At 38.2% G+C, this 135,804-nt stretch overlaps 1 protein-coding gene across 1 annotated transcript; it reads right to left on the minus strand.

Annotated features, from left to right (window-relative positions):
- Positions 1-7,181: 7,181 nt before the first annotated feature.
- Positions 7,182-120,137, minus strand: LOC149078485 (rho-related GTP-binding protein RhoE-like). Its single transcript, XM_089240599.1, has 6 exons — positions 119,706-120,137; positions 35,408-35,616; positions 19,579-19,666; positions 12,135-12,244; positions 11,377-11,511; positions 7,182-8,921 (listed from the first exon to the last, which is right to left on the minus strand). The coding sequence occupies exons 2-6, from the start codon at positions 35,501-35,503 to the stop codon at positions 8,676-8,678; spliced, it is 675 nt and encodes a 224-aa protein (XP_089096725.1). The 5' UTR covers positions 35,504-35,616; positions 119,706-120,137; the 3' UTR covers positions 7,182-8,675.
- Between the last annotated feature and the right edge of the window lie 15,667 nt (positions 120,138-135,804).

The raw sequence follows: 135,804 nt of genomic DNA on the forward strand, positions 1-135,804 counted from the left end.
AATCACAGATAAAAGGCGATAAATTTCAAGTATTTATAAAATTTTTACGACACTTGGGTATTATGCATAATCGCTGGTAAAAAGGTTTACAGTATATCAGGGAAACCACCTTCGGTAGACCCGAAATAATAAGAAAAACTACAGTTAGACGCGTTCTGAAACTGTATGAAGTTCCTTCTTCAGTAGCAGAGAATGTAGCATTCCAATGTTTTCAGTATTTATCAAATTTACCACCAACGCTTGGGTATTATGCATATTCGTCGGTAAAAGTGGTAAATTTATCAAAATTTATCGTCATTTGCTAAGACGATTGGTAAGTATGCATAATAACCGGTCATTATGTATAATGTGTGTGTATGATCTATTTATAACATTTACCGTAACATATACGTACTTTTATTTCATAGCGAAAATTATGTGCATTACATGCTCATCTAGTCTAGGCGGAATTACTTGCAGTGAAATCAAAGTTAAGTAGATTATCTACTGATTTAATTACTGTGAATCTTTTATGAAGGGGGAGCCACTCTTCGTTTCTGGGAAAGCAGGCTTAACAGAGGAATGGCCTCTTAATGGAAATGAATGTAGGGGAAATTTTGAAACAGGAAAAAAGAAGTCACAGTGTAGAATGATAGCGCTTCATACAGAGGTTTCATTACAGTATTCAGTCTACCACATTGAATATTGTGGAACCGTCAAACATGGCTTCCCACATGCTGTAGTAGGGTCCTAGATTCTGTGGTTCCCAACTTAAGAGATGTGAATGCGAGCCGATAAAATATCTCGCCACAGAGAGCAACAGTCCTACAACGGTACAATCAGTCAATCATCGCACTTCACTCATAGTTGGAAAAATTAATGGCAGATAACAGCACCACACATAACAAGCATCACACAGTAACAAACTTCACGTTGGGTTCATAATACGTACACGTACATGTACCAATTCGTTAGAAATTTCGCAAGGAATGTGGACGAGGTGCATGTATGGTTTAGGGGTCGTTCAAGTATTCCGTCATCATCGATGGGGAGGGTGTTTCCGATTTGATGACTTTTGATGACAATGGGGGAAGAGGGGGGGGTTTGGATAATGCTTACGTCATCAACCACCCTTTATGAAAATATGAAATATTTTTAATAACATCTTACTAGGTGCGAAAAAAACAAGAAAAACCTTTCGATAGTTTGTGGGCACTTGAAGTAACACCCCCCTTATTGATAAGTGCCCCACAGAGCCACTTTAGTGATCTCTAAATGTTTCACGGATCCAAATGATCTGGAAATGTGTCCGGGCCGCTTAAATGTTCTGGAATTGTATCACGGGACACTTAAGCGATTTGTAAATGTGGCGCTTAGTTAATTTTTACAAAATTAGGTTTGAGGAGGGCAGGCCGCATTAGATAACCACCCGGGGCCATATTTGGTCCACTGGCCAAGGGCCTTTATGCGATTTATCATTGTATGGCTTATAGGGTAGGTCGCAATGAATTTATTAAGATAAATTTTGCGTTCATAGCCTTCAAATAACATTGAAATTAACAGAAATTGATTATAGTAACATATAAAGGTATTTTCTCTTCCAAAATTTCAATGAAAAATATATTGTTTTTGCAAAAAAATAAATAAATTCTTGATCGTCGGTGGGGGCATGAGGCCCCCCCCCCCGTATAAGGTCTCTGATCCCACCAATATGCGTTAGGATTCAGATGGATAGAGCTGATGACGAAATTTTGCTGACAAGGGGGGGGGGGTCTAAAATGGCTAAAAAACAGGAAACAGGCTAAAATCACAAAAGTCAATCCGGGCTCGATGCCTGTCAGCTTCACTCTTGTGGCGGACATGTCCTCAGAAGAACCTTCAACGGAATGAGGGAAAAGAAATTAACTTTAGTATATGGGCCTATCCGAGCTTCTCTTGACCTATGCACATGAAAGTATATAATAATGGAAGAACAGGGGAGGGGGAGGGGGAGGGACAAACGACAAAAAAACTTAAACGTCTTGAAAATTGACATGAGGGCATGAAATATTTGACTGCACAGGAGCATAACGTAACGTAAAAATTGCATTTTGCAGGTTCCGATGCAGGGTTGGAACAGATTACCGTCGGATATCTCCGTGTGCTCATCTACGTACCACCGAATTTTATTATTCATCTCCATATGGGGGTTATTCCTTTGTTAATACATCTTATTTTATGTGTTTGGTGTATTTTTCCCAATTTTTTTTAATGCGATTTTGGATTTTATATTTCCGATACTTTTCATCCATCTTCCCGTGAAACACTGTTTTATTACTTTTTCTTTGAGTCCATTCAGTACCACATTGTGAAAAAATAAAATTATTACGTAAATTTTTTGGTAGGTCGTTTTAGTTGTAACCACGTCCTAGAAATATATATTTTGTAACTAGTTAGTACAAAGCGAATTAATTGTCGTGGTACTTTAAAGTAACGTCGGTATTCTACGCTTACAATGAAATTAAAATATATAAATTCGAAAATATTTTGAATAATACACATTTGCAGGAATACTATATTTATTCATTTCACCGTGACGAAACACTATCATTTAACATTTGTAAGGATCACTTTGCGGGAGTGTAGAAAACAAAAATGTAATGCAGTAAACATTTTTACAGGGCTGAAACATGTAATTGAATTTTATTAATTAATCAATTTTAATAGTAATTTTTGTTTAGTCACAAGTAAATACTAACGGTGGAACGAACAACTTGGATTTGGAAAATAAGAACAGTGTAAATCTGGTGGTGCGCTATGGTGATGATCTGCCTCCCGATACAACGATGTTTATTCTATTACAGATACTTTATTATTATTGCAAATATTACTCTATTACAGAGTTTTTAGGATTTACTTTCAGTCCCCACCACATCCTTACATCAAAAGTTCTAAAAGTAAAAACAATCGCACATTCAAATTATAACTGCATTTGAGTTCACCATTGTTTACACACAATCTACACTTCATCATTTATTGACGGTAAGTACCAGAGTAACAACTTCCCTAGCATTTGAAACATAGACATTAATGGTGAAAGGATATATGGATGTAATGAGCAGGGGGGGGGGATATTATACATTCACCTCTCCTTAGTATTACTGCTTCTGAAAAGTTGAAACGAAAACTGCTTACAATGATGTGACCGCGAAAGTGAATTTTTATTCATGTGTCTTCGTCATATTTGAAAAACAAGTTGTCCCATACTTTGCTGTGATCTGGTAATCGTGAAGTAGTTACAAAGCTTTCATACTACAACTAAATCTCACAAACAACTCTTCCACATTCCTCTGCGGATCTTCAAAGGAATTGGTGTGGTGAACCTGACGTGAAGTTTGTTTCCGTGTAATGATTATTATGTGTGGAAAAGAGAGAGAGCAGCGTGCCGCCATCTGCCGTCATTTCCTCTAACTATGAGTGAAGTGTAAGGATTGCATAATTGTATTGTTGTAGGCCTGCTGCTCTCTGTGGCGAGACTTTTTAAAGAGGAGATCGGAATGCATTTCCGCTCCTTGAAGTTGGGAACCACAGAAAACAATCTTCATTCGACCACCACTGCAGCAACGGTGGGGTTCGAACCCGGGTCTTCAAGTCTGTCGCTGACCACTCAACCATCATAGCGGCACAACTTTCTTACCTCAAAATCCCAACTCGCTACAACGTATGTAAGGGGTGTTACGGGGGTTGATATTTAGTAGTAGTACTTCAAATTACCATGAGAACTGAAGGGTTAAAATTGTGTCATATTTTCTTATACGTAAATTTTTTCCACTTTACTTGTGTTTCACGTTTGTGATACATTTTGTCGTTTTTATGGATATCTATGTATTTTTTTTTTAATTTTCCCTCTATATTTTATTGATTGTTTTTTACATTGTCTGTGCTTATTGCTACCGCAGGGAGTCCCCCATCGAGGGGTTAGCGCACCAACCTCTCGATGAGTATAAAAAATAAGCCTGCCGTTCGGAATCGGCAATAAATTGTAGGTCCCGGTCTAATTAGCCCTCGTGTGCAGAAAATGACCGTGGTGCGACAAAAATGATCAAATGATCATTGTCTGGGATTATTAGAGTAAGAGTCCATTGGCCTTTCACAGGTTTAATAATAATAAACGAACTAAATAAAAATTTTGTGTGACCCGACTGCATACACGTCGCATTAGCATGGCCGAGACAGAGGATTTCAGCCCATTATTCGGATTCTGTATTTACGAATAAATGAAGTCAAATAACATATGACCGAACAACAATACGATTTTTTATATATTTTTATTTGTACAATATACAAAATAAACCGAACAAACGTGTACACAAGTAGGTTTATGATACAAGACACGTTTCCAAATCGTTCCGTCGCGCGTAACAATCGAATAGGAACAATGTAACAAAACAATAAACATAAAAATGAACACATTATCATCTCATAACCGGTAATTGAATATCGGTCATGATATTTGAAGAACCATCGGAAAAATAATTATACATAGCTACGCTTGCGTCGACTCAACATGCGATCGACTCGACATACTCGTGTTATTTTTCACTTGCGAAATATTTAACATGGATTTTCCATAACACTTTGCGTGGAACGCATCACAAATGACCGCCGTAAATCATTTTTTTTAAACTTTGATACGAAGCAATTTTAGGACCGATCGGCCTAAATTCATTCTTTTTTTTTTCGACTTCGATCATTGCGCAAGCGCAGGTCCCTAATTTTAGATGTTCGATATCGATAAAAAAAATAATATAAATGACGATTAATTTCTTCTTATTCCAATCGATTCTGATACATCGATGTTTCACACAGAGGAACAAGAGAAAAAGAAAAGAAGATCGATATCTCGGGGAAAAAAATTGAGTCGCGGTTGGAAGAAAAACGAGGTTGAAAAATTGGGATACGAGAGAGAAAAATTGTAAAAAAGATGAAATTGATATCAGCGTAAATACCGCAGAAAAAAGAAAATGTCCCTCGATACCCATCAGTTAATCGATTTTTTTCGATGTTTTGAATTTCCATTCACATGGTGAACTTTTTCACTTGATGCGATCACCGACTGCGGTCACTCACTAATTTCGGTAGATTTCAGTCTGATATTTGCTGATCATAATCCGCTTATAGTCCTTATAGTCCTTCAAGAACAAGAATGGTCTAAATTTAAAATTTCCCATGTTTATCATCTTTAGCAGGGGCGTTCAATATCTGTCGCGGGCCAAATGCGGCCCGCCAACGAGTCCCATACGGCCCGCCGCGAAAACTGTTCCAGTAGAAAAGTATCAATGTATGCACAACGCTATAAATGTCTCGACTGACCATATTTCATTCATATAAAAAAGCCTGGGGGAGTCAGGATCCGCACGGGATATTGCCAATTATAGCAAAAAAAAGTCAAATGTGAGTAAAGTTGTCAATCACAGCCAAAAAATTGCCAAAGATAAGATTCATACGACATGTGAGTAATTATGATAAAGTCATAATTATCATAATATAATTCATAAACTCATGAAAATCTTACTCGTAATTTTTCCTATTGAAACGTCAAGCAAGTCTTGTTGAAAGCTAGGGGTGAAAACGGAACCTTTCATATAATGTACATTTATTTTATAAAAAAAAAAAGTTGGGATGGCCAAAATCACGTCATTGATCCATAAAATCATATATATATATATATAATGTAGATCACATGGTCACTACCCTATAATGGGTGTCCTGTAAGTTCTAATTTTTAATTTTATAAATTTTTCTAATCTTAAGAAAGGTTCTAGTGTTCTATAAAGCTGGCTTATTGCACCAGGATGTTTGGAATAATGAGTATTATATGGAAATAACTTGGTAGTAAGACGTAAGGTCTACTGGTAACACTAGTTGTTAAAAGCAAGATTTTCTTTATCATTTCCCTGACCAAAACGCAAAAACTTTTACTCACCTTCCCCGACCGAAAATTTCAAGAAATCTTAGCCCCCCCCCCCTCCCAAATGTTTTAGAATTTTAGTTTTTCCCCTTCACAGAATTTTTTCCTGACTTTTATAAAATACTGTATTTGCATATCTCTCTGTATATATCTCTCTCTTTGACTTTTACCACATATTTTACATTTTCGCCTGAGCATCTTGCATTTTCCTGACTTTCCAGGTCGCTGAGGACACTGTATTGACTGGTTACTACAATTGGGTTCACCTATATACCCAATACTTAACTTCAATGTTATGGACAACTAACATTTTTACTTCTTTACATGTTGTTGGTCCCTTTAAATATCCCACTCTCGGATGATACAAAATTGCACCGTACTGACGATTTAAGAACATACATGTTATAGACTGAAAATTTTCAAATTGTTATTTGTGAACACAGTACTGATTTTACACTCGTAAGGTACAAGAATGACTTACTCCTTAATTGCATCATTTAGTTGCAATATGTAGAAAAATATGTAGACCGGTCGGAGTGATTTAGACCTGCAGGTGCTCGGCATGAGCTTTACGTAGAAATTTTGATTTCAGAACATATTCTTGGGGTGCTTGGACCATCGCTACAAAATATTATGGGTGCTCAAGCACCGTCTTCGCCGACGCCACTGAGACTAATGTTACTGAAATATTTTGTATTTTTTCGCGTGTAATGTTGGAATGCCATTCATTGATCACATCGACAATAATAATAATAATAATAATTATCATTATTATTATTATTTACTGGTTTTTGTGTCTAACAAGGAAAGGGTCCTAAGGTGACATGTTCGAAAAGTTTTGAAAAAATTACCAGTGATTCTACTCATTTAAATATGCACCGAAACATGAAAAAATTCAGCATAATTATTATGGGACACAAAAAAATAAATATATTACCATATTTTGAATGTCAAATAGAGGCCAAGAATGAATTTAAAAGTCCCGTAACACACACTGGAGTGGCATCATGCAAACAACAGATGATCAGGTACAGCACAAAAAAAGAAAGAAGGGGGGGGGGAAAGAAGAAAGGGAGCTAAGTGTGTGACGAGTTAAATTTTTTTAGAGAGATATCGTCATGAAGCGCGAGAGGCGATGAGTAGCCAACTGTAATCACTTTTAATAATTTTTTGTGGCTTTAATAATTATTGCACTCCACCGCAATTTTTGTTTTTTGTGTTTCTGATGAGATTAATGTATCTAATTTTTTTTCATAATTTTTTGAGGACGACACCTTGGAGGACCCTTTCCTTGCAAGCACTGCTTAAAATAATTTATTGACCAGTCATATTATCTTTTCCCTTGGTAATTATTTGCTCAATTGTTATTCCAGATATAACCAGTATGACATTAGCCGTACGGTTGTCTAGGATGTTGCTCGACATCCGAGATGCCCAAATATTGAAAATCAGTGGCCAGAGATTGATCGAGATAACTCTATCGCGAGGAATTCGGACGTCATTCGCCAGAGATTTATGAAACTCGATTGTGAGAAACGGACGGGTAATTCACCCAAAAACTTACTCAGATATCTCAATAACGGCTAATAATCAATTTAATTAGCAGGTCACTGATCGCAGTTGATCGCATCGCAAACTAGTCCACCAATATATGAATACATTCTCAAACTCTAAGATTTCAGATGTTCCGTGACTAATTTAACTATTTAATAAAGTGAATGGAATTCATTATCATCATGCATCACAATTAGAAATTGACGGAATGTAGGGTTGTCAGTTTTTGCCGTGTAATTTGTTGTCCCCTATTTTAATTTTTAGAGGAAAGACTACGATATGTCACCCGAAACATTTTCCACCACCGTCGAAATTCACCAAATGATTCTATATATAGTCACCCTTACTGTCAGAAGCGTGGATAGAATAGTCTTTTGTGGCCTGGAAGGTGATGAAAATTCAGTTACTGCAGTGGCACCATCTATTGCAGACAGAGGAGAGCAACTTTCAATGTACGTCCGAAATGGACTCTATTAAGTATTTTGGTATAAGGACCACCGTAAATTTTTCAGCTCACAGAAAAATATGCGTCCCTTATTTTATAACTTTCTGACATCTAGAAACCATAATATCCATTCATTCCGCATATATTTGCAACATTCTAACAAATGTGAAAATAACTGTTTGCGGAGAAGAAATACACATGAGTAAAAATAGCATGAAAAGAAGAACCTATTCGGATAGAAATCTGAAAGGAAAAAAAAATTATACACCCGACAATCATATAAACCAGGGTATCTCAACCTCTTTTGGGAATCCTCGAAAATTACATGTATGTTATAGGGAACGTCATCAATTAGCATGTTCCGGAAGAGAGATCAGGATCTCTAACCTACGAGCATTGTAATTCTCCACGATACCTCGTGGAACCCCTGAAGGTTTCTCGAGGAACCCCAGTTGAGAAACACTGACATATAAACTGCCAAGAAAAACAAGAAGTAAATAAAAATTACTGATCCAGCCAGAACGATATATAACAACCAACATTACATATATCTTATCAAAAATAACATTTTTATAGTCCATAAAGTTTTTTGATTGTTTTTTTTCCAATTTTTTTCTTTAAATTTCTGAATTTTTTTTTTATCACTTTTGAAATTATTCATTTATACACACGCACACACAGGGTTCGGTCGAAAGAAAAGAACCTCGCCCTTGTGATATTAATTATAATAATAACAATAATAATATCCTAAAGTATCGTACAATGTCCAGCGCGGACCCTGATCTCTTCCTTGAGCAGGGACTTGTTCTTGTTGTGTTTGAGCTTCTTGTTCTTCTTGCTCTTGGTCAGGGTCAGTAGGTGCCTGTTCTTGTTGAGTTTGCCCATCGATGCCAGGGCGGCTACTTCGAGGGCGTCGTTGACGGATTTGGCGCACTGTTTGGAAGATGTCTCCACGTACGTCGTGGCGCCGATTTTCTTGGACGCCTTCACCGCCTGAGGTAATAGAAATTAAGAAAAGAAAAGTGAAGAATCAATTTAAATTAGGGCTGGAAATCGATTCAAATTTTTAACTGGATAATCAAAAAAATTAATTGATTACTCGAATAAAATATACTGATTTATCTTATAGAAATAGATGAATAACAAATAAAAACCACCCGCTTGAAGCTGTTTAACATCATCCCCCCTTTGCCAGAAACACGAATGTGAAAATTTCTAGAACTTGGGAAAACGACTTTTGAATGTTTACTCTGCCCATGTTACTCTATGGAAGTTTTTCCTCCTTAAATATGTTTCAATAGAGGGGATACACATTTGCGCGTTTCTGACAAAACTTAGCAAAATAAGTGATCCAATGAACTGATAAACCCACAAATGAAAATTTGCACATTCATGTCTCTAGCATAAGGAGGACGACATGCTGAACATGCTTGTCATATCCTGAATTTTCTCAACTTGGATCTCGTTTATTTTATCAGTAATTTTAGAAATAATAACTGGTTTTCGTTGAATCGACTTGCGTTTTCTAATGTCGAAAAATTTGATCAAAATAGTGATTCAATTTTTTTTAAAATACGGTCATGGTATGTATAGGAACATAATTTAAGACATTTAATCGATTAAGTCAAATAAATCAAGTAAATTATAAACTGTTGATAAAAATTTTAATCGAATTGATCGTTTCGATTAACCCGACTAAAATTTTTAACTGCGATTAACAAATGATCGATTAACCGACTCGATTAATCGGACCATCCTTAATATAAATCTAATTGTCGGGTAAACGTCAGTTGAGTAAACATTTGTCTAGGCTACGGGATCTTACCCTCATTTACCAAGACTCAAAATTAACAAAACTATTAACTTCGAGACCCATGGGTCTGTTTCGAAGCCAAAAAATTCTTATTAAATATCCCTAAGTAACAAAATGTTTGGTTTTTTTTTTTAATTTTTCACACCATTCAGTGGCGTTGGCGTGTTAATCAAGTCAAATAATCATGTTAATCAATCTCCTGCTGATCAAATCAAGCAGGAGTCCCTAATAACTGAGACTTTCACTCATTCTGAAATTATTTCCTTCAATTCTGAATTCTTCAATTAATGCTATAATTATTCCTCTGATTAATTTTCAATTATTTATTTTATTAATGCTAGAATTTTTTTTTCATTTATTAGTTCTAGAAATTTCCTCTATCAATTCTGGATTAAAGTATATCTTTCATTAGTTTCAAATTCTCACCAATTCTAAATTTTCATCAATCTTTTGGTGGGTTCATATTTTATGCACAGATAAATATTGCAGCATTACTTTGCATTCTGCAATAATTTTATGTCTGTTTGATACAGACTGCTCAAAATACATATAAAATCACGGCCCAAGAAAGCTCCAAAAATGTCTGGGTCTCGGCCCAGGCAGCTGAAATCAGTAATACAGCAAATGGACTTACAACCGGATTGTATGCAGATTTGCACGGCTCATCTCATAAGCTCCTGTGACCCTAGTTTCGGTCGCGACCCATAGTTTAAGAACCACTGGTCTCGGCCAGCGGTTCTACACCTTTTTTTTTACTCGTGGAGCCCTTTTTACTCTATAATTTCTATGGCGGAGCTCCATAGGCGTATTTTTCATCTATTTATATATTTATCAGATCTACTGATTTATTTTATTGTCCTTTAGCTGCCGTGGAGCCCCTTTGAAAAGCACACGGACCAAGGGTTGAGAACCTTTGCCCTACAGAGTTTGCAAGCATGTAAATGACGAAAACAATGTGCAAGTATGTGTATGATTAAAAGAGTAACCTAGAGAGCAAAGGACTAGTTCGGTAAGAGTCCAAGAAAGTGTGCAAGGGGAATGACCAAAATAGTAACATGTAAGCATGGGAGTGGTGAAAAGAGTGACCAAAAAAATGTGCAAGCATGAGACTGGCAAAAAAGAGTGATCTATAAAATGTGTGAGCATGGAAGTGACCAAGAAACCGTGCATGCATGTGAGTAACCAAAACAGTAGAGGTTTTCAACCTTTATTAACTCGCGCTAAGATAATTTATACGGCGGAGACCGGTAGGCTTTTTTTTTAAAATGAAATTTAGTGATTTATTTTATTTCCCTTTGGCAGCCGCGGAGCCTTTGGGAAGTACACACAGAACCCCAAGAGTTCCGCTGAGCACCGGTTGAAAACCACTGGTGGTCTAGGCCATAGATGTCCAGACTTTTCTATTCTAGACTTTCCTTTCTCACGAAAAAGATTTCTCATGCCCCGGAGCAAATACATAGAATTATACATAACTTATATTTTTATTTTTCGCATTACTTCCCAAGGGGCGATATTCACCCACTTTGGGAAACACTGGTCTAGGCTATGTCATTGCAATGCTACTTTTATACCACTTCCTCCATAATGACCACATAGAAAATGCTACGAACTATACAGCATAATTGTGATACTCACCTCCTCGGCTGTGACTGGAGATTTCTTTTGGTTAGCTAGGCTGTTGATAGTTTCACTGTCGCACCTGAGATCACTGCAGCACCCGCAAAGGATGATGGGAGTTGATGGACAGTGACGCCTTATTTCTATCTGCCACTGAAAGAATAAAAATAGAAATTATGAGCTATTATCGAATTTTTATTTTCCTCATTAATTATGAATATGCTAATGGAAATATCAAATATATGAGAAAAATGTCTGAGGTCTGGATAGAAAATGCTCAAATTTGAGGTCTAAACAGAATTGCCCGAATGTTCGAGGTCTAAACCGAATTACCCAAATGATAAAGGTCTATACAGGATTGCCCAAATGTTCGAAGTCTGGACAGAATTACCCGAATGTTGGAGGTCTGGATAGAAGTGAACAGAATTGCCCAAATGTTAGAGGTCTGGATAGAAGTGAACAAAATTGCCCAAATGATAAATTTCCATACAGGATTGCCCAAATGTTCGAAGTCTGGACAGAATTACCCAAATGTTGGAGGTCTGGATAGAAGTGAACAGAATTGCCCAAATGTTCGACGTCTGGACATAATTGGCCCAGCGTTCGAGGTCTAGACAGAATGTAAATTGTCCAGAAGCACAGCATAAAGTCCAAGAAGAGTTGGTAAATTATCAAATTCAGAACATTTCACGAGACAGACATTGGCCATTAAGTACATATTCTTCAGGGCTGATGTCATAACACAAAATTCCAATATATACTCAATCGAATGATACCTTTTTAACGGCGTTCTCCAAGGAGACAGGCATCGCGATATGGAAGCACAAGAGAAACACCTTCGCATCTTGGTATGCCAGAGGCCTCACGGTATCGTAGGCCGGGGCACCTACGAAAAATAATATATATATACATACACACATAATAAAAAATTAAAATGACATGAATTCATTAAAAAAACATCATAAGTGAATATCAAATCTTTGTTATTACACTTCCACGGAAAAAAAAAAATAAACATGGAAACATTTAGGTCTATATACTAGGTATGTTATCCAAGTAACTGCTGTTGGAAAAAACCATGGAGAAGACAGTTGAGGCAAGTAAGTAGCACTTTCAGGGAAGTTGGAATACCTTTGGAATCCGAATACCAAGTGCTTAAGGTTGCGATAACTCCAGACAGAGAACGGGGATAAACAACGAGAGATGACAAGAAGGATCGGTTCTGTCTTCAACAATCAATACCAGAGGAATGCAGTCACAGCTGCGATTTTTCACCCAAACGGACGGGAAACGGCCGAAAAAGAAAATAAAAAAACGGGACGGCGACATCGTATTTGTCGTATCTTAGGACCGGTACATTTACCAGCTGAAAAACGACGCTCTTTGACCAACCCTTTTGGTTCAAAGAAAAATAATAATAATAAAAAAAAAGTTTTTTTCTATGTGGCTATGAAAAGTTACTGTGGAAATTCCATTTCGCTTTACGCGAACGTTAGCGGTGTCCAACGGCCGTCGATTCTTTTTACTACAGCTAGGGAAGAAAGCGACCTACGCCTAGAAGGGAAGTAAAAAAAAAAAAAAAAAATGAAACAGAAACAGAGGAAAGACTTGCTGAAATTATGAGAATGGTCAAGTGACCGATTCAAGAATGGCCGCAATTTCTGAATTGAAGATTCTTTGTGGATGAATAACATTTGCATATCTCTCGGAAGTCTTTTTTTGACATACAATAAACGGGAAAACCACGAACTTGTTGAAAGTGAGTGAAGTATTTCTATTGCTCAGATGGCTGTTTTTTCACGGGGAGAATGACGCGAGTGATTGGATACTTGCGAGCACGGGGCAAGGTGTGGGGGAGCCACCACTATAAATCCCTGCTAACTTTTCCAACACAATTCTGCCTCTTTTGAGGTAAGGGAAGTAAGGTGCCTTGCATGGCGTCCGGGGTTGTGAGACTATATCTATTTCTATTGCTACAGCTATAGTCCTATTTCTATTGGCCAGCTTTTTATTCAAGGCAGGACGAGGTGTACAGGGCTGTCTTCACGAAGCCCGTACACCGGAGCTTCTTTTTTTGTCATGTGTTTTTTAAATCTCGAATGTGTGGTCACTGTTGGAATACCATTGGGGTATGCATTGTTGGTATGCCGTAAAAGTGTGGAGATCAGATCAGGAAATCTAAGGATTAACTAAGCTAATCGTCCATTAAAGTGCAGAAAATTTTTTCATTGCTCAAATTACCTGTGTAATCTGAACTTCACCCGCTTGACGTAATGTGCGTATCACCTAGGTAAAGCGAGGAAAACTCTACTTTTGCAGATAATACCGCCCTTTAATAGATCGGCCAGTTAATTTACTATCTACATGCTCCTCGTTGCGTACATACACATAATAATAAAAGCTGATATATATTTGGAAGAGGTGGACACTGCATAGGTCATATGTGGTAGTGATGCATGTCTCAATCATAATAGCATCGGTATGTATGTAAAATAATTGTGGAAAAATATAATGTTGTGGGAAAATATGCGTGTTTAAATATTTATATGAGCATAAAACATGTATGTGTGTATGCATATAAATGCCTTAAGTATGTTTTTCTTTAATGTAGGAATGTAAAATACGTGTTGTAAACCTTAGGGCACCAAATTGCTGCTCGCGAAATGTTTACGATGCTCCTTGGAGTAGGATGTAAATCTTTTTTTACTTTGAGAAAATAACTGCTCCCTCAGGGGAAGCCCCGTATCGGGAATAATATTCGCCGGGCCGGAGTAAGTAACTCATCTACTTACACCTCGTATATATTCCTCTGCAGAATTTCTAACGAATCAGCATATTCCCTTGGCAAATATTCGTCAAGAGAAATTGGTCCAAGTTGGGACAATGAAGTACTAGGGGCATAGACTGACTACATTGTTTACGAGTAGGTGTTTGGCCAGGCTGGACAGGAGTGTGTCGCTAGCACGATCCACACAGACGAAGTAATCAGGAAATTGATACACGTGTCATAACAATGATACTCCGTCAAACAACTGAATATTCATCTCCAAACAATCATTAAATTAATGTGTCCATAGATAATTTCCAAACGAAAAACCTTAATCCTAGAACAATTCACGGACAGCAGAGATTCGAAAAACATCCCATAAAATCTAAAAAAAAACACGATTTCACAGCCCATAAATTTACGAACACACATCGTATCAATCACTACGATATCCATTCTCAGAGATTCACAAATTGAAAGTCCCATAACAGCTGTATTTTTAACGCACAATTAAATTTACGGGTCGTCCCGTCTTCTTCTCGTTGAAGGCGCTTTCACTGAGAATAATAGAGACCGTAAAGGGCCCCATCGGACGTCGGCCGCAGTTTTGAAAAATAAATGAACTCATCCATAGAGAATAGCTTAAAAAGAGCAAAAATAATAATAAAAAAAGGGGAAGTGTAATTGCTTTTTAATCTTCTATCGCATCTCTATATATTTAAAAAGCAGAAAAAAATTGATTTTTTTCCCCATCTGAGGACCCATTATCTACGAGAGGAGAAATTGTTTCTTTGAAGTTCGAAACCGTTCTTCAATTACTTCGCGAATAAAATAAGAAAATAAAATATAAATACCGCAATAAAACGCATTAAAATGAATATATATTTATTAAATGTGTTTTCTTTTGTATCTGGTTCATGTCTGGACCTGAACTTTGATGAAGACAGAATAAAATATAGTATATTTTCGAACGAGAAACAGTTCAAAGTCAATTTGGCAAAGTGCTTTTTTTTTTTGCTTTCGTCTACAGCGAACAATAACTGAACAATAAAGCATCAATAAGTGAAATAGACTTCCGAATGGAGAAAAAAAAAAAAAATACAGGGGGCGTTAAGTCAAACATCTGGTTTTTATAAATAATTTTCAGCCTGATTTTTTTGATAAAAAATTCTTGATTTAGGAGATGCAATAATTTTTTTTTTTTTTCAAATAAAATTGTTGAAGTAATTAAAGCGAAAATCAGGCAAATGCCTGGATAAAAAGATTTAAAAATTAGTTGTTCCATAAATGGTTTTCTTAGCGACACCGACTAGATATATTTCTTTCTTAAAAGAATTTTGTTTCAGCATTAACGAGGACAGATATTTTGTACAGCTGACTTTTCAATGAAACACATTTTCCTATTTTCCTTAACTTTGCCACATGCTGAAAATGATACTTAACATCTATATTTTATTTCGTCGGGATTATCTTTTCTTAGGGGGGGCGTTTAGTGATTCTTGCCTGGTATGTCAGTAAACGGATTGAGAAGTCGGTCCGAACTAATATTTTTTAAACAGGGCGATATCTGATGTCCTTTAGGAGAGATTGCTGTAAAAAACAAGGGAGGCTGTAGAAGGCAGCACAGGTGTTCTGTCAGAGGTTTTCAACGTTTTAGTTTAAGCGGAACCCCCCCCCCCCGATGATTACGAAACTACTTTATCACACACCAACTCTGTGTGTGCATGGTCGTATCACTATATAGCAATTTACTACCGAACGAGTTGGATTGGAGATAAAGACGCCATCTACCATCAGGACCTGACGGCAACTACCAACTTTCATGACGGTAGACGAGAATCTTACCTCTGCACCACTCGTGGTTATGAGACTGTTTTACGGAACCAAACATGAATGTTTAACCAATATAACTATTTTTACAATGACACAAATGAAAAATTTTACAGCTTTTGATTACACGGAACCTCTGGAGCGCTCTCGTGGGTTCACGGAACATCAGTTGGAAATGCATCACGCATCCACTGAAGAAGCACGAGCTGGCAAGTTAAATCTTAACCCCTAGGCTATGGAAAAAGTCGGAAAAAGCTGCTCTCAAAACGTATGCGTAAAAAAATTGTATTAGTTGTCTTTTGTGAAAGATAGATGACACTCAAACTCATACGTTGCAAATACGGTGATACCTCACGAAGATAATTCGTTCCGGAACGGAATAACGTTAGTTAACCGAGGTATAACTGTGCAGTGGGAACCTATCTAAGACGGACACTGTACGAGACAGAAACCTGTCTTCAACAGAAACAAAAAATAGTCCCTTTTATTGATTAAGGTTTTTATGTGTGTATGCACCTACAATGGGAACCTGTCTAAAATAGATTATTTCAGGCTCTTGACGTTCCATTGTGTGCGTACAGGTTTCATTATATAATACAATCGAGTAATGTTGATTGGAGGTATGTATTCCTGCTAGCGTGAACAACGCCTGGTACGAAACCGTCGAATAGCATTTCGTTATGTATACAAAGATAGTGACACCATCCAACATTTTATATATCAACGCAAATATTGGGAAAGCCAGAGAAAGAAGATGAACTTCACAAGCACTAACATTCCAATTACGGCACTGATTAAAAACCAAAAAACGAGATCCCTTCTTTCTGGTATAATGGACTTGGCAGTGCAAAGATACTTAGAAACAGAATGAAATGTTCCCGAGAGAAACAAATAGACTGAAAAGTATTACAAATACAAATACAACGCCACAACAGGCAAATTGCCCAACGAGGTGGCTGACTTAAGAACATCATGGATTCCCGAGCCATTTTTGGAGGCCCTACCCACTACTGCTACACCTCGCCCCCCCCCCCCGCGGAAACCCCCAACGAAGCGGTACATGCGGGAATGTGCGTGTGCGTGTAGTGAAACCTAACGTGAAGTTTTTTTTGTTTCTCTGTAATGCTTGTTATGTGTAGTGCTGCCATCTGCCACCAGTTTTTCTAACCATGAGCGAAAGGTTATGATTGAATGATTTATCGTTGTAGGACTGTTGCTCTCTGTGGCGAGACTTTTTAACGGGGAGATCGGCTCGCATTTGCGCCTTGAAGTTGGGAACCACAGAAAACCAACCGACACACATACACAACATGTTCCTGCATGTATAAATCAATTCCTTAAAAATTCCCCAGAGGAATGTTTACGAGGTGCATGTACGATTAAGTAGTGGAAGTAGTTGAAATGTTCACAATTTTCATTATTCAAAATCCATATTACGTTGGGCTTTAGGAGCTGCATTCGGCCAACGTGCTACGGGGTAGAGTATAAATTAATTGAATGATGAAAACGCAGAGAATTTCGGTGGTTGACTGAAACCATTACATGTGTAACTTCCGGTCGGTAGATAATCTTCAAGCACTAAACGATTTGAAAGACCGAATTATGATGTTCAGATGCCAACCTGAATTTATACCTATTTAAACCGTGGCTATCACAATTGATAACTTGGTCAACAATATCATAACTTTGATCAGTCATCAATAACGAAATCCTATAATATACATGAATTCGTTCCTAACTTCAAGGAAAAAATGTGGTCATCCATATTGAATTTCTATCCAAATTTCACCTTAAAAGCTTTCGTAACGTTTAACAGAAATTCAGGAATTCAAGTGAAAAATTCGCATTGTCAAGACCATGGAATACAATCCCGGAAAAACATTTAATTATCTCATGAAAGACCGATCTTGCTGTCGGATAAAAGCAACTGACTCCAATCAGCTTGATTTTTCCTCTTAATAAACACATAGTCAGTTACCCATACGCCACATCAATCAATCATCAAAATACTATTGATTACTTCAAGACGACGAAAAAGCGGGTCGAACTAAATAAACATCATGATGTTTTGAAGAAAACAACCAAACACTTCAAAAAATATATATAAATAATCAGATAATGTGAACAATATCAAACTGATCATCAGTGATGAAAAATAACATACATACACACTCCATAATTTTCTGTTGAACTCAAATACCATGAAAATAAGAAAAAACAAAAGAGAAAACAGTTCATGGAAGACATAATCAACACTCCACGGAATGATAGAAAAAATAGCGATACATATAATTATTACTATTGGTTATAAAATCAGATTTTTGACGGATTTCTAAGGTTGGGATTACACTATAAAAGGTTGATAAAATTTCTTTTATAAAATTTAAAAAATGCAACCAATAAGCGTCTCGGTTAAATTTGAGCAAACGTAACCGAGACGCTTATTGGTTGAATTTTTCAAGTTTTATCAAAGAGCTTTTACAAAACTTTTATAGTGTAATATCGGCCTTAGATTGAATTTATTTCTTTGATAAAAGATGGGCCAAAATTAACCTAAAACTGATTTAGCCAAAACTAACTAGTCTATTTTTGGAAAAATTCATGAAAAATGAGCTTGTACAAGAATGCGGGTTGTGCAAAAATTCATGGAATGAACTCGGACTTAATTCCGCAGGAACAGCTCAAAATTTTAGGACGGAAATCCCTAGCATCTTTCAACTTGCTAAAAAAAAATACAAAAACTCCAATCACCTTTTGTCTTCTTTATAGCATTCTTTGATGCTTAAACTTATCTTTAAATGTTGGGCTTAACAAACGATTTGCCCTAAAAAATCAAACTTTTAAAGTTGGGCTTAACTTTAAATGTCGGAACGAAACAAACGATTTGCCCTAAAAACCTATGAATCATCTTCGTTAGCCGAAGTATTGGTTCGAATGAAAGAAAGGAAAAGCTGTTATTAAAAGTGATTTAATTTGTAGGCTTTTTGTTGTTAATGAGAAACGACACCTAAATTTAAATAAAAAAACCCGAAACACACCGTCTAAATTTCTTACTTTTATTCGTTAAAAACAATCTGAATTTGTGACATGGATTTTCTTGCAAACCACCCACTCGAATAACAGTTTTCCCCCATGCTTATAATTTTTAAATAGCATATTGATTTTGGAATGGCCCTGTACATATTATTTAGAGTATGGTGTACAAACTTTTCGATTTACGGGCCGTATTTGATGAAGGATAATTTTTTTTCGGCCGTATTAGAGCTGATATTTATTCAGAATCCAATAACGAAAGAAAAACACTATTTGCTTTTTGCACTATATATATCAGATCACGTGGCAGAGTTTGAGCACCGACCATTTAGAGCAGGGGTTCTCCAACTTTTTTGTTCGTGTTCCACAAATCCTTTGTGTCAATAACATGAAGTCCGTGGACTTCATCTGCCAGTAAAATGAAGGGCACGGACACCTCCACAAGATAAAATCCAGTATAAAGCAATGTAAAACTAATGAAGCTGATTGCTTCCTCGATGTGTTCATGGACTCCCTTAAATATTTCCAATGACCCCGAAGGGTCTGTGTACTCCTGGTTAAGAACCTCTGATTTAGAACTTCAAACTTACCAGATGTATCCCATATTGTGACGTGAACTTTCTGATCACCAACTTCACAGTCTGTAGAGCACATTTCGAATCCAGTCGGTATGTAAGCCTGCGGAAGAGAAGGCAAAAAAAAGCATATGAAATCAATACAACTCAATGAGCTTTATAAAACAAACGAGAGATGGCGCCACATCAGATAACGATGCTGCCATCTCTCGGGCAGGCAAGCAAGAAATCTCAGTCAATATTTATCACACCAGTTTCATCGCTATGTACCGATGAAGCACTCGAATCTTTCATCACGGAACAAATTACTCATCGTATGAGGAATTTAGTGACTCCGAAAAACGGATGAAAACACCTTGTTATGGTTCCCGGATGCTCTATTTCCGGGTAATATTTTTCTTCCTTTATCTCTTTCGAAGATTTTCCAAATAATGGTTCTGGAACAAAGAAATTGCGCTTGTTGAGGGGACTTTCGCTGATTCTGGAATTTATTTTCTTTTTCCCGGATGTTAGTAATAGGATTTCTCGCTCCATACAGAAGGTTGATTCGTTCTGGCTGTGTACGTGGTGATGGTACAGAGCCACTTCTCAAATCCACACAAAAGAAATCTCATTCCTATCCTTTAGGAGCCTCCTTTTTATCTATGACATATAAATCTCGAAAATGTCAAAGATTGAAAAATCTGATTTCCCATTTTTCTACCTCCTTTTTTTTTTTCATTATTATTATTTTCCGTAAGCGTATGCGTGAATATAAATCGGATGTTTTGTCGAGTTGTGTGTTTTCCTCATGCCGGATATGAAACGCAATGTTTCGTATCAGCATTTGTACGGAAATTCCTTTCGCGAAAACTATGTGGAAAACATATCAGGAAGGGGTATTTTTCCAATTTCAAGATCGTTGCATGTTTGCAGATAGACTCATATCCAACTGAGCATGTAATGGTTTATGATTTATCTCATGATGTTTGTCTGTTTTAGTACGATCTCATGACGATATTTTTAAAAAATCCTATAGCCTCTTCACATTTGCGCCAAAACATTTTTTTGACTGATTTGTGTTTATTGGATGTCAAAATGTCTATTAAAATAAAAATTAATTAATTAATTTGGGGCGATATATCTTTAATTGGAGCAATTACCATCTGACTTAGGTACAAATGTGTACCTTAAGTCTTAACTTGAAAAAAAGGATCATTAAAAACTTTTTAAAAATGAGATGCGTACCCCCGAGCGAAGAGGACATTAGGTGAAATCAAATGAGAGAGAAAAGGTGTCGAGGACTGCAGGAAAAGTACACGCAGTACATCCTGCAAAAGCGAAATGTAGTGTTTTGTACAGCTTAAGCTCCTTAAAATACAAGACGGACCTATCTGACATCTTGGTCCTTATGGTGATGCTGATTACTGTTACCTCGCTGCGTATATTAATTTCCAATTATACTCTCTTGTACCGTTATTAGAGGTTCTTTCTCGACTTTTTTTCTTAAAAAGGGAAAAAAGGATTCGTTTGCCGTGGCTCTACTAGACAATTTCAAGATACTAAATTAGCACTGAGAAGATATGAAATCGAAAAAAACTATGAATATATATAATTGTAGAAAAGATTTCCTGACCACTTCACCTAAACAAAAAAAGATTGAATCGCCCAACGTGACGTGACATACCATGTCCATTATGATTCTTATTATTGAGCACTGAATGACGGCGATTAGCTCGATGTCCCGCTGACTTAACGATAAAGTATGGCCAGTCGATTTCCACCACACAGAGAAACATACAAATGGGAAATCTCCAAAACAAGAATGAACGATTGTATAAAAATTCCTTTGGGTCATTATACCCAAATGAAGAATTATCCGAATAAAACAACTAATTAACGAGAACGGAATCCAAAAAAAAAAAAAGTTATTACATCGGCAACAACTTCGCTGAGGAGAGAAAGAAAATTTTTACATTCGAAACCGTAAACATATCAAGACACGTAATATTTAAATTAAACTCTCCCATAAACCCCACCCTTTTCTAGAAGCACGGGTGCCACCCACAAAAAATAATGTAATAGCCCTATTCGGTAGCACTTGAACATTTCGCACATACGAAAAGAAAGTTCGTGGAACAAAAAAGAAAAAAAAAAACTGCCCGTTTAATTACTCCCTGCCAGTAAATGACGGACTTTCAAAAAATATTAATTAACACACACGCAACAGTTTTAGCCTTTCCATTAGAACTGATAGCGAGAGACGTAATTTTAATTAAAAACAGACGCGGCACAAGCTCAATTAACGGCCTCCCTTTGCCTTTGTTCTTCTCGTACATGTTATTTCGGACAAACACTCTTTGTACTGTACCTATAAAAAAATATATATATACCCGCAATCTCTCCTAGTTTGAATTTAATTTGGAGAAAATGGCGATAAAAATGATTCGACAACGACGTCAAGGGAGTCAGAAAGGGTTGTCTCACCCGTGTATTCGTTAGCGAAAATTCTCCTGTCAGACACTGAAACAATAATGGAAAAAAATAATAATAAATAAATAAAATTGAGAGAAAAACTGAACGACGATAAACGACGACGACACAAAACTGATGTCGTTACTTCGACTTTCGCAGCTATTGATGAGTATCTCTCGGGGAGTATTACTATTACAGTCTCGCGAACACCCTCCCCCCCCCCTCTTTCTATTCACTCCTTGGAAGATAAATGTCATTACCAGAGCTTTCGAATCAATTTCCACAAGCAAATGATTATCTCAAGCGCCACCGCCGCTACCGACGGACAGAAATTTTCATAATGATGTTCGATTTCAGGGAACTTATCAGTTACTGAACAATACGTTCCACATCCAAAGGAGGGGGAATAGGGACAAAAGAAGTTTTTTTTTTTTTTTCGGAATTGGATTCCCGTCAAGAGCATTATGGTGAAAGTTTCTCTGAAATTCGTTATAGAGACGTGTTTGTTTAACGTATCTGGAGCCGGATAAGGGAGAAAATAGATCTAAAAAAACTGGATCAAAACATCCCTCACGAGCGTCTGCATCAACGAGATTTGCACTGATAATAATTTTTTTTACCTGTCTTTTGTAAGCCCACACAGAGGGAAGGGTTAGTTCTATAGGGTACCTAAAACGATTACCTATCTTAGCAATTATATCGCAAAACGATATTTCAAAATTCTGTCAGTTTCTACACCGAAAAGTATCATAGCATCAAGATTATAAGTTGCTTACCAATAATCTATCCTGCCAAGCTTAAAGGTGCGTGAGAAAGCGAGCCGATTCCCCATTCAAAATATCTCCCCACAAAGAGCAAATCAGGCCTACAACATTCGAGCATAATACGAGCAGGCAAAATAAACCACAGTGTTGTTTGCTTTCTGATTCGGAAGCTAGGTAGCAGCACTTCCTGATCACATGCCAGGTATTACTCGGTGAAAATCCTCACGTCAGGTACAAAACATAAATCCGAGATACACCGATTCGTTAGAAGTAACCATTCCTCGGAGGAATGTTTACGAGGTGCATTCGTGGTTTTATAGTAGGAATTGTCCCTATAAATTTGCTAATACTCGAAAGTGAGACAATAGAACTTAAATGGTTTAACTGGTAACGAGGGTCAACCGGTTGAGAGAACATCCGGTTGAAAGGGATTGAAATCAGCAGAAAATTAATTGCGTCCACATTACATTAAATCGGTTAGGGAAATAAATTCCCCCATAGAGAAATACTTCATCACTCGAATATTATCTAATACGGTTACGTTCGACCGTAACTAAAGATTAGGGTAATAAAAGGAAATTGAGAATTATGAGACTGTTTTTCATAGAAACTCCACGGTCGTAAAATTCGCGTCTCTCTATTATGCCGAGACAAATTATTCCCGTAGCCCATTTGGGACAAAATTCTACGAGAGAGAGAGATTGATAAACGAATTTGTTTATTCTTGCCACTTCCCACGATCATTTCAGTATAAAAATTGCTCTCCCCTCATAAAAAATACACCAAAAATCAAGAATTTCAATCCCAATATCTCGGCGAAATTCCCTCCGAATGTCACGGCACGGGATAAGTTTCTTCCGACACAATGGAGAGAGAGGCACATATTTTACTTCATCAGTAAAAAGTAATTTGTGGCCAATGGGATAATCCTGTGCACATTGTATAAGTTTTGAAACATATTATACTGTGCAGCACCAATTTGTAAGCAGGAATTCACTTTTATCTCGGATTTCATGAATTGTCAGGGACGCCAAAGAGTAATTTGTACCCCCCCCCCCCTACACACAAGGGTGGTGCTGACAAGGCTCCAGCCCTGGGGCCAGGGAGGATTCGCATCGTTTTTCGTTTTTTCATGCTAGGAATTCATCATAAAGGGGAACTGCGAAAGTCTGGTCTGGGAGGGGGGGGGGGTTCTGGCGGTCCTTGCCTTGGACGAAAATACTACAGTCGGACCCCGATATAACGAATTCCGTGACAGCGATTTTTTCAGAGGTTCTTTTACATAATATTAGAGCAGCGGTTCTCAATCTTTTTTGACTCGCGGAGCCCTTTCTGGTCTATAATTACTATGGCGGAGCCCCGTGGGCCTATTTTTTATTTATTCATCAAAGTTACTGATTTATTTCATTCAAAACACTTTTAACTATTTTTTTTTTTTTACTTTCCTCGAGCGGCCTCGCTGGTTGAGAACCGCAGAGTATTACATACATATATCTCTCTCAACCTTCATTTTAACGATTTTCTTAGATTTAACGAATAAATTGTCGGTTTAATATAATTCGTTGAATTGGGGTTAGACTTGTATTCACATACTCAATTTCGAAAAACAGTACGATATCTCATTTCAATGGAAGCCCCACATGTACCTCGAGCACTCCGGACCAAACCCGGGTACGTCCACGCGTTAACACGGCTCTGTCAATGGTCACCTAAGAGACCTGCCTTAAAAAAAAAAGAGCGGGGGACACATTCCGAGGCGATAAAATCAAAGACTTTCCGCATGGCCGATCGTTCTTTTTACATTGATGCATCATCGATTTCAGTCGATTGCGAATGAATAAAGTATCCCCTATAAAAAAAAAAGAAGGGGTGACCGTATTTCGATGTATTAGTAATCACCAATCCTTGGCCTCTCGAGACCTCAAACGATATGTTCAGGGATCCGGATCAAAAAAAGCGCACCCGATGGTTTAAAATTTCATCAAGGTCGATGGGTGATAACCGTCCGAGTGTTAAATCCACGAAGGTCGTTCGACCGTATTGATATCGATCTCTTATAGGAAAGTCCGGCAAAAAGAGAGGTTTGTTGTATTTTTTTCTCCCCAAAACATCCATCCTAAATTTTTTTCCCAAAAAAAAAAAAATCGATTTTTTTGTTTATTTATGGTTTTTTTGAGGTTTCTGGTAAATATTTACGGGCCAGTTTTTGTTGTTGTTTTTCGAGAAAATTTCAAAGTAAGGAATGAAATTCATGAAAATAATTCTTTCTCAACACTTCTTTATCGGTTTTTTTTCCGTCTCGTCTTATAAAACGATGCATCGGGAAACAAAATAAACGCTGGAATATTTTTGTTGGTTATTTTTTTGCATGCGGTAGCCCCGAGACAAGACGTTATCAATCTTATAATTCTTGACAGATGGGAAAGGTTACGGATAAAGTTGAGTGCCGATCCCTCACCAACGTCCATGCCGATGAAGATTTGCTCAAGCCGCCGATCATTTGCGTATACGGAATATAAATCTAGAAGAGAGTTTTATACCCCATCACGAATTAGTTTTCGTATATTTATGAAAATGAATCTTTTAAATTTAGATGAATCCACGAGAATCGGGGGAAGAAAAATTCAAATTTCTACGCTGCGAATGTTCCGTTTCATTCAAAAAGTTGAGAATATTAATCGGAAAAGACCATCGCCGTAGAATAGCGTTTCGCAATTTTTTTTTTGTACCGAAGGTACAAAAATCGGTAATGTGTCTGAAAAATTTCAACTGTGAGTAGCGGCACTATATGTTCCGTATTTTACGGGATATTTCTGTATTTTTGGTTTGACTGAATACTTTATACGAATGTGTGTGGGTTGCTTTTTCGCACTGTAATTTTTTTTTTCTTTTGACATCAGGGAGTTAAGCTCTGAATTAAAGGGTTGTGTAAGTTTTGATTTAGGAATATGGTGAATATGAAGTTTAGGGCTTTCATCAGACGGCAGCACTTAAAGTTGAACTTTCAGAGCGGGGAGGAAGGATTAAGACGACTTCCAGAAGAAACTGCATCCTAGAAAAAGTTATTTATTACTTGAAATTTAATAATAAAATTCAAGAAAGAATTAATTGTACGTGAAGTTGGTTATACCCTGCAGCATTATCTTGGCTGAAAAAAATTGTATTAAATGAATTATTGCTAAAAAAAAAAAAAAAAAATGTTTGCTGACATGTTTTATTGCATTTTTTGAGTATCAAAAATGCAAATATATATTTTGAAAATTCCAAAAACTGAATGCTCGGATCTTAAAGGGTTATACGTAGAGATAGGACGAATATTTGGCTGATACTATTTGGCCCTTTTTGCCGAATATTCGGTTCGGCCGAATATCTGTGTAAATCTTAGCACAACACAACCATTTTTAAAAATTATATTAATTTAAAGTTTTCGCATAAATTAACAATTTACTAATTATATTTTGTTGTGTGGGGTGCATATCTATCCCTTTCTCTGCAAGAGGTTATGTCAGGGTGAATTTAGAAGGAAGTAAAACATGAAGCTGAAAATAGAATCCTACCACAATAATGTGGAAGTGAGCATGAATTACGTAAGTTCACTAACTGAAAGATGTATCTAAACAAGAAACGTATTGAGCTACTGAAAGGGGCAAACAACATCTAAAGTGGAAAAATAAATCGTAAATTTTATGATGCATTAATACTTGAAAGTTTATAATGGTTGACATTTTCTTAATTAGATGTAAAATTGTAACAATTGTTGGGAAAAAAAAAAAAAGATTCTGTAAATAGCGATACCTCGGCTAACGAATGCTTTGACTTACGAATTTTCTGGCTAATGAAGATTTTTTCTTGGTTTTTCTGCTTCGGCTAACGAATACAGATTCAGCTAACGAACATTCTCGATGATATGTATACACGCACCAACATAAAATAGCAGCGTCGTGTGAGTTGAATTTCGCACCAATCATCATCAGAATTACTGTAGCTAGGGTCCGGTTTATTCATGCCCACTTCGTAATTTTTTTTTTCAGATGTACTTATGCCTCTCTTTCTGAAATTCTTTGAACCATTCTATATGAAATGGAAAGTTCAGCCAAAATAGAAAATGCATTGAAAGAAAAAAAAAAGGTGGCTTATGTTTTCGGAGCACGCGTTCTTTCAGTGCGAGACTCATCAAGCTAAACAGTCTGAGAGATTATCTTTTCCATCTACATATGCATCAGACTCAGAAATGAGCTGATCAAATCACGTATGGATGGGGACACTTATGAACTCGATTGGGTTGTGTCAACATGAACTTTACTAGACTAAACCTGGTGTTGGTTGTATTACATGCTGGAAAATAAAAGAGATTACCAGCATCTCTCATCTTCCTGCATATTCTGATTTATACAATTTTGAAGCTATTCGTTTAAGCCTTCAGCCAGTTTTTGTCTTTTTTATAGCATCTCTTGGTGTTTTAAAAAAACATATATCTTTGAATTTTTGGCAGAAGCTGGAACGAATCAAACGATTTTCCATAGAAACCTATGGAAAATCACGTTCGGCTAATGAAGTGATTCCGGAACACATCATCTTCGTCAGCCGTGGTCTCACTAATATTAAAATGCAATACAGTCAAATCCCGTTTTAACGAATGCCGTTGTAGCGAAAATATCGTTTTAACGAACACTTTTTCAATCCCCCAAATAAGTTGACATAGACGCAACGCTAGGTAACCTGTAATTCCTTTATAACGAAATTTTGTTTTAACGAAGTGATTCCTCCGGTGTCTTGGCGTTCGTTATAACGGGATTCGACTGAATATCATTATTAAATTTGATTGTCTGTATCATGGCAACAACTACCAGTTTTTTAATATTTATTTAAATAAAAAAATTGAAATAAATATTAAAATAAAATAAATTGAAATAATTAATTCAATATATCAATCATTTCAAATTATCAATAATTATATTTTCAATTAAAAATGGCAATTTTATTTATAATTTCGATTAATTTTAGGAAAATTGATATTCGGCCACAAATCACTATTCATCCCATCCCTCGTTATAGGAAATTGCGCGTGTTTCAAGAGGATTCGAGGATATTCCTTTTGATCGCTTTACAGTCCGGCTGAACGAGGGCTAAACTTTACTTTTAACAGAACCAAAATCAGTGCCTAATCTTCCTAATCATAGAAACAGTCCATTCCGATGTAACAAATTTTCAACTGGGCAAAAATAATTACAATCGTCTTCAGAATCCCGTTTCAACGAAAAAATTTCACCCAAGATATATAAAAACCAAAAAGAACCGTTAAAGACCTGAAAAAAAACCTTCATAATACTCATTTCGGTAAGACGGGGGAAAAAAAAGGTAACGGAACCGAAAAACGTTTCAGTTGTAACTTTTTTTCCCTTATTTTCTTTTAAAGGGGGAAAAAAAACTTTAGTAACATGTTCCAAACAGAACGAGAAAAATAAAACTTATTTTTAGTTTGAAACTTGTCTCCGCATCGATTGATTTCAAGGAGTGTATTCGTCGTCGTCGTCGTTACGGTCTCGAGACACTTTAGGGATCTTAACAGAGATCAATGAACCATGTCCCGATGCAGTTCGTTTTTTTTTTATCCTTCTATTTATTTGTATTCTTTTCCGTAAACTTTACGTTAAACACGTGAACGACACGCGAAGTTTCACAAAACTGCACGCCAACAAATTATCCCTGAACCGAATGCGATTCAAAAATATTTTTTATTATTTTTTTTTTCCTGACCTCTATGAAATTCGAAAATGTCACGAGTACTTAAATATTAGGAAGAAACGAACTATATATTCGCCCTCATAAACATATATTCCGCATTTTTTTTCTCCGAAATTCCCAAGAAATCTGTCATCGTATCCAGTTTCACGAAGGAAAAAAAATGCGATGAAATACAGTCCGATTCGGTTACCGGTTAACAAGACTCACCACAGAGAGCTACAACACTCCACTCTTAGTTCGAAAAATAATGGCAGATGACAGCACTTTCACAAGTATTACACAGAAACAAACTTCATGTTAGGTTCACAACACGGTCATACACATTCCAACATGTAACGATTCGCTAGAACGGGGATGGCCGACCTTTTTCCAAGCCGTGTCACAATCGAGATTATTTTTTATGCGCGTGACACTCGACGAATTTTAACAAGCACGCCATAACCTCCGTTTTTACGGGACACGAGCACATCATTTCTGTTGAAACAAAATATTTTTCGGCTCTAATTTTTACTTTCGCAAAAATGTTTAGTTTGTTTAGTTGAGTTCTAAATTGTTTTCACTTTTTGTAATAAGTTCGATTACCGCAATGCAGCAGCAGTAGTACGTATATCGGTAGAGTTATCGTACCTACACCGTGTTGGGTGCAGTAGACACCGGAATCTGAGAACTACGGGTGCTTGAATCCCTTCGCCCTAAGAATTCATGGATATACAATGTCATAAATCTGTATTATACAATGCATGTTCCCCATGCTGACGATCTTGAATCTCGTACACCCCCAAAGCAGAATATGCCGAAATGTGCGACGTACGTCACAGAACAACCAGTGCTGTTGCAGAAGAATCTGGAAGAATTTTAAGAAAAGTGTAGAAAAACGCTATTATATATATATGCGAATTTTTACCGCAGAATATTTCAAGTCAGCTGAGGGCTCGTTGCAGAACGTCGCAAAACATTCTGCTTTGGGGTCGTACACATGGGACGCCCAACAACTATGCCCAAAGATGAAAAACCGAACAGAAACACATTGAATAGAACGTCATCACATAATTGTTATTAAGAGTGCTTACCATACAAAATATAGGTTTAGCAACCCTACAAGACCATCGTTCATAAGAAAAGGATTGTTTAAAAGTTGAGAATTTCACAGATTTTTGAAAAATAAATAGAATTTCTCTCTTTAATTTTTGAAAAGCGTTCGCGTGCCACTCCTGATATCATGGCGTGCCGCGAATTCGCCACTCCTGCGTTAGAAATATACACAGAGAAATACGGGGGACGTGCATGTGGAGTTTAGTAAAAGTATTAAGACTCGATTATAACGACATCGAAGTTTCCACGAAATTTTGTCGTCATAGCCGAGGTGTCGCAATAATCGAGGTTGATGTTTTTCGGGGTTTTTTTCCCACCACGACAAATATAATAAGATCTAATCAAATACTGGGCAAAAGTTCTTATTTTTCATCATGATTGGGGTAACCATATTCGATCAGAATAGTAATGGATGAAAATTGCGATCATAAATACGAGACATCACCGAGTCTTGCCTAAAATGCTGTTAATAGGATGCGAAATGATCAAATATTGCTTACAAACAAACCTGGGTGAGATATGTCATTATATTTTTGTATTGATTTTATATCAAAGGCTGTTTAATTAAAGTAGTATTTTGCAGTGAGTTCAAATGTGGTTTCACTGGAGGAAATATTAACTCCCCCATACTTATATGAGATGAATATTTACAGCCATATTCATTATAGCATTATTCATATTTCGTCCCCGATTTTAGTGAAGATTAAGAATTAAAGTAAGCTTCGTTGAAAAAATTCTGAGGAAAAATACATTTTTATAAGAAAAATTGGGAAGGGTGATAACGAGATAAAACGATAATGTTCATGTACAGTCCATGTCAATGAGGAGCGAGTTGCAGCGTCAAACATGAAATAAATGTTGCTTTTTTTCAACATTAAGGCATCAATAGAGAAACAGACGAGCATTTTGCCTTAACGTGGAAATCTCTAATTCTAGGACTTTCTTGGAAAACGCTATAAACAAGGAAGCAAAAGCGAAAAAGTGTCGTTATATCCGAAGTCATCGTGATTTCACCGACGTTACACAAGCAAGGATTGTCATACGTTTTTCTCTATGGGAGTCAGCACAGACTGCCAAATATTGACTTTTGCCGAGGGGCCGTTGCAACCGAGGTCGTTATAACCGAGTTTGAATGTATTCTATCAGAGGAACCATTCGCATCAGCTTGAAAAAAAAAAGTCGCCATGAGAATTCGTTTTCTAAAGAATGGCTCCATGATATTATTTTGCCAGATACATAATTCATACGTGCGGTATTTATGAATCAAGAATAAGAGAGAAAACGGTAATCCTTATGTTGGTTGTGATCCGTATCGGATACAATCCTGTGTATTAGAGAGTTCTCAATTTTTTTTTCAGATAGTTACTTGTTACCGTTCGCGACAGAAGTTCATTTTGATGGCGGCCTTATGCAAGACCATTCCCAATTCATCGATATGTTTGATGCTAGAGGTATCGCTTCTTTAATAGATGCACTGCCTTCTCGCTCTTCTACTGGGCCTGATGGTATCCCCGGTAGCTTCTACAGGGCCTTACGAGACGAGGCATCTTATTTCCTGAGTGCAATGTTCCAGTATTTTTATGACTTTGGTATGATACCCAATTCCTGGAGGAATGCCATAGTTCGCCTTATTTTCAAAAATAAAGGCAAATGTTCTGATCCTCAAAACTATCGCCCGGTATCATTGACTGATATTTCTTCTAAAATATTCGAAAGATGTCTGGTCCAAAAACTTCTTACATTTGCTATCAATTCAGGGTTTATACCATCTAATCAATTTGGTTTTGTTCCTGGTCGATCACTATTAATCCAACAACTAATTTGCTACGACTATTGGACAAATGCCGTTGAAGAAAAAAACGAAATTGATATATTGTTTATTGATTTTCACAAAGCATTCGATAAAATAGACCGCTCTCTTCTAATCACAAAGCTATTGAACTTGGGTGTGCCAGAAAAGATGTGCCGAATACTGCAGTCATATCTGGGCTCTAGAACTTTTCAGGTTCGTGTTGAAGATTGCCTCTCTGGGAAAAAATGCGTATCTAGCGGTGTAGTTCAGGGCTCTGTGTTGGGTCCACTGTTGTTTGTACTATTCACGTATGACATTGCTTTTTACACTCATCCAATTCCACTAGTACAATTTGCTGATGATGTTAAACTGTTTTTTCCCACGTCTGAACACACAGAGCTTAATTCTGCCTGCCAACGTCTCCACAACTGGACTGTGGTCAATCGTCTTCCAATTTCCGTTAACAAAAGTGGTGTCATGCACATAGGGGGATACAGAATGAGTCCAAGCTACTCGATGGGTGGCGAAGAGCTCCAGAGGTTCACTTCCTACACTGACTTGGGGATCACCATTTGCAATACCAGAAATTTCGACTTACATTATTCGAATATAGTGTGTAAAGCGAGACGCGCTTCTTATGTCCTACGGAAAGCGTATGGAAAATGTGATACCGCTACACTCATGCACGCATTTACCATTTTTATACGCCCAATCCTGGAGTATTGTTCGCAAATATGGTCTCCGTACAAAGTGAAAGATATAAAATTCATCGAAAAGGTCCAGAAGTCATTTACCAAACAGTTTTGCAGTCTGCGTCATCACCCATACGAGGAAAGGCTGAGATGTCTCGGCGTCCACTCTTTAGAATGGCGTCGCCTTGAAGCCGACTTAAAGCTGTGCTTCAAACTTGTACACAACTTAGTATATACGGGTCAGTCAACTCCATTTTTTGAAATCAATCCCAGACCATCACTGAGAAGACATTCATTACAAATAAAAATTCCAACTGCCAGGAACAATGCTAAATTTTATAACTTCCGATGCCGAGTTGGAAGAGTATGGAACAAATTACCACCAGATCTCGTGTGTTCATCTACATATCACAGATTCTGTCACTCTCTCAACGCTTCTGATCTTTCAACATTTTTAATGTGCTATGCATTTTAGTTCATGTCGGGTTTTATTGGTGCATATATGCTTGTTTTATTTATATAACTTTTTTTTTCCATCAGTTCTATCGATTATTTCAATTTGGAATTACATGTGATGATTTTGTATTTGTTTATTTATTTATTTTTTTGTGTTTTTTAAATTTATATATATATATACATGTATTTTATTCTGATTTATATATTGAATTTTATTGTGTAAACATGTTTATTTTATTGTTGTTTTGTGTTCGGGGATTTTTTTTTTTTTTTTTTTTTATTGGCGTCATCTTTTATGCATTTTTCTCTTTGTATATATTCGTGTGTATGAATGTGTACTGATGTTCCCTGCCGTATCTTTCCAATTTTATTGATTGTTTGAATAGTGCACCTGTGGAGTTAGAGCCTACTGGCCTTGCACAGGTTTGTATATAATAAATAAATAAATAAATAAATAAAATAAAATAAATAGTAAAAACAACAGTCTATGCTCATCTTTAGAAAAAAAGCAATCACGTGGTTGTTCTGGCATACGCCCAAACTCAAATCCCCTGTGCACTAGCAACACCAGCTATAGCAGAAGGCATCCGCGAGAAGCTCGTTACGTTACTGAAGGTCATCTCAATTATAGCCATTGGATATAGCAGGCCGACACATGCGCCATGTTTACCCCTTTTTGTAGTAGATCCAATGGCTGATAAAGCGACTGGACAAGGTGGCTATAAGGGCTATAGGTGAGATGACCTGCCTAACTATTTCAGTGAAGTCACGAGCTTTGCGCGGAGGCCTTCTGCAATAGATGGTGTTGGCACCAGACGATTTGGGTGCCAATCATTGATATTCTAGGTGCTTTCGCGAGTAGAGTTGAAGATACCTGCATTAAGTCATGACTGAAGTTTTATGGTTTCTTTTTAAGTTATGACCGTTGACAAGTACAGTAAAACCTATCAACTTGGACACCTCTACACACATTGGACGGTTTTGCATAAAACCAGCTACAACCCTACAACCCAAAATGCCCACAATTCTGTTCCGCTATATCTTGGACACGTCTCTAGATTGGACGGATTTTAATAAAACCGTAGATGTCCAACTGAGGCAGATTTTACTGGACTTCTTTAGACAACATTTATGCGGGGTAGGGGGGGGGGATGAGACAGATGCGCAGAATCGTGATAGCCAAGGTGGAAATGTACGGAATATCACCAATATTGCCGCCACAATAATCTCCAGTTTCCTAGAACTGCCGAAATGTGCCAACAATCATAGAGACAAGTTCAATGAAACTGTTATGGGATAAAATGCTAACCTACGTAAAAGTTGGAACCTGCGCAATTGCGAAGCGAATCCACGACGAATGAAAATATGAAAGCGTATAGCAAATAGTATAATAAAAAAATTGTACAGCAGAACCTATTTATGTTGGACACCTAAACTTCTATCAAAATCTGTCCAAGTTAGAGCGGTGTCCAAGATGTAAAGCTACAGTATTGTGGACATTCTATATTGTCGGATTTTGGCTGGTTAAATTTAAAATCATTCAATATAGGGAGGTGTCCAAGTTGACAGGATTTACTGTATATTTGCATTTAAGGTCATAAAATTATGAAAATTGTCTACATCGGGAATTTTTAATAATATGAACTACTTGTGTGAAGAATGCTTCGTCGAAAAAATAAGACACTTTTCTGAAATTAGGGCAGTCAAAACGCAAAAAGAGAAAAATATGATCATATGGTCACTAAACTAAAGCTTGAACAAGCATGAAAATTTTATAAGAGAATGAAAAAATGCTACAAAAATTAATTACTTATTTTACGAGACTTTTAAAATTGAACGAACTTAATTTATTTCCATCAAAACATTCATGTGCACTTAAAAAATCTGAGGCGACAGGCCGCCATGGCGACTAAAATAATAGAATTGGCGACTAAACTTTTTTATGTGTGATTAAATTAGACTTAGTTTCGTTTTTTTTTTCTTCTGCGACACGAAATTTTCTTAATACATTTCAGTGAGTCAACTAGCGAGAAAAAGACCACCGAAACCTTGAAAAGTGGGGTAGAAAAATTGGACCCTTTTTCCCCTTTGGAGAAAATGCTTGACTTCTAAAAGATCTGGCTACTACCTCACTAAGCAGGAACTCTGACCATATCGCAACTTACTGCTAATAATAAGTTGGGTTGGAAATGAAGGCTTCATCTACCGGTGGTCGGCTCAAGCTCATTAGTGAAATATCTTATTCATATTCCTCCCCGGGTTTGAACCTCGGACCGTAACAGCAACCTTCACGGTGGTAGACGAGCATCTTACCACCACGCCACTCGGGCAACGTTTTTGCATAGCATACAAATACAGTTGTATATATATATACAACGCTGATAGAGGGCAATGCACGACTTTTTTTATTTAATATCTTTCGTGCCTGAAATGCTCGTGAAGCTTCACAGTCGACTATACTTGGCGAGGTAAAACAACTTCAGATAGAGTGCTTTATCCACCAATGTCAAAATAACAATGCAAACCTCATGTAAGCGCCAGTGACAGGAAAATTCAGAAATGAGCTCTCAATCGTATATCCTGCATTTTATAAGACTGATTTGCATATTTTCAGTGACTTTTACGTTTTATTTTTTTCGAATTTTTCTTTTTTTTTATGCACCAAACAAAATCCCCCCCCCCTCCCTTCGTGAGAACAAACCACATTTTCACACAAATATACAAATCCTTCACTTTTTCTATGAATTTTTAAACTGTTTACAAATTCATGGGATACCTTAAATTTCCGACATTCATTTCGAATGTAATGAATATAAATTTTAGGATAGTTTTGTTTGAGTAATACTTACAGGGTTGAAATCATCTTTGATGAATCTGTCGATGAGAGCAGTTTTGCCGCATCTGCTGTCGCCCACGAGAACAATCTTGCAAGTGGTGTCTTCCATTTTTATTTGACTGAAATATCCTCGTTCTATGATTGACTAGTTATTTCTTTGTTTGCAATAAAATCAGCAGCTTATTCTGCTGTCGAGGAGCAGAATGAATATCGAGCGAGTTCCTATGAAAGAAAACAAAAAAGATCAATTTAAAATATTACAGACACACCTAGTCACGATCACTTTTACAATAATATTAACAACAGCAAATAAATTTCGCGATGCAATCATCAATCTTAATAGCTTTCAGCTCCGTATGAAGATATTTCATAATGCCATTAAGAAAAATTTAATGCTTATTGATAACCGTATGGCCCATTTCAAAATTGTGCAACCAAAGTGTATTGGAATAGATATTACCGTATGATATGAATTCCGTTGTTCAACATAATAGTCGAGCGCAATTCGAAAATTACAAACATTTCATCGTGGTTAAGTACATGCAAAATGTCGGGGAGAACAAATTCTAATAAGAGCAAATGAAAGTACATCTGTGTTTGTGTAATACCTCTCGAACAATTAGTGAAGATTGCAAACATGTTACGTAATAGAACACCACGAAACATTCTCATAAAGCAGGCGCTAAGCATAATCAACAACTTTCACATTGATGGTAATTCCGGATCAGTGAAATAATGTAGTAACTCGCATAAATTACGTGAATGTTGCAATAGCGTTTTGTGGTCAGTCTACGGATTCTGTATTTATGTATCAGATAATTTGATTTTTTTTTTTTTTTTTTGCAGTCCCTTGAATTTCGAATTAACCAAAAGAGAAATTTGATTGAATTTTAATTTTAACGAACTTGTAAAATGTTGCTTAATTTGTTGGGATTATATGCGCAATCAGTTAGATTTATATTTATGTAAGAGTGGTGGCTTTTCGAAAGGTGGGGCGATAAACAATGTAAGAATTAGAAAGCTGGAGGTTGCCAGAATCCGTTATAGCGGGGTTTGACAAATCGAAAAATTATTTAGGCATCATCATCTAAATTTCTTAGACGTCAAGCATATCTTTTTCGAGAAAAACGGTGAAAAAGGCTTTCCCTTTCGTTCCCCCCCCCCCCCCCCCCCCGCGAGACTTGGTGAACATTTCTCGTATTGGCAAATATTTCCAAAAATTTTACTGCTGGTCTCAGCATAAGCAGATGATAGGGAGGGCAAAGGGAGCGATACCTCCTCCCAAGTTCAGTAAAAAAATTGCATTATTAGTATGGGCGAAAGAGAGGAGGTAGACATTCCACTCACCCCCCCCCCCCCCCGTCCACCCGTTCGAGGAGTCCTTAACCACTAATGGGGCTTCAGACTCCAATTTCGAAATCACACACAGTTCAAGTTCTAATTTAGTAATCGCAATATTTTAGGCACCTATGCCAATTTCTTAGTCTTCATAGCGCCTTGGTGACTGGGACTCATCAAGTACAGATTTATAGGCGTTACACACAGGGCCAAAACTAGAGGGGGGGGGAGGGCAATCGCCGTAGGAAGCGATCTTGATAGGAGCCAAATCCTTGTCAAAGGACAAGAATAAAATCTACCTTCAGGCCAAGGGACATTACTTGTCACTTCCAAGTGATATAAACAATTTGTTTTCTCAAGGACTCTCATCACCATTAAGCTGACTTCATCTAGTACAAAACGTGATAAATTTCAGGCTTCACGTCCCTATGACTGGTAAAAAAATTGGTTAAACATTACATTTGGTATCACAAAAGCAAAGTCTCATGACAACACAAACATTTCGTCATTTATGTCATACTTCGGGCACAAAAAAAAATCCGAAAATGAAAAAATTTCACAAATTTTACGATAAATTTCATATTGTCCAACTTAATTGCAGAAAACATAAGCTCTTGTACACTGTAAAGTACGAATGCATACTCTTTTAACCCTCTCAGTAGCATTGACGATATATCTCGCCTTCTTAAAAGCCTCTTATTTTAGCATCGACAAACTTCGATTTCTCAATGGGAAATTTTCACTATACCTTTTAGTTTGCACCTGCTGAAAATCGAACAAAGCCTACTTCATGTAAAAAAAGGTATAGTATTTTACAACGGGTGCAGTGAATTTTACTGCTCCGAGAAAAGGGTTAAAATAAGCAGAATCTTATATATAAATGTGAAAGTATGTACGTATGTACAGGGTGATCATCGAATAAGCCCTTATTTCAAAATTAAATATCTCTACAACAAAAATCAATAGAATTATGCGGTAAACGGTACGTTTATTAGCAAAACTGTAAGAATGTTGTACAGAAATTTCGAAAATTTAGTTTTTTTTTTAATTTTTTTAAATTTAAAAAAAAAAAACTGGAGATTTTGGGGTTTCGAAAATCCTTATTTGTGTGAAGAGAAACCACTGCATTCGCCTAAAGTTACTGCATGGGCTGCGGTATGCGCCAGAGGCATTATCGGCCCCTTCTTCGTGCGAGAAACGATTACTACTGAACGTTACGTTACAATTTTGGAACAATTTGTCAGCACACATGGCGCATACCGCTGCCCATGTAGTAACTTCAGGCGAATGCAGTGGTTTCTCTTCACACAAATGAGGATTTTCGGAACCCCAAAATCTCCAGTTTTTTTGTTTTTTTTTTAATTTTAAAAATTGAAAACTCCTCAAAGTCTCCTTAAAATCTCCGCAAGCATGAAAATTAATCTCTCCATATTGTTTTTTAATATTCAACTTCATAAATTCACATAGTTTAGGTCGTTTTAAAATTAATTATGGGCCGTAAAGTATATCGAAGAAATTCCACAGCTTTAATTAAGCATTTTTGGAGGCACAAACAGGCAGATGGGTAACTTGAAGTTCAAGGGGTGGGGGGAGAAATCGAAATACTTAGCGCCCCTTAAAAAAGGAAACTATTCATTTCTAGGTTTCTTTAAATCTAGATTTGTTTCTTTCATAAGTCCCGCAGGAAGTCGCCATATTGGTTAACTTGGACACGGTTTGTATGTCCCTCAAAGAAAGAGAGAGGGAGATATCACGTGATCCAAGAAGCCTCAAGAAAACCCGGGCAGTGCCGGGTATTATAGCTAAGGCTTATATCCCGGGAGGGACAGAGCCTGGGTCGTGTCTGGTCTGTCGGGTATTATAGCTAGTATAAGCATAAAACGTAATCTTAATTCTTACAAAATTTGTTTTAAAGTATTTCATTGTTAAACGAGTACTTGCGAGGTCTTGGGAAAGTAAATTATTCACCATTTTAATATGAAGAATTATAATTATTTTTTTTAAATTAGGACGGAGAGTATGGAGGTCAGTTAGTCGGGAGCGGGATAGCCGAGAGTCTACTGCATTATTAAGAGGATCGAATTAAACTCATTTTAAAATCTTTGCTATTCCAACCAGTACTGAAAATTAATGATCATCATTCAGTAGAAGAAAATACATTCAATTGAAAATACTGTGAAAGTGAAGAAAAGGAACGACTCCTTCCTTCTTGATCAACGGCATTTTAAGTGGTTCCCTCAAGATCCGTATCAATAAAATAAAAATATACTTCGAAATCGCTGCTGTTGATTTCAACGAGGAAGGTCAGAGTTCAAGATTCTTCTTCCTTCACTATCCGGAGATAACTGACCACACAAGCATGTTGTTTACAGATAAAATAAACACCGTTGATCTTTTTGATTATCGTGGGTTCCTTTTTTTTTTTACTTTTTCTGAATTTGGCAACTCGCTAAAAATGTCCCGTTTTATCGCAACAAACAAATCGGTTTGTTGTCCCCTCTCCAGAGCTTCCTGTCCCTTATCTCCCCTTGTTAGTAAGTCAATAGACACCTTGAAGTGGTGGATACAATATTCGAATGACTAAACACTTTTCTCATATCATTAACAGCTCCGGTCCCTTGCCGGTTATTGAAAGCGACGTCACGAGTGAACCACGTTCGTTAAGGTAGAGGAATATCAATCTATCCCATAGTGATTCATTCTTCATGCAATACTGCTTGACAAGAACAGGGGAAAAAAGGAAATATATCATTAACACAATCGAAGTCTTGTTAAAAATTTATAATACAGTATATAATATATAACCTCACTGCAACGATAAATACCCCTACAACGATATTTTTCAAATGTTGTTTGGAATTGCCTATACTCAAGTGCAGTGTTCCCCAAAATTTTTTTAACCATGCTCACCAAAGAATCTCATAAAATCTTGCCTTCTCTTTAAAAGTCACGTGGAGGTTGCGGGGTTCGGGGAGTTGGATATGGGTCTCTTCTAACCCCCTCATCTCCCAACATAATCAGAAATTGACAAAAAATCCTTTTAAATGCTTTTCTAACCGATTTTTGGGAACTTAAAAGGACTTTTGAAGGTTGAATACTCAAAATTTTCTATTGAAGAATTTGTGAGATAATTTTTTCATTAAATATGAATTTTTATTAATTCTTAAATTATTTTTCTTTGAAAATGAATCTCATTAATTCTTGAAATATTTTTCCTTCTAATATCAACTTTTATTAATTCTGAAATTATTTTCCCATTCATAATGAATTTTCACTAATTCTCATATTATTTCCAACAAATGTAAATTTCCATCAGTTTCCAGAAATTATTTTTTCCCATTAAACATGAATTTTCATCAGTTCTGTGTGAAAATATTAACCTAGCACAAAATGTTTGGAATTTATAGCAGCATATCTGCCAACATGAAAGAGGATCACAATGCCCTTAAAAATTCAAAGGAAGCATCACTTTTTGGACGACGATTTCCTTCAAATAAAAAAAAAAAATTTGGCGCCTAGATTTTTCTGAAATTTGTCCTGCCCTTCATATAGCTCGAAATGGAATTGCACTTATCAAGTAGTATAACAAAAACCCTCAGAGAGCGACAATCAATAAGCAATTATTAACAGTTTTAATCTTGCAAACCTTAACTCTCAATATTTTTCGCACTTATTCCAGCATTCCCTTATTAATTAATTATTATTTTTATCCTAGATAAACACCCGGAAAATATTTTTCTTTACACCCATTTATAAAAATCACGGAAGGAATTAAAACGACTAAATCCTATTTATAACAGATCGTGTGAGTAAATGGCTGTTCACGATTAGAAAGCTGGAGAAAAAAAAAGAATATTTCCCAAGGTATTTCCACATATGTGTGATTTCTCCAACTAATCTATCACTGCCCTGGCACTACTGGAAGCAATTTCATACTTTATACACAGCGTTATTCACCGTAATGATAATAATAATAATAAAAATTCATTTTTTATGAGAGGATTTAATTTTTTCCCAGGGAAAAAATTCCGGTTCTTTTATGAAAGTAATTAAAAGGAAACAAATACCCTTTTTTCCTCTACTTATTTCGAGGAAAAGTCGAGATTCATGGAAAGGGATTACGTACATTGTAAACGCCTACGTGTTCCTTTTCCGTAAGAGAGAAACACATTCTTTTTCATCAAAGACGTTTCTTATTTTTAAAAAGCCTTTAAAAAAAAATATGAACAAAAACATTTTTTCATTTTTAAAAAAAAATGTTATAGAAAATGCGTGAAAGAAAATTATTTATTTTTTGTCGCCAGGGTTCATTAACATGAAATAACACGTGTTTTTTCCCCCCTACCTGGATGTACCAACTGATCGGCACTAAATGAACTCATGTTTAAAATGAAAAGAAGAAGAAGAAGAAGAAAAGAATGTGTGTTTAACACATCGTTCAATGTTACAAAATATTTTTGAGAAATTAAATTTAATTTTTTTCTTAATTTTTTCTTAAGGCACTGTGTCGGAATTTCACGGTTTTACTGAGTTTAAGGCTCGGGAAATTTTGATAATATATCAGATTTTCAAAATTTCTGAAAAGTTTCGACCAAATAGTTGCCATCTAAATATTGTCAACATGGAAAGAAGTGAAATCTCAAATATACTCTTCACAGATGATTCTCATATTCAAGTTATGGTCTAAAACTAAACCAGTGCTAAATAACAGAGACTTCTCGCACGGTCTGCTACACTTCTTAATGTTATAGAAAATGTGAAAGTCCCAAAATCTCACTATAAATATGTGTATCGACACAAATCAATCCATCAGTGGAACACAGAATATGTCAGTTCCAAAAATGCCAGGTCGGTAAAGAAATTCTTCCCTTCGATTCCGGCGAAAATGAAGTGTTACCATTTCTCCACAAATTTCCACCTGACCCAATTTATTACTGGGCATGGGAATTTTCAAAGTTATCTCGCGAGAATGAAAATTGTCAGTAGTTCGCTGTGTATATGTGGAACCAATGAAGAAGATCCTATGCATCTTCTTCTGTCATGCAAAAATCTAACGAAGGAGAGGGTTCATTTCAGAAAAGAACTTAAGGAACTGCCTATTTCTTGGCCGCCTGCATTGTCCGATTTGGTCAGATCAAAGGAAGTCTTGCGCATTCTAAAAATATATGTACAAAATATCTTTGCGAAAAAATAATTGGTTTCTATTTTATTTTTTGTATATACAATGTGTACTTGTGTACATTCTCATTTTCCTTGCAAGTGCTGTTTTTGATTCTTGAATAATTAATCAAACTTTTCATTCAAGTACTAATTCCTTTTTCTTTTCTTTTAATTTTATCTTTTCTCGCTATCTTTATATATATGTGTATGTATGTATATGTGTGTGTATATATATATACTTATGTGTGGTCTTATATTTTTCTATTCATGTATGTGTATTGAATTTTTTTTTTTTTTTCATTGCATTGATACCATATGGCATTCACTGGTGCAATATTGCGCTTCGAATTGCATTCGTATATTGTTATTGTACATACTGATCTGATTTTTCCTTTCTTTTGTATTACGCTGTACTGCAATTTTTGAGTTTCTTGAACAGTATATGTTTGTTGATGTTACTTACGTTTGTAAGCCTCGTGGCATACTCTGTGGAACACGGGGAGTTGTTTCTGAAGGATCCAAATAATAAAAAAAAATAACAGAGACTAATCTTTTGTGTTCCACAAACTCCTTTTGCCAATAAAATGAAGGTCACGGACCCTTTGCGTTGGGCCTTTCAAACTTTTTTACACTCCCTTCTAATTTCGAAGGAAATATTCGAAATTACGTCTTTCACCAGTTCTGGAATACATATTTTTCATTGAGATTTCTTTTCAAGTATTTATTTCTATGAATTATGTAACTACGTAAGCCTTTTCCTCGATGGGTCACTGCAAAAAGCTTCGAGAGATATATGTGAAGAGCGGGCCATGCGTTGACGGCCCTTATACGTCTTAAAGCTTCTGTACTGATACGAACTAAAAAAATATATCACTGAGGCTTTAGGGATTTTATTGAGTTAAGGCGGGGAACAGCTCAAGACCCATACTAGAGTAAACTAGAAAAAGTTTACTCTAGTATGGGTCAACATACTTCCCACTAACACTTCAACATACATATCTATAAAATAAATCAGAAAATACAAAAAGTATTCTAGTAGATAATCACTTTTTTTCTCAAACCACAAAGTTATATATTTTTTGCATAATAAATCGTAATTTCATATTAAATCCGCAATTATCCGACCAAGTTCTGCCGAAGCCATTCTAATTGGCTTAATTAAACTCGATGGAATGGAAGAACCAAACCACCTCGCCAGATCTCTCCAAGGAATTCAAGCCATCCGAACCATAATTAAAAACCGAACCACGAAATATGCAACACCGTTTTCCTTCCCTTCATCTCCATCGGGTTCAAACGATATAAACCGACATATCGATCAAGCAAATAATACCTCGAAGGTCCCATAGTAATTAATTTCTAATATTTTCTTGATCCTGTTTTCGTCGACCAGTGATTCGAAATCCCTCAACAAAAAAATGCAATGTTATTATTTTCCAAATGAATTACTATTTTTTGCAACGAAAGCACTTCCGTTCCAGACAAATTGGATCAGCAAATAAGGAACTAGAAAACTCTTATATATATATATTAGTTTATATTTAGATATAAATTAAATCCGTGGAAAATTAATTAGACTCTGGCCTCATGAGGCCGTTGTTGGCGCGTATTTGCCAGAGTAGATAGAAAGGATTGACCTTGATTTTTGGGGCCGCGCATAGCCAATAACCTCTGGAGTTATGGCCCAAGGGAAATGGATCTTTTTTTAATAACAAACAACGGACACCGTTATTCATCACCTCACGGTATGCTACCCAGAACATACACGAGAGGCCTCGATTCACTTTTTAGTGTTGACTCACCTGTTTCGTGACTTTGAGCACCTGTTTTGACTTTTACCCATCTCCCACTATCTTCCTCGTTCCGTGGAACAAACTGGTGGTCATTGGACTATTTTTTTCCCAACAGAAGCTATTAATCTTTCCACTCCATCATCATTAAATAAGTACCTGATACCAAGTGAACTTTCATGAGCAGCACCAACGATATTTTCTGGCCCATTTTCTACTTGATTATCACGAATGGAAAATTACTTCATGGCGAGAATGATTTTGTTTTTTCGGGATGTGGGTTCGAGAAATCATGGCATCTACTGGGATCTGGGGATTTTCACATCACAGTGATCAAATGAAAACACTAGAATAATTGAACAGCACAGAGTTATGAAAGATTCGCATAGCAATCTTTCTCATTATGCAATTTTGGTCTGACGACAAGTAGTCAACACGACTAATGGGAAATAAATAATGAAACAATGAATCACTCACGGCCCGGTTAGACCGACACCAGGGTCCGGCGGTTGATTAATTTTAATAACTACACAACTCCTTGCAACATGAATGACATATTTGTGAGCACTACAAGTTATTTAAATATTTTTTTCTAATTTGAAGTATACCTCTAAGATCAAAGATTCACCGGTAACGTGCCATACGCCCTGTTACCTATGCATCCTGTATATAGATATATTCGAACTATTGAGAAGCCCGCTTTCAATCAAGAAGGCCGGTTTTCTGAGCATTTCATTTCATACCGTGCACCGCCCAGGCTCTATCGTCAATTGTCTATATTAGCCATTGCCCCGGACATTTCCCCCGGCTGGGTGGCGTCGGGTAATTATAAATGTATAACATACCGGTTTTCTGAGCAGTGTAGGATAGTGTTCTTATAAGCGCTATACTTATTTATAGTGGAAAAATTCCGGACCTGAAAAATTTTTCCTTATAGGAATTTGGCAACCCAAAAATTTCTGTGTATTTTTTTTTTTAAATAACACCGATTTTTGTCCGAGGGCGCGTGACTTCGACAACGAAAACTTAATGTTAACTTCATTTAATTCCTTGAACCATCGCAAAATAACGAAAAATGATAATCACCCATTCCGAATACGTGAGATACCAAAATATTGTTTGAAAATAAAATAATGTCGTCAATACTTCTTAGGCTTTCCGCATTTTTCTTTCCACAGTAAATTCATTTAGAGCACTGAGCTCTAAAATCACTTTTCTCAAGACATAAGCCACTACTTGAAGAAATAAGAGAAAAACGAACGGCGCAAATGTATCATTTTAATAGTCATTAATTACAGCATATAAGTATTTCACCTAGAGATCAATTACGAAGCATTAATCTATTTTTTTCAACCTACATCGGATAAAGAAAATCACTTCCCTAATTATTAGAATCAACACGTGAGTTAACGACGATCCATTTTTCAGAATTAATTGGAAAACATCGAGTTATGATCGAAATTAAAGATTTTGCAATCATCAGAAAGTCAAATATGTGTGCCCCTAATAACATGGTGTAGGCGGGATCAGAGATGAAATTAACAAGCGATAAGTAAGTGCTGGAGTTCCTCAAGGGGAATAGAGGGGTGGACAAGCATATCAATATACGAATTAGGGTTGCCATACGTTCCGTATTAGATGGCGTTTTCACATATTTTCCACGAATTTCTACCGTCCCATATGTTGAGTAAAGCGTCTTGAATTAATTGTCTTTTCTGAAGTCGTTTGTGTAGCTTCCCAACAACGTGAGGGTTTCCACGATATTAAAAGCAGTGAAAATTTTCATTGGTATTGAATAAACATATCTAAATCGAGTAATATCTGCGTTGTTTGAGTTCCATGAAAATCTCCCAACCGTTCGAGGGTTCCGCGTGAACAAAAACGTTGGAGACCTCCTTGAAATAACAGGTTGAGTCATCCGCGAACTTTGATCAAAGGTATGAAGTCAGTAATATCGCTGTTAGGCAATCGCCGTTCCCTATCCCACTCTTGTTTCATCGATTAGACGTCACTTGCAGCAATAAACCAGTTTTTTGTACAAAGAATGGAGAAAGATATGTCTGCTGTCCTTTATAGGCAACCATGGGTCAGGGCTTGAAATATCCCTGGCACCTGGTCACTACGGCGACTAAACAATTAGCATGGATTGGCATTAATTTTTATGCATGAAAACCGAGACAGTTGAGTCTGAGGACGGAAAAAAATTATCCGAAATTATGTCAGCGTATCTGCTAGCATGAAAATTAGTCCCTAAATTAGGGGCTAGGACAATAACAGATAAAAGAATATTCTATTTTCAACCGATTTTGCTGGTGCTAACCAGCAAATTTCAACCAATATAATGCTTGGTGCCTAGGAAATTTCACTGGTCCCAAATTCTTTCCCGATTTATCTAGCTCTCTACTCAGGCATAGCAACTTCTGGTACTTCATACATAAAAAAAAGCATTGGAAATACTGTATATATTGCCACTCACTGCAGACTTGTCCTTTATCTCTCACCGATTGGCGATTTTTGGTACCTTTTGGCGATAATTGGTAATATATGCTGTCTTATTTTTGTAAAAATGTTTTTACCATAGCGTTGTCCAGTTTCTTTGTCAACTAAATATAGTCTACCCAATATACATCCAATGATTCAATAGTCCAATACTCGTTAATATTGAATGCAATTTCTATCAAAAAGTGATACATTTGCTTCTTTTTTTTTCATTCCTCCCATTTATCTTTCATATTAGTATTATTCTGTAGCTGGATACGAACGACTAATTTTGCTTATGGAAATTCTTGAACAATGAAGAAACCACAAGAGTAAAATTTAATTCTACATCAAGTATGGATAGGAAAAGTCTATCCTCAAGAGGCATACCCTATCTCTCCTTCTCTCTCCAAATGCTGATGAAGGATAAAGAGAGATATATAGCGGTAAAAGGGTTTTTTTCCATCTATGGGAAAAGAAATGTGTTTTGTATGCAGCTGAGGACGTCCTTTCACAATCGGGTCATGAGGTACATGAGGTCGGTTCTCCCTTTCACTATGAAGCAGTATCTTTACACTTGTTTTTGGGTTCGCCTTCAACATCATTCATGTTGGACTCTTTTTCTTTCATCTATTTCGCATGAGAGATGAAGCCTGGGGTTTTAAAAGAACGGTAAAAGAATAAAAATGTATTTCCTAGTACTACACATAGCATAAGCTTTTGAATTGAAGCTTCGATATTGTTTACTTATTCTGGGCTGGCTGCTTCTAGCTAAAAATGTATTTTATTATTTAGACAATAAATATCACTATTACATATAAATTAATGTGCCCACATCAGCAGTGCCCCCCCCCCGCCTTATTTACTTTTTAGACCGCTCATATTTTTCAATCCGAAGCTGCCTTTCTCATAGAAAATTTCAAGTTTGGACAGGTGGTGTTCCGCAAAGTTTGGTCATCAACATCAACCATGGTGCTTCGCGCATCAGCTGGAGCTCGAACCGAGCTCGGAAGACCTAGCCCCTAAAAAGGACCAGACTATGCTAATTTTTCGATGTCAATAAGTCTTTCACAATCACCTCCATTTTCAAAACGTCGTGGTAACGTAACAAAAATACTATAAATTTTATATTTAAAATTTTATATGTAAAATCGATTTCCGGATCTTTTGAGAGTCCTGTCGGACACGATCTGGTTAGCAGGGCTTCGCCCACTCCCAGGCCCCGACCGAATGCACCCTCCCCCCCTACCCCAGCGTCAAGCTAACTCTGCTTCTATATCCACTTCTGTTGTCTTTTCTGAAAGTCACTTTTTTGATCACACATTTCACTGAAAATATATATTTCCACAATTTTTTTTCATAGCTCTCGTCAGTCTTCTCCAACACCACGGTCATGACTCCACATTCGCCAAATTTTTACTTGTGTTAACCTTTGCCGCCATGATATTCGGATGTGGCGGGGGGAATGAGTGAAAATTAAGTGAACGGAAAGCCATGGCAGGTGATTATGGCAACTAGAGACCTGTGAAACTGTTGAGATGTACAGCATGTCAGTGAAATATGGTGGAATAAAAGTGTGGCTGTTTTAATAATCCAGCAAGACACGATGAACCTCTCTCCACAAGAGGAAGGCTGATGGCTCCCCAAGCCAGGGGTTTCGGAGATCATTCTATTTACCAAGTTTTCGGACACTACAAATTTAATGGAATTAAGATTCAATAAGTAGAAAGGGTCTTGCCCCTGTATGGGGAGAGGGCCCCAAGAGAAAAATACATGGTCCAAAGAAGCCATGGCGGAAAAAAGGTCGAGAAACACTGACCGAGAGCGAAGTTTTTCTAGCGGTAACAGGCCTTGACATCAATCATACCGGGCCGCTCTGAGTTGTCCGCAGTTTCCTTTTTTCCCCGTTAGTCGTGTGTGTGTGCATAATTATTTATTACTTTTCCAGTGTAAGTGCATTTCATGCCTTCTGGGGTTATTGTAAATAAATAAATAAATGACCGGGCTTTCACTTACAACAATCAATGAAACCGGCCGCGGGCATCCAACGATTGAGAATCAATGGCCTAGACTAGGGGTGCACAACCTTTTAAATCCGCGGGCGAAATATGCGTTATTTCTGCCATTCGAGGGCCAGAAACTTGAATATATATTGGGTGACCATATAACTCGTATTTTAAGGGGCATTCCCATTATTTTGGTTATCTCAACTTTTTTAAAAAAAATACCCCCCCCCCCCTTATTTTCAACAAGCTTTAGTTGAATTTTTTAAATTAAGAATTGAGATTATTTTCATGACTTATAAATTGATATTATGATAATTATGACTCTATCATTAACTATAAGCTAGAAATACGGTATATTCGTCTCGCATATTTGTCAAACATATGCTTTTTTTATTGCATTTTTACCCAACGTGATTCGCAGTTTTCTATTTTCCGTCGCTGCCGATTTTTCAGCAACTCCAGTCAACTTTGACAATTTTACATGTCAGCGACATTTTTTTTTTTTAATTTTAATTGACAACTTTTCTCGCCTTAGATGCAATACTCACTATTCATTTGACTTCGACATTTATTTTTGGCTTCAAGTGGTAATTTTACTTGCCTTTGAAAGTATTTTTTTGGCTGTAAGTAGCAACTTTACTTGCTGTCGACAATTTCTTTTTTTCGCTTTAATTGACAACTTTACTGGCCAAAAAAATTCTATCGGGCAATAGAATTTTTTTTTTCCGTGATATCAAGCAAAGCATAAATACCGATTTTCCGCTTTCATAATGAAGAAAATATGGTAAGTAAGCCTGCTTATCGTATTGTGCGTATTGATAGTTTTCTACCGGAACACCTTTCGCGGGCTGAATGGAACCCACTGGCCTGTGGCGCGCGGGCAGGAGGTTGTGCACCTCTCGCCTATAGACGATTCACGATAAAACACACCAACAGTGAACAGTCCCAGAAACAACAATACAGTCCCTATACTTTTACAACTCGACACTTTTTTTAAAGACTCGCATTAATTCCCATATTAATATAAACCCGTACAAATTATCAACTGAATCCCCAAGTCAGACATAAACACGGAGTAAATCCAAATAAAATTTTTCAAATCCAATAAAAAAAAAGACACGCACGAATAAACCAACCTCAAATAGATTTTTAAAAAAAAGGGACCTCCGAATAGTTAATGATTCAGATTCATTAAAACGGACCGAACATAAAAAAAAAGGTCCCTACATAAAAGTCAAGGGAAAAAACTTCCACGGGGGGATAAATCAGTAGGAATTAGTCTAAGGATTTTTATACGTATTTGCATCATGGGAGACAAGCGAGGAAAAAATGCATATGGATGAGGGGGGTGGGCCCAGAGAAATTCCTAGAATTAATCCGCGAGAAGAATAAGCTCCAACCCCCCCCCCCCAGCCCCCCGGCAACACACGAGGACTTATGCACAGCGCCTAGATTAAAATACTGGCTCTAATTAGACCCAAGGCATCGCTTAATTCTTACGCGCGGCAAAACTTTTCTTCGTCGTTCCGAAATAATTTATTGACCTTGCGCCGTTCGTCGCCAAGTCAAATAACGTAATACAAAACGACGAGAAAAGAGAACGAGTTTTCTCGTTAAGGGCAAATTTTCCTACAGAGACAAGGGGAAAAATAATAAATAAATACGAAAAAAAATATGTAAAATACTGATTTGGGAGAGCGTAACATTTCTCTTACGCACACACACACGAAATGGCGGCTTCTTCGAGGAAAGAAATTATAATGGAAATAACGAATATTGTAATTCCAGAACAAAAAAAAAAAACAACTATTAAATGTGCCAACATTGAATCTGTGAGAGAATTTCGCGACATATTCCCCGTGGATGTATAATGACAGCCTATTCCTTCTCGTGGAAAAATTTCACACGTTTAATGCTTTTTTCCCCCCGTCCTTGTTTTTCTGAGTTGAAAGGGATCGGCTACAAATTGCTGGGAAACTAAATTTATGGTACACATAGTACGCGATCTCAAACTGGGCTTGCACAACCCTTCAGCCCGCGGGCCTCCCACATCCTGCAGCAGGAGCCTTCAGACCGGACTTTCACGGGGGCTCCTTCAGCGTGAATTTATAACGTCAAAAAACAAGAAATGAGAATCGTCCCGGGTTTGAAGGCAGGAGCCCTGTCAGCCCCACTCTTGTAGGGGCCATGGCCAGATGTACGGTATTTATGCCGCTCTCGGGCCAGAAACATATCTGTGTAAAGTGACCATATGACTAGTATTTTATGGAATGTTTCCCGTAATTTTGGCCGTCCCAACATTTTTATTTAAAAAAAATCCCGTTTTTTTCCTTATTTTCAACGAAGTTTGTTCAAACTTCAACTAGGTTTGAAGTTTTGAAATCAAAAATTACGATTATTATAATGACTTATAAACTATATTATGATATTTATGACTCTATCATAATTATATTGGTATAAAAAATATATTCATCTTACATATTATGTCGAACATATACGTTTTCTTCGGTGAATTACATTTTACACTCACGATCATGACTTGCAATAGCCCTCTAATTCGCGCTATTAGTGACTTTTCAGCAAGTTTAGCGACACTTGGCAATTTCACTTGCCTTCGACAATTTTTTTTTTTTTGGCTATAATCGGCAACCATCTTGTATTTGACAATTTCTTTATGGCAATTTTCTATATTTTCATGAAGGAAATATCGTCGGACTAGTTATTTACCGTGTTGCCATATTGATACATTTCTACCGGAACACCTTTCGCAGGCCGGAGGTTAAGCACCAGTGGTCTAAGAGAAGATATGCTATTGGGGGAACCCGAGATGCTATTTTCTAGTGATTCCTATTAAACGCGGTGTTAGGGCTTAATCGGCCAAGGGTTACCACGAGGTATATCGTATGCAATATTATATTAAACCTAGTAATAACGATATGACTCCCAACCAGTGTGCCAAGGATATTTAAGGTATCATTGACGTGAAAAACTTTTGCTCTAACAGCGGTGCAATGGATTTTGTTTGAAGTGCCTCGGAGTGAAAAAGAAACAAAAGTTTAAAAATCCCCTGCAAACTGGTCTCTCCCAAGCGTATATTTGATTATGATAATGCGGACTTGGTTATATTCAATGGGTCATATTTCGCTTATTCTTTGGTGGGTCGTATAAGGCTTAAGGTATTATATTGAGGACCCAGTACGCATGAAAAACATTCACAAAAACAATCCGAAAGTTACTTGAACGGCGGTTATCTTCGGCATTCTTCACTATCTATCGCCTGTTGCGTTTTCATGTTACGGTCAATGTCCGAAGTCTACCTAGCCTTCAGATATTGACCGTAACATACATAAGAGGTTTCAAATAGTGTCTGCAGACCATAACCCACATCTTGGAGTCGAGCCCTCATGCTGAAATCTTTGATATCTCCCCACGAAAGAGTTTTTTTCATAAAGGTGGTGGTCGGCTGAAGTTGGTTTTCTGTGGTTCCCAACTTCAAGGCGCAAATGCGAGCCGATCTCCCCGTTAAAAAGTTTCGCCACAGAGAGCAACAGTCCTACAACGATAAATCATTCAATCATAACACTTCACTCATAGTTAGAAAAACTGGTGGTAGATGGCAGCACTACACATAACAAGCATTACAGAGAAACAAAAAACTTCACGTCAGGTTTCACTACACGTACACGCACATTCCCACATGTACCGATTCGTTGGGAGTTCCGCGGGGGGGGGGGGTGTATGTGTGGTGTAGCAGTAGTAGGTAGAGCCTCCAAAAAATGGCTCGGGGACCCATGATGTTCTTATATCAGCCACCTCGTTGGGCAATTTGCCTGTTGTGGCGTTGTATTTGTATTTGTATAATTATGGTATGAAAAAATAATAAGATTTGTCCCGGGCCCCCGGGCTGGAGCCCTTTAGGGGACCACCATGCTGCGGACCCCGGAGGTCTGTAAACAAGTTTATAAGGGGTTCGCGACATATATTACCGTCCCTCTGCTCTATCCAGGATCAGTACAGAACGGGGGGGGGGGGGGGATGTTCAGATATTGATTTCAAAAATGAAAAAGAATAACCAGTGGGTTTTTCCACACAAAACAATTTTAGAGTATAATGCATGGGTCGACTGACCAAAAAAAAAATTGGCTATCGTTCCAGCCATCGCCAATTAACACATATAGTCTAATACAGAATGCAAAGTTGTACCTGAACTCAAACCAAAATCACCATCAACGCTAAAAGCATGACAGACTCCTTTAAAACGGGATGCATGGTTATCTCGCAGATGCGACTGTCAAGAAGCCAAACTGTATGACACTGGCTTTTTCTTGATGTGAATTCAATTTTCTTTCCGTCGTAATTTGGTAGGGCAACGATCGACAACGCGAATTCCTGCTAGGCCAAAGAAGCCGCATGGAAATGAATGATCGCTATCAAAGACAAGCACGGGTGTCGAGAGTTTGGAAACCACTGCTCTTACACGTCGAAGAACAAAAGCAGGACAGATAAGGTCACAGTTGTGACGTCATTTTGGAGGAAAACCAGGGCCCTTTTTTTACAATTACGAGACATGTGGAGACGAAGAATTTTTAGTCCAGGAGTTAGAATTTCCTAAACCCCCCCCCCCCACGAAAAAATCAAAGTTACTCGACAGCTATGGGTGCTCAAGAAGAATGCGGGTCACTTCATTGATTTGAAAATGAGTCGCTGGTCACTTAATTAAGTGATCTGCAAATACGCCGCGGGTTACTGAAATGGTCTGTAAATGCGCCGCAGGGTTACTGAAATGGTCTGTGAATGCACCACGGATCGTTTAAATGCTCTGGAACCTGCGCCGTGGTGATCTGTAAATATACTGCGGAGTCAATAATTTATCTGGAAATTTGCCGCAAGCCTTTTAATTGAGTGATTTGGAACAGAGCCACAAGTTACTTAAGTGACCCCTAAATATGTCGAGTGTCACTTACGTGTTCTTTAAATGTGCATTGGCCCACTCGAGTGATCTGGAACGGTACCGCAGGTCACTCAAGTAATCTGTTTATATGCCGTGGGTCGATTAAGTGCTCCGAAACTGTACCGTGGTGATCTGCTAATATGCCTCGAGTCAATTAAGTTATCCAGGAATGAGCCGAGGAACACCTAAGTCATCCGGAACAGTGCCGGAGGTTACTTAAGTGACCTGAGAAATATTCAGCCGGTCACTCAAGTTATCCGGGAATGTGCCGCGGGCCACTTAAGTGATCTAGGATTATGTCACGGTCCACTCAAGTGATATGAAACTTCACCGCGGGTCACTTGAGTGATCTGGAAATGTGTCGCTTATTTCATTCTCACAAAACCAGGTATGAGGTCACGGACCACATCAGATGACTCCGAAGCTCACACTTGACCCGCGGGCCATGGGTTGAGCATGTATGTTATAGGATGAAAAGGCAGAGCATTCACACAGATGTCACAAGTTGAGAACCACTAACGGAGACGTCACGGAGGGCCTCACACACAGATCCCATCACCAAATGATACTGGGTCAAAATAATACTCGACTGCTCGGAACGAATGAGTTTTTCCGCCCAACTCATATGTATGAAAATGAATGGTAACTCTTTATCCTTCCTTCAGGAAGAGCGATGGAAATTTTCATACGGATATCATATATCAGGAACGGATCAGGAAAACAAAAAAAAAAAAAAAGGAAATCCAAGAATCACGAGAAAGTAATACAAAACGAGACCCGCTATCGGTGAATTCACAGAACAAACACAGAATCATTTATGCATTCTGCAGACAGAGGAAAACTAAGGAACAACGTCTCCATTGAAAAACATTTCTCCCAAAAAAAAAAAAGAAACACGCACACAGGGAATGCCGAGTATATATTCCATTGCATTAGTTGATATTCCCCTTTCCCATGGGTATATACACAGTGAAATACTTCAGGTAAAATGTTTTTATTCTTAGAGAATAGACCTATATACGTATCTCCGAGCTGTACGTACAGATGGGGTGTGGCCACTAAAGGAGGGCTCTAACCAGGGCGGATATCGTTTTAAGAATTTCTATTTGGAGCAACGCTGAAAGAGAAAAGACAGAGAGAGAGAGATCCAAAAAGAAAGTAAGCTTTTGGGGGGCCTTCTTGAGGCCTCACTTTATTGTTGATGATGAAAGCCGCTGCTTCGAAACCCTCCCACACCCCCCAGCAATGAGTTATTACGAGGAAACACGATGACTCAGTAGCAAGCAGATCTCGATCAAAGTAATGACCTGTGAAACACACTTCTCCCATAATATATTGGGTATATATATTCTTTATTTTCAATCTTTTTGTTATCCAGCCCAGCGGAGATTATCTCGTTGATAATCTTATTGTTATAGATATCCTGGTTGTGAGGAGATGCGTTGCTCATCTTAAATTGAAAATCTAATGAGCGATTAGGTCAGCAACCACAGAATCGGCTACTACGCACGAATTTAGGGCATGGTTTTCCAAACGAAATTAACGCGGTTTTTCAATAACTGATATTATATAAACGTTTGTTTCGGCCGGAAAATTCGCTACTCGGTGAAACTTCACGAAACGATGAGGTTAAGAGCACGGGTTTCCAACTGGGGTTCCGTGACAGATTTTTGGGGCTCCGCATGATCAAACTCCACGGAACAATTAAAAAACCAGGATCCCGGAGAGCTTTCAAAAAAGAAAACTTTCTCGTTGCTGGTATTCGCAAAGCTGGTCTTTGTTTTGCATTTTAACGAGATAGTGTCGTGTTTAAAAAAAAATCCAGATCATTCGGATGACTAGCCTAGAGAATGTGGAAGCATATCATTGTCCAAAACAGTGCGCAACTATGTGAGTGACCAAAACAGTGCGCGAGTATGTGAGTGACCAAAAGAATGACCTGATGAGTGAGGGACGAAAACAGTGACCAAGAGGGTGTGAAAGCATGTGAAGGACCGAAAGATGGTAATAGCTAGATATATTTGCGGTATAAGGGGGGGGGGGGTTGTAAGTATGCTATAGTGCAGAGCGGCTAAGTTGGAAGAAGGGGTAGTGAAGAAACCTATAGTTCGTTTCAAGTTAACTTTGCAGTGAAAGGGAAGCTACGAGGGAACCGCATCACACGTTGCTATGACAACGAAAGCCTTTCAACCAATGTATCGATGCGCGATCATGGTAAGGTATACCTGATTCTCGCCAATCTCACTGAGAAAAATCTTTTTTTTTTACGTATAATGGTGACCTAATTTAAAATTCTTAAACGTATAAAGATCGATTCAAAACAATATTATTTCAGTATTTTTTTTTCAATCATTCAAAAAATTTAAATATTCTGCATAAATGATCATTGTAAGCCTCCGATATATGGGAACTATATTTTGCGGCGAAGCAATACACTCTCTACCTTTATCTGCACTGCAAAGTTAACCTGAAACGGACTATAGACTATATATGTAGAATGGATGAACGAATGGCGACAAAAGTTTATAGCCTACAGGCAGCCAAACGATAAATACGCATCCGTTGGGGTGTGGGGGAACCTCATCGGAGCACATAAAATTATGTGGTCCTACTTAGTAGCTCGAATTTTTGTGGGAAAAATGAGGGGCTGAAAAAAATAAGGGAAAAAAATCCTACTGAGCTGAATATATTTTTTTTCTTTTTCGGTTTCACCAAGGATCCTTCTAATTTTCCAGATAGTGGGCTCATTCTGTTTAATTTCACCTACGCAGAGATATGTTGTTTCTCAGAATTTCGATATATTTACTAAATGAAAAAAATATCATACTACCTTATAGAATATAGGGTTTTAATTTTTTTTTCTGCACAGCAGGAACTCTGTGCACACCGAAATACTCTCATTCTCAGACTCTAAATGTCTATATTTTGTGAAGTTATTACTTTTACATAAAAAAAATTGTCTTTCTTAGTTACATACCAACACATTAACATAATATAACATTTTTTATAGTCCATATCAAACGGGCAAAAAGAAAATTTTATCATCCAAAAATATGCCTTTTAGAAAATAACTATATCCATATTTTATCACTATTTGAAAGGAATTTTCGCGAAAGATTCACAAGATATAAAACTGACGATATTCGCAAAAAATTAAATATATGCACAAGATATTAGAGGTATTCTCCCGATATTGGAGATAAGAGCGATATATTGAAGGTATTCACGAGAGATATGTAAGGTATTCACGAGAGATATGTAAGGTATTCACGAGAGATATGTAAGGTATTCACGAGAGATATGTAAGGTATTCACGAGAGATATGTAAGGTATTCACGAGAGATATGTAAGGTATTCACGAGAGATATGTAAGGTATTCACGAGAGATATGTAAGGTATTCACGAGAGATATGTAAGGTATTCACGAGAGATATGTAAGGTATTCACGAGAGATATGTAAGGTATTCACGAGAGATATGTAAGGTATTCACGAGAGATATGTAAGGTATTCACGAGAGATATGTAAGGTATTCACGAGAGATATGTAAGGTATTCACGAGAGATATGTAAGGTATTCACGAGAGATATGTAAGGTATTCACGAGAGATATGTAAGGTATTCATAGCAAGATGTTCGCAAGAGATTCATAAAAAAAATTAAAGATAGTCAATGTATTCTCAAGATATTGGAGACTTTTAGCAAGATATTGAAAATTTCCGCAAGTTATTCATAACAGATTCCTAGCAGCTATAGATATTTATGAGAAATTCACATCCAAGGTGTTCGAAATTCGATAAGTGGATAAAAATTTTGAAACAAAGAAACACTACAATTAATTAACATAGAAACGCAAATACTGTACGTACTATACTCGAGAACTGTTTTGGTAAATCACTATTCACTGTCCGCTACGGCAATATATTGCGATTACCCACAAGCATACACAACCCCCAGTAAACTGCTATTCAATAAATATTCCGAAACCGGCTATGAAAAATATACCCTGCACTCGTTTTCCCCCACAGAAAATATTTTAATACAACACACGTACATAACAAATTTCGATAACAAAGATGTCGTTTGGATTGAAGCTCCCTCGTGTCAAAACAACCCTTCAAAGACGGAGGTAAACAGTCGTCAAAACGCGAATAATTTTCCTCCCGGACGAACAATTTGCCAGAATTTAATCCGCCAGGAGGAAAAATTCCGGAATTGCATTCTCGTGCAAATTATATCAGAATCCAATAAAACTCATTGCGGCGCAATTCAAACGTTGGACTCGCATTTCCCGTCCGTCCGTGGATTTTTCGCTCACTCTCGTGCCACACTATTGCACATGCACTTCGTTATCTCTTTTCCCGAAGAAATTTCTCTCGGAAATTTCCAGAACAGCCGTTGGATGATGATGATGATAATAATAACAATAATAGTAAAAAGATTCGAAAACTTTGGGGAGGAACATTCATCTAGAATGATTCATGTTGCATCTCCGTTTCGAAAAGTGCCGCAGAGCGTGAAAGTACCAACGTCATTGCCGTGTCCCAGTTATTACGGCGAGTCGCAATAATCCGGTGTGAGTGTGCGTTGCACTTATACACAGGTACGCATACACATTCATGGCACCTCTTCAATCATGATTAGGCCCAGGACGGAATTAAACGGAGGAAGAAGTAGGAGCAAAAGTGAGTCAAAACCAGGTAAGTCTTGAATTAGGACCGATGTGGAAACTTTGAGGCGCCATAATTGTCTATTTCGGCCATTTTTCATTTCAAAAAATTTTCATCGTGTAACATTTTAAAAATTTCATGAGTCATGACTCAAGCTCATTGTTCTATATACGGGGTGTTGCATAAATTCGTGAATAGTTTAAATATTCATAAAAATGGAAGGAATCGGTATATTTGAATGCGGTTTGCGAAAAAGTTATTCTCACAAAACGTGTCTTTTTTTTTTGTTGTTTTCTGGACAGATCATGTGGATCTCTTGGGAATGCGTGAGGATCACGTTATTTAAATATAATTAAAAAATAATATTAATTAAACACACATGAAAGATGGTCACTGTGCCCTCAAAAAAGTCGAAAGAAGCACAGTTTTGGGCCCTTTTCTTGTGGTAAAAAAAAATTTTGGCGCCAAGATTTATTTTGCGATTTCTCCAGCCCTGCTCTTGTGCATATAGAAACGTGTTTTTAAAATCAATCGATGGATTCTACTGAAAAAATTATTCATGGGACAAAACCAACCATACCGATGCTTTATGAAATGTGCTCTACGTTGAAACTTTATTGGAAATCCCGTGGTTTCATCTGCAAATGGTTTTCTGCCTGAACCCGACCTAATTTCGGCATGGGTAAATGAGGCATTTGCCCACACACAGGTGCCTCATAAATTTTGGGAGTGCTCGATTTTAACGGCCGACCAACCAGGCATCTTTGAATCCCGTCGTGAGGTCTCTAGTCCCTGATATGTTTCGAACCCCCACTTAAGCTTAGTCAGTTCACGTCGTCTCTGATGTTAGATTATAACCCACGTGGACGGCGATTAGGCATTGCAAAACTTTTCTCAAGACGTTGTGGAATCTGTACCAGAGCTTGAAAAATTTAATAAAAACTTTTGGGCAAACCAGTCAAATTTCTTTGGAGACAAGCTCATTTTTTTTTCGGAAGAAGTGCTTAACAATGGCTTTATTCGACTGAAACCAGTACTAATAACAGAAATTAAACTCTTTGTTTCCAAAGAGTAATGCAAGTATTTTCAAAAGCACTAGAAAAACAAGTCCCCGTAGGAATCCCTCTGTGTGGTTTATTTATATAAACAAATACCATTAAATAAATTAGTTCTCAAAAATACAAAATTTTGCAAGATCCAACAATTCGTTTTTTTTTCCATTTTTATGCATTGTTTATAGTTATTGTAAAGACATTCACAGATGTTGAGAATCTCATTGTGTGCAATGCAAGTGAAAAGATTTTTAAAATTAAAAGTCTCAATGGATTTAATTTTATCTGTTTTGAGAAGTTCCAAAATTTTGACATTATAATTGATGGTGAAGACAGATTTATACAAGGATGACGTCACTCTCCGCTACCATACGAAGGTTTTTAACAACTGGCTGTTGCGAATTGAATTGAATTTTCTCTCTTCCCAAAATATATCTTCGCAATAGCCAGTTGTTAAAAACCTTCGTATGGTAGCGGAGAGTGACGTCATCCTTGTATAAGTCGCCATCTGGTGGCAGCGTCAGCAATTGCGAGCTTGGCCTGAGTCTGGTCCGGCCGTCCATGTACGGTCCCTTTCAGTGTACACGAGCTCCAAGGGAAGATTGAGAGATTCGGTGCCTCTGTAGTCTAGTGGTCTAGGGCGTTCAACCGGAAAGTGAAAGGACGTGGGTTCGATTCCCCGCAGGGGCAGTTGCATTTTCTCTCTTCCCGAAATATATCTTCGCAACAGCCAGTTGTTAAAAAAACCTTCGTAAGACAGATTTACTGTTATCAATTTCTTTAAGAATATCACAAAGCAAATTTGAAGTATTTATAACCAATTTTGTGATTGTAGCTATTTGTGTTGCACGTAACAAATTTGAATTTAATTGGATTTTTGTGAAATACGACAGTAGCAAATAGATATGGAAATTTAAGATTATCATTTGCAATTTTCAATTTTTTTTAAATTTGCAAAGTTTCTTTTATTGATTTCTTTGATAGGTCTGTCAATTGAAGTGTAGGTATTGTTAAGGGAATACTCGTTGATAAGTTGTTCTGTATAAGGATCAGCAATAAAATAAATCCTGGTTATTTCAGGGTACTTAATCACTACATAAGCAAGCTTTGACAAATCGCAAAAACGTTTAGGTGCCAGAACAATTTTCTGGGCGCCAAACATTTTTTTCAACGAAAAACAGGCCAAAAATAGTACTTTTTCGACTTTTGCAGGACATAGTGACCGTCTCCGTTACTGATAGATACGCTGATATAAATTCCAAAAATTTTCCTCAGATTACACACAATTTAGTAACTACAGATAGAAATTTTTATGCTCCAATGCTAATTCTTTAGTCTCCATGGCGAACTGGTGAATGGGATTTATCCAGCCCTGTATATAAGCATCTATTGGTAACTATAATATTGTTCATCAACTGATATGTTTTTCTCGCATGATTCAGAATGACCAGCACCAAATACATATTTGTCTAAACCTGTGAAAAACTGTTTGAAGGAAACGTCATTCAAACACATTTTCAACATCTTTTCTAAACCCATGGACTATGGTACCTATTAGAGAGAAGCCCGAGGAATCTTCCAACTCTTTTTCGATCCATCAAACGGCAATACAAATCTATCTAAAAATAACTGTTGAAATTTTGCTGTAATACCACCAGAAATGTGTATTTAAATCGCTTCAAAAAGCGATCCAACAACGTGTTACAGTGCGACATTTTTTTTTTTTCGGCCAGGCAGTACGCGAATATTATGGGCAAAATAAAAGCTTCAGAAAATGCCCTTTTCTTAGCTTTTCAATGAACCCGTGCTTCAAAAACTTGAAAACACGTTCATATTTTGATACAGGTCAAGGACTATTACGTGTAGAGATTTCTCCGGTAAAACAAGAAAGTTGAAAAAAAAAAAAAAAGATAAGAAGCCACATCGTCACAGAAATGAATACAATTCGAGCAGTTTTCAAGTAGATTACGGCCCGTCGATTAAAATAATGGCCATCATCTTCTATAGTGGACAACTTCTCAGTCTAAATGGCGCCGTGGCACTACCTTGAGCGGCACCTGCCAGACTTAATGGCTCAGATATAAAATAAAAAACCCGTGAGTCTTTTTCTCAGAAGCATATTTATACACTTTACATGTTTCCGGAACCAGTTATTATTATCCTTTTAGAAAAAAAGCGATGCATGCTTTGACAGTTTCAACGGCAAGAGGGAAGTGGGGATGGGCGACTACTTATATTTTGTGTAATTCGCATTGTGTATGTATTCAAATACTAAACAACGAGGGAACATTTTTCACAAAAAATAAACAAATATAAAACAAAATAAATAAAATAAAATAACATAAAATAGAAATCGCACACAAAAATAAAGCAAAATTTAATAGAAGTCCTCTAGATTTCTAATTTCTATTAAATAAGGCCCATTTGACCAAATTACTGATTGGTAACTGAACCAGTTTCCGGGGGGGGGGTCGTTGTCAGTTGAAGGAAAGTTATTACGGTTACATTACATAACCGCGTGGTCATAATGACGGACTCTTACCGCGAGAACCCGGGTTCAAAACCCCACCGTCGACAAATGGAGAAATCGAATGGAAATCGGAAAAATCCTGTACCCAATTACCAATCAATTTCGTTACATCAGATCAGGAACTCCACCAAAAAAATCACTTCGAAACGGGTCACGAAATTACTAAATGATGGACACAAATGACCTGGAAGGAGTTTATTGGCAGAGATCCTGTTCTTTTGAATGTACATCATTAAAGAACGTTACGCCTAATAACAACCAGACCAAGAAGGAACCGATCCCGAATGACGTTAGCGAAAAAAAAAAAAAAAAATTGAATACTTACCGTCTATGTACATAAGTACTATATATTGTTTTATATGAAGCAAATAGATTTAGTTTCTTTTGTGTCCAAGTTATTTATTTTTGGTTCCCTGACCTCGATCTGGAAAAAAAAATGACGTCCTCAACCTCGTTATTTCGTTCGAGTGAGCACCAAACTGTGACACATTCAATCGCTCTCACGGACGGAAGTGTTTAGGAAAAACAACGTGTGCCAAAGATTTACTGACGAAAATAAATATTCAAAAATTTCTATTAAACTACATACTCCTACGCTGGAACTCGGGCCATTTATTTGCTTGAAGTAGAAGAAGAAATGTCTATGGGATTTGAATACGGAATTTCTCCGACACTTTCTTCTAGCTATAAGCCGATTATCCTTGCACGACAGTAGCGTGTGAAACACCAGGAAGAAAATTCATACGCCACTGGCTTTACATTCGTTGTATCCCTCGAGAGAGATTATTATAGAAATGAGGAGAGTGAAAAGATTTCTCTCTCGAGGGAAAAGGATCGAATCTTCGCTAAATATATGAGATATTTCTAAAGAATTTCCACATTAAATTGTATCATATCTTGTTCCCTTTATGCCAGAAACATCAATGGCCGAATTTCCACTTTTTGGACTTATTAGCTACTTCACCAAACACCCACTCTGGCCATATTACAATTTACTACCACTAATGAGTTGGGAACGAAGGTACCATCTATCGGTGGTCGCCTTAAGCTCGTGTTCTAGGAAAATATCTTATTTATATTCTTCCCTGGGTTTGAACTTGGGACCGTGACGGAAACCTACGCGGTGGCAGACGAGCACTTACCACCACGCCACCAGGACTCAGATTCATTAGCTGGTTTGATCACTTATTTTGCTAAGTTTTGCCAAAAACGCGAATGTGTTCTGCTATTGTAACACGTTACAAAACATTTTACGAAGACAGTATTCATAGAGTAACAGGCAGAGTAAACATTCAAACGTCATTTCCCAAGTTTTTTTAAATTTGCACATTCATGTCTCTGGCATAGGGGAAGATAATATATGTCAGAAAAGTTACTTACAGGCTGCGTTTAGAAGAAGGGAGCACACACTCCGACCAGCAGGAGTCACGGCACGTGAAGGGCTCAATGCGACAATACATTCAACGCGATAAATACATACGCCAACCATATACCCTTAAAATAATCGGGATCCATACGGGACATTGCCAAAAAGTAGCCGGAGGCAAGTGAAGTTATCGAAAATAAATTCAGGGCACGTAAAGGGGAAAATTGCCAATTATACAGCTGAAATTTTCTGAAAAAAATTGCTAATGGAGGGAAATAGGGAGCAATAGTAATTCACTGAAAAATGTTTTAAAAAAATGCAAAATGTAATTCGCCAAAAAGGAACGTATACATTTGGCAAATAAGTGAGATGTATACAGGGTACGTAGTTAACAGCACGAACCGCAAATTACTGGCGAACCGTTGATCCTAGAGGCATACTTCTAATTAAAAAGTATCCAAACAACGTGAAGACCTCAGAAAAGTAATTCATATTTAAAGGGGTGAGTTGTATGGTATTGGAATAAATTATTAAACTTTTTATATATATATACGAACACCCTGCCAACAAAAAAAATTCCACGTTTCTAAGTGCAACATTTCCTGAGATATTTGGATTCGGAAAGGAAAAACAGGATAAATACGGGGAAAACGCGTTTTCAAAAGAGTCATTTTCGTCATTGTAGGCGGGGAGGGGGAATTTAAAATTTCTCAAACATATTATGTGAGTAAATTATTAATCAGTAATCATATGTAAATATTATGTGCAATTTGATAAATAACTGAAAGAACAATAAAAAATTATGTGCTGATAAACGCCAGGAAAAAAAAATGTTTTCACTAGCGTCATCTGCTGTTCATTTAAAACACTAATTTGTGAATTGCATATTTCAGCAATGTTTATCTTTATTTTATTTTTTTTTGAAGAAATTCACATTATGATTTATGATTAATTAATTACTGTTTCGATGAAATTTATCTTGATTGAGCTTAGAGTGAAATTTGATACAATGAAATATCGGTTGAAACAATTTCTGTTTATTTTATTATCGTAGATCTAAATTTTTGAAATCACTGCAACGTTTCGTTTTGAGTTTCGGTTTCGATAATCATGCGCTCCAATCAAAGTTAGTTTCGGTTTCACTAGAGGCATCTATTGTCAATTATAGATATTTTTCTGATTTTTATATGTACGTGCACGATGAGTTTTCATTTTCTTCTGATAAACAATTCGGTTTGGTCACATGTGTACCGTGATTTAACATTCTAAACAATATTTACGAAATTTGAGCCCACTTACAACAAAACCAGAAATACGGAAATATCGGTTAATACGATTTTCTCTTCAAATTTTGTGCACCATGAAACGTGCTAAGATAAATTAGATGTTTTGCATCGTCATCTCTCACTTCCGATGGCAATTTCTGATTTCACACGTATGAATTCTAGTGATATATTTTTACTTTTTCCTCCGTTTATTTTATCCGAAAAATTAATTTCATCAAAATTTACAGAGTACTTGATTATTTTGATAAGTCACGCCCACTTATAAAATAATCGGATGCAGTGAAATATCGGTCATTACGATGTCTCTTCAACCTTCACGAGTCCAAACGATTAAAATAACGTTGAAAAACTTGATGCATTTCGTACTGCTTATTTATTTTTTGTACCATTTTCACACATCGGCGTGGACTTTCTATTTTTACATATCCAATTAATGAATTCGTTAATTTTGCGATATTTATAAATTTATAATTAAAATAGAGCATCAATTTTTTTTCACAATTTTTCCCTTGTTTACAAGAAACGAACACGCACATCCACCTATATACATAATCACTAATGAAAGCGATAAATTTCAAGTATTTACCAAATTTAACAACGATGCTTGGGTATTATGCATAATCTCGGTTAAAAGTGATAAATTTATCAAAACTACCAAGACGATTGGTCGTATGTATAATAACCGATTTATTACATTTATCGTAAACATATATAAGAGATCTGAGCTTGTGAGAGGGAGATGATACACGTCTTTAGGCTATGTAATTATTCTCTAAGTGTTTACTCGCTGTAATAATTCTAGGAGACATTAAGGCAACAAAATTCATTTTTATGCCAGTCAATTTTCTATCCGGAGGCCCGCGATACAGTTAAACATGTCACTCGAAAAAAGACAATTCCACAAATTTCAATTCCATGAAAATATAGATTTTTCTCTCGTGGTTTGCGTACCATTAACTTTTAAAGATTTCCAAAGGAATCACATCTCGTTCATGAAATAAACTAATGCTAATGCTTTCCAAGTCGATACGTAACTGTTGACATCTCAGAAAAAGTGGAGCCAAAAGCAATTTGGCAATTAGACACACGCACGCAGCCACTAAAATTAATGCATATTCACGACCAAGCAAAAGAATGGATTTAGAGGCCTATCGGCATGAAAAGACATGCATGTCAGGAATATTTCGAGGAGAGAATGGTGTATAATAACCGGCAGCTCCACTTTTACTAGCACGTATAATCAGTAGCAGTCGATCGTCGTCGTCATCGCCACAGTGACCTTAAATTATTTTTCTTTCATCACTAATACAGATTCCATTAGCTCTTGTGAGAACGTTCTATTTTTTCCGTTCTTTTCACACACTGACAAATAATAACAAAAAAAAAACAACATCAGCAAGCGAAGCAAGTCATCGTCGTCATCATCAGAGAATAGCGCGTCCTTCTCGCGTCCACGCCTCTCGCAATTATTTCGTGATTACTCCGAAGAAAGCGAGAGAGAGATCTTTGGCGACAACAACTCTTTTTTTTCGGAGAAGACGCCTCTGGGTGTGATTTTCATCCCAGTATAGAGAGAGAGTACTTATCTATTCAACAATAAATAATAAAATTATATGCATAAAAGAAAAAAAAAACACACGGAGACGCGTTTACTCGTCCTTTCACCAGTGAGAAAACCAGTCGCATCCAGACGCGTTGTCGGTTTGATCGGAAAAAAAAAAAATAAATAAAACTCTTATAAATCACTAATGACCATTCAATGATATTCTTAGAACTGAATAGAAATATATGGGTCGAAATTGTGCGTTTTATCAATATGAGAAGTATACGGTCGAGTTACGTTATTGTGACCACTTTTTGAATCAACTGCGTTACAGGAATGAAATAAGGCAACTGACTATAGATCTAGCTTGGCGTGATCAGGGCCGCCCTTACAGGACGCGGGGCCCGGTGAGAAAATAATGGGGGGTGGCAGAGAGTCTTAATAATTTCAGGGCCCCCTTTAAATTGATTTTACATATTCTGTGGGAAAGGGAATCGGCATAAAAATTTCATACATTATTACAAAATATACAGGAATATTAAAAAAAGTATCTATACAAAAAATATATATACAATTAGATGTAAATTAACAAGTTTAACAAATTTTGATCTGAAGAAAATTTCAAATTTGTAAAAGAAATAATTTCAAAGCCAATTAAAATTAGGAACTAATGGTTTAAACTGCCTGAGAAATAATGAAATTTCAGAATCGTTAAATCGAAAATAAGAAAAACTATTGACAGAAATACATAATTCCAGCCCCCCCCCCCACGAAAATTCAGAATAAATGCTAGCAATAATTCCAGAATTGATAAAAAAATTTGGAATTACAGAAATGGGGTGGCAGTTGTGAATTTATCAAAAAAATAATTCCAGAATTTTGGTGGAAATTCAGAATTTATGAAAGAAATAATTACAGAATTTTCTCTTTGTATATGAAAATGCTGTGAAAATTCTAAAATTATTTATTTCTAGATAAAAATGCAGATTTTCAAAATTTCTCAAAGAGATTATTGTTACCACAAGCGCAGGGCCCTCGAAAACGCGGATCACGGTGTGACCGCAGTTGTCGCACACCCATAAGGACGGCTCTGGTGGTGATTGTATGAGAAATTTTGTGTACCATATTTATGCTAGTACGCCACTTTGAATCTCGTATTTGAATGTGTATTGTTTAAAGGTCACCTAGGTATCCAAAAATAGGAGCTCCCGAAATCATTTTCGTACATGTACAGCACTTCCCTGTGGTACAAGTCTGACACCCGACGAGCCATCAAAGCAGGTCTAGGAATTGTTTTCGCCTATCTGATGTGTCCGAATGTTTCCGACTATCATATATGCATTTTTTCGATTTAACACCCGACATAACGTTCGTTTTCGACGGAACGATAGGGATCGTTATAACGAGCGTCAACTGTATGAATGCAAATCGACTAATCAAGAGCAATTAGAGATCTGTGTTGATGAGAGAGGAGACTAATTTTATGGCAAGAGAGTTATATTCACACACGAGTTCGAAGCCTCTGGCTTGCTCAATAGCAGAATTTTGCATCGTAAAATCAACATTCGTTATAACGATCCCCCATCGTTACACTTAAGACGGACGTTACATATGGAAGTCGTTATATCGGAAGTTTAAAATGTTAGCTTTTCAAGAGTATTCTATTTTTTGGATGGAATAAAAAAGGTAGGTTATTCGTTTTTTGCTAATGTAAGCACGAGCAACGAAAATGAATCAGAAAATACTAAAATTGTAATAATTAATGCCTGCACGCATTTATGGCCCGAATTCTCTGATATCAAAGTTCAGACACACACGAGGATACATTTTGGTAATTTTTTAGCAAACAAGAGGGGGGGGGGTGGAGCCCAGCTTGCATTTAATGGTCTTTGTAAGTTCGATGAAAAATACCATAAGATGAATAGTAAAATAATTTGGAGTTACCATATTGCTCGTCTTAATGAAACGATCACAATAACGCATGGTCGTTATAACTATGGTAGAACGTCGACTTTGGTAGCTTGCATTGCAGTAGCCTTTCTCGAAATATCATAAACAGGGCCACAATAAAGTGAAATTGGTCGATACAGGATACGTTCTGGGTTACGATTTGAGACTATTCACAACAATACATATACCTCGTAAACATTCCTCTCGGGAATTTGTAACTAATTGGCCCAAAACGGAACGTGTATTCTAAGTGCGTGGGCGGGGGGGGGGGGGGGGGCTATTTATGTTGTCATGTTTCCTGTTCTACTGGTGCTGTCACCTGTCTTCTGAAATTACTAGGAGCAAGAGGAGGGCGTTCAACCCTCTTAACAGCAGGATAATATGGTATAAATTGGTCTAGCCTAGAATACGGGACTATCTTAAGGATTGAACACAATTAATTCATTCGTCAGTGACACGGTCTCATACTAATGTGACTCGACTGCGTAAAAAAAAGTGATATCATACATCGTATCCCCCTTCCCCTATTTGCCGCGGGTATGCCGTAAAAATCGGAGGATACTATATTTTCGAGTGAGGGAGTCTGTTCAATATCCGGCATGCCGAGAAAAGCGAGGCTTTAAAATGACTTCGCAATACGTCCAGAGAAGACCTATATCAATCTATATTAAATACTGAATAAATGAAAATAAGAACATGCTGCAAATAAGAACAAAATAATAGTTTTCACTGTAGTAAACGTGTTTTTTCTGCAATCTGGTGACGCAAATAAAAATTGTGCAATTAGATACCGCTCTTACCAAAATTATCGCCAGCCTAATACGAGAGGAATGGAAATACTGTATTTTTCACTTTTTTTTGCATATTTAGAGATTGAAGAAATATGCTGTTGCTATTGTATTACAATGCGATGTTTCAATTCATTCATTAATTTTTTGCTCTGATTATTCAAATCTTAAACACACGACCAAAGAATACGGAAATAGTTCACTATGTACTTATCTTCCCCACTCATTTAGCTCATCTAATTCACAAGAATGAATATGCTTAGCATCCTGCATTTGCAATAAAACAAAATTTATGGCAACCAAAGTGAAAGGGAAATTCGAACTCCACTGCAGCTCGTAAAACACAAAGGATCCTAAAATTAAGAGAATAGATGAGGTCCAAATCAGCCAATTCAATCGATTCTTCAAGTCTTGGTATTTAATAATTTTCCCGGAATCTGTGACTCGAATTGCCGGGAAATACGGATATTCCCGGCACATGCCGTCTCCCTCGTTGCTTCACGGCTAATACGAGGGAAATACGGTAGTTTAATCCGATCATCACACTAACGTGCAGTCAAACCAGCAGCGGTTCTGTCCATCGAAAAACCATTATTACAGTATATCACCATTATTTCCCACTACAGGCAGCAGCTAGACGGTCCGACAAAAATTCTGAGCATGGTGTTGCTGTCGTTCTGACCATGGGTTGAGCAAACTAGACCACAGTTCAATCGACAGCCAGCTTCAACAGCGTAGACCTCCTTTAATCATATCCATACGAATAGGAAAAGCTCTATATAAAGTAAAATAGGACTGAAATTGAATAGAATTTTTTTCCCCCCCGCGGAGACGGATAGACGTATTGGAATAAATTCAATTTAGGCCATCGCCTCCATAAATAAATTTCTCCATCCACCTGCGAGACACAAAACACAGCCGCGGCCTAACATTAGAAAAAAGACAGAATACCTAAACCTACAAAAACAACAGGGACAAAAAAGAAACAGAACAATTCGATATCAATCCGAGACAAAAGACAGCTCTTATATTTCATATTTGGATTGTCCAAAAATGTAAGACCAAAAAAAAAATATTTTCACTGTATGAATGATTACTATCATCTATCCATGCGGGGGAATCGCACGTGCACGAGCTGTAAAAAAAAATAATATAGGCCTACACAACATACGCAAGAACAACAGTTCTCTCTCTCTTCAAAGGACTAAATCTGGATGGTGGAAGTGCCACGAGGAATGCAGGAGGTCCTTTCCTTTCGTTCGCCCTCACAGAGATTTACCAGAGACTCCCTATATCTCTCGTGTGGGGGGGAATGTAGAGGATGTGTATATATAAACGCGAATGATAAGAATGGAATGGAGAATCTCCTCTGCGACAAAAGCGCGAGTGATGGATTCTTAGATATACACAGTACATGCTCTCCGTGTATATGAACATTTCGAATACGAAATCGTATTCAGAATATGAGGATGAAGCATGAAAAAAGAAACGGAAGGAATAGCGAGAGAGATTTTTAGAAACCGATGCTCTTGAGGAAACAGCAATGTACCCATTATTCATCACAGTATAAGAAATACTGAATACTGTATCTACATACTACATATACGTGTCGTGGTGAACTCTTATCCCTCTCTTTTCTAGATGGTGTCTTCTTTTTGTTTTGGATAAGGATTTGGGTTCGCGATAATGGGACAAGATGATGCGTTTGAGAACAATTTCATACATAATAACAGCTTCCATTCATTAACCATCTCACCGGCTTTGACGAGATATCTCGTTTTCTTAAAAGCCTTTTACTTTGGCAATGATTAGCCAGGATATTTTGTAAAGTGGGATACCCCCCCCCTCCCCCGCGTCCTAGTTTTCACCTGCTGAAAATCGGAAGAAAACCTATGCTCCATAAAAAACACATCTTACAGGGTTTTCAGTGATTTCTGCTATGCCCGGGAAAGTGTTTGGAGGTCTCGTATATTTTAATGCCGTTGACCCCGCTTAATCGGATATCAACGATTCCAGCACATAATATCCGATTGAGCGGGGTATCCAGTTACGCGGGGAACGATTCAATTGCCATTTTACAACGTTAGTTATAGTTTTTATATTTATCTATATTTATCTAAATATATATTATTATATATATATAATTTTTATATTTATCTAAATTTATCTATATTCAAAAAACTGTTTTTTTAATCGTAATTTAGACAAATATTTTCCATTAATTCCAAATTTTCATTCAATAATGCCATTCGAAATAAATTGAGCTAAAATATGAACCGGTGTTCCGATTATATCTGAGGTACTGGGAGCCTCCACGGTAATGAGAGAGAGAGAGAAATCAGGAGATATGATTTTTCAAAGTATATAAGTCAGTAGACTATCCAGCTAGGTATAGAACGGGACCCGGAATATTACTTGGCCAGGACTGAATATAATGCTACTACAGCCCTGAAATAGATGACATTAAAAGTTTCATTTCACCTCAAAATTCTGTAAGATCCATACCATCCGAGGTAAATTCAGTCTACATTAGCTGGGATAATCGGGTTCCTATCGTAGTTCGATTCACCCAATAAGGCAACGTCGCAACAAAGCGTTATTCGTCAAGTTATTTATTCCAGCCTCATGAGTCAGTCAAGTATTAAACGGTAACGGTATATCCAACCCATAGGATCTTATGCTATACAAGTAGCTTCTACCGCCCCCTTGGAACTTTCCATCACCCCAAGGGGGAGTTAACGCCAACGTTGGGAATCACTGGTATAGAGCAAAGGTGCTCACATTTTTGGACAGTGCGAGCCACTTCATTGGTTTGAAAATATGTCGCGGGTCATTTAAGTGATCTGGCTATGAGCTGCATACCACTTAATTTGAAGTAAAAATGTGCCGCGGACCATTTAAGTGATGTGAAAATGTGCCGCGTATCTCTTAAGCGATTTCTTATTCTTAATGTGCTGTGGATCACTTAAGTGATCTGGGAATGCGCCACGAACAACTCAAGTTATATGGAACTATATTGCTGGTCAATTAAGTGATCTGGCAATATGCTGCTTAGTTCATTTTTACGATTGTAGGTTTGAGGTCGCGGGACACGTCAGATGACTTAGAGGGCCACATTTGACCAGCGGGGAATGTGTTGAGTAAATATGGTATAAAGAAGTCACCACAACGTGGATTCGTGCTTAAGAGATGCCAGCGCACGAAAATGTCTTATATTACCTTACCAGTCAGTACCATGTCGCAAAAAATTCGCCATGTCATTGCACTTTTCCCATCGTTTTCTCAGCATCAGTTCCATAGTATCCGTTTCACCAATAAGAATACGTCACATAAAATATCATAATATTTTTTTACCGAATAATTTCGGGGCCGAATCAGTGAGAAAACAATAAAATAAAAACATAACTTTATACGCCAGAGAATGCCTTAAAAGAAAGGCGTTGGTATGAAATTGGAGACGTTTCCGCTCTAATCTGAGGTTCGAACAATGGGTCGTGAATATCTCGTCGATGTCGACACGCAAATTTCGGTGGAAAACCAAAGAGAAAAAAAAGCTTCTTGAATGTCAACAGCTTCCTGTAGGTGGTGGTAAAGTGTTTTTCTTTTTCCCGTGGGAAGGGAAATATGCCGCACATTCCACTAACAAGGGGAATTCCTTGCACACATTTTGCGGCCTCCTTCAACAAGTAGTAGCGCCCCCGCAGTGTAGGTAGGGGCCGCGCTTACACCCTCGAGACAAGACAGAAAAATAAAAAACCATAAAGAAAACACCGGGGTGTCAGAGATAGGTTGGAATCTCCAAGAAGATTAGGTAGAACCAAGAGAGCTACTTTGTGTCTCCGAGCACTTTAATGTACACGGCCGAGCCAGAACGTAAGAACCATTCGTGCGATAAACAAATGCTGAAAACATGTGGAATTCTTGTTTGGACATATGTTGTGTCTCCACGTTCTCCCGCTCCGAGGGATATGATAAGGGTCGAGCGCCGGCTTGGGTTCTGGACCTGAAGCGGCATGTTACAATAGTACCTTGTGGTAGTGACGACTGATCTTTCGGACTATATCTTGAGGGAAAGGGCTCGATATTTTTTAATTAGACACCTTGAAGCGAACATGACGCACTTGCCAAGATCAGGATTCAAATAATACAGTCCAACCTCGTTAGTGCGTCACCCGGTTAACACGTCACTCCGCTTACCGGATCACTTTTTGGAAGTCCCTATTATCTTCAGGCAGGAAATGGCACAGCTATGGCTTACTCCGTTTAATGAGTCACTCCGCATAACAAGTCATATTTTTGCTCTCCCAAAAGTGACTCATTAACGAGGTTTGACTGTACTTGACTCCGTGCTCTGACGGTCAGGGGTGACTTAAGTGAGGGTGCAAGGGATACGATGCACCCGGGCGGCAACTTTAGTCAAGACCCCCAAAATTAAAAAAAAAAAAATCACACAGTAAAAATTCATACGGCATCACGCTTTTTGAGTCACACTTCGACAACGGTGATGTTGAGTAAACTTGTGAGAATAAACAGGACCTGGAACAGTAATAATACCAGAAACAAGAATGTAATCTATCAGGAGCAGCTCGAGGCAAAATCTCTGCCCCAGAGCGGAACTTATTTTTTTCGCCTCCTGCCTATGCCCTCTACATCTTGCGGTCAGGGTCCCTAGGATGGAATCTTTCGCGTTCCCCCAAGCCAGATATTTCATGTGGTGGAGGGGGGGGGGGAAGCTTCAACAGTTAATTTATAGCGTGAAAAAAAGATAAGTATAGAGACCAGGGGGGCTGGCTTCCTATCAGCCTTACCCTTGTAGGGGTCATGCCTCTCCCTCACAACTTATTCCTGAAAATTCTCAAAAAAAAAAAATTTCGCCCTTTCATCTCGGATTTGGAGCCCCTCCAGATTGGACAGAAATCATTTTCTTTGTTTTGTTTTTTTTGGCCAATGAAACTTTGTCATCCATTCACCTCAGATTTAGCACCCCTCTTGAGCGGTACCCCGTGCGGCAGCAATGGAATCACACACATCGATTGATTACCTACATAAATTGGAAATGCAAAAATTGAAAACATATGAGCCTCACGGCCCCACAGCGCTTTCTCTCAACAAGAGGAAGCCATACATAGAGAAAGTTGTGTCGTAAAAATTTTTTGCGCTGGAGAACAATCCCTAATCCCAGTGCCGCTCAACCGCGGAGGGGGGGACGATGGGGCGATCGTCCTTCCCCCCTCAAACAGTCAAATAGTATGGGAGAAATTTGTCTGTCCTGTAAAATGCGGGATAATCCAATGCACGTACACAATAATTCGCTTCTCCAACACATTCGCAATTGCTTTTGCTCCATTCACTATTGAAGATGTCTGCCTTCGCTCCATTTGAATCTGAAGACGCCTGCCTTCACTCAGGCAAGAATTCAAAGATGGGGAGGGGGACAATAGGAACGATTGCCACTCCCAAGAGCCGAATGATATGGGAAAATTTGTCTGTCCCGTTAAATACGGGACGATCCTACGAACTTACACACGATTCGCTCGTCCCGACACATCGTCCTGGATCCGACGCCCATGATTGTGAGGAATCGGAAAAAAAAATTTTTTTGCTCGAAATATATGAACACGAAAACAACTCAAAATATATCTTGACCCTTAACTCACAATTCACACAGCAACGGACCCACCATAAAAGAAGAAAGCAAGAGAACTATAGGGAAAGGGAGGAGAAAATCCTCCTATCAATGGAATGTAAAACCCACTGGCCGTGAAGAATAGCCACAAACGCGGGGAGCCAAGAATATTCACAAAATGTATATAAAAAGCAAAAAAAAAAAAAAAAAAAAATTCAGCGGCAGGCCCTCGAAAAATTCCTCGCATATTTGTGAAGAACTCGATCGTGCACTTCTCATACAAAAAAACCCGGGACCGAGGATATCACACATCAACTGCTCGACCATCACTATACGCCTATACGTTTCAAAAGAACAAGTTGAGGAATATATGAAATACGATAGCGAAGGAGGAGGAGGAGGAATCCTTCCATATCATTCGGAGCGGTCAATCATCCGGACTCGAAATTCAAAAAAAAAAAAAAAAAAAAAATTACCCAGAACCGAAAACTTCTTCCAAGACTCGAACTTATCGACGCCACGTACATGTACAGTAGTTCATTGTAGTACAAGTCTGACACACGACGAGCCATCAAAGCAGATCTATAGGAAGTGTTTTCGCCCGTCTGGAATTTCGTGTGTGGAAAAAATTCACCGACAAAATATTCACAGAAAGGAAAATTCACAGCTGGGAAAAGACATGACAAAATCCACCGGTAGGAAAATTCACCTACAAGCGATTCATCCACAATATCACGTAGTGAGTAAGTTAGAGGATGATCAAATGACCGTGTGAATGAACATCTAAGCAAATGATAGAGTGATTGAGTCACTCATACGGTCACTCACTCACTCATACGGTCACTCACTCACTCATATGGTCACTCACTTGGTCACTGGCACGCTCAATAGCTCACTCTCATTTATAAGGCCACTCAATCATTTTGTCACTCATACGATCACTCACCCGCTCACTTGGTCAAGCACTCCTTCAATCGCTCGCTCACTCATACGGTCACTGGCTTGCTCAATCGCTCACTGACTCACTTAACCATCCAATCTCATTCATACTGTCACTCACTCATTGTCACCTAACCACACACTTGGTCATTGACTAACTCAATCGCTTACTGACGTTCACTCCCTCACTCACTCATTGCCTCACTAGCTCGGTCATTCATATGGTCACTGACTCGCTCAGTCGTTTGCTCATAGGGTCAGTGGCTCCCTCATGCAGTCACTCAAACAATATTTGTAGCCAAACTGAAAAAAAAAAGAAAAAGGTTGGCCGAATTCGGATAATGTTCGGGGAAATTGTTACAGACGTTCTAGTTTCGTCATATTTGTTTGCATCTGCCGGTCACTTCGTCCACTGCAACAATTTGTCGAACCGGACAAAAATATTTGTAGCCAAAAGAAAGAAAAGTTCAGCCAAATTCGTGCACTTTTCACCAACATTGGCGAGAAAATACCTGTTACGGCAGGAGTAAAACACACATTTAGTTTTAAATTTTAACATTTGTTTATCGTTTCTTTATTCAATTGCGCGATGGTACGACACTGACTCACGTGAAACATTACACAGTCGATTGCGTACACACGCAGTTCGTCATATTGAGCAAACACATTTGGACGAATCCGGAGCCCGGTGTCGTAAAAAGTGAGCGACGTAAAAGGAAACGTGGAACAAGATTTCCGCAATCAGAGAGAGAAAAAAAAACAAAAAAAAACCTGTATATGCAAGAATTATTACATAATTTTTTTAAGACACCGAAACCAATGGTAAAAAGGAAAATAATAATAAATATTTTAATGAAAGACATTTCACTTCTGAAGCCGTGAATTTCAAAACGTGCGTCATATCCGAACACGTCACACGCGATGCATCTCTTTCTCCGACAAGTATTTTGGGGGAAGCATTAGGAAAAAATAAATAAAGCTTCCGAGAAAGACACCAATTAAACCATAGATCCATCACAACTTCGGGCTTCTTCAAGACATTTAAAACGAACTCGTGAGAACTTGAAAAAAGCGAATGACATGAAAGAGAGGGTTGAATTCGGCAAACACTGAAAACTTCTCGGAAGTCAATTAAAAATTTTCACTTCCGTATTCAACGGTTTAAATTTCCGAGACGCAATTAAGACCGACCAGAAAACCATCTCTTTGAAGTCCAACAACCTTCTCATATGCGAATTTTATGGCATGGGAAATAAAAAGTACAACATCAACTTTCACTTAACCCCAATTAAACCAGATGCTCCATTCGTAACTGTTACCCAAGTTGGATAACCATCGAGTATATACCGAAGCAAGTCAACTTCTGGTAAAGGCAAGTCTGGGTTCGAATAGCCGTTTGGAATCGTCTCAGTTCAGTCTAATTCGACCCCTTAAGCGGCATTGACGAGAGATATCTCGCCTCCTTAACCCGTTTTTGACTGACGTTTGCATTTGCGGAACACATTGTTTAAATTTTTTTTTTCAATCAAGTTTTATTCAAATTTTTGTATGAAATTAACGTTTTTTTGGAAATTAAAAGGTTCAATGAGTGTCTTAGTACTTTTTTTATAACTTTTTTACAAAGAAATTTAATTTTTTATGGCTTTTAAAAGAAAATTTGTGGAAATTTTATCCTGATTTTCGATCTGGATTTTTTATTTTTCCCTCATGACCATGAACAGAAATAAACTTTTTGAAAATAGAAAAAATATTTTTCTTACATTTTTTTGGGACACACGATACACGATGTTTCCTGATATCACATTCACTAATCATTTTAATTAAATTAACTAATTTGCATTAATTTGAAGTTCATTACTTGTAAATTTAACATTAACTCTACAAAGAAAAACATGCTAAATTGATATCCAATTTTTTGAAACTTCTGAAATATGCTATTTAAGTAGCCAGTTATAATACATAAAAAAATTGTGCAATTTGTTCATGAATTTGATTAGCGGTCAAAAATGGGTTGAAAGACCTTTATTTCGGCATTGAAAAGTCCAGATATTTCGTAAAGTTGATTTCTCAATGAAATCTTTTTTCCTATGCCCCTTACTTTGCACCTGCTGAAAATAGTAAGAAAGCTTATTTCAATGAAAAAAATACGGCGTTTTGAAGAGGGTTTAGGGATTTCTGCTGTGCCGCTTAAAGGGTTAAGGTAATCACGGTGCGTCGAAAATTATTATGCATATGATCGAAATGCTGGAAGAATTGAGCTTGTGTTTATGATTGGTCATGTTCTCATTATTCGTATTAAAGATCTTAGGTTCAAGGGGAATTCACCGATGACTATTAATTTACAGAAAATTCGACAATGACAGTTCGCTGACGCACAATTCACGGTAATTCTACGATGAAAAATTCATCGGCAGTAATTCTTCAACGAAAAATGTACCGAAAGCAGTTCTACGGTAAATTCAATTGCTAAATTTGACCGACGAGCGGTCAAGGCTGTAATTCATCGACGAAGAATTCGCCGATATTAATTCATGCACGGAAAACTCATTGACAGAAAGTTCGCTCTTGAAAAGTGTGGCAGCAATTCGTCTTCGGAAAATTGAATTACACCAGTTCACCAACGTAATTCATCGAAGAAAAGTTCACCATCTTTACGACAACAATTCTTCGTACATTCAATCACATCAATGCACCGTCGAATATTTATCACACATACTAGACTCATTTGGAATTCTTTTCGATTTATAAATTCACCAATTACACCAGGGTATTATGCATAATCACATATAAAAATTTCAGATATTTTCCAAATTTACCAACTAGGCTTGGGTATTTATGCATAATCGCCGGTGAAAATGATAAATTTATTTACTTTCCAAGATGATTGGTAATTATGCATAATATCCAATAATTATGTATAATAACCGATTTATCATATATTTACAGTAAATAAATCATTCAAAATATTTCTTAAAGAAATCCCATCACAATAAAATGGTGTTTCGTTACGGCTATTGCAAAGCTTTGGGAAAACTTTTATAATCCTTTCCGACAAACATTATTCAACATTTAAAAATAGCTGAATGCTCTAAAGATTCATCGACACACAAAAGCAGTCATTTTTCATTTCCAGAGAAACAGATTTTAACGCAAATTAAATCGGCAACACGAGTTTGAATGTAACCCCCAGAAACACACGAACGAAACGGAATCCTTTCGAATCCGATGAATCCATCCATTGGAGTAATGAAACGTGAGACCCTCCATTGAAAATAAACAAGAATCCTTATGAAAAGGGAAGATTCTAAATAATTAAAATAGCATTTTCCCCCCATCACGCGCTCGACGACGATTCTTCTTCGTTTAAAACGATTCTTCGCCGGGTTTGTCCTCAAAATTCAGCTCCGGTTCATCCATTAAAAGCAATAAATAATCATTCCATTGAAATTTCCCAGAGATTGGAGGAGGATTTCGAGGGTCGCCATCTGGTAGCCGAAAACACATAAATTACGATTTCATGAGCGGGGGGGGGGGGGAGAAGAAACACGTGCGTACCCCCCATCCATCCCAATGACAACCGACATTATAAGCCACGGTGTTTCATGTCAGAGCCTTCATGCTAATTATCTGCCCATAGAGGGGCAAAAGAAAGGAGTCCGCGTAGGCCGAGATGGATACTTTATCTTTACCGTATTCCGCAGAGGCATGACCCGCTAATTTATCAAAAGCGGGATCCCCGCCATTCATCTCTCGTATCGATTCTATTGAACATGAACGCGACAGAACGATAATGGACGCCCCATTCTCATCCTACTACCTTCTTCATTATTATTATCGTTATAAGCGTCTGTTTCTGGTAGTGATTCGAAAAGCCCGGATTTATCGCGGGTTTTTTTTTTGGGACGTATGTCCGTCCCAATGGGAGACAAGGCCTCAAATGAAGAATGGAGAAGATGATGAAGGAGCGGAAGAAAAAAAAAAAGTAAATACCATTGGACATCGTTAAGATCCTCTGGAGGTCATTTTGGACCAAAAGGAGAGGAACAATACTCTTCTCATACGAAGAAGAAGAGTCTATAGTAATTAGGCGAGAGAAGAACAACAAATGTATGCCATCTATTATTCCTTTTGTGATGAAGAAGGAACTGAATTAGGCGACGCTAAAAGACCATTTATTATTAATGGGGCCTCCTATTATGAATGAGGTTGGAGATAATGTCTACGGATGTGCGATCATTTCCTACCTCTTGGGTCAATATAATAAAAGGTGCGAAATAACACTATGGAAGGTTTTTTTTTTTCACCTCTAAGTTTCTTCAGAACATTCAGGAATCTCTGAAACATTTTCACGGGTTTTATACAAATCTCTGTCCCGGAAATTTCATTAAATGGGTCAAGAAAATAAAAGTCTAATTATAATACCTCATACATGATTTTTAATCGGCAAATTAGGCTCAACGGGCCCTCAAAAGTTTTGGATTTTGGTTCTTGAATTCGTCATTACCGCTCTATTTCGAATGGGAAGTGTATAGGGAGCCGATACGTAGAAAACATAGGGTGGTGGAGCAATAGCTAACACTAACATTGAGCATTTACCAAAGCTATTCGTGGGCGGGGGGGGGGGGCTATGTATATCAGAGCTCGGTCAAATCGAAAAATAAGTCTAGAAAATTTCCCCCAAATTTTTTAATGTTCCAAGCACATTTTTCCCGAGAAAAATGGTAGAAAATAATTTTCTTTCGTCTTTTTTTATAAGACTTTTTAACCACCCAAAGCGTCTTTTATGGAGCTCTGCATTTGGGCAAGCATGAAAATGCCACAAAAGGGGGAGGGGGAAAAGCGTATCGGCAATCTATGCTTACCTGAATGCTTGTAGAACAGTGATTCCCAACGTGGGCGTTAACGCCCCCTAACGGGACGATGGAATGTTCCAGGGGGGCGGTAAAAGCAGCGAGTATAGAGTATAACATGAGATTCTATGGGTTAGATTGTGTTGGGGGGGGGGCGATGGGAGGAAAAAACTTTCTGAAGAAGGATGCGATGGGAAAAGAAAGGTTGGGAAACTAAGTTGTAAACACGTTGCGGTGTTCAACATTTTAAAATTGAAAGTAAAAGAGGTCCACCCCCCCCCCCCCTTCAATTACAACAATGGTGGTAGACGTATTTTCAGAATTTTTTGGTTGTTTCCAGACGCTAATCAAAATTTGTCTTTGAAACGTCGATTCCAATTTTTGAGTGACAACAGGGTGACTAACATTTGTTAAGCCGTTGCGCGTTTTTGAAACCCGGGGCAAACATGATTCAGCCGCCACGGGTAAACATTTGCCCGGGCCGTCCCCACAACTTTTAAAATTTGATAATTTTATAACGTTGGTCTTTGTCCCCATCTAAAATTGCCGCCCTAAATTTTGTCAACTGAGGCAGTTGCCCCCTGCCCCCTCTAGTTACGGCCCTGGTATAACGCACTCATTACCCCAAAGGTGATTCGTAATAAATAAAAACAGTACTTGAAAAATTATCCAAAGAAAATCATTTTATGCTGTTTTAATCAGTTTTATTTGATACCTTCTAAAGGTTAGTAACATCAAAAATCTCTGAGGCAACTATTTTTTGCACCCTTCTGAACAAAAGGTAACACCCGCGTATACAGTGAAACCTCGATATAACCATACTCTGAGGACCAGGAATATTCATCGTTGTAGCGAGTTATCGTTATATATCGAGAAGTATCATTATCATCAGTCACCACCAAATTTATGTTATTGTTGGAATCTCTTCTTAATTGGCGTTGATGTTGATGGTACCACTATAAGCATTTATTCGCAACAAAAACGTTATAATTGATGAATTGATTAATAAAACTCAGTTGCTCCCAGGCCCGTCATTTAAGGGGCGGGGCGGCCCCCCCCCCCGCGGCTTTTGAAAATACACTACAAATGGTATATATTTATACACACACACAAATATACATTTATATATATGCGTACCTTTAGTACATGCTCTTTGCCCCCCCCCCCCCCAGAAAAAGTGGAAATGACGGCCCTGGTTGCTCCACATTATAAAGTGGTGCGCACAGTACTTTTGTGTTCTACACAGAAAGTAGCTTCACGGCACTTACATCATCTGCTACACTTTCGGAATAGTAGATAGTGCGAAAAACGATGTTGTTAAACACCTTCGAAAGAACAAACACTGATGAGAAATTTGAAAATATATCGAAATTAATTTTGAGTGAAATATAAAATAATAACATCGCTGTAAAACAGTTTCAAAATATCTTGAGAAAATATCGTTATAAGAAGGGGAGGGATTATCATAGTAGAGGATATTGTTGTACCGAGAGGGATTTAACATTAGACCATGTAGGCAATTCCAAACAAGATTTGAGAGAATGCCATAGTAGAGGAATATCGTTGTAGATAGGTTTCACTGTACTTCCGTCCAAGACAATCCCGACATGTCACTGACTGACTGAATGAATGCCGAGCATGGAAGACGTGGTTAAAGATGCGGCTGTTATTTCTCAGACCTATAAATTTCACAACAGCAGTAGATGATGGGAGAACTTGATTAAGTGCTCGATTCCCCTAATAAGAAATCGGAAGATGAAGGGGAAGAGATGGAATTCGAGCTTTCGTCAGAAAATCCCGGCAGGAGCCGTTTACTTTTCTCACTAAATAAACAGAACGCGCGAAAACTAAGCATATATATATATACATGTATAATAACTTGGTGGATATATATCTGGAAGAGAGGGAGAATATGTGGCTAAAAGGAGAATGTCGGAATAAATCTGGCGGAGTCAGTTTTAGTGGCTCAACGAGCAGCAGTCGCTCTCTCTCTCTCTCTCTCTGCCATATTTTACGATCTTGCAGCAACGACTTAAAGGTTTCTAGCACTTTGGGGAAGGTTTATCCCGAAATCGCGGACGAGTTGTTCACGTGTGGTAATGCGAATGATATAAAGAGGAAGGGGAGCCCTGTGCTGTAAATGCACTGTATATACACAAGTATGGAGAGAATGACAGGCCAAAAGGAGTTGGAATGACTTAAGAAAGAGAGAGAGAGAGAGATAGGATGAATGCCTTGAAATGAAAACTTCCTTCAACAACATCCACTTATAACCCCACACAGACACACACAGGAAACTCGCGAGGAAGGATGTCGATGGTATTTTTATTTTTGGACATTGAAAAAACACTAGTCACTGAAAGATATATTGCGACAGAGAAGACGATGGTAACGCGACACCAACTAATTTAAAGTGAGGACATATTCCTGTCACTTCGAAAAGTCGGACACGGGAAAAAATTTTTTCAAGCCATCAAAAAACGTTGATGTTCGGGAGGCTGTAAAAGGTCGAATGAACGTTCGCTTTGTATGTTTTTTCCTCAAGGAACTGTTTTAGGGTGACGTTTTCTTGTCCATGTGAGTTATGACCGTGAGTTATAAAAGTACACAATATACACAGGGATTGAAGAAAAGTAATTCCCCAAAGAGTTTGGCCGACTAGATTGAGAAATATATTACAGCTTAAGAGCTTTAATATAATCTATTCAGGGCTTGCAACGTGGTCACGATAACAGAGCTAGTTTAGGGCAGCATTTCTCAACCTTCCCGAAGATCGCTGAAAATTCTGACATAATTCTAGAAACTACTTATTCACACTTATGTGGGCCTGATTTCCCGTTTGAACCTATGCGAATACCATTAATAGTAGTTGCATATAATTGAATAATTTTCATTTTTAGCCAGAATTAAAAATGTTCAAGTCTGCGTGAGGACCACTTTACCCATCAGCATATTAACAAACTTTACATTCATATCAGTAAGAAGTGTTTCAGTGATTGGTCGCAATGAGTTACGAAGGTAGCAATACATCACCATTGGCAGTGTTTTCGGCGAAGTTTAACCCCTTCGCTTACAAGTTATTGGCAAGAAATTTGGATGATCTCCGTTTCATGAATCGGCGATAAATATGGTAACCTTGTCCTAACCTAACGGCATGTTGGAAAAAAAGAAGGGGGAAGAAAAAGTAAGAAAAAAAACAAATGAAAGGAAAACAGTATAATAGATACGCTTATACAAATACAACGCCACAACAGGCAAAATTGCCCAACGAGGTGGCTGACTTAAGAACATCATGGATCCCCGAGCCATTTTTTGGAGTCCCTACCTACTACTGCTACACCACACATGCATCCCCCCGCGGAACCCCCCCCCCCCAACGAATCGGTACATGCGGGAATGTGCGTGTACGTGTAGTGCAACCTGACGTAAAGTTTGTTTCGGTGTAATGCTTGTTATGTGTAGTGCTGTCATCTGCCCCCAGTTTTTCTAACTATGAGTGAAGTGTTATGGTTGAATGATTTACCGTTGTAGGTAACTATACTATACTTTCTGATCTATGCATATAAAATAACATGTCCTAACAGATTCACTGACTGACTAACTGATTAATCATCGCCGAGCCAAAACCGCTGAAGCTATAAATATGAAATTTGGTTAGTAGATTCAATTTATGATGTAAAGACTCTAAAAAGGGATTTTTCGAAAGTCGGCTCTTAAGGGGATCATAAGGGGGCCTCAAAAGCTATAATAGAGAAATCACGCGGAGTCGAAATCGTTGAAGCTACAAATATGAAATTTGGTTAGTAGTTTTATTTTATGATGTAAAGGCTCACTACACTAAGCAGCGACTTTTCAAAATTTCAACCTCTAAGGGGGTCACAAGACGGTTCACAGGTGATATGGGGCATTGATGGCACCGAGCTGGAACCGCTGAAGCTATAAATATTAAATTTGTGATCAGTATTATATTTCATGATATAAACACCCACTAAGACGAGGTTTCTGAAAATGCAACCCCCAAGGGGATCAAGATGGGTTCAAATACTACATGGACGAATCATCACCAAGTAATTTTCCGATTACCAAATACAGACGAACGAAGCAACGGGTATCAGCTACTATGTAATACTACTTACAGATAATAGAGTAGGTGCGAGATAGATTTCTCTTTTTACCCTCACCTACCTGCTACCTTTCGCTCTTACATGTATGTAGTAGAAGGATACATAACGGAGGTAAAAAGATCTACCTTTTTTCATAGGGTTGCAGCAAAGCTTTGCGATGATGAGGAGAGAGGAGATAAAACAGAGAACTTGATTGAACTTATTCCATTGGCGTTTGGACGCAATATTACGTCCTTGATCGTAAATTGGTTAAGACGAAGGTAGAATAACGATTTTTATCCCGATTTGTTCGATCGGAAGTTGGTAACAGTTGGAAGTTAATAGACTACCAGTCCGTACAGTGTCGAATGTTATTCAAACTGTTGCAAATGGCAAGATGATTCTGTAAGACTTTGGGTCACAGTTTTTTTTTTTATATAACGATGCCTCTAACTAGAAGGGTGGTGCTAACAGGCTAAAGCCCTTCGGCAGGGGACGACTCTCGTCAGTTTCGTTTTTTACACTATTATAATTTACTAAATTAACTACAAAAGGACCCGTGAAAAGTCTGGCCTGGGGGACTCGCAAAAGGTCCCAGCCTAGGGAACCCTGCTCCACATGATCTCTCTACAACGATATTTTTTTCTCGGTCCGCAGAATTTCGTTATATCGAGGTTTCACTGTAAGTAAAGTCGGAAAATTCCCGAGAAACGCAACTCGAACCAATTCCTTCAGGTCTCCGAAATAAGAAATATTTTCCTTCGCTTTCCCATCACGAAAATGGGAGTCACGTCCAGTTCAGAACGAATACAATAAAGACTAAAGGAGAAATCGGACCACATAACACAGTGTGAGAAAAAAAAAAAAAGCAAGAAGGAAAAAACCCCTTTAAGTAAGACAGACGGGACGTAAACATGGATGGAATGAGATGCAGCCTTTACGCTCATTACTCATGGAAATGGCAGCTGCATTAATTAGACTTCATCAACGAAGGCCAATGAAGAAACAAAATTCTCTTTTTTTTCTTTTCTTGTTCCTTAAGTCATTCGACGGAAGAAATTTATTCTATTTTTTTTCTTTTCTTGAAAATAAAGATTCCGTCCTTGTGAAGCGAGTGAAAAAATAAAAATGTCGTCGTTTCCGGTTGATGATGACCACCACTGACTCGTTTTCATTCGAATCCATTCGTAATTTTCCAGTTCGTCCTTTTTTCTTGAATAATTCCACCACCGCAACAACGACACTTCTTTGAAGAACGAAAGCTATTAATGGATACGCGTAACGCTCTCGTCAGTTAAGGTTTATTGCAGTCGTAATTGGAGAGAAGGCGTTCTTATACTCCTTGTTTTCGAGAAACGATATAACACTTACGACAACTCTTCAAGAGGTTGCCGTACATCCATCAAGCGGCCGATTTCACATTTCCGACGCGATTGCGATGATTACGCGTCGGTCATGTCCGGAATATTTGAAATATACGATCCGAAAAATGGAGATTCCAGATATTCTCCTAATTTTTTACTTCAGTGACGGCTGAATCCTTTTAAGCGGTTTTTAAAAATTTTTCTTATTCGAATTATAAATACTGCGTTATTTGAAATTGCGAAACCTTCTCAAATTGCCATCTATTTTCAAGAAGAATTTTTTTCTCCAATTGCGAGCTGATAACTGCACCCCCTCCTCTCCCCAACAAGAAAATTAACTCCACCCATAGATTTTATTTTCCTCACTATGATACAAAAACACCTGCCATGATGTTTGCGGTTTTCTAGGAAGAGAAATATTTTCTTTCTTGAAGAAAAACATTTTTGTATTATTTATACTCAGCGTACGTAGAAACTTTAAAAATTCTTTACCACTTATCCACAAAACTCTTCTGAAGAAGCATTTTACTTACCTCATCCCGAAATTTTGAAACTCTTTACCAACTGATATCCTTAATATTACTAATTTATTACCTTTCAAAAAAGACACAATGAAGCAATATCTTTTTTCAGTCAGTGACATCGAGAGTTTCTTTTGATTTGCTTATTCTCCTCAATCAGTTAAATTATGATTCTATTTGATCTTGCGCATTGCAACATTATATTGATTTTTGATATTTGTACTTATTTGAAAATCATGCAATGCGTATTTCATATAATTTCACTCCTCTTGCTGTTGCCAAAAATACTGCAAATTATGCGAAAGTTTTGTTTTGACATTTGATTTTTTTTTAAACTCCCCCCCCCCCCCTTTTCGTAAAACTGTGTGTGTGCGTTTTTCTAATATTTCGTTTTTCTGTTTTAGTTTGTTGATATTGTTCACTAATAAGCAATTGTGTTCCTTATTATTCATTACGAATTTGCAATGTATCATCCGGGTCTCTAGACACCATGGCTGATTTTTTTTTTTGTCTCATCTTGTATTTATGTTAACAATTAAAAAAACAATAAACAATAAGTAGCTCAAAAAAATTTTTTTTTTTTGAAATGATACAATGAATAGATTTTCTGCAACCATGTTTCGAACTCAAGTGAAGTGTCAAAAAGAACATTCTTCCTAAAACACGTTAGAAGTTTTTATTCGCTTACTTTATTATTAAAGTAGACGTAACTTCGGTTTTAAGCATCGTATAAATAAAGAACTGTTTCGGAATCACAGAAAATGGGGCTTCCATAAAAAATGAAAAAAAAAACACGATGTTATCTTCCAAAATGACGTTTTCAACGCAGTCGGACACCTTAAGAGTCCTATTTGTAGCTTGATGACTCATCTACATGGTCACGCAATGTCATCACCGGTAATTTTTGCTTCATTCGAGTAGATATGTCGGCTAACAGCTGAACATTTACTTACTTGCTAGTCAGCAAGTTCTATCCTCGTTCAATCCCCACTAGAGCGTCCATAGGTTCCGCTCCAGTTATCTTTCAACTGAGCGCGAGATGAATCACGTCATGGAATATATTCTGATTAGATAATTATGTTGAAAATAAATTGATCGATCGACTGGTATTTAAAGCGATTAGTTGGTCATGTTAGCCCTATCTGTGGATGTATCTCTCTGGATTAAATATATTCATGAGCGACATCCACATCTCAGCTGGATGATGGAAGGTAAGGCGGGGTAGTATGAACTGACATCACGAATCACCCGAAACTTTTGCAGGCATCCATGATCGCCCCATAGCCTTTCACAACACGGATACTGCGTATCTAGTGTTGTGTGTGAATTATTAGTGCAGCTATCTATGTTTCAAACTGTGAGTAAAGTGCAATGATTGAATATTCGAACCGCTGTTGGTCTGCTGCTCTCTATTGCAAGACTTCTAACGAGGAGATCAGCTCGCATTCAAGCTTCGAAGATGGGATCCGCAGAACACTAACTTCGGCCGACCAACACCGCCGCGCCTGCGGGAATTTTGAATCCAGCCTCTCGCAATGCGAGTCCATCAAAATTCCCATACGGCCGCACAGAAGCTATACACGGAGGCTAATATTTGGGTCTTACTCCTTATATCTCTCTCAATAACACCCCCTATTGTGTTGAATGGAAAAGATATCAGTTATCCTCGAGGCCCCAGCCAAGCCTCTTCATATCATCCCCCCATTTGGCCACAAGTCGGTCTCATTGGGCCAGGTGCAATGTCTTGCTACAGGTTATAGGTCACCTGTAGGCACTCCACTCTGAGATAGGCATCTTTCGATGGCGAGAAGCAATGCTTGATGCAACGAGGAATCCATGCAGGGTCCAGGTGAATTTTTTTCACATTTCGGCGTTGTGTCTATCACATCTTTTTATGGAATTCAACAAGATGTCGAATTATCAACGGATGATATCGGATAGCCAGTGTTAATATGGCTGGCAATATTTCAAGAAAACATTCAAAAAAATCGGAATAAAAACATTAAAGTTTCTTTTAACTTCTATTAAATTCAGATAGAAATCTAATGTTTCAATTTTTTTTCTTCCAAAACAAAAAACCGAAAAAGAAAAACCAGAGCAGAAGAAAAGCTTTCCATAAATTAAAAGGGGATTAGGAACCTTTTCTTCAAAAACAAAGGGAAAGTGGGGAACAACTTCAAACACTTTTCGCAACAGCAAATGTTTATTTGCCGAATGTTTTTCATATTGTTTTTTGTGTTTTTTTCCCCCTTCTCTCGAAATGTTTCGGATCCGCAATTAAAAACTGCTTTAAGAGTAAGAAAGAAAAACGATTAAACTTTGTTTGTGGGAGAGTCTTTGAAGATATCAAAAACTAGAGAAGAATAAACATTAGCCAGATTTAAAACATGGTCAACACACACACACACGCAAAAAAAAATCATTCTTTCAGGTACAAACTCGGGGGGAAAACTACATATTATGCAAATAACTTCCGTTCACTTCCATCAGGAAGCCATTAAACACACTAAAGGGCCATTGAATCAGGGACACTTACCTAATAACGAGTGGAACCAACTAAAGCATACATGCTCAATCCATAGCCGCAAGCCAAATGTGGCCCTCCGAGTCATATGATGCGGCCCGCGACCTCGAACATAATTTTGAGAAAATGAACTAAACGGCACATTTACTGATCAATCAAGTGACGAGCTGTACAGTTCCAGATCACTCAAGCGCCCCGCAGAACATTTACACATTTCTAAGTGACCGCCAGCACAATTACTAAAAATTACTTAAGTAATACACGACAAAGTTCCAGATCACTCAAGTGGCCCGCGGTACATTCACAGATCACTCAAGTGACCTGCGACACATTTACTGGTTACTTAATGACCTGCAGTACATTTTCATACCATTTAATTAAGTGACCCGCGACACGTTTTCAAAATAATGAAGTGGTTCGCACGCTCCCTAAAGGTTTTGCCATCGGCTGCCACACGATGAAGCGTGGGTTAAACAAGTGCACGGAAATGTGCCGATGACACATTTCCTGTCAAGCATCAAGCTCTATGGCTGCCTCTAATTCAAGCATTTCTCCACAATTTTCTCAACAGGCTAAATAAAATTCAAGACCGTTATTTGATCTTCGCTTGAACTGTTCTCTGAGATCACAGTGGAAGAGTGGAAACACCACCACAAAACCTTCAGAAAGGTTTTCATTCAGCTCGAACTAGGATCCGATCGAGTCTGAGCTTCTAGATTGCCAATCAATTTCAAAAAAGTTATTGGCAAAAACAAAGTAAAATAAAAAAGTAATATGAGCAAGTGAAAAAGTTACAACATTGAAATGCTCATCGAACTAGCAGTTCATATGCTGACAATTGGCGTTAATATTTACGTCTTTACGTCGTGCATACGGTGTCCCTTTGGTTTTAACCATTATTCGACTGGTTATCAATCCCAGCACATGCGCGGCCTACTACTACTTAACCGTACATATTCCTCTGCGGAATTTCTAACGAATCGGTCCATTCCGGAATGTGTGTTCTGAGTATATGTGTGGTGCTAAAGCATTTATGTTGTCAGAATTATGATTGTTTTGTTTTTTATAGTGCAGCCCTCTGACTTAGCAGCTGTGGTGAAGTTGGTTTTTGTGGTTCCCAATTTTGAGACGTGAATGCGAGAAGATCCCTCTATTGTTGAAAAGTCTCTCCACAGAGAACAACAGGCCTACAAATAGGACAAATATTCGAACATTACACTTTACTCACTTCACTTCTGAAGTATAGACATCAGCACTGAAAAATCAGACACAACACTATATACGCACTCGGAGACTTCAAGGTACACACACATTCACATTTCCAGCACAACTCATTCTGTAGTAAATTCCCTATGGTGATAGACCGGAGTTGTACTCGGTTTGAAAAAAAAAGGAAGAAGGCCCTCTGTCTCTCCCATATTTTGAAGTAAAAATGGTGAATGCCTGGATTTTCATGTTATTTAAGTACCGTGTTGAACATGTGCGTGCTCTCTGCAAAGAGACTTTTTCACATAGGAGCGGCAGCCATTTTCACCTTCAAGTTGGATTACCACAGAAAACCAACTTCAGCCGACCACCACCACTGTGCCGTCAACAGAGTTCGAATTTGGATTCGATGACAACCCAGAAAGATGTCCGTAACAACGCATAGCGGCAAGTGCATGACCTGCATTGCGACGCGCGATACGACTTAATCACTCGATGCCATAATCCAATTTGCAGTTTGCCTAATGGAGCCGATATTCTAGTATTGTGATGAGGCCTGGGTACCACTCGGCTTTTTCTCCATTTCCCACTCTTTTCGCATCTCCCACATATCCATGTGATATATTTTTCTCCCAATTAACTCAAATTAATTTCGGACATTAAATAAACTGCCCCTTAAGAACTTGTTATCTAGCCACGATAGAAAGCATCTAAATCACGAACTTCACCTACTCTGTTAGTCAAAAAAACTGATTGAAGACAACTCCGAAACTGAGTATACACAATATTTACGATAGCATCAACTCCGCATGCGCTACAAGATATCCCATCATAACCGTGCACACATATCCCTGATCCCATAGTACTTCCACCTCTAATTCATCTTAAAAAGTGTTTGGAGATGACCCCTCAAACCATGAAAATAAAAACAACTCAAACTAAAGAAATAAGAACTATCGAAGATCCAGAAAAGAAAAGAAAAAAAGGAATCTTTAAAGAAAAAATGAATAAGGGGGGAAAAAATAGCATTATCTCCATTACATTCTTCTCATAACATCAGATACACGAACCGTTTCTATTAGAGATAAAAATCTCTTGCCTTCTTATACTTATCGTAATATTTCCTCTTTATTCGGTTTTGAAAATATTTTGGTATCTGTTCAAAGTCCTGTCAGTGTAATGTGTCAGGAAAGAAAAGAAAAGCAGATTATTTCTCTCGTGGAGATTCTTGAAGTAAATGAGGCAACAAGTAAAGCATCTTGAGACGTTCTTATAATGATTCGGGCGGGAGGGGGGTGGCGCAGAACCTACAAGATGCGTAGGATCTCAGTCTCGGGGAAATCACTTCGGTCGCACTTACTTCATTACGATACGAACCATTTCGCGCGATGCTTCCGAAGATAAAGGGATTTAGATTCGATTTTTTTATACGACACTGATATAGGCGCGTGTCTATTGGTTTACGGGATGCAAAATGAAGTCTTTCTATTATATGTTACTGCCAAAGCCCGAAGTGCGGCCGACTCGCGGAGTATCCGGCCAATTCGTGAAGTTGCCGTGGATCCCTGGCCAAAGTTCGATGTGCTTATGTGAGACGGTCCGGTAGGCATCAAATGTATTTTTTTTAATCGCCAACGAGTGATACATGGATATGTAAACTTAGTTGCTGAATTAATTAGTTCTATGTGACAAGAGAGCAAAAATAGAAATTTGAGACAAAATTGTAAAACTATTAAAATATAGATCCTTCAAATTCAAATACTTTCCTTCAAATTTTGAAAGAAAAATGATTACCGCATAGTGACTGCGTGGTTTGATGGGTTGCCATAACTAACGGGGACGCAATTATTACAGAAAAATACGTCAACTTGGTGATGGCCACGAATTTTTTTTTTGATTTGGACAGGGATATCTGGCCACTACGCAAACTAGCTGGCTTCTAAACGACAGAGCATCTCGTCCTCTGAGGAACTTCTAACGAATTGGTACACGTTTGAATGTGCGTGTACGTGTAGTGAGCCTGAAGTGTTTGTTGTGAAAGTTTGTTTCTGTGTAATGATTGCTATGTGTAGTGCCGCCATCTGCTTCTCTAACTATGAGCGAAGTGTAATGATTGAATAATTGTATCGTTGCGTTGTAGGCTACTACTACTAAACCAGACATGCACCTCGTCCATATTCCTGTGTGGAACCTCTAACGAAGTGGTACATGTTGGAACGTGTGTGTATGCCTAGTGCACCTTCCGTGAAGTTTATTATTATTCTGTTTGTTTCTGTGTTATGCGTAGTTCTGCCATCAATTTTTTAAACTATGAGTTTTTCCTCAACTCACAGTGCGTGAAATGTAATGAATGAACAATTATACCGTTGTAGGCCTGTTGCTCTCTGCGGTGAGACTTTTTAACGGGGAGATCGGCTCGCATTTGCATCTCGAAGTTGGGAACCGCAGAAAACCAACTTCAGCCGATCACCATTGCGGCGACGATGGGGTTTGAACCCGGATCCTCGCGATGCGAGTCCGTCACTATGACCACTCGACCACCACAGCGACGTTGCGTTGTAGGCTGGTAGCTCTCTGTGGCGAGATTTCCAACGAGGAGATCGGCTCACAAACTGGCTGGCAGACCAAAGCTCGAAATTCAAACACTGGCTAGCCAATTAAAAACGAAACTGGCAAATTCGGGAACTACCTAATTTCAGGCTTTGGCAATAGCATGCAAGGAGATTAGGAAACAGAATTCGGCAAACTGAAAAATAAATTCAGGCATACGATAACATTCACATAGGAACATAGGTGCGCAAACACGATCCAGGGCCGCTACGGGGAGTTGTTGCGTCACACACGTTTAAAGCAATCCCGAACTCAGCAAGCATGAAGCGGCGAATTCTGACAGAATAAATATGTTGGGGGGGGGGGGGGGCACACATAACAGTCAAACCTCGTTAGTGCGACACCCGGTTAACACGTCACTCCGCTTACGGGATCACTTTTTGGAAATTCCTATTATCCTCAGGCAGGAAATGGCACAGCTATGGCTTACTCCGTTTAATGAGTCACTCCGCATATCGTCATATTTTTGCTCTCCCAAGAGTGACTCATTAACGAGGTTTGACTGTACTTAGAACACACATTATGACATGTGCCGATTCGTTAGAAATTGCGCAGAGGAATGTGTACGAGAGGTGCATGTACGTATACGTAGTAATAGCAAACATGCTGTCCATGCGAAATTTCCAATAATCCATAGATGCCGGAATGTGCGGTCTGAGTGTATGTGTGACCAATGCAAATTTTTAGATACTAGTGTGACCTAGGATTTATCAAGGTTTGGCGTATAAAAAATAAATTTTGAATTCTAATACGTAAGCAGAACTTTAAGAAATAAATAATAAATTTGGGATTCATCTGTATTTTAGACACTTTTAGTAGTAATTGGTAGCGTGTTTCTATGATGAACCGTCTTGAAGGATGACTCTCTTTGATAGTAAATCTTTTGGACGATACTCGGAATCGTATTTACAGGGGGGTTTAGCGGGCTTATAGCCCAGAGCGCAAGTTCGGAGAGGAGGTAAATTTGAGTAATGAGTGGTCAGAAAATTAGCAGAATGGGAGAAGCGCAACAAAAGTTTTATGGTCACAGGCGGTATAACCACAAATCCGCCTCTGCATAGAGAGCAAGAGACTAGGTCAGTGAGTGACCAAAAAAAAAAAACGACCACGAAAGTGTGAAAGTGACAAGAAGAGTGATCTAGAGTGTGTGTGTAAAAGCATATGGATGACCAAAACAGTGTGCCAGCATAAGAGCCACCTAAAGACTGATAGAGAAGGGGGGGGGGGGACCAGGTCGATGAATGACCGAAAGAGCTAGGGCATGTGCAACCATGTGAGCGATCAAAAAGTGTGTAAGCATGAGAGTGACCTGAAGAGTGAGGGACCAGATCAGTGTGTGATCAAAGTGTGACTTATAGAGTGTGTAAGCGTAGGGGGGACCAAGTCAATTAACAACCAAAAGAGTTACCAAGAAAGAGTGCAAGCATGTGAATCACCAACAGAATGGCTTAGAGTAATACTAAGCTCAGCGAGCGACCAAAAGAGAAAACTAGAGTGAATGTAAGCATGGGAGTGACCTAGAGAGTGAGGAACCAGTTCAGCGAACGACCAAAAGAGTGATAAAAAATTATCAAAAAAGTGTTCAGGCATGAGAGGGAGCAAAAGAGTGGCAGACACAGAACCGTATTCACAAGGGCTAGCCTTACGGCGGCAAATTTGAGGATAGAGTAGTCAAGAAAATTGAACAAGAATGGGAGAGAAACGACAAAATTTGCGTAGCCCACAGACGGCAAAACGATAAATGAGCCTCTGACGATACTAACAACTCGTAGTTTTATCCAATACTAATGATAAAAGATTCATCAACGCTACCTGAATCGGGTATCCAAGGAATCCATCTTGGAACAGATGACTCTTTTTTTCTCCCCCCCCCCCCCGTCGAATATGGAAGCCTTGACATTCTTTCGCCCGAACGATTTGGCAGCACCAGTTTGGTGGGATAGAATAAAAATCTTACGATATATTATATAGAGAGATTTTCCTTTACGTATCATGTAATGAAGAGGTCGAAGTAAGTCGATCGTGTGTGTCATCACCTCTCTCTAAGATGGTCAGCTGCTTCTGACATAAGGATCTTAAGATAGAGACAAAATCGTGTACGAGGTTGGACACAACGACGACTGAGTTTTTATCTCTTTAAATTCACGATGAAATTTATCGAAAAGGCCATCCTAAAGAATTCGAGCGGGCCCCGGGCAAAAGTGTTTCCTCTAGGGTCACTTCCAGTTTTAGAAAGAAAAAAGTGTATTTTTCAGTGTTAGAACATTCAATCGAATTATCAATAGCAAAATTTAAGGAAATATTAAAGTAAAAAAATATCAAAAAAATTAGATTGAATGAAAAAAAAAATGGACGTCCTAATTTTATCCGGCTCCTGAAACCATTTATGTCACCCGTTAAGACGTCATATATGGGCATTTATTTTTTGCGTTTAAAAAGTCTATCAGCCGTATATAATCAACAAAAGAAATTGTTTTTCTGTCAATTATTCACTTTTAAATTAATAAATTCACTTTTAAATTAATAAATTCACTTTTTTTACATGTACAAACGGGATGTACAAACTTTTTGGTTTTAAGGCCAATTTAATAATGCAAATTCATTTTTTGAGCAGTATAGAAGCCGAATTAGTACTTGGACATTAAGGGATATTTAGATAGAGCTGAATATATAGAAAAATATAGATGAATATGTAGAGATGAATATATAAGTAGAAAAACCAATGAAAGTTCAGATTCCATAAAAAATGAGGGGCCTATATGATTCCACTTGGACCCTTACCAGCGACATCGGAATCGGGGTTGCTGGGTCCGAGAACCACCCAGAATTTACTCATAAACTAATCTCTTCCATCAGCGTTTCTCAGCCTATGGTACGCGACGATGTAGTCCGTAGGCAGACATAAAAATTTATTAAAATTATTAAATTAAATTTTAAATTATATTTTATTAAAATTATCCACCCGATGGTATTGATGTTAGTAACATCCATATGGATTCAAATAATGTTATACCTCATACTGCTCACCATACATCATCAGGGAAGAATGTGCAGGAAATTGTGATCCTAAATACCGGATATCATTAACTTTTGCCAAAAAATTGTAATTTATTGCTTTAGATGCAATTTGCTAATTACTGCTAAAATTGGTGAAGGGTATGGAAGTAAAGTGCTGCAACAAATCGAACTTTACAAAAATGCACGAAGAAAATATTCAAAGTCTGATGACGCCAGAACTTTGCCACTGGACTTATCACGTTGCCGAGATCTCTTCCAGCCCAGCTTGGTGTAAAAATTCTGATGACCATATTTCATTGCGAAAAATACGGTAGACTGGGATCTTAATACGTAAAATACGAGACATAACCAATTATTATAAAAAAAATTGCCAAAAGTAATTTTAATTTATTATTAATATACACCATTAGAATCACCGATCGTGATTAAAATTACGGAAGACTTGCGGAAAAAACGTTACACTTGACAAATATGTGAGATAAATATTTTATACAATTTTTGCCATAAATTATCATATTATAATTTATATTATGAAAACACCATGTGTGTCTGTTTTACGAATTTAGTCATTTTTTTTCAAATTCAAATAAGTATCGTTGAAAAATGAGACTAAAAAAAAAGTCGGAAAAACGAAAATTACAAGTGTGTATACGGGACACAAGCGTGATCCGTCAAATGGTTTTCAGGAAGGTTACGAAACACTGTCATACATGAAACTCAAGATGATCATCCACAGGTCTGAAACACTTCAGACGTCACTTGAGTCTTTGTCCAACCTAGACGACTTGTATATAAGCCTATCAACATTCATTCATTTGGAAAGTTCATCAGCTATGATCAGCAGAAAAACAATTTTATTTCTTATACAAACGGTGTTTTTTCCCCTTCATTAGATGTAAAAAAACAGGGCTTGACAAATCTAAAGAAAATTAACCCTTTAAGAGGCAATTAGAAATCCCTTACTCCCACCTCTTAAAAATGTCATGTTTTCCAATTAAGTACGTTCTCTTCCGATTTTCAATAAGTGCAAATTAAGGGGTTTTGGAGAAAAGTTTTTCATTGCGAAATCATTTTTACAAAACATCTGGGCTCGCCAATGCTAAAATAAAAGGATTTTATGGGAACAAGATATCTCGTCATTGCCGCTTAAAGGGTTAAGGAACCAGCCAAATTTCGTAGGAGCCAAGCACGATTTTGTTCTCAATAAAAATGTTCTTGAACAATTTTTTCTCGACTTTTCCAGGACTTTATATCCTCTTTCTATGTTAGAAGACAGTTTGTTTTGAAATCATACAATTTTGAGTCATTTAGACCTATAGACTCCAATTTAGCAATCAGAGATAGAACGAAATTTTCAGGCTCAAATACCAATTTTAAAGTCACCGTGGCAACCTAGCACTTGGGATTTGTCAATCCCTGCAGTAAAATATATTTATATTGTTCGGCGGGAAGGAAAAAATTCTGGAAAGGACCACATTGGGCTCGCGAACAAAGGTTCATGCACCCATGTTTTGTAAGGACTTTCGAAACTAACATCTATTTGCTTTTATAATTAAAATAACGTGTTCAGAATGAAATATTATTATTAAAAAAAAAAGAGGATTATATATTTTTCCGGATCTAAATCTGGTGAAATCGGCTTTAATTGGAGCTTAAGAATTTAATCATAGAGTAATAATACAATGCTTTTGTTATAAGTTGACAGATTTCCTTGACCAACACCTCATCATGTTCCAGCCAACTGCGGAACTAATTCGGATTAATGGAGAGCTGACGCTCTGACCACGTGCAACGCACGTCCCTTTGCTGTCAATGACTTAATCACCCGAACGTAAGTGAGATAATAAAAGACTTATTCGCTTTTTTTGTGTGTGAAAAAGAAAAATGATAATAAGTCTCCATAGAAATCCGATTAGCTCTTCACCGAGGAAGAGGTTCCAGAAATGGGTCTCCATGGATGCGAATGAGTCTTCAATTATTCGCAAAGGAAGAGGTTTCAGACGTTTTCTTCGCATACAAAAAAAAAAAAAAAAAAAACCATGCATAAAAAGAAAGAGAGGTTAAAGATGCAAAAGAAGGAAGAGGTTGATTGAGGTTTTTTTAGGGATTTGTGTCTAACGGCAGTAATTCTACAACCTTCTTCTCGGACAGGGGCAGTTGTACCCTTATAGAGGAGGTATATAATGTATTTTCCTTTATTCCTCCAACAAAGGTTTTACTGCTGGCAAAACCAGTCAATCAAATCTATGCAGATTTGATGACTGGTCCAAATCCCAACAACATGGATTGACAAATTGGAAAAGAATCTAATCGCCAACTGAATATTTTAGAGCCCAAGTGTGCATTTTTTCTCCAGAACTGGTAATCACGCGTGGAAAATTACTGGCACCAGTACCAATGTTTTAGTCACCATGGCGACCTGAAGCTCAGAATTTGTCAAGTCCCTGTTATACAACGATATAAAACGTTTTATATACATAGAGTGTTTGCCGACTGTTCAGTTTTGGTGAATTGGGGAAGAACAGCAGAACAATTCGGAATTTAATATTTTATAGGCGTAGACCATAATCTCCCAAACTTTTTGTTCTATCGCCCCCTTCATCAGGAATTTTTTCCTCTCGTCGCCCCCCAACTCAAGTAAACCCATAGGATCCTATGTTAAATCAGTAGGTTCTATCGCCGCCTTGGACCATTCCATCGCCCACCAAGGGGCGATATTGCCCACTTTGGGAAACACTGGCTTAGACGAATTCAAAAAATACACAGAAAATTTTTTTTCATGAATTACTTGTTCGATGTTGCTGAATCAGAAAAAGAAAGCAAAATAAATAAAAAGAATGGAAAATCAAATCAAACGTTATAACGAAGATTTTTCTTGTTGGGGGTTAACGTCGAATATCGTATTTAAAATAAATGAAAATCAAATATTTTCTGTGCAAGCCAACAGAACTACAACATTTTCTTTTCAACATTAAAAATACATATCCTAAATGAGCAGTTCTCGACAATTTAACTGGACCGCACCCCAAATGAATTTTTGTTCACACCCTCTCAACCTCAGAATACAAATTGCATTCTAACAACCCTGTGTGTGCGCAACGGTAAATTCTTCATTGGATATCAATCGTGCGCGTACACACTCTTGTGTGGTTATCCTTTGAAAGTAAAACATAAATCCAGGAAAACCAAATTCTCACGAATACCACCAAGCGTGGATCTTGGTCGAGATGTTAGGAGGGGTGATTTATTGTTTAGGTTCATTGAATCGTCGCGTATTTTACGAGACGGATAAATTTGTCCCTCATTTTTGGCTCTTGGGGAGTGACGGGGGCATTGTTCGCCTCTGAATCTGCGCATGAGCCAAGGCAGACTCCTCCAGCTGCGTACAAAGCCCAGGCAGATATTTTTAGTTACGAATGGAGATTCCATCGGCGGCACATAAAGCCGAAGCAATATCTTCTGCTACGAATGAAGTGGACACAGACACCTTTAGTTTAGAATGAAGTGGAGGCAGGGATCTCTTCAGCTGTGAACGAAGCGGAGGCAAATATTTCCATCTGAGAATAGAGCGGGCATCTATAACTTCGAATGGAGCAGAGGCAGACATCTTTAGCAGTGAATGTAGCCTAGGCAGACGTCTCGAGCTGCGAATAAAGGCAAGGCAGATATGCCCATCTGGAGCGGAGGCAATCACCTCTTGCTTCGAATGGAGAGGAAGCAGATATATCTTGCTTTAAATGGAGTGACGGTACACATCTCACGGTACAGTTTCGAATAAAGCAGAGGCAGACATCTTCAGCTGCGAATGAACAGGAGGCAGAGACACACCATCAGCTTCGAATGTAGTGGAAGTACAACAGAAACGGCTACTTGCCCACAGAATAAAAGAAAACAGATTGCTATACGCACCGGGAGTCCCACACCGAGGGGTTAGCGCAGCAATCTGTTGGTGGAAATAAAACACTGCCATTCGGAATCGGCAGTCAAATGTAGGTCACGGTCTAATTAGCCCTCGTGTGCAGAAAATGATAGTGGTGCGTCGAAAAATTATCAATGAACAGACACCTTCAGCTGCGAATTAAGATTGGAATTGAGTGGAGTCATCAGCGGCGAATGAACCCGAGGCAGACACCATCAACTGTGAATGCAGTGGTAGCAGACACGATTACGTTCGTTAAATCGTCCAGTATGTTACGGGACAGATCAGAAGTAGTCTTAGTACAGAAAATTTTTTACCCTACAAAATTTTTTACTTATAGAGTTGACTCTTCAGAGAATTTTTCAACGAATGAAATTACAAAAAAAAAATAATTAAAATAATAAATGTTTGTGTGAGTTAATAAATCCAAAAAAAAAATCTAATCGGGGGGGGGGGGGGGGAAGAGCACATTAAATATCTTGGAAATAACGCTTCGATTCCAGCCTAGGGCTAAATATTCCCATGATTCGGTGCATTTTGTTAATTTCAGGATTTCCTCAAAATAAAATTAACGGTAAAATGAAAAATTATCGATTGAAATAAGGATTTCCGAGAAAAAACTCGAGAAGAAGAGTAGCCCTACAATTGGGTGTATTTCCACTGAGGCATTTGCCCTTGTTGGTAGGAGGGGGGGGGGGTCTCATACTTCCTTGAAGCAGGTCCCGTCAAGTCAAAATTGGATTCTAATGGTATACGCAAGACTTTCAAGCTTACTTGTCTTATCGTCCCTCGTTTAAGTAATTTTTTTCCCCCCATCGCTCCATTACTGAGCACACCTATAGCACAGGTTCTTAAACTTTCTCAGCTGCGACCCAAAATCAACAACAACGTGAGCTGTGGGAATGTTTGTTTTTCGAAATGAGTGAAACCAGTAACACAATAAGTACATTTATTTATTTATTTTTAATTATTTTATAATAACGTGATCATCGCGTATTCCCAACAGGCTCTATGCGGATTCAAATGACTCACCTAGTAAGCCCCCTGCGAATCAAGTTTGGGTCGTGATCCATTGCTCAAGAATACCTGGCTATAAGAGGGTTTGTACGACCCATTCTGGAATAAAATTTTTCTCGTGACCTATAGCTCAAGATTACTCGGCTGTATAAGAGGGTTTTAACGACCCATCTCGGATGCCACTGTAAATCAATTTCTGGTCGTGACCCAAGCTCAAGAATCCCCGGCTACAATACAAGAGGGTTTGCACGACCCATAGCTGAAGAATCTCTGGCTGAAAGTAAGATTCATAGGTGGATAGGTGGAGACGTGAAAGTCTTTGGGGGGGGGGGGCCACGTTGATCATAGGCGTAAGCATAATTTTCACAAGGGGGAGGGGTTTACGTTTTTTCCTGCAAAATAACACGATAATCTCGGCTTGGGGGGTTAGATCTCACAACCCTCCCATATGCGTACGCTAATGACAATGATAATTGCTGGGGGCATGATGAAGATGATGTTAATTCATATATATGCATATACATTAATTACATCAGTCGGCTTCACTTTTGACGCTGGAGGGTTATCGCCTTTGACGCCGCCCCCCCCCCCCCGTATTTCACCCACGAGTAGATTTGTGTATGTGTAAGTTGTACACGTTTCGTTTTGAAAAGACATCGCGAATAAAGTTTCCGGCGTGACTCATAACTCAAGAATACTCGGCTGTGAGTTATGAGTGGGTTTATATTATACGACCCATATCGGAAGCCCCTGCAACCAAAATTTAGGTCGTGACCCATAGGTTAAGAACATCCTGATTTATAGGATTCAATGTTTTATCTGTTGCGCTTCTACACCCCCCCCCCCCCGCGCTCTTCCGGTCAGTTTCATCCTTAAGGAACAATATCACCCACTTTGGGAAACATTGGTATAAGTCTTTACCTTCATTGGTGGGGGTTGGTATATACTTTTTCATGAAATCTACAATTAAATTTACTTTTTTTTTTGTTATACATACTTCGCAATGAAATTATACACAGCGTTAGGATATTTTTCACACATTGATGAATATTTTGAAGCAATTTTTTACTTGATTTATGTTTTATTTCGCAAATTATTTTATTTTGATTTGATTATATTAGTTAGAAATCACTGGCGATGTGCACGATTGCACCTGCCCACGAATAAAAGTTTGTATTTGCTGTCACCAATGTCCGACGATGAAATTTTAATATTCAATAAATCTCCGGAGGCAGCCCAGCTCCCATGGGACAATATGCTTAAATCACCCTGTGTGATAAAGCCTGGGTGTCTGTCGGTTCTTTCGGTTCGCGGTAAACTCTCAATTTAATTGCGTGATCTGGAACAGTGCTTCAGGTCACTTGAGTGATCTGTAAATGTGCTGCGGGCAACTTAGGTGATCTGGAAATGTGTGCCACGAACCACTCAATTGAAGAATGCGCCGCTGACCACTTGGTGATTCACACAGTTATCTGCAACTGCACCACAGGCCACTTAAGTAGTCTGTAAATGTGCTGCGGGTTATTTAAGTTATCTGGGGGATGTGCCGCGGACACCTTGAGTGATGTGGAACCTCACCGCGTGTCACTCAAGAGATATAATATTATACATTGATATTTGCCGTATGCCTGTAAAGGTGGGGACGGCCGAACTTATTCATATACATTGATATTTAAAAAAAAAAACAATTTTTTAATCACTAACACAAAGTTTTTTAACACTAACAGAATACACAACAAATATTTCATGCTAAAAGAAAGAAACATAGAGATCAATTTCACGGGTTATCAATGGAGGAGCTCTCGGAAACAGCCGGGACTTTTGAGAAGAAGAAAAAAAATCAGTTAAAAATAAATAAAAACGCATATAATGACATCTTCCGTAAATTACAGTATCGTAAAAACTCACGATGAAAAAAGAAATTAGCGGCCAGTACGTGATTCGAACCAATGGTCATCAGAGCGTTCAAAGACACGCTCTGCCGAAACGAATGCAGTTTTTTCCCCCATATTATTACAGTATTATTATTATTATCATTACGCATTTGAAGCTCGAGTTCAATATTTGGAAAGAAAGAAACAAGTGCTGGGAAAAGAATTTAAAAAAAAAACAACAATGTTTAAGTGATTCATTCTCTTCTCTGTGACCCCCATCACTACTTAAATTACTACTTGCACTATATTATCATCATACAATTTACATTTTTTCTCTTTTTATGCTTTTTCCTTAGCATCGGGTCTATCTCTATCCGTCTTTTTTATGTACATCTCTATGGAAGGTGAAGCCGACCTAAAGGATTAATTTCCAGAACTTCCGCTGTTTTTATATAGGCCGCTGTGTAGTTTACTCTAGGCCGCACAAGCCAAGCATGGCATTCTAAAAAAAATAATTTTTTTTTGTTTGAGTTGTACCTCATACCCCTTGTCTTATTTCGAAATAATATTTTTGTGAGCATTATTCATCAAAATAATGGTGCTGAACATTAATGTTTCACCAGTAACGAGAAAAAAAAAATTTGTTTTGAAGCCGAATCGATACGGCTGCAAATTTGGACATGCATACAAATGTTAGACTTCCAATTGTGAAACAGCCTATCGGAGTATTATTGCCTAAACTTATAAAAAAAAGATGGGAAAATGAATGATTCGCAATTGGATTCGTCTTCATGAAATCAATCCCAACAGTTTTCAACCAAGTACCGTGTGATCCTCTTGCTATCCTGGGATTATTTAAGGGGGCCACGGATGAAAATCAAGTGGAAGGAGAGCATTGACCGGTGGTCAAGGGGGTCCAAACACAGCTGGAAAAACCGTGAGACATTCGGACTGTGTCGCAACAAGCAACGTAAGCACTTCAGCCCTCGGGGGAACACGGGCTTCTCCGGCAAACCAGAATTCACATTAATGGTGCCAAAGATTACATAGCGAGCGTCGTTATGAAAATTATGTAAATCGAAGAATCATGAAAGAATCGAAGTGTAACGGGCACCAAAAAAAGAAATAACTGTAGGAAAGTATGTAAAATCAACTCGCGAAAAGTATCAATTAAGACTGTTTAATAATTTTCGTTACCTATGTAAGGCTCAAAGGGTGTAGTACCTTATCCCGTACACCAACTATCATCAATGCATATAAATATGGTTGAATTTGTCTAAACAAGATCTATATGTTTTGAAACATATAGATCAGTGCAATCTGTATATAACGACACTCTGGTATCAAAAAGAAGTATCGTTGTGGGGGGGGGGGGGGGGGAAGAGAGAGATTTTCGTTATATTGAGATGCAACAAGTGCCACCAAATTTATACTGCTGTTGACATCTCTTCAGAATTGGTACTCTTTTAGTACCCCGTAAAATACATATGTGCATATTTATTCGCAGCAAAAAATTCTAATTAGTTGATGAACAAAATTCAGTTATTTATTCCATCCTGTAAAGTGGTTTTCCCTCACTGCACTTTTTTTTACTACACAAAAAGTACCTTCACGGCAACTTCATTAGCACTTTCGCAGGGTAGATAATACAAAATACCGATGTCATTAAACACCTTCGTAAAAACAAAAACCGGTGAGTAATTTAAAAATATATTGAAAGTTACTTTGAGTGAAATATAAAAAATACCGAGTTGTAGCGGTTTCAAAATATTCTCAAAAAATACGTAATAAAGGGATTTATCGTAGTAAAGGATATCGTTGAGATTTAGACCTTAGACTATAAAAGTAGTTCCAAACACGATTCAAAAAACATCGCTGTAGAGGGATTCATCGTTGCAGCGAGGCTTCACTTTATAAGCGTTCAAGTTGGTTTATCCTAGATCCGTTACGCCCAATTTCTCAGAAATGCTTTCCGTTCAATCAGGCCAATTAAACGACGTCTTTATACGTGAATGGTAGAAATGATCTTGATAGGACTATGCAGCGCTCGAAATAATCTCGCGTTGAAAATGCCACTGACGAGATTTAATTAGATTTCGATTCAAGAACTTTAATTTATTCTTGGAATTTAACTAATGATTTTGTAGTACTGAACATCATCGATGAAAATTCCACTGATCCTTCAAACACTGGAATTCTAAATTAATCAATTTAAAATAAGCATCTAATTAATTAATTTCCGTACAAAAGTAAAAGGAACGAGGGAAACGAAATCTAATTCATGAAGCGACTAGAAGCAAATAAAAATGCTCAAGAAAAAATAGAAACATCGAAAATTTCCTCCACCCTTTTCAACATTTTCGACAATAAATGTACCGGAAAAAAAATTCACTTCTGTTTGCGTTTGTATTGAAATCTACGGATGAGATGACATTTTAAAAGTATCGGGAATTCTATAAAAAAAAGGAAAAAAACTTTCCCATCTCTGGTATGAATCATCATAATAATCATAATCTTTGTGGATAGATGTTTTTTTTGGTCCTGAAGACGTACCACGTGACAAGAAAGAACTCGGGCGTGACTATGAATGAGACTCAAGAAAATGATATTTTCTTTCCTCATTTCTTTTCTCTATTATCAATGGAAAGTTGGAGGGAAAAAAAATTTCGTTGGAGGACCCCCGTTATCATCGTGACAGATTGTGGAGCATTTTTATTTCTTCTTTTGGATGGGAAATCACTTCCAAAGTACCCAGTACTACTGTACGTTCAAGTGGGACAACCGCATAGCAACTGAATCGGAATTCGGTTTTGGCATTACACCTAGCTAATTGTTAGTGACATAAAGCATGGACGAGACCCGAGCCCGTGATGTATGTATTTGATTTCGATCAGTGACGTTATAACGGGCGAGTTAACATGTCCGGGCCCCAGAGAACCAATTAGAACACAAGGAAAGATCTTGTACTAAGTACTAACGTCGTTATTCCTGGATTGTTACCATTTCTCAAATTCTTTTCTCATTATTCTTGAATTTTTATCGTTTCTCAAATTCTTTTTCTCGTTATTCTTTAATTGTTATCATTTCTGAAACTTTCCCTGAATATTGTTATCATTTCTGAAACTTTTCCTGAATATTGTTATCATTTCTGAAACTTTTCCTGAATATTATTATCATTTCTGAAACTTTTCCTGAATATTGTTATCATTTCTGAAACTTTTCCTGAATATTATTATCATTTCTGAAACTTTTCCTGAATATTGTTATCATTTCTGAAACTTTTCCTGAATTTTTATCATTTTCAAAATTTTTCCCGAATTGTAATCGTTTTTGAAATTATTTCAATTATTCCACATAATATTTTTCATTATTTTCCGAATTTTTATTATTGCTGAATCCTCATCAAGATTCTGACTCTTTCTCTACTTCTAGATTTTCGTAAATTTTTGAATGAAAATCTGCCACTTTCTATTGAAATGATAGAATTCAATATATTTAATGATAGATAGAATTTGAAAATTCTATCATTAAATTTTAAAATCGTTTCTGATAAATTTTGAATTTTTACAGGCTTATTATTTTATTGGCTAATTATTTTTTTTTACTCAAATCTAAAATGACTTTTTCAATAATCCGAAATTTTCGTTCTGTTCCAACTTTTATTTCTGAATTTTTTTCATTAATTCTACGATTTTTTCATTAATATTCTACTATTCTTTTTACATTAATTGCACAATTCTTTTTACATTAATTGCACAATTCTTTTTACGTTAATTCAACTACTAATTTTTTTCAGTTATTCCATAGTAATTTCTTTCATTTATTTTTCATGAATTCTTCAATTATTTCTTTCAATAGTGTTACAATTCTTTCACAAATTTAGAACTTTAATTATTATTTTTTCTGTAATTCTGAAACAAGAAGTCCTGATTTATATAATAATGCCGAAATAATTTCCTCCTTTATATCTAAAATCGTTTCGTTCAGTTTCAAAATCATTTCATTATTCAATTCTGAAATTACATTTCATTTTTTAATCACGAAATTTATTCTTTCATTAATTCTGAATTCTTTAATTTTCGTTCAGTTCGCTCAAAAAGGCTCCAAATCACTCCTAAAACTGTAAACGTGAGCCATGTTTATTACGGCATTATTTGCATTCTTATAGGTGACAAACACGCAATCACTCCATCTGAAAATATAGTAAAATTCTGTTATAAGACAGTTCACAATCACGAGGAAAACTCGTGCTGCGTTGTAACTGACTTCTCGTTATAAGCGAATTTCCATTTCTTTTCTTTCTGTCAGATTAACATAAAATTGATTTATGATCTCACAGCAGTAAATTCTCCAAGATATTTTTGCATTGAATTTGGTGTTGTCAAAGAGACAAAAATCCAATAAAATCACCTCATAATACATGTGTACAGTGGGGAAAGCCCAAAATTAGGAAGAAGTAGAGATGTAAAATTCTCGAGAATAATCTTTAGAGAGAACAATAATCTCGAGAACAATATTTATAATTATATATATATATATAAGTAATCCCATAAATAAATAACTTATTTTTGATAAGAATAATTTAGTAAATCAGTAATCACAGTAATTTATAATGTAAGTCCTTCTAGAGAATATTCTCTCTTCCCGTCAAGAAGACGGGAAAACTACCAACATGGCTAAATCGCACAGCTTGCAAAGAAATATGAGTGATGAAAAGTGCATGTACATTGAAGAAAACGACAGTTCTGTATCTTCTTAGAATTGAAGTGATTTTTTGAATAGCTTCCTTTGTCAATCAACTTTGGTTTAAATTTCTGCTTTTTAAATTTTCTGAAAATTTACTTAATTTAAAAAAAAAAAATTTAATCTTTAAAAATTTTTCAAAATCTTAAAAACAAAAACTTTTGAAACCTCTCACTTTGACCGAAAATATCCACAGAAATTCCAAGAATAATCTCATACTAAAAGTTGTCATTATGTCAAAAATTGTTTTGTGTTAAATATTTCCGACAATGAGAACTGAGTTATATATCATATCAACAAAATTAGCAAATTTTTTTTTCAGTTATTTAAAATAAAAATGAATATTCTCGATTATTTTCCAATTTTTACATCCAGGAGAACATTCTCAGAATATTCTCGTTCTCCGGAGAATATTCTCGCGTCACATCTCTAGGAAGAAGGGATTAAAAAACAATTTGACATTTCTGTGTCCATTCTTTGTTCGAGGTGCATCAGACATTTTTACGAGGAGCATGTGCCATGATAAGAGATTCATCATGTTCAGCTCCTGAAGAGGGAGAAGGAAAAAAGCTGGCATTTTTTAAAATTCTTCTGATGTTATAGCGAATGCTCCCTAATCTTTACCTATCTATAACCGAATATTTCTTGTATATCTAACATTAAGCTGTTTGAAATTCACTCTCAAATTACTCGTTATAACGGACTTTTACTGTGTATTTCCAAGCAGTGTCTTAAAACCTCAACTTCGGTTATAACGACATAATGATTCGGTCCCTTGAGTTTCGTGATAACCTACTTTGATCTCAATAAAATTAAAGAGGAGAAGAATATCTAACACTCAAGGGTTGAAAATGAGGTAGTTTCGTCGCAATAAGGTCGATGAAAAACAAAAAACCTAATACCAGTCAGTCAAACGCTTTTCCGTAATATAACTCCGGAGATGCTCAAAAGAGATTCGATCCAAAAAAACCTGCCATCAACGAAATTCGGAGAACGTAAATCAAGCACGGTATAAAATATGACCTAATAACTGCGCGACGACCGTCATCGTCATCATCATCGTGGTCTCGACAGAGAAAGGAGTAATATATTGGCAATTTTGGAACCCGGACAAAATTGGAAATTGTAGCAACAACAACAGCAGCATTGATATTAAATGGATCTCTCTTGAGATATTAAATGGATCTCTCTTGAGATATTAAATGGATCTCTCTGCGTGCGGCATAAAAGCCCGCTCTACCCTTTCATTCAACATCGAAAAATGTTCATCCTCATTCTCATAACTAGCTTTTAATCTTCCATTACGATGTACAGGGTGTCCCATAAATTCGTAAACAGTTCGAAAATTCATAAAAATTGAAGGAATCGGTACATTTGATTACTATTTTTGCGGAAAAGTCATTATCACGAAGGGAGAATTTTTTTTGGTACAGAAAAAAATTAGTTCAAGTTCTTGTCGACAGATGGCACAAAAGCAAAAAAAATCACATAATCCCTTTCCAAAACCCTTCTTTAATCTCTTCTGTTGCCCTAAACCACTAATGCCTAACCCATAACCCGCGGGCCATGTGGGCCCCCTGGAGTCAGGTTTGAGGTCACAGGCCACGCCGGATAACTTTTTTAAAAATGAACTAAGCGGAACATTAACAGATAACTTGACTGACGGGCGTTACAGTTCCATATCACTTATATGACCTAGGACACATTTACAAATCACTGATATAACCTAAGGCACATTTACAGATCATTTTAGTCACCTCAGCCGCTATTACAGATCACTAAAGTTGACCGCAACACATTTTCACTTTAGCCAAGTGGTCCACGGCACCTTTCCAGATCACTTAAATGTCCCGCGGCACGTTTTCAAACCAATGAAGTGGCCCACATTCTAAGGAAGGATGAGCACCCTTGTCCTAAACGTTCTTAAATTCAGAAATAAGTTGTTGATCGTATACCCTGCCATGGTGTTCTTCAGTTCCACCTTAAATTGCCGCCCCCTAAATTTTTCCGCCCGTGGCAGTTGCCCCCCCTTTCCCCCCCCCTTCAGTCCTGGACCTATACCCTGCATTATAAAGACTCTGATTGGAATATTTCCAGTGATTTGCTTTCGTACGGCGCCCTTTACCGAATAAAATTTCAACTAATTTCCTTTTTTCCGTACCAGAAACAAAAATCCCCCCCCCTCCGTGAAAATGACTCTTCGCAAACCGTAATGGAAACATACGAATTCCTTCAATTTTTACGAATTTTCAAACCATGGGATACAAAATTTATGGAACACACTGTACTATAAAGTGACTGATGAAGAGCTAGGGAAGATCAATTGTTCCTGCTTTCCGATTGTCGGGTCCCATGTCAAACGAGATATGATGATATTTGGTAATAACCATTATCCTTGATGTCTACCGGCTATGGCACGGATTCAGTTGAATTGCTGCTGTTGTTCGGAATCAGCTTCGAATTGCGTAGGTACATGCCACAGTCTAATTAGTCGTCGAGTACATAAATTAAATGAATGACACGAGACATATACCACCGATATAACCTGAGGAGTTCCATGCTAATCAATCTTATAAATCAAAGGCAGTTAGATTTCCAATTGAGGGAGCGCGAGAAACAAGGTCTAATTAAATCCCCCCCGCACAGCTCGGAGCTAATTCAAATAGTATTCACTTTCACCGGAATTCCTCTGTCATAAGAAGTATCCGAGACTCGAAACTTTAATTTTCCGACACCCCCACCCCCGAGCAAGCGATATATATCGCTAATGGGGCAATTCACTGCCGATTTAGTCCAGGAGAGCTGAGTGGCAGCGGAATATTATATATATAGACTGCAAACAGAGGGATTCTTCGCATGTAAGTATAGTGACAGTGTCTCGAAGCCTGGGGGTGCTGGAGCACTCACGGTGGGTTTTTTTTTCAGCACCAGATTGAGCACCCCCACAATTCATTCAGATATCAAAACCTATGTAGAGACCAGGTCGAGAACCTACAGATCTAAAAAACTTCCTACAACTCTGGATAGTGACGTATTAATGAAAAGTAGACAGGGGCGGATTTATGGTTTTGCCGTCCCTGTGGACGTTTCAAATTTGCAGCTATGTTATAAAATACTTTGCCCGTTCTGTTATAATTTTCTTTACCACTGACTCCTCACATTTCGCACAATTGATTACAGCACGCTTAGATCCCTCACTCACATACTTTTACATATTCTGGGTCACTCTTTTCATCCTCTGCTCACCAGGTCACTCTTTCCGCAACTTCCATGCTTACACACTCTCTGGTTCACTTATTTGGCCATTCCAAAGGTCAGGGACTGACGTGACTCCTCCTCTCCAGTTCACTAATTCGGTCACTCACTGACTTGCCCAACTCGCTCTATGGTTCGCTACTTTTTTGGTCACTCACATGATTGCACACCCTCCAAGCCACTCTTGTGTTCGCTTCGAAGCCTACAAACCCTCTAAATCACTCTTTTGGTCACTGTCATGCTCACACACTTTCCAGACCACTGTTTTTATCATTCACATGATTTGTACATCACAAGACATGACTTCACAAATGTTTGTACTATATTGATATAAATTAAGAAAAATTTGTTTTACATAAATTGGGCTCAAGAACAAAAAAAATGCTTTGACTCTTGGGCTTCGGACCTCCGAACTTGCAATGACGGCCTTGGCCAGAGACACCGGTAATTTACAAAGCTACATGGCTGCAAGTCAAATCGAGACATTACAGCAGGGCTTGATAAATCCCATGTGCCATGTCACCATGTTGACGAAACAATCCATATTGATTAATTAAATTTTCTATATATGGATTGCTAAATTGGAGTCTATAGTAATCACAGACTTTTGTGATTTCAGTACAGTGCAGCTTTTAACCACTTCACTTACAAGGGTTTGGCAAGAAATGCGGATTATTTCTATTTAACGAATCGGTGATAAATATGGTAACCTTGTCCTAACCTAACGGCACGTTAGGAAATAAAAAGGTGGGGGGGGGGGAAAAGAAAAATATATAAAAAAAAAGTGTATAATAAATATATAGATAAAGTTTTTTTAGAGTCCTCTTTTCACCCAAACCCTACGTCTTTTCTTTCGCTCTTACATGTATATAGTAGAAAGATGCATTGTAAAGAAAGGAGGGAAATAAAAAGCAACTTCTCCGTAGGTAATAGGGTTGCTATAAAGCTTCGCGATGGTGAAGAGATAAAACGCAGAAAATTTGTTTGAATTTATTCCACTGGTGTTTGAACGTAATATTACGCTCGTGATCGCAAAGAGGTTAACATAGGAAGAAAGGTATCAAGTCTGGAAAATGTCGGGAAAACTTTGGTTAGCATCCGCTTTTCTTGAGTGAAATTCCTTTTTGCGACTCCAAAGAAATTCAGATGGCGCCTGAATTACAGATATATAAGCCCTGCATTACAGATCTTAAAAGCCTCACCGGTCCTGAGTAGATGCGTCAGAACTCGAGAATTTTCTGAAATACTCAATGACGTTCTTTTTTTTTTAAAGCACTGCCAAAACCCCCCCAGACTATTACTGTCCTGGACAAAAGTTTATCTAAGACCACCTTAACAGAAATAGTGCATGGGGTATAAAGCAGAGCTTGAGAAATCCAAGACGCCTGGTCGCCTAGAAAATTGGTAATGACACCTAAAATTTTCTATATGTAATTGACAGATTAGAGTCTAAAGAAGACACAAAATTTTCTGATTTTATTACAGTACATCTCCTTTGGCACAGGGAAAGGGTTATCAAGTCGCGGAAAAGTTAGAAAAAAAGAAGAATTATTTAGGACCACATTTCCTCAGCAAAAACAATGCTTGGCTCCTAAGAAACTTGGCTGGTTCAGGTCTCAGCAGAAAGTTTGAAAGCTTCCTCTATTATGGCTCCCTTATCTTTCAGCTTTGAAAGATAAGACTCTTGATCGAAGGTCAGGTATTTCGCCTCCCCCGCCCCAATCTAACAAATTTAGAAGGCTCCTATTTGATTTTCTACTACATATATGACAAAAAATTAAGATACATGATTGGCAGCCGGCTCTTAAGGCCAACGTCCTACGTTCCATCAGAAACTTGCAGCTAGATCTGGAATCGTCAACCATATCAACTTTGACAACATCACGTCAAAGAACTCCCGAACACTGGCGGCCACATGTTACAGCAACTAGTACCAACGTGGACATTGTCGGTGCAAAAAACATATGGTCTAAGGAAGGTTTCACTACATAAAGCTATTACATACATAGTTTTGCGGGGGCGAAGAACCGAGCCGAGATTATAATTAGCGCTCTGAAGACGGGAAGAGAGAAAAAAAACATGTTCCTATATAGGATTACTTAACAGGAAAAGCAGTCCAGGGCTTATTAACGAATCGGTCCAGCCTGATCTTGTGTATCAAGAGACTTGATACCAGAATCTAGTTTTTTTTTTTGTTTCTCCTTTTCTTCCGATTAGCAAACTGTGAATAATGGCGACATTATTCCAACCAGTAGCAACTGCAAGAATCCCATCATTTAGAAGAAGCTGATACGCGTGAGTCAAAAAAGTAGATGAGATTTGTTTACTTCTAATTCAAGATCAACAAGGAAGAAGAAGATCCAAAGAGAAATGAGAAAAATAGTCCAATCGGTTTGGGAAATTTCCAGTGGTAATTAGAGCAAAACATCCATTAAATAGACGAGATTCCTTCCCAAGAGAATTTTATGGTTTCGAGTTTCACTAAGCAGCATTTCGTATTTGGTTTTGCACTGTTTACCATTGAACGCTATTTCATAATTATCTGAATTAATGTCTGGAGAACTACAAAATTACTGAAAATTATGTCACGCCCTTCTCTACAATGTCTTTATGCACGTCTGACAAATGAGAATGGTTGATAGGGCTCTTACTAAAGACTTCGCGAATCCCAGGCATCAAGTCACTATGACTACCAAGTGTCAAAAAAAAATCATTTTGGACCGTTTTCTCTAAAGCAAATATGCTGGCGACAAAGACAAAAAAAAATGGCTGGCATCCAACTTTTTTTTTCGATTCGTCTAGTCCTCTCTAGCCATAGATGTCCGATGTGATCAACAAAATGTTTTCTTTTATCTATTTATGTTATTGACAATCATTGTAGGGTTCGGGTAACTTTTGTCACCCGAGGCTCCCTTGAACGATTGATGGTTCACCCGCCGCTCCCCCGGAATAGTTGGGCAGATATTTTCCCCTGTATAAAAGAACCTTTTCAAGGCATAACTAGACACACAGATCAATATATCCAGCTCACCGTGACACCCCGACGAAGGTTGGTGACGACACGACACACACTTTCAGAAACACTGCTGTAGGGACTCACTAAAAGCTCGGACTGAGGACACTGCAAAAATTCTGGCCTATAGAGTTAGAACTCGTTGTAGTAGATCGTGTTCTCATAGAGGGCGTGCTACGTCGTGTGAAAACCCGAAAGTTCGGACCTTCAAAAAGTTTAATTCACACACTTCATGGTATGCTTTTGTAGTCGGTAAAGAATCAAATCTTTCAAAAATCCTGGGCTGCAGGGACTTCCATCCAAGTCGAGTTAAAATAGATAAACTTCACTGATTTGTAGAGGCGTCAGACTCGTATTTTCTCGTATCGCATACCTATACCATTGAGCTAGGGCTTTTTTGAGCACGAGCTCAGAGTCTCCATAAAAATTATGTAATTTTTTTGTGTGCGCACATGCAAGAGAGGGCCGTCATTTCAACTTTTTCCCCTAAATGACGGACCTGATGCAAGATTTTTAGTTTATAAATATAGCTTTTTTATTCAGAGGCCCTGAAAAATTGGCAAGCAAACAAACCATGTTGCCTACTTATGCGGAAATCTGGCCTCATTTGAATGATATGACAGGGCTTGACAAATCGAAAAAGTATTTAGGTGCCAGCAAAATTCCTCAGGAATCAAGCATGGTGTTTACTTAGGAAAAACGATTTTTTTTAATTACTCTATTATTATTTTTTTTTTTTTTTTTTTTTTGAAGTTAAAAGACATACAATACTGTGACTCCAATTTGGCAACCACATTTATAAAATTTAGTCGCCAATACCAATTTTGCAGTCACCATGGCGACCTGGTGCCTGGGATTTGTCAAGTCCTGTGATAAGGAATGACTGAAGTTGAATAAATGAGCAGTTTGGTATTTTGAAGAGCAGGGACAACGGAAACTGATAAGAACAATTGTTGGGACAACTTAACAATATCATCACGTTTCTGTTAACAAAACACTTGAAATACGAAAAAGGGGGGGGGGGGGGGTGGACGATTGCATCAAACGCCCCCCCCCCCCCAGGTTGTTGAAGAGGACCTCAAATTAATTTAACTTCCTTGAATACAGACGACGTCAGCCCTTAATGAATTAATTCAGCTTCCGACATGACGCGCTCTCACCTGAAATTCCCAAAATAATGCAAAACAATGAGACAGAGGAAACAATTAATAACCACGGGAAATTCCAAAAACCCATCTTATCGTGACAATCAATTCGGTCAACCAATACCGGCGCAAAACCCGACAAGTGCGCACGGACACATTATTAAACGCGACATTTCACGAAACGCGCACAATTACTTTTGTCTTCACCGATTCGATTCCGAGAGACGCGCCTGTTGACTGAGTAGCGAGTGACTCACGGACGGCGTCCCAGCCACCACAAAGCAATCACGTGGGCCGCACCTCACACGTGACCACGTACGCGAGAATAATTATAACAATGGTTATTACGCACCCAAAACAGTTCCGAATCTCGTCTTATCGAAGGAAGAGGCTCTTTAAAACTTGCAAATCCCAAGGAAACAAAAGCGTCTACTTCCTAAATTGATAACACGAGTAGGTACGCGACAGTTGCCGTCTCACGGAACCCACGTGATTTATCGGTGAGCAAAAGCACTTGAAGGAGAAAAGATAGAAAAGAGAAGAGCCCTCTGGTTCCGTATTAATAGACTAGATTTCTTCGGGGAGAAACTGCTTCCAACTGAGAACCGTTTTGAGAGAGAAAAAATGATAATAAATAAATAAATAAAAATGAATGAGATATATAGAAGTAGTGGCTGCTGTGTGTGTTCCCTTCTCCAGCACGAGATATTGCGTCATTTTATATCCCCACCGCCATCATTCATATTCGCTCACAAAGGCGCCATTACCGTCGTCACACCTGCTGTTCGGCGATTACGCAATCGCCTCATAAATCCAACATCCGAAAACAAACAACTTGAATTATTCTGTTTGGATTCCTAGGCACGTGTTGGAGGCCTCAGGGCCGCCGGGGGGGGCTCATGGTCTCGCGGCGTGGTGACGTCTTATTTGCGGGAGGGTTGTCGTAATTATCGATGAGCTTCGTCGTGATTATTTTCCTATTTCTTGTTTCCAATGTTTTGCTTTATTACCAGCAATAGTGCGTACTGCTGAAGAGTTGCAAAGAGGCCCCAAAAAATTGAGTGTCCACATTTTGAAGCCGGGTCATTAGGCTGAAATTTTTCACGGGCCCTGCTTTAGTAAATATTGAATGCGAGAAAACAAAAAACAAAATTATTCATTCTCTCCGGACCTCTAGGTTGGAGCCCTGCCATAGTCCGTCATGTGTGAAAGGCCGCAATTGGGAGAAGGATGGTCTGGTGCCACAGGTGTTGTGGACTATGGGGGGGGGGTGCGCATCCGTCCTTCAACTGCTCCTTCTACAGTACACGGGGGTGTCAAAATGAATTCCTGCCCCGACTGACAAAGTATCTTGTTGATCTCACACTCCGGCGATAACCTTTCAGTTAGAGCAGGGGTTCTCAACCTATGAGTCGGGACCAAAACTTGTGTGATAGGGGATTCCAAGATGGGTCGTACTAACCCACTAACAGCCAAGGACTCTTGAGCCACGGGTTAGGGGCCGTTCAAGTATTACGTAAGCAAATTTTTAGCCATTTCTGACCCCCCCCCCCCTTGTCAGCAAAACGCTGACCCCTCCGCTTGTCGGCAAAATTTCGTCATCAGCTCTGCCCCTCTGAATCCTAACTCTCATTTTCATAAAGGGTGGTTGATAACGTAAGCATTTTCCAAACCCCCCCCCCCCCATCGATGATGACGTAATACTTGAACGGCCCCTTATGACCCGAAATTGATTTGCAGAGCCTTCTGAGATGGCCCCTATAAATCCATCACAGCCCAGGGATTCTCAAACTATGGGCCACAACCCAAACTTAATTCATAGGGGCTTCCCAGATGAGCCGTACGAATCAAATGCACTTATTGCGTGGCTCGTTTCACTAATTCCGAAGAACAAACAGCCCCGTGGGTCGCAAAACTGATTCAATTATTGATTTTGGGTATCAGCTGCAAAAGGTTAAGAACCCCTGAGTTAGAGATGCCTTGGAATATATACTGGGGTGTGGGGTCACCGTTCAGCTAGGATGATGCATGAAACCGCCTATATATATTCCCGCCTATGAAACAAAGCTGTGCTGGGAGAGATCACGGCAACGGGATAACTCCGGTGGCTGAGTTCTGGCGTTCTTTCATTCAGTCCGTCATGTAAAGGGCATTTCCGAAACTCCGATTGTACCGTGTTCATGTAACATGATTCCTTACAGCCAATGCTCACAAGGTCCTGCTTCAAGTGGGGGAAGTGGTTGAAAATTGAACAGACATACAATGTGCCTTAGGGGCCGTTCAAGTAATACGTCATCACCGATGGGGGGGGGGGGGGTTCCCGATAATGCTTACGTCATGAACCACCCTTTATGAAAATATGAGTAAGGATTCAGAGGGGCAGAGCTGATGAAGAAATTTTACTGACAAGGGGGGGTAAGCGTTTTATTGAACAAACAGCACAATTGACAAAACAGACAAAAAAAAAATTAAACAAACACTTTTCGACCCAAAGGGATATAAGAAACCTTCCATGGGTCGTATTGATACATTACATAAAGAATTTCTGGCAACATACATAGATATATTTTACTACAATTGCTGCATTCAAGTCACACCAACTATATTACCTTAAAAGTTAAACTATAGTCTGATATGTCGAAATACAGATATATTTTCTTACACAACAAAAATATAAACAAATTTTATTCCTTATATCATTTGCAATTGCATTAACTATCGAACGAAACGAACCGCTCCATATCTGCTATTTCCAGTATACGATCCTTTATAGTCTTTTTAAACATATAAAATGATTGCTGTTGTCTAATAATATCATCAAATTCTCTACATATTCTTGGAGCAAGAAAACATATTGATTTTTTGAAAATTGTTTTTTTAGGTAATGGTATTTGATATAAATATTGTGATCTCATTTTGCTGACTTTTGCTGACAGGGGGGGGGGGGGGGGGGTTCAAAAATGGCTAAAAAATTCGCTTACGTAATACTTGAGCGGCCCCTTATATATTTTTCATAATATTTTAATCCATACTAAAACATTCAATTTTAAGGGGCGCAGAAAATACTGTAGCTGGCTGAATTTCAGCTGAGGCAAACTAGTCAGCTTCACCCCCCCCCCCCCACCGGCCATGCCAAGGTGGGCACTGGTACGCAGGAGAGCATACGGGGCATCGTGCCCCTCATAAGATGATTAACAATATTTTTAAACATTTATAAAACAAATTAAATGACGAAAAAAAATATCCTCACTTCCTATGTATTAATCAATTTCAGTTAATTTGAAATTCTTTGTGAAGTGTGGCAGCTCAAAATTTCCGATGACGAAATTGTTTGAGGTCCCTTCAAACAAATTCTGATAAAAGTGTGTCCTTCATGAAAGGTGGAAAAGAGGGGGGGGGCACTCAGTTAACTCTCAGGGAACCTTTTCCTCCAACAATCCTGTATATGTATAGATAGAATTTCAAAATAGAGCTGCCCTAAAACCCTCAAAACTGTTTTGTGGTCCAGCGTGTACCTCCCCACTCCGGCGCTGGTCAACACCCATCTCTCCCCCCCCCCCCACAAATAAAGAAGACTGCGGTAAGCTTATCAATCGGTGATACACAAAAAATTAGTTTCAGCAGCCGCTTTGTTGGACAATGGAGTTTTTAGGGGAGCGGAAAGATGAGTCAGGTGTTTGCTCTCTCTCTTCTCATTCTATTACAAAGAACAGGCCCGTCTCAAAGAGCGCAGGGGTTCCAGGAGATCAAACATTTTTTTTAACCCCTTGGCCCCAATTTTCGGGGGAGAAAAAAGTTAGCATCCAAAAAAACATGCATAACACTTGGAATGTGTCAAAATATAGGGAAAATGCCTATGAACAAAAATATGAGCATAATTTAAAAAAAAGAAAAGAAAAACGAACGATTGATTCTACATAAGAATGAAGTTTGAGACAAAACATTTATCCAAATGCAGTCGGCAGGGCCACATCTAGAGAGGTCTGGTGCTCCGGGCGTCGGACCAGAAGGGGCGCAAACGTCGCCCTCCAACCTCTTCTTCAACATTACAAAGGATTCCAAAATGAATGCTTGCCCCGGCAGACCATGGGCGAAGATACGGGGGGCGTGGGGGGACAACCCCCCCCCCAGCGTCACAGGTGGAGTCGACTGATCTAATGTATATATGAGCTGACATCATCATCATTATCGTGCCCCCGCCGCCGCCCCCAGCAATAATGACCTTGCTCCCCCAGACTTCCAAGTCAATCAAGCATCTAGTTGCGGCCCTGGCACTCGGACTCGCTTATTATGAACACGGATATAACGAATTTTCAGACACAACAAAGTTTTTCCATGTCCCGTGAATTACGTATTGCTGATTAGCCGAATTACCGATATAACGAAGTTCATGTACAACAAATAATTTCGCTGTGTGTGTTTGCGTGTGTCTTTTTAGTCGGACTTCATTATAACCGGGTCCAATTGTCATCTAAATAATTTAAGGGACTCAGTTCGATACTGGTCATCCTTTAGCTCGCCTTAAAGACACCACTGTACATGAAAACAATTTAAAACTGTACTTCATCTCTTGGCGTGAAGTTATTTCTTACCTGCTCCGTAAATATTGGGAGGGCTTAAAAATATTGGGGGCGGATTCGAACCCAATATAGACCTACCTACTTCTATAAGTGTTATGGGGACGTGGAAAAATATTGGGGTGAGCGTATGCCCATGGACCCAATACAAATTTACGCCAATGCCGCGTGTGGTAATTTTATCCAACTGAAACTCATGTGTAACGATAGGGTCGCAACTAAATGGTTGGTCAGCCGAGGCAACCTCGTGTTTTGGCGCTCCTACACCTTGTGATGTTTAAAAAGAAATTAAAGGGTGAAATTTGCGCCCATTCTGGTCCGGCGCCCGAGGCACCAGACCCGCTTGCCCCCCCCCCCCGGTTGCGGCCCTGTCTTTGAGTTCTTATAAAAGTATAGAATTTAGTCCCTTGAAGTGATGTGCTCTACCCTAACTCAATATTTACCACGGAACATTCGCCCAGCCTCTTCATAGAGGTTTTACTGTAATTAACTAATAAGGGTAATTGGAAGGATTGGCCATTGCTCGGTGTTTCGTGCTTAGAAAAGCTCCGAAAAATGAGGGGGCCCTAGAAAAATTAGAAATTTTGGAAAAAGCCAACACGGGTATAAAAGAAGTTTAAATAAGACTTATTTTGTTAAAATTTTTGGGTCCTGCGAAAATCAAGATGGAGCAATTTCAGGCTGACACGAAATAGTGTCTCTGATTCAAATTAAAAAAAAATATTAAATGAAATTTTAGCATAGAAAAATCGTAATTTTATAATGAGACATTTTAGGGCCGTATTCACCGACATGGTTTAAACTGTAGTCACAATTTTTGGATAAGAAATCAACATAGATTGGTTAAAAACCCGAATTTAACCAATCCGTGTTGATCTCTTATCAAAAAATTGTGACTATAGTTCAAACCATGTCGGTGAATACGGCCCTTAAGATATTGGGAAACATTTAGAGATATTTATGTGATCTATAAATTATTTTTGTTCACTAAACCTGTCAAACCAACTTACATTAAAAGTGTCAAATTATGTAGCAGTTAAATTTTTACTGTCAAAACATTAATGGCCACGCATATGAAAAAAAAAGAAAAAGATCGACTTACCTCTCCGACTTGATTATAGTTCCTACTCTTCACAAATAAAATAAAAGGTATACTAAAAAGAAGTCAAACACCATTCGAGATCAAACTTCTTCAGAAAATTTGTTGTCTCATCATATCCATTCAACAAAAGCACAAAATTATCCGAAATTGCGTAATCCTTGGGCAATTATTTTCAAGGGTCCATTTCTTGTAATATGATTCCCAATTCACCAAAGAGAAGAAATGATAAATTTTCTCAAACACACACCACGAGAACCGCTTTAAATCTTGAAATGTACACAATTCTGTCAAAGCAAAGAAATGTGAAGAATCAACAAAACATTCCACACACACACACACGGGCAAGTTCCTGCACGTTTAAATTCCCACGCTCTTCAACATCAGGGAAAATCCAGCGGAGGACATGCGTCTACGACGGCGGCTTGCAAACAAGAAACAAATGACTACGTTGGCTGCCGAAACTGCGTTTAGAAAAAACAGCAGCTCTTTTTTGGCTGCAAAGCAACTCCTACAGCCGTATTTTGGCTACATGGCGACAATCGAGATCGGAACGATAATCAAGACTTTGGCGACTTTTCCTCCTGGGATTGACGATAAGTAACAAAATATGGAATTCAATGATCAGATGTCGAAAAAAACCCTCTTTTATGAGAAAAAAGTAGAATTTTGTAGAAATAAACACCGTCCTAAATCGTCACGAAAGCGTGCAAATCTGAAAAAGGATTATTTGTTTTATGATATGAAATAATTGAGATTTTTCTAATTATTTAAAATACAGATTTATTCACTTATCAAAATATAAAATTATATTTCAAATGAAAATTCCCAATTTTTTTATTACACTGAAATAAAATTAAATTGTGGGTATAAACTTGAAAAAAAATTAAAATTATTTTATAATATATTTTATTATATGCATGCATTTCATTGTATATAGACAGTTTTATATATTCTATTTTATTTTTAGTTTCAAAAAAAAAATTAATTATTAAATTTAAATAGAATTAAGAATATTTTATTATAAATTCTATAATTTTTTTAAAATTTTCGAATTTCAATATTAATTGGACGCAGTGAATCCACTCTCCATAAAGAGGTCATTGCCCAATTGGGTAAATTTTTTTCTGGTCTGCAATTTTCCCCTTACATATTGGGTCACCTCAAGGCCGTTGTGGGGGGGGGGGAATTAGGGGGTCTGCCCCCCTCCCGGTAATTTGAAAAAATAACCGAAAAAAGGGGAAAAGATGGCCAAATCTATTGTTCTATAACTTTGCCCCACCCCCCGAACGAAATTTCTGGGTACGGGCCTGGGTCTTATATATAAAGGCCACTTTTTCAAAAAAGACGGTTTCTGAAAAACTGCAATGGTGCTGCATTACACATTAATATTTTAATTAAGACAATTTTTTTCTTTATTTTTAACAAATATTTTTAGGCAATAATAATGAAATAATTAATTAATTAATTAAAAATATTGAGAAAAAATTATGTCTCAATGTCATCAGAGGCGTCGGAAGTGTTTCAAACCTGTGGTCGCATGACTTGATCTATACAGGGTGTCCTGTAAATGATAATGTGGCCTTCATCTCATCAACCGTCTGTAGTAGAGATAGAGTTTAATTTAAAAATGATCAAAACAGGCATTCAAAAATTACCCTGTACCGGTTATGAGAGTGAAAATACAGTGTGTAACAAAATAAAAATCTGAATTTTCATACAGTTCCCCGTATTCTAACTTCAAACTGTATAAAGTTATTGCCCTGTCTTTCCTGAGGCCAACAAAAAAAAGATGCAAGTCTCTAAGTGCAATATTCACTGAGATATTCGAAACCAAATTTCGGAGAAAAGTTGGGAAAGGACAGAATGAATTATGGAAAGAAGCGTTCTCTCTCTCTCTCTATGCGTTAGTTTTTGCTGTTCTTTCATAACTTTTCTCCGATTTTTGAATATCGGATATATAAGCGAATATTGCACTTAGAAAATTGGAAATGTGTGAGACAAGACAACACCTTTCTAATACAAATACAAATACAACGTCACAACAGGCAAATTGCCCAACGAGGTGGCTGACTTAAGAACATCATGGATCCCCGAGTTATTTTTTGGAGGCCCTACCTACTACTACTACACCACACATGCACAACCTATAGGGTCCTATACTAAATCCAAAACTTCTACCGCCCCCATGGACCCTTCCATCGCTCCCCGGGGTCAATATTGCCCACATTGGGAATCACTACTCTAAGCCAATGGATCAGGAAATAACCAACCATTGGACAACGATAAGAGTCGACACCCTTATACTCTTTTGGGAAAGTATGTTTTTACGTTCTCGTGCAAACAAAGAAGTCTTCTCCTTTCATGCATACCATCAGTATACACTATTTCGCTGGAAGTGAGGTTTTTCGGAACATCCCATTTTTTCAGTATAAGACGGTCCAGGACCGCATCGGGCTGCTAAATATTAGAGAATTATATCGAAGAGATATATATATACCGTGAGAATATATATCGAAATACATTAACTACACCTTTGCATCATGGCTGCCAAAGAAAGCATCTCTGTGGAATTTCACTCGTATTTAGGAGCACGTTATTAGAAACACTTGCATTATCGGCGATGAAAAATTAGAAAAGCGAAGGTGTCAAATTCTTGTTTATACACAGGGTATCTTGTAAGTGCTAATGCGGCCTTTATCTCATCAACCTTCCGTCGTAGAGGTATAGTTTCAATTTGAAAATTGCTCAAAAGGCGTTCAAAAATTACCCTGTACCAGTTTTGAGAGTGAAAATAAAGTGCGCAAAAAAATCAAAAAATCTACATGTTTATACGGTTCTCCCATCGTCTAACATCCAATTAAAAGTTGTTGCCCTGTCTCTCCTGAGGACAACAAAAAAAAAAAGAAAAAATCGTAAGTTTCTACGCGTAATATTCACTGAGATATTCGAATTCTGATATCTCAGAAAAGTTGGGGTAGAGAACAGCATAAATGAAAGAAAAAAGAAACGTTTTCCATTAGTTTTTGCTAACTTTTATCCAATTTTTGAATTCAAATATCTTAGCAAATATTGCACTTAGAAACATGGAAATTTTTCTGTTGTCATCAGGAGATACACGGAAACAACTTTCTAACTGGAAGTTCGAGAACGGGGGGAACCGTATAAAAATTTAAATTTTTTTTATTTTGAGACACACTGTATTTCTCTCTTAGAACTGATATAGGGAAATTTGTGAACACCTTTGGAGCATTTTTTAAATTGGAATCATATCACTACGACAAACGGTTGATGCGATAAAGGCCGCAACCATGGCTCCCACAAGGCAGGGGCTGTCAGGGCTCTAGCCCTGGGGCCCGGGACAATTCTCATAACTTTTTGCTTTTTCACGCTATACATGAACTACAGAAGGGCCCGTGAGAAGTCAGACCAGGGGGCTCACGAAAGATCCGAGCCTAGGGGGCCCTACTTCTGGATGTGGGGGCCATATCCGCAACACTGACACTTTACACCTTGTATATGCCTGCGTTGGGGGTCGGGCATCTGGGCAAAAAAAAAATCACATGCCGGTCGAAAATTTTACATGCCCGGCATGTTGGGCAATAGATTTGTCCAGCCCTGTAAGATCATCTCTTCCATATTTTATCGTATGCCCATGAATAACACAAACAGAAAATGAAATAAAAAATTATCTGTCAAATTTATCAGATTCCATCAGCATCAGAAAGAATGATTTTATACTGATTCTCGAAGAGAATCTATGCATATGACATTGAAATCACAGAAAATGAATAAATTCACTATGCGGAACATGAGTCGACTTCATGTAATAAAAAAAAAAACAGGTTTGTTTACCGTCATCAGCCCTGGTCGATTGACTCACGACGTGAGTATACAGTATATCGTGCATACGCAATCACATTGGTCATATCAATCTTAATGATGTTTGCTTCTAATCTGAACATCGCTCCATTTCTATAGGAATTTTCTTCAACTTTATCCTGTTTTCAAGGTGCCCTCGAAAATGAGAACGAATTTCGGATAGTGTATATATGAGTAACGCGTTTATTCAACCTGAAATGATTGAAAATTTTCTTCTTTACACGGATATTAGATAAGAAGTTAGTAATTTCTATCGTTGTTTTCAGACGTGAATAATAATAACAAAGCACACACTGTTTTCTGTGAGCTGATAAGAAGGAAGAGTAAAGAATAAGAATCAATCATAAAACACTAACCGATCACTCAAATGATTTTGTCTCGTAAAATACGGGATGTGTGACCACTGCCCCCCCCCCCCGGGTGACTGCTACAATCTACCAGTGGTTTCCAACGCAAACCTTATCACGGAACCCTTGAGTAATGTGAGGCTGTTCCGCGGAACCCTTGATCATAATGAATGAACGCTGCTGGGGTAGGCTGTGAATTTCAACCAGAAAGAGGCACCTGAACATCACACACAATTACAATATGATGTAACACGTAATCATGGCAGCAGGGGTTCCAATGCAACGATATCATTTATTATTTACGTACTCAATATGCCAGTGAAAACGTTGAAGTAGGGTAACGAGACATATATTACTGAACTTGTGCGTTAGGACCATGGGCGGAGATATAGGAGGGGGGGGGGGGAGCCCCCAACATCAAAGGTGGAGTTGACTGATCTAATGCATATATGTATAGATGAATTGACATCATCACCATCATCGTGCCTCCACCCCCCAGACTTCCAAGTCTATCTCCGCCTATGATAAGGACGCATGCGCACTTATCTTCGGCTATGTTCGTTGCACATGTTTATAACAGAAAGCGCCACTACGCCAACAAAGAACGAGAATTGCTTTCCAACCGAAACAGAACTGCTTTTAATATGTAGCCTATACATTTTTATAGCTGTGTTTTTCAATGGAAGGTATTATAATTTTTTTTTCTGTATTAAAGAAAGAAGAGATTGCCTAATTTTATAATAAATCACCCCAGGACTATTTTAACGCATGAGCCCGCCAGACACTGCCCCGGGGAGGGGGGGGGTGGCTTCTCGGGTGCATATGGGCATTCTATGATAAGGGGCCATCCAAGTATTACGTAAGCCGATTTTTAGCCATTTTTGACCTCCCCCCCCCCCCCGATGCTGACGTAATACTTGAAGACCCCTAATGGAATGAAGTGCAATGATTAATATATAGCTGGTTTATTAATTTATTAGCTGGTGCCGCTTCAGCGAATGCCTCATTTTTCTACGTAAAAATCCTAGCGTTTGACAAAAGTCACATAATTTCGGGCCTTTGCAATTAGGGCTTTGCCCGAGGCTTTTCCGGCAGGGCCGTCTTAGGAGCATCGTGGGCCCCCGGGTCACGTGATGTTTTTGAGGCCCTACCTGGAAAATTCTCGAAAATTTCAACCACTTCTCATTTTTGTGAGGACCCTCTCTTTTCGAGGCCCCGGGTAGGCCCATGCGTTAAGACGGCACTGTCCTCCGGAGGCGGATTTATAGTTTTGTGGCCGTGCACTATACACATTTTGCCACCCTTCACCCATTCTAGTCTAGTTTTCTTGACTACGCATACAGTGTATGTAACCTCCCTTAACGGACAGTTTTCTCATCCCCGGTCCCGTGGAATAGGGCTTTAATGTATTTCACTCCCCGTTAGCGGACAGTAAAATCAGGCAAACTTTGATTTGCGCATTTTTGTTCATAAATCAAGAATTTATCATATTCAACGGTGATTATTTATAATCCGTATTGGCAAATATGATAAAAGATCTGTCAATGAATTACTTGAATAGGGGCGGTTCAAGTATTGCGTATGAAAATTTTTAGCCATTTTTGACACCCCCCCCCCCGGCAAAAGTCAGCAAAACTCCAACCCCCCTTGTCAGCAAAATTTCGTCATCACTGCCCCTACCTCCTAACGCATATTGGTGGGATCAGAAACAAACGCGGGGGTGGGGGCATAGGGGTCTCGTGCCCCTGCCCCCCCCCCCAGACGAGAAAAAAAAAATTTAATGCAAAAAATATATTAAAAAAAAAATTAAAATTTCGAAATAAAATACCTTTAAATGTAATTATAGTCGATTTCTGTTAATTTCATTGCTATTTGAAGGGTAAGAACTCAGAATTTCTCTTTAATACCCTTTGATCCATGTATGGTAAACCCTTGACCCGCAGACCAAATGTGTCCCTGAAGGTTATCTGATGTGGCTTGCCTCCCCCCCCCCCCAAACCTAATTTTGTAAAAATGAACTAAGCGGCGCATTTACAAATCACCCGTGGCACAATTCCAAAGCATTTAAGTGGCCCGTGGCACATTTTCAGATCACTGAAGTAGTCCTCAAAGATCACTTTCACATTCAAAGATCACCCGCGACACAGTTACAGAACACTTAAACGATCCGTGGCACATTTAGAGATCCCTTCCGTGACATGTGGCACAGTTTTAGAGCACTTAAGCCGCGTCCAGTGCGGTTCTACATCGCTCAAGTTACCCGCGGCACTTTCTCAGATTATTTAAGTGATCCGTGGCATAATTAAGGATCACTTGAATGATGCGTGGCACAGTTCCGGAGCACTTAAGCGGTCCGGAAACATTTCCAGAGCCCTTGAAGGATCAGTGAAACATTTAGAGACCATTAAAGTGGCGCTGTAGAGGATTTATCAATAAGTAGAATGTTAGTTCAGGTGCCCAATAACTATCGAAAGGTTTTTTTCCCGTTTTTGGCGCACCGAATATAAGATGCCAATAAGAATATTTCATATCTTCGTAAAGGGTGGTTGATGTAAGCATCATCCAACCCCCCCCCCCCCCCTGTCATCAAAAGTCAGCAAATTGGTACCCCCCCACCCCTCCCCATATCGATGCTGACGTAAACTTGAATGACCCCCTTAACTAAACATAACTCTGGTCCAGGATGCTGATTTCGAATGGTAATGTTGGTTTTGTTTGCTCATGCACGTGATACGCGTGGTGAAGAAAGCCAACATAACTGATAATGTTGCTATGAACGCGTTTATTTCTTCTTCACACTTATTTTAACTTTCATTGCAAAATATTCATATAAGGGTAAAAATAACTAATTGGTTTAGTGAAGAGAAGAAAGGTTATAAATTTTTCTATATTTTTATCAGACGTTCCAACTTTATTTGGAAATTATGCATAATCGCCGGTAAAAGTGATGATTATGGTACGATACGGGTAGCGTTCAAGCGGAATAGCCTTATAACTATCGAGGGTTCCGTGAGAAGTTTAACGTTGGGAACCCCTGATCTAGAAAGTTTGGAAGCATGTTAGTGACCAAAATCAAAGCCTTCTAGATAAGAGGCTTTGCCAAAACCGTACTAAAGTATGTGAGCGAGGGTACAAGGCGGCAGGTTATAAGGAAAGGCAATTTAGGCTTTAGTTAGACACCAACAATTTTTAAATGCCAATTTTCCAATGCTAAAAATTCACATGGCGAGAGGGAAATTTATAGTTTAGCTGAGAGACTGTGGGCTGCAAAACTTTTGCCGCCCTTCTCTCATCCTTGTCTAGTTTTATTGACTATTTCTTAAATTTTCCGGGCTGCAGCCCACTCAGCCTGTAAATTTGCCTATTTCTTAGTTCCTTTTTTGGTCACTCTTTTCCTCTTGACGTGGTTCCCCTTGCTTTCTAGGCCACTTTTTTGGTAACTCACATGCTGGCATAGGCGTAAGCAGGATTTTATCGGGGGGGGGGTACTTATTTCCTCCAAAATAACACTATAATCCCGGCTCGGATGAATGAGACCCATTCCAATGCACGCGTACGCCATTGCACGCTACTACACTGTTTTGGTTACTCATGGATTTGCAAACTCTAGTCAATCTTATTGGTCACTCACGTGCTAGCAAATTCTATGTCCCTTTCTCTGGGTAGAGGGCGGAATTTGTAGTTTTGCTCATTTTTGGAGCCCTCATTTGCTTGCGCCCTTTTCCCATTATTCTAATTTCCTATACCACTCATTTCTCAAATTTGCCGCCCTGGGAAAGCTAAGCGCTCTTCGGTAAATACGACTCTGCACAAGACATCATGCTTTTGAGCCATATATGGCTCATACCTTGCCGACAAAGATGCTGGAAAAACTGGAGGGAGACAAAGCTCTGGGACAGTGATGCACAGAAAGAAGGATGTACTCTATCACAAGGGGCAAGTGTGCGCTTTGATGACCTCATCTAGTAATTTTTTTAGAACGGTCAAATGAGGCCAAATTAAGAATTGGGCTTCTTACTTGTCCGATCTCTTGGTCACCAAACGGCTTTAAAAACATTTAGTTCAAAGTAAAAGTCAACTCGTTATAGTTTTCTCTTTACAGAGTAAATGTCAGTAATGATGACTATATATTACTATACTTACTATATGCAAGAGCTTAAATGGGGATTGAGTCATCTGACATAATTAAGAAAGGTAAACTGACTCTAAACAAAAAAAAAACTAGAACAATCTTTTAAAAGGGGGACGTATGGTCACAAACACTCTATTTAGCAAAAGGTAAACTCTTTCTTTCTTTCAAACCGAGCACAACTCAGGTCTATCATCATCTATGGGCCGATTTACTACCCAGTGAGTTGTGTTGGAAGTGTAACTGTATGTGTATACCTAACAGTCTGAGTGCGTATGTAGCGTTGTGTTTGATTTTTCAGTGCTGTCATCTATATTTCAGAAGTGAAGTGAGTGATATGTTATGATTGAATTACATTTGTACTGCTTGTAAGTCTGTTGCTCTCTGTGGCGAAACTTTGTAAAAGGGGAGGTCGACTTGCATTTGCGCCTCGAAGTTGGGAACCACAGAAAACCAACTTCAGCCGACCTACCACCACTGTGGCGACGGTGGGGTTCGAAACTGGGACCTCGCGACGCGAGTCCGTCACTATACCAGTCGGCCACCACAGCGGCAAAGGTAAACTCTGTGCTCAGATGGCAATATGTTATAAGTTTGTTTTCGAAATTTCGCAATGGCAATTTTGTAAATAATATTTTGCTAACATGCGATGCTGTGGCTTTTTGACTTGTTACCCTTTGCCTCCGTTGTTTCCTCATGAACTGAAAGAGAAAGACGAAATGTTGCCAACTTCCAAAATTTTAATAAACGAAACTCCGAAAAGCGACAACTAATTTTTTTGGGAAAAGTGACATTATATTTTGCCATCTGAGCACAGAACTATTTTGTGGTTTTTTTTCTCTGAGTGGCTGCACCATAGGGTTCTTTAGGGAGCGGCAGTAAACCTCAAGCTGCCCCCGGGACAAGAAATAGTGACCTTGAGGGTGTAAAAGCAGATGTGAATGACCGAAAGAGTGACTCGACACAGTAGCATATTTACGATGTCGAACGGGGTGGCTAATTAAGAGGAATAAGTAGAGTCAAGAAAACCTTACCACAGAATATGTGAAGGGAGGCAAAATTTGTATAGCCGCTCAGGTATCAAAATCGTAAATCCGCCTCCAGGAGGAGGAGGAAGGGGACAAAGCTCTAACAGAAGAGCCTTAAAATTATGTTGCACTTGTCAATTGCTCGAATTTCCGAGTGGGAAAATGCGGCATCTTGCCCAACGGCGCTTGCTATTTATTATAGCAGCTGATCCCCATGGAGTGACCTATGCACCTAAGAAGGACCATCGGACCGTACATGCGTTAAGACAGCCTGGGGTAATTTTTTAATGAAAACCATGCAATCTCTTCCTTCAATTCAGAAGCAAATAAAATGGGTGAAACCGCAATCAATCAACACCTTCTAAAACATGCTGTAGAAGGCGTTGGTCTGGCAAGGCTCCTACTCGGGGCCCCCCGAGATGATTCTCATCAGATGTGATTCTTTTTTTTGTTTTTCACACTACAAATTCATATTAGACACGCGAAAAGTCTGACCAAGGGGGCCCCCTACTGCGGGATGCGAGGCCATGGGTCTACTTGCTGTGCCGGGTTGAACTCATAGCTGGGACATACGTGGTTGGAGCCCTGTCACACTACTGGGAGGCATGTTCTCAAATCAAGGGCCAATTATAACTATCACAAGAAGGAAAGCTCCCTTAAAAGAAATCCGACATATGGCTATAACTAAAATAATCATGATGCTGATCATAGGATGTTCATTTAAGTTGTCAGAGAATATCTTCTGAGTATAAATCAAGCATCTATCCTCAATGGTTTTATAGTGAGCACTATGATTCCTACCACGGTAGGGGTCTAGCACAGAGGCCCGGGACAGACTTCATTGTTTTTTTACACTATAGAGGTCGTCCAAACAAAGATCATCTCGGGGGGGGGGGGGTGTTGCTGGCACCTAGCTCCAGGATGGAGGGGACATGATGAGCACCGAGATGCTCGCGGTGAAAAGGAAAAATTCTGTTCGTGTGTAAAAAATGTGCCCTTTAATTTTTTTTCCCAGATAGACGGCACATTACCTTTTATTTCACATACACAGACCTGTGTCTGCGCTCACCAAATTTCGATATCTGAGTGGAATGATAAGATATTCTGCCTTATAGTTTTATAGGGAATTTTTTTCTGCCCAGCAAAAAACTGTGTACACGGAAGCATTATCAGTCATTCTCCAGACTGTGAACGTCCATATTTTGTAAACTTTTTCACAGGGGAAAAAATGGTGCCTTTTTAAACACTTTTGTCGATGTAACCAATATAAACGGGTAAAAAATACCCCTTCTAGAAAATATTGAAAACAATTACATAATATATATATATGCAGTATAGTATTATATTACTTGTGATTAAGACGTCAATGAACTAGAAACCCTTCCGCAACCTATGCAATAAAACTGTTACAATTCTTCGATTGAAATCAGCTACCGAATTTCGATTAATGTTTCCTATGAAAAAAAGCTAGCATGATGTGATATTAGTTATCGTTTGTACGTAAAAATATTAGTCAAATTATTAAGTTTGTCTCAAAATTTTAAAAGTTATTTGTGAAAGGTTGAAGATAGCACACTTTGCGAGTTTTACTAATGCTATTTTTCCGCGCACAAATAGCAACTGTTAAATTTTAGACAAATTTGATAATTTAACCAATATTATTGCTTAAATAATATTAACTAATATCATGGTTATTTTTAATTGATTGGCGGCACATTGATCAAAATCTGGTCGCTAATTTCAATTAAAGAACTGTAACAGTTTAATTTAATAGATGGTGGAAGGGGTTCTAGTTCATTGAGGTCTTTCTCACATGTAATATGAAAGTATTATGCTGTTATACTTACTCATCAGGACGTTTTTATTTAGAAAATTCTCGCGCGACATCTTAAATCATCAACGTTACCCCCCCCCCCCAACAAAGGGAGTCGTGACCAACACTTTGGGAACCACTGTATTAAGGAATTAGAGGGGGGAAGAAAAATCTTTTCAGATTGTCTTATAAGGGCGGCAGAATTCCTTGGACCAGTCCTGTATCTATGGATATTTCGTGAGGCGCGGTAGCCTAGGTCGATAAGATACTCCCTTAAAATACCAAAAGATGTTTAGAGGTGTCGCGAGTTCGATACTCGGGTTCGTCCTTGTCAGAAAACTTTCTTGACACGGTGTACAACAAAAATGGCGACATGACCACAGAAAAATCGTGTCCGGAAAATTCACCGCCAGCAATTCACCGACAACAATTCACCGCCGGAAAATTCACCGACCAACAATTCACCGCTAGGAAAATTCACCGACCAACAATTCACCGCCATGCAATTCACCGCTAGGAAAATTCACCGACCAACAATTCACCGCCATGCAATTCACCGCTAGGAAAATTCACCGACCGACAATTCACCGCCATGCAATTCACCACTAGGAAAATTCACCGCTAGGAAAATTCACCGACTAGCAATTCACCGACAACAGTTCAATGCGAGGGAGTGAGCGATTGAGTTACTGAGTGAGTGAGTGACCCAGTGAGTGACTGAGTGACCGAGTCAGTGATTGAGCGACCGAGAGAGTAAGTGATTGAGCGACCGAGAGAGTAAGTGATTGAGTGACCGAGTTAGTGATTGAGTGACCGAGTCAGTGATTGAGTGACCGAGTCAGTGATTGAGCGACCGAGAGAGTAAGTGATTGAGTGACCGAGTCAGTGATTGAGCGACCGAGAGAGTAAGTGATTGAGTGACCGAGTGATTGATCCAGTGACCGAGTGAGTGAGTGACCCAGTGAGTGACTGAGTGACCGAGTAAGTAAGTGATTGAGTGACCCAGTGAGTGACTGAGTGACCGAGTAAATAAGTGATTGAGTGACCGAGTGAGTGACTGAGTGACCGAGTAAGTAAGTGATTGAGTGACCCAGTGAGTGACTGAGTGACCGAGTAAGTAAGTGATTGAGTGACCCAGTGAGTGACTGAGTGACCGAGTAAGTCAGTGATTGAGTTACCGAGTGAGTGACTGAGTGACCGAGTAAGTCAGTGATTGAGTTACCGAGTGAGTGAGTGACCGAGTAAGTAAGTGATTGAGTGACCGAGTGAGTGACTGACCCAGTGAGTGACTGAGGGACGAGTAAGTAAGTGATTGAGTGACCGAGTGAGTAAGTGATTGAGCGGGTGAGTGAGCAATCCAGTAGTGACTGAGTGACCGAGTGAGTAAGTGGTTGATAGAGTCAGTGATTGAGCCAGCGAGTAAATTGGTTAGTGAGTGAGGGAGTGAGTGTATTGGTAAGTGAGGCAGTGAGTGAATGGTCAGTAAGTGAGTGAGGGAGTGAGTGAATTGGTAAGTGAGGGAGTGAGTGAATGGTCAGTAAGTGAGTGAGGGAGTGAGTGAATGGTCAGTAAGTGAGTGAGGGAGTGAGTGAATTGGTAAGTGAGGGAGTGAGTGAATGGTCACTAAGTGAGTGAGGGAGTGAGTGAATTGGTAAGTGAGGGAGTGAGTGAATTGGTAAGTGAGGGAGTGAGTGAATTGGTTAGTTAGTTAGTTTTTAACGTAGTAGTGTCACAAATGATTAAAAAATCCGATTGTTCCGAAAACGTATTTATGATGAAGTGTTGATTTGAAGACACTTGGATCGGGCGTCCTCTTCGTCGTGGTGGTAGTCGCGCTTTGACATCGACATTTGGAACTGCTTTCAAGGAACGCGTAACGATTTACCAACAATTCTATAGAAGGATGGCATCGAGCGTCCCAACAGCAATTATCTGCTCACCACCCAGATATATGGAAGTTCATCGGTGCCATAAAAAGAGAACAGAGTTTGAATGAAGTTCGGATGGAGCAAATTGTAAGTGGACAAAACCATCACATTGATTAGGAGAAAGAAATACCGGGACTCTGCGCAGAGATTAAAGAATTTAGTTGATAAGTATCATCAAGGATGTGACATTAAAGACTATTTGAGAGGTATAGCTCATAATGTATCATTTTCATTATGATATCAATATTTGTGAGAAATGAATATTTTTCTCCCGTTTTTCCTTACATTTGCGTGTTATCTGTTTTTCTAGATTAGTAGATTGGAACCCTTTAATTATAAATATGTAAGGAAGGAAATCATGTCGAAAATTGCTAAATAAATACTGTATGTTTTGAATGAAAATTGTCAGATATTACTAATTAAATATTGTAGGTTTTGATTGAAAATTACCAATTAAATATGCATGTAATGAAAGCTGTGTGAAAATTATCCTTCTAAAATACTCCTCTAACATTGCCCAAAAAGAATGTCATTTTTTATATCGTTTTTTGTAGCTGTGGTTCCGCGAGTTTCAGTTTTCGAAAATGTTATTTGTCACCCAAGAGGTTTTATGTCCAAGAATTGGATGTTTAAAACCAGATAATTTCATACGATTTTTGAACTCACTCATATAATTTTAAACAATATGAGGCTATGGCTTTCTTTTACCCGTTTTGCTGATTGAGAAAATTAAACTTATCTTTATATTCACTTTATTTCATTAATTTGTTTTCCAGCATCAGTAGTAGGACATAATTATATGGCCTGTACAAAACGAACTGCGTCGTAGCGAACTAATATGAGGTGGGGATCATACATAATCACCGGTAAATGTTAGAAAATAACTAAAAGAGCTCTAGAACAATATTCTAAAAGTGAAAGCAATACAGCCAGACTCGGTTATAACGCCGAAATCCCGCGAAATCTTCGATGTCGTTATAACCGAGTTTAACTGTATTTAAAATACTGGTTTTAATAGGTGTGGCATCATCAACAACCAATTTCAATCCACTGCTGGATGTAGGTGCTCTCCTTAGATTTCCCCTCAAACGAAATGCGATATTTTATGAAATTTTCGGAACTTCTATATGGTAATATTGCAACAAAAAATTAAACAAAAAATTCAAGAAAACTTCGACTATAAACGAGTAAAACCGTGACATTTTTCAAAAAGTCTGGATGGAGAAGAAAAAACAGAAAAACCGAACTTTCACGGAAAATACGAGACAAAATGCAGGACATGTGGTCACCGATGCCTAGCCTAGACTAGATTTTTAAAGATTTTAAAATCACCCCTACCAATAGCGAGCTCTAAATCCACCCCCGTCTTCAACATATAGGCTTGTGTCATCTGCGAATGAAATTATTTTACCGTTCTACTTAATTTTACAAAAATCATTAATATAAACTAGAAATAATTATGACCCAAGGGCCGATCCTTGTGGGACTCTTTTCATTATATTTCAAATGTGCTGATTTTACCATTTATTATGGCAGCTTGTTTCCTATTGTAGTAATATGTTTTAAACCAATATAGTACATTGCCTGCTGAGATAACCAATATAGTAATATAAACCAATATAGTACATTATTTGTTAGAATATTTAAATCAACATAATCGAATGTTCGTTTTAAGTCTAAGACTGTAAGTCAAATGTCAAAAATCAATCCCCCCCTAATAAAGAGGGGGAGGGGGTTCAAAGGTTATACGGAGTAATCATCACTGAGCCGAAATCCCTGAAGCCATAAATATAAAATTTAGTAAGCATTATATTTTATTACCAGTTGTTATCCGCGGCTTCGCTCTCGTGTGTTTTTGCAATCTCAAAATTACTCTCACCTCATAACCCCCATGGGTGATGAACTTTCAGAAATCCTGTCTTAGTGTGTATGTACATTATAAAATATAATACTAACTAAATTTCATATTTATGGCTTAAGCGACTTCGGCTCAGTGCTGATTGCTCCATATAACTTTTGAAACCCCACTTAGGGGGTTGAATTTGGAAAAATCCCTTCTCAATGAGTCTATATTACAATATTGATCTAATGTCATATTTATAGCTTCAGCTGTTTCGGCTCGGCATGATTTCAACGTTGACCGTCCCCCCTTCTTATGACGCCCTTAGGTTGTCGAATATGGAAAAACCATTTCTTAGTGAGTAGTGAGTCTTTACGTCGTGAAAAAAACTATTCACAAAATTTGATATTTACAGCTTCAGCGGTTTTGGCTCGGCGATGATGAATCAGTCAGGACATGGTATTTTATGTACAGTACTAGGGGGCTCTGCCCCCCTACCACCTTTGGCGGCCAACCCCCCCCCCCCCCGTTTTCTCTTCATAACATATCTTGTTTATTTCGTTTCACTTCATCAGCGTGCTATGGAAAGGGACACGTGAAAGCACCAGCTTACAGAAGAAGCGAATTTTATAATAATAAAGCAACAAAAAACAAACGTGATTCATCAAGTAACCCCAGAAAACTTCCCCATGGGGGTCCCCAAACTCCAATTCGTTGAATTGTAGTGGGGGCCCTGACTGTATTTATCTCGGGCTACCGATGTCTTGCAAATTTTACAATGTTAAACAACAAAAACCAATGAGATTCATCCAGGGACACCCGAAATGAAACCTGTCAACTTTTCCATGGGGCCCCGACCTGAAGGCTTGTCGGACATACCCCCTGTGAGTGTCCACGAAAATTTTTAATTTTTATCAATTTTAAAACGAAGAAATCCAGGGCCCACATCCAGTAACGGGGACCCAATACGCAGATATTTAGTGGGGCACCCAGACACTGGATTTATCTCGGGCTTCCGCTGTTGAAAATTCTACAATGTTAAACGACAGAAAAGAATGAGATGCATCCACTGCCCCCAAAATGAAACGAGACCCCTGACTCGGAAGCCAATCGGGCATCCCCCTGTGAGGGCCAC

The sequence above is a fragment of the Pholcus phalangioides genome, unplaced genomic scaffold (genome assembly GCF_987345545.1).
Source record: "Pholcus phalangioides strain wild (caught in Gottingen) unplaced genomic scaffold, Ppha-v1.0 ptg000013l_1, whole genome shotgun sequence".
Taxonomy (NCBI): Eukaryota; Metazoa; Arthropoda; class Arachnida; order Araneae; family Pholcidae; genus Pholcus; species Pholcus phalangioides.

Bases quoted from the DNA above. Each gene is read 5' to 3' on its own strand.
- LOC149078485 (XM_089240599.1), bottom strand. From the start codon at position 35,503: ATGGAAGACACCACTTGCAAGATTGTTCTCGTGGGCGACAGCAGATGC. The intron at 12,245-19,578 runs GTAAGTTTGAAG...TATTTTTCGTAG, and splicing joins CACAATATGGGATACATCTG to GTGCCCCGGCCTACGATACC. The intron at 11,512-12,134 runs GTATCATTCGAT...TTATTCTTTCAG, and splicing joins TGGAGAACGCCGTTAAAAAG to TGGCAGATAGAAATAAGGCG.